Genomic DNA, 144,179 nt, shown 5'->3' with positions numbered 1-144,179 from the left:
GAGAGTACACTTATAAAGTTTGCAGATGATACCAAGCTGGGAGGCGTTGCAAGTGCTTTGGAGGATAGGACTAAAATTCAAAATTATCTGGACAAACTGGAGCAAATAGGTTGAAATTCAATAAGGACAAACAGAAAATACTCTATTTAGGAAGAAACAATAAGTTGCACACATATAAAATGGGAAATGACTGCCTAGGAAGGAGTACTGCAGAAAGGGAATCGGGGGTCATAATGAATTACAAGCTAAATATGAGCCAATAGTGTAACACTATTGCAAAAAAAAAGAAAAGCAAACGTAATTCTGGGATGTATTAGCAGGAGTGTTATAAGCAAGACACAAGGAGTAATTTTTCCACTCTACTCCGCACTGATTAGGTCTTAACTGGAGTATTATGTTCAGTTCTGGGCACCACCATCTTTCAGGAAAGATGTGGACAAATTGGAGACAGTCCAGACAAGAGCAACAAAAATGATTAAAGGTATTGAAAACATGACATATGAGGAAAGATGGAAAAAAATGGGTTTGTTTAGTCTAGAGAAGAGAAGACTGAAGGGAGACATAACAGTTTTCAAGTATATAAAAGATTGTTACAAGGAGGAGGGGGAAAATTGTTCTCCTTAATCTCTGAGGATAGAAGAAGCAATGGTCTTAAATTGCAGCAAGGGTGTCTTAGGTTGGACATTAGGAAAAAATTCCCAACTGTCAAGGTAATTAAGCACTGGAATAAATTGTCCAGGGAAGGTGTGGAAGCACCATCACTGGAGATTTTTAAGAGCAGGTTAGACAAACACCTGTCAGGGGTGGTCTAGATAATACTTAGTCCTGCCATGAGTGCAGGGGACTGGACTAGATGGCTTCTTGAGCTTCCTTCCAGTCCTACAATTCTATGATTCAAGTCATTCCATCTTAGAGCTAGTGATGGGCTGTTCATCCCACACCAGAAAGGAAGGGGTTAAAGGCAGCCTATGGAGGCTGCACTGAGCAGCCAATCAGGGCCCAGTGGACTCACATAAAAGGGAACTGCAGGGCAAAGCAGAGGCAGTTACTGCAGCAAGCCTAAGGAGAGAGGACAGTATTCCCAGTGGGCTGCAGGAAGTTAGTAGCTTAGACAGAGCCATTGCTGTCTGGGACTGGGGGAGCATGAGGGAGCTCCTGGTTGGCTGGAGGCCCTGAGAAGGGGCGAAGAAGTGCTGGGACCCTGGGGTAGTGGCCCAGGGAATTGAAGCAATATTGGTGGAGAAATTAAGAAAAGGCAGCAGGAGTCTGCTATCTACAGGGTTCCTTGGATGGGTCCCAAAGTAGTAGGTGGATGGGGTCCCCCCCACTTGCAACTGTGGAAGTGGCTGGACTATTGACTGAGATACTGAACCCTGGAAGGGGGAAAGACCTGGATGGTGGCACAGCCAGAGGGCCAAGTTATGAAAAGGATGCTGCGATCTCTGTGCTAGATGGGTCTTCTGGTGGAGAAGGGGGTGGGAGAGGCACCACCAGGAGAAGGTGTACTGTCAGAGAGCTAATCCCAAAGATACCCAGCAGGAGATGCTGCTCTGGTGAATGAATCCTGTAACAGAGCTGATTAGGCACTTTAAGTAGCTATGGCCCTGATCCAACAAAGTACTTAAGCATATGCTCAACTTTAAGCACAAGAGCAGTCCCATTAAAGTGTTTTGCTGAATGGGGGCCCATATTTCCAGGAAGCGGTTGCCAAACATTTACAGCAGTTTCTCTGGGTGGGTCTACACTAAAAACTTACCTCGGCGCAGGTGCATCACTACAGTGAGTCTGGTGAAGATGCTGTAAGCAGACAAGAAAGAGCTCTCCTGTGCAGGTGGAGGTAAGCTGACAAGAGGCGGTAGCTGCATTGGCTGGAGAAGTTCCCCTGCTGACATAACATGGTCTACAGGGGGGGGGGGGGTGTTTAAGGTTAGCATAATTATGTCGCTCAGGGGTGTGGATTTTTCACACCTCTGAGCGACTTGGTTATACTGAAGTATGTATGTAGTTTAGGCCAAGCCTCTGTTTATGTAGGACCTAGACTAGTTTGTGCTTGGCAGCTATAGAATCAGACAAAGTTAACTTGAGCTTAATTAACAGATCGTTGTGCTAAGCTGTGCTAACATAATTGATGTTCTTAGAGAACATAAATAAGGAAGTTACAGAGCATAGCTGTATTTGTTTGTTCCTTTCAAAAGAGAAATCAATTTTTGCAAAATAGAATACAATAGGAAAAACATTTTCAAGCTTATTATTAATTTATTAGTAGTAGTATTACCATAGTATCCAGGAGCCTTAGTCATGGACCAAGACTCCACTGTGCTAGATGTTGTACAAACTCTGGGTGTTACAAATGACACCCCTGATCTTGAGCTGCAAGCAAGGAAAAGGTGCAACATAGAGATCTGGGCCAGCTGCATGCTAGGCTAGTTCTTTGACATAAATTAGGCCCAATGCAGCCAAGGATAAGGGCCAACATGCTCATTAGTGCCAAGGAGAGTTGTGTATTCAACCAAGGGAGGCTATTCCTCCATGGCTTGAGTTCCTAGTCCAGGTAAAAGTACAACCAGACAACTGTTCAGCCAGCTGTGTTAAAAGAAAGACACCCATTTGTTTTTTAAAGAGTGCTGAATCGGGTGATTGGCTCGAGTGATTGTGATAGGGAGCCAGCCAATTATCCAAATCCACTCCAGTCATGGAAGACTTGACAAACTGGCACCATCCACTGACTATTTAGGGGAATCTATTCCATTTTAAGTGGACATAAGTGAAATCACAATTTTCTTCCTTCATGGCAGTCAGAGCATAATCCCCTAAGTAAGAGAGCACAGATAATACATTCCTTTACCTTTTCCATGGTACAGGTTCAAATTAGGGTGGCAGATCACTGGTCGGTAGGTTATGCAACCGCCCAGACTGTACTTGATTTATAGGTAAACAGCAGACTCCACCTCCCCATGTTGTCAACCTATTAGTGCTAAATACACTTTACAAAAAAACCCACACTTTTTCATACTATAAAATGTATATTACATTGCCTCAAAAGTAAAGGGATCCAAGTGGGGGTGGGGGGAAGCAGGAGGAAAATATTAATAGGACTTGGTTGTTCTGAGGGAGTGATCAAACAGGCGAGCACTGCAGCCAATGATAAAAGGAGGCAAAATGCTGTGCAGAATGTTATATTCATCTGCTTAAAATTCAGCTGGTCAGAGTGCTGGAATAATTTGCTCTGCACCATCTGGCAGCTATAAGTGGGGGAGGGGGAACCCCGGCAGCATGTAGAAATACTGTACTGGAATTTACAGCTTAAATTCTGTATAATAGTCCACTATATTATATGAATTACTATAAACTGTAAACAATCCAAATACTAACTTTTGGACTATTTAGAAGCAAACTTACTAAAGTGTAATCCATTTGTACTTTATATGTGGATCTGTAGTATACTAAAGCCCATAAGATACCATACAGCAAGATACATTGACTGCAAGTGTAACTTACTGGTTAGTGTATGTTGTGTCCCACTCTATGCACAAGCAAAAGAGGATGGTCCTATTTTAACACTCAGCCCAGAATCAGCTCAAGATGTAAAAAGCCTTCTGCTTTCAGCAATGGAGGCCCAGATTTAATCCCCAGTATTGGCCAAGTTGGTGGCTGTCACATTAAGTGGAAACTTGTATGAGATTCAAACCAGTCTGTGCCTCAGATGCTTGGAATGAGGTTCCTCTGTGCAGAGAGAGCACGTAACCCACTGTTGGGTTATAGGTCTGCTCCACACAGGGATGTGGTACTGTTTACAGATCTCCATTTGGGAACCCAGCTCTTTACCTCAAACTGTACAGACTGATTTTTCAATCCTCAGCATCAGCCAAGATGGCAGTTGCCACACAAACATACTATACATTTAGAAATTCTACCCTGAGACATGCATGAAAGTCTGGTCTCACCTATGAGACCCAGGTGCACTTGAAGGACAAAAGTCGGCCCTGCATTTGCCATTTGCTCTCAATAGACTTGTGAATCCGATACAGCAACTAATTACTGAGATCTTGCTGTCCCATAAAAGTTTCTTCCTCCAAGAGACAGATTTCACTTGCCACCTCAGAGATGACCAGTTTCTGAAACCTGTCCAACCAGCTGCCATATTGAAGCCCCTAGAGAGCATATAGGGTGCAGTACATGGAAGCATAAGGATAACTGGTTTTACAGATGTTTATTGTGTTTGGAGCAACAATAGATAAGTCTTTGGGTGTAGGAGAAACATAACTGCTTAGTAGGCAAAATAAATGGTTTTGTTGTTTCAAATGTGCATGGGGTGGGAGGAGAGGTTCCCTTTAAGAACCACACCCCAAAAGGCTGTTGCCTGACAACACTTTCAATCAAATGCATGATAGAAGCATTATATCAATAAAACTTATTGGCTGAGCAATGAAGATGAGGTGTGATGTTGTCACCTAGCAGTGCCTGAGACCCAGTTAACCCTTTTGTGAGGTATTGATCCACAGGGTGGTGCTCCATGACTACCCTTCTTAAGGCTACGAGTGTTTCCACTTTCTCAGGCTGCTGCAAAAAGAATGTTACAGTACTAATGCTGCCATAATGCTACTGTAGTGCAGAAATGCTCTTGTAATAGTTGAGAAGACACTTTCCTTCTAAGCCTCGGTTACAAGTGGCTTATAATGTTCCCAAAACATGACCCTTAGGGCTGAATTTTTTTAATCATGCGTGTGTTCTGCTCATAAATGAATTTAATTGGGAGGGCTGAAGAAAATCCATTTAGTTGGTTTCGAGTTGTGCAGGTGTTAAATGTTTTTCAACTTTTAAAATACTTTGGATGTTTTTTATTGTTTGTTCAAATACACTGTTTTGTGTTTTTACAGCGCAGATGTTCCATATACCACAAATTCTATGCAAACTGCACCTCTGACCATCTCCCGGACTCATTAAGTGCTAGGGTGGCCACGGACACATCCCCAGAATACAGGATGTCCCCATCCCCACCTGCATGGTCTCATCCCCGTTGGTGTCCAGCTGTCTTCAGTTTCCTCTCATTTTCACCAGACAAAGCCACATCTGTTCCTAAGTCCTTGTCGGAAAGGGACAGTGCTCCACAAAATGAGGACTGTGATGGGTTCAGACACAGAGACCCCCTTGGAACTGTCACCTGATGTGCTGAAACTACCTTTGAGCCCATTTTCTCTGACGGCTTGCGACTCCAGAACCCTGCCTTGTTGAGCCAGACATGCTAGGCTGCTGCAGCACAGACCCAGGGCCTGAACTACATCCACAAAGCTGCAGACTTAACTGAAAACAGCTCAGCAAGTACTCCTGTCTCCAGCACCCACACACCCAGTTCCCAATGGGATCCAAACCCCAAATAAATCTGTTTTACTTTGTATAAAGCTTATACAGGGTAAACTCAAATTGTCCACCCTCTATAATACTGATAGAGATATGCACAGCTGTTTGCCCCACACAGGTATTAATCACTTACTCTGGGTTAATTAATAAGTATAAAAAGTAGGATTTAAGTGGTTCCAAGTAATAGACAGAACAAAGTAAGTTACCAAGCAAAGTAAAAGAAAACATGCAAGTCTAAAGCTAATACATTTAAGAAACTGAATACAGGTAAATCTTACCCTCAGATGTTCCAAGAAGCTTCTTTCACAGACTAGACTCCTCCTTAATCTGGGCCCAATCCTTTCCCCTGGTACAGCCCTTGTTAGTTCCAGCAGGCATCTTAGGTGAAAAGCAAGGGCTCTCTCATGACTGGGACCCCCTTTGTCCTGCTCCATCCCCTTTTATAGCTTTAGCACAAGGCAAGAATCCTTTGTCTCTCTGGGTCCCCACACCTCCTTCTAAAGGGAAAAGCACCAGGTTTAAGATGGATTCCAAGGGCAAGTGACATGGTCATGTGTTACTGTAAGACCTCCTTCTTCATTACCTAGTATCTGGAAGACAGGTACATAGGAAGGCTTGCAGGGAAACCAACCCATTCACAGTTCATTGATCCTGAAGCACCCTGAATGGCTTCCACTTAACATGTTTACATCAGTAACACAAGTTTATCTTATTCTCCTAACTCCAGACATAGAAATAGCACATGCAAACAAATAGGACAAACACACTCGATAGATCATACGCTTTGTAATGATACCTTACAAGAGACCTTTTGCATGAAGGATATTCCAGTTATATTATATTCACACTCATTAGCATATTTCCACAAAACATATTGAGTACAACATCATAAGGACTCTCCGGCTTTGAACCAGACTAATGTGCTCTCTGTTGAGTGCACTCCATCCCAGGACTCAGGCCTCTAGCTGAGCCAGGGTGGAATCACACAAACGCCTACTCTCAGACCAGGAGCTGGGTTGCAGCTCCTTGGTACTAACTAGGATTGCCTCCTCGGATATGGCACAGGCTGAGGCCCTGCAGATCCAAGGCAAGCACAGGCATCATCAGTGACAGCCTCCTTAAAGCAAAGTATTTATTTAGAACAAAAATTTCTCAAGGGAAACTTACCTTAAAAACAATAAGACATGCTACACATATGTCTATCTTACCAGGTGTTTAGCCATCTGATTCATAGATTTTTTTTTTTTTTTTAAGGCCAGAAGGGACCATTGTGATCATCTAGTCTGACCTCCTGCAAACACAGCTCATAGCACTTCCTCAGATTAATTTCTGTTCTAATGAGAGCATATCTTTTAGGAAAAACATCCAATCTTGATTTAAAAATTGCCAGTGATGGAGAATCTACCACAACCCTTGGTAAATTGTTCCAGTGGTTAATGACCCTCACTGCTAAACATTTACACATCTTTCACACAGGAAGGCTAGTACAATTAGTTTCCTATAGACTCTTCTACAGAGCACCTCTCTGTCAGCTTGTCTCCCTGTTAGAGTTCACTGACACTCTGTGGTCAGCCCTCAGCCCCCTTGCCAGAATCAAGACACCTTAACTGTTTATGGCCTTTTTGATCACTAGCCTCCCAGTCTAGGAAAGAGCTGTCGCTCTTCAGGCTAGAGTCTGGAATGATTCCACTGGTTTTCAAGTGTGTGCTTGGGTGTCTTTCTCTGGGAAGCCATTGTGTCACCCTCCTGCCCAGATTCCATTGATTTCAAGCATTATAGGTATATAATTCCGGGGGTAATGGAATGATTATGTGTTGCCAACTCTTGTGACTTCTTTGCAAGTCATAGGAGTTTGACTAGCGCTTCAACCAGCTCTAGCCCTCTCCTGAATGTTAGCTCTGCCTGTGGCTGGAGTGGGGGAGAACTCCAATGACTGACCTCTTTCTCCCTTGCCCTGCCTCATGGGGAAGAGCAGCTAATCAGGACAGCTGTAGAAAGCAGGCAGAGCCTTGCCCTCCCCCATAGCCATTCAGGGGTGCTGGGGAGATGAATTAATTGCTGGGCCGGGGGATGGGAAGATGTGGTTGTGAGAGCTTCTGCAGTGTGGGTCAAAATCACCTTAATAAATTTGAGAGCAATGGCAACATTAATTGTTACAATCACACACACCAGGGATAGGCAGCAGGAGCACAAAAATCAAAGCGCAATCTTTGGCCTAAAAATCATGATTTTTTCTTTTTAATCTCATGATTTTGTTGAGCCTGACAACACAGAATATAAATTAGATTAAGACTGTCATACAGGAAATTCTAATAGCCCACCCCACCTGGAGCACCCCTTTGCAGCAGACCATGGTACAACAGGCACATCTGCCTCAGTTTCCCCTTTCAGAGTCCCCAGTAACTCCATGCAAGCTTATGTTCTCGTCCATTGAACAAGCATAGTTCAAATAGTCCATAACGGAAGTCCTAAACACGTAGTCCATTTCTCATGCCAATGGAAGCAGTCATTAAAGCTTCAGGCAGCTGGTGCTTTGATGCCCCACAAACCATACACCAGCACCTTTGGCCATACACAGACTCTGTTAATCCTCTCCTGTGTTTGTAGTAGGACAACCATCCCAACCATAGCCCTTCCAACTGGAGTGTAACCCTGCTCTTCCCAGCAGGAACCCCCACAGCCTCTCTGTTGGAAACATCCTTGCAGGGGAACAGCCGTCTCTCCCCCTGACCGTCCCACAGTTCCTCTGGGTCAAGCTCTCCAGCCCTGGAGATGCCAGCAGGTAAAGTCCTCCATTGCTTGCCTTTCAACCCTCTCTGACCCTTAGCTCCAACTCTCCAGCACAGAGCGAGCAGGCTCCTCCTTTCTTCCTTCAGTTTTCTGGCCCTGACTCTCTGGCTTGTGGATTCCAGCCAGCAATCCCCTCTTGCTGCTCCTCTGCCTTCTGTTTCCTTCCAAGACTCCCCCAATCCCCAGGTCTCTGGCAGTTCTTACCTGACTGAAATAGTTTTTGCAGACTCACTGGGATGACTCCTTAGCAGCTGGCTGGCTGTCTCTCACTGGGTCTCTTCAGCCCTAACTCACCAGCTCACTCTCTGATCTTTTATAGCCCCCAGGTGCTGCCCTGCTCTCTTAATTGGTCAAATGGCGGGACCTGCTCTGGCACAGGGATGCACAATTTACTTCACAGGGGGCAGCCACCCTGTGATGCTACCACAGTAATACAATAACTTTGTGTGTGATCTAGTCAGTGAGGTAATGTTCATAGTGTACGCAGGGTCTGAACTGAACTCTCCCCTGACATCTAGTGACACAGTGGGGGAAAAGACTTCAGGAACAGAGGTGTTTGAATAGACATGCCTACTCTGCCTATGTGCACAGCATGATGGAGCTGCTTTGCCAAAATGATTAATTTTGTCTGGTTTTGGGTTACAAGACACTCTAGTATTCAAATGCAGGGGCAATGAAATTGCATGAGTAAAGAGCAGCAGAAATGTGCATCACATGTCCTGATTGAGGGGGTCACCCTAAACTGAGCCTCACTTGCTAAGCAGACAGTGGCCAATGCCAAGTGCTTCAGAGGGAATGAACAGAACAGTTAATCATCAATTGATCCATCCCGTGTTACCTATTCCCAGTTTCTGGCACACAGAGGCTAGGGACACTTCAGAACATGGTTTTGCATCTCTGCCCATCCTGGCTAATAACCATTGATGGCCTTATCTCTGTGAACTTTTCTAGTTCTTTTTTGTACCCTGTTAGAGTCCTGGCCTTCATAACATCCTCTGGCAAGGAGTTCCACAGGTTGACTGTATTGTGTGAGGAAATGCTTCCTTTTGTTTGTTTTAAATGTGCTGCCTATTAATTTCATTTGGTGACCCATAGTTTTCCGTATTACTTTCTCCACACTAGTCATGATTTTATGGATCTCTACCACATTCTACCTTAGTCATCTCTTTTCCAAGCTGAAAAGTCCAGGTCTTATAAATCTCTCCTCATATGGAAGCTATTCCATACCCTAATCATTTTTGTTGCCCTTTTCTGTACATTTTCCAATTCCAATATATCTATTTTGAGATGGGGTGACCAGATCTGCATGCAGTATTCAAGATGTGTATATACCATGGATTTATAGAGAGGTAACATGATATTCCTGTTTCTGATGTACGAACATTTTTTTTCCTGTTACTTCTTGAGTCTTTGGCTAGCTGTTCTTCAAATTCTGTTTTGGCCTTCCTAATTATATTTTTACTTTTCCCTTGCCAGAGTTTATTCTCCTTTCTATTTTCTACAACAGGATTTAACTTCCACTTATTAAAGGATTTTTTTTGCCTCTAACTACTTCTTTTACTTTGATGTTTAGCCATGGTGGCACTTTTTTGGTCCTCTTACTATGTTTTTTAATTTGGGGTATACCTTTAAATTGAAAGTTATGGTGTCTTTAAAAAGTTTCCATGCAGCTTGCAGGGATTTCACTTTCGGCACTGTACCTTTTAATTTCTGTTTAACTAACTTCCTCAGTTTTGTATACTTCTCCTTTCTGCAATTAAATGGTAGGCTGCTTTGGTGGTTTTCTCCCCACAGGGATGTTAAATTTTATTACGTTATGATCACTATTACCAAGAGGTTCAGCTATATTCACCTCTTGGATCAGATGTAAATCTTCGAAGGACAGAAAAGAGAAAAAACAACCTGAAGGCAGACTGGACCAGGCTCTGGAGTGAGTCAGAGGCTGCAGGGGAACAGGAGCAGCAGGTGGGTGTCACAGCCAGGTCGTGGGCAGCCAGGACTAGTAATAGGAGCCAAAGTCTTCAGTCATAAGACAGGAGTCAGGCTGGATCAGAATACTGGAAGGTCAGAAGCAGAAGACAAACCGGACATCAGAACTGCAAATCAGATGCCAGGAACTCATACCAGGGGAGCAGGAAGTACAAGACACATAGTCTAATACAGGATGAAGCTCAGTTGTTCAAACAGTTTCCTGTTCCTGCTGCTGTAGGGACAACAGGGCAATCAGCTGCTCTTGGACTCTGCCAATAGGACTGCTGGGGCGGATCCTCAAATTGGGACTGAGCTCAGGGAGTCCCAACTAAACAAGCAAGCATCAGCAGGCTGCTCAGTCGAAGGTTGGAGCATGGCTGCTCCTATAAACCTTGTGGACCCAGGTTTAAGACCCAGGCATCATGACATCACTTCCTCCCCTAGGGACACCCTCCTGGTGATGTGGGTCCAGCTTTCTCAGCATCGCTCCTATGGAAGGCTTGAACCAGGGTAGGAGCATTAACCATTTTCTGGTTGCTCCCACTTGTGTTCCGCTGGGCCACAACCTTCCCAGTCGATCAGGGACCATAATTTCCCATTTGATCTTATAGTCTAGGACTTAATGAACAATGTTTTTGTCCTGACCCTGTGCTTGTACTGGAAGGGGCAATGATTGGGCTCTATTGAGCAGAACTGTATTCTCTGTGTATGGTTTTAGAAGAGAGACATGGACACAGGGTGGATGCTAAGGGACTGAGGGATCTGGACCTTGAAGGTGATCAGGTTGATTGGTCTCTGAATGCAGTATAGGCCAAGTAACTGATAGTCTAGTTTCCAGGAGGGTCTGTCCATGTGGAGTTGTTCTGTTGAAAGCCATACCTTTTCTCCTACAAAGTAGGTGGGATCATGTTGTCTGGGTTTGTCTGCATGCCTTTTGTAGTCTTCCTTTGCCTTTTTTCACCTTCTCTTGGATGTGATGGACATGTTGTACTAGGTCTGAGGTGGATGGGATGTGGGTAATTGTGGGCAGTAAACATAGTTTATAAAGATAGGGTCCCGGGGCCTGTGGTTTCATGGTCCACATTATTGTATGAGAACTCTGCGTATGATAATAGTAAAGACCAGTCATCTTGGTGATGGTTGATGTATCATAATAAGTACTATTCAAGGATCCCGGTTGGTGCTTTCCATTTGGCCGTTTGACTGAGGTTAGTAGGCAGAGGACAGGTGCACATGAACTCCTAATAAATGTAGGGCCTCGTGCCAGAAGCGAGCAGCAAACTGTGGTCTGTGGTCGGAGGTGATTTGGTCTGGGAGGCCAGGAAGACTTCATTGTTTATCCAGAGCTGGGCGGTTTTCTCTGCAAAGGGAAAACCTGTGCAGGGAATAAAGTGAACCATCTTAGGAAAGCGATCTACCATTCTCAGGATGTTTGTGAAACCACTGGATTCTGGTAGTTCCACTGCAAAGTCCAAGGAAATAGCCTTCCAGGGCCCAGATGAGGTTTCCAGAGGTTGGAGGAGACCATAGGGTTTTCTGCTGGATCTTGGTGCATGCATGCACCTGACAGGAACCTACAAAGGTCATTATCATGGGGTACATTCAGAGCCACCAGAAGAAATGGGACATTAATAATTGGATTTTATATGACCCTAAGTGTCCTGCCAAGGTGGAGTCATGGCACAGTTGAAGAGCTGCCACCCTCACAGGTCCTGGGAGAACATAAATGCAGTCCCTCCCAAACATGATCCCCTCCTGGGTGTCATGTGGTTCTCAGATGACAATCACTAACCCATCAGGTGGAATTCTGGAGACAGAGGCAGAACAGATGAACACAAGCAGGTGATAGCAGCGAGTAGCATTAAGAAAGTTATGGGACTTGAGAACATGGGCTGGTTCCAGATTGGGATCTCGTGGGTCAAAGCCAAATCTTCAGGACAAGGCATTGGCCTTGCCATTCCTGGTTTCAGAGGGTGGTGGGTCAAGGTGAAGTTGAACCAGGAGAAGAATAGGGGCCATTTGAGCAGTAGTTTATTCAGGGCCTTAGTCCTGCACAGGTATTCCAGGTTCTTGTGGTCTGTAAACACTTGGACCAGATGACAGGCTCCTTCCAAGTAGCGTCACCATTCTTCAAAGGCAGTCTTAATTGGCAGGAGCTCTTTGTCCAAGATATCACTTTCACTCAGCAGGTGTAAGCTTCCTTGAATAGTAGGTGATGGGATGCAGTATTTTCTCAGGTCCATGCCTTTGGGAGAGGACTGGCCTGATTATGAAAGTCAACACCTCCGGTATGGCAATGAAAGCTTATGCCATGTGGGTGTAGGCTAATACTGGAGCAGTGGTGAAGGTGAGCTTCAACTGCTCAAATGCATATTGGGCCTCAGGAGACTAATGGAACTTGGCAGTTTTTTGGAGTAGGGCAGTGAGTGGCTTGTTTAAAAAAAATTCAAAAAGCCTCCAGAAGAAGTTCACAAAGCCTAAAAAGTGTTGAAGGTCACACATATTGCAGGGGCTGCCCAGTTGGGGACAGCCTGGACCTTGCGCAGCTCCATCTTGATTCCTTCTGGGGACAGGATGAACCCCAGGAACTCAGTTGCGGTCTGATCAAATGTGCACTTCTCTAATTCAGCATAGAAACCATGTTGTCATGGTCCAGGACTGTGCGGATGTGAGTGGTGTATTGGTCCAGGCCATCTGAGAAGATCAATATATCATCTAAGTACACTACCATGAATTCTTCCAATAGGTCTCATAACATATTATTAACAAAGTGTTGGAATACTGCTGGGTTATTAGTCACTCCGAATGGCATAAGTATTCAAAGTGACTGTAGCAGGTCTGAAAGGCAGTCTTCCATTTATTCCCCTCAATGAATACAGATGAGATTGTAAGCTCCCCAGAGATCCAGCTGTATGAATATGCAGTCAGCCCCCACATGATTTAACAGCTCTGGGATCAGGGTAGTGGGAACAGTTCCAGATTATCCAATTTAGGGTTCAGTAATTGACTCAGGGGCAGAGTCAATTTTTTTTTTTTTTTACAAAAAGGACTGGGGAGCTGGCTGGTACAGTTGATTTGCAGATGAACCCCTCGTCAGATTTTCTTGGAGATATTCTTGCAGTGCCATCAGTTCAGGCTCCCACATTGTATTTCTGTCCAAACAATATTTTTGCCCCGGCTGAAGTTCCATGAGAAAGTCATAGTCCTGGTGTTGGGGGAGGTTTGCTGCATTCTTCTTCTCAAAGATGTCAGTGTGGTCTCGGTACTTGGGGGAAAGTTCCATAGTTTCCCCAGTAGGTGCTTCAGTGCTGGCAACTATATCTACTTAAGCCTTCTTAGGTCCGGGTACAATGTTTGCTGGTCCCTGGCCATACTGTTTTCAGAGTTCTGATGGGAAGGTGATGACTTTCTGTTCTCGCCAGTAAAGGGGGAGGCATGAAGGGTGTCATAAATATAAAGGGAAGGGTAACTACCTTTCTGTATACCTTCTGTGCTATAAAATCCCTCCTGGCCAGAGGCAAAATCCTTTTACCTGTAAAGGGTTAAGAAGCTAAGGTAACCCCACTGGCACCTGACCCAAAATGGCCAATGAGGGGACAGGATTCTTTCAAATCTGGAGCGGGGGGGAGGGGGAACAAAGAGTTTGGTCTGTCTGTGTGATGCTTTTGCTGGGAAAAGATGAGCCTCACAACTCCTGTTAAGTTAGTAAGTAATCTAGCTAGAAATGCATTAGATTTCCTTTTGTTTAATGGCTGGTAAAATAAGTTGTGCTGGATGGAATGTATATTCCTGTTTTTGTGTCTTTTTGTGACTTAAGGTTTTGCCTAGAGGGATTCTCTATGTTTTGAATCTGATTACCCTGTAAGGTATATACCATCCTGATTTTATAGAGGTGATTCTTTTACTTTAATTAAAATTCTTCTTTTAAGAACCTGATTGCTTTTTCATTGTTCTTAAGATCCAAGGGTTTGGGTCTGTGTTCACCTGTACAAATTGATGAGGATTCTTATCAAGCCCTCCCCAGGAAAGGGGGTGTAGTGCTTGGGGGGATATTTTGGGGGAAGATGTCTCCAAGTGGGCTCTTTCCCTGTTCTTTGTTTAAACGCTTGCTGGTGGCAGCATACAGTTCAAGGACAAGGCAAAGTTTGTACCTTGGGGAAGTTTTTAACCTAAGCTGGTAGGAATAAGCTTAGGGGGGTCTTTCATGCAGGTCCCCACATCTATACCCTATCGTGCAAAGTGGGGAAGGAAACTTGACAAAGGATCAGACAGGAGATGCCAAGGATCAGGGGAAAATGGATCACACTGAATTGTATTGTTTTTCTATGTTACTGAATAATGGCGTTCAGGGGGATGGTGTCCTCCACAACTGGACCTGAAGACCGTGGGGAGCCATCAGTAGTTTTGATTGTGTGGCCTTGTGTAACAGGGGAATCCTTAGGGCCCAAGCTGTAGCTGCATCTATGAAATTGTCCAGTGCTCCTAAATCAATGAGGGCCCATTGGAGGCAAATCTGTTGGGAGTTGCCTGGGATGTGCTGATGGATAGGCATTTGCAAATGAGAAGCCTGTGGCAGGGGCTTAGGGTGTGTCTCAGTGAGGAACAGGGTACAGGGAAGTTCTCTTCCCACAAGGTCCAGGCCCATCAGGCCAGGGTCAGCTTGTTTCCCTGAGCTCTTCAGCATTCATACTGGAAAGGCCAAAATGGCATGGCCAGGTTCACCACAGTAGAAGCACGGGTGGCACTGAGGGTGCCATTCCTTTTCTTTAGGTGTGAGTCACTGATGAGCCAGATAGGCTTGCATGGTTTTGGCAGGCAATACAGAAGCTGGGGTCACAGTATGTGGTAAGGGAGGCTGAAGGTAACCTCTTTTCTCCTCTCTTCTTTCTCACAGCAATTATCTATGCAGAGGGTGAGGTCCTCAAAGACGTCTAGGTCTGTTGGCGTCTCCACATGGGCCAATGCATCTTTGATTTCTTCCTGTAAGCCCCAGCAGAACTGGTACAGCTGTGTTGCTTGGTTCCATTATGAATCCACAGTGAGGCAGCGGAAGTGCATTGCATAGGAGACCACCGTGCCTTGACTCTGCTGAAGTCCCCTCAAGTCAGCCTTGGCTGTTTGCATTTGGTTCTGGTCATCAAAGATGGTTGACATTAATTGGAGAAAAGTATTCCAGGCTGACAGCACCAGGCTATGGCCTTCTAGCAGGTGGGGAGGCCCAGTCTAACATCTCTTCTGTCAGGAGGCTGATTAACTTTAGCCTGGTCAGAAGCATAGATTTGGGAACTCATCGGAAAAAGAAGGCGGCATTGGTTCATGAAGCCCCGGCACCACTGGCACTTCCCATCAAACCTGGAACAAGGATATTGCAGGCCCCTGTCTGGGGCATGACACTGCACTTTGTGTTCACAGAGTAGTATTCTCAGTGCTGAATTGCATCACTTGTTCCTGAAGCCACTGGTTGTTCAAGGTCAGCTGAGCAACTTAGGCCTGCAGTGGTTGATTACCTCCCTGGAGGTGGAGGGCCAATTCAGGCGAGTCTGATACTTCTAGTGGCTGCAGTGGTGCTGGTGGATCCAACCTTCTATCACCAGGCTTGGCCCTTTAGGAGTAACTGTGGTCTGAACAAGCTGTTACGGCCAGGTCATGGGCACAAGCTGTCACAGATCTAGTAGTTAGAGCCAGATTCCGCAGTCACAAAACAGGAGTCAGGATACTGGAAGGTCAGAAGCAGGAAACAAACTAGAGATCAGAGCCACGGGTCAGGAATCATAATCAGGCCAAGTCAGATATCACAGGGTCAGAGGTACGAGACAAACTAGAGATCAGAAGCACAAATCAGATGCCAGGAAATCAAGTTAGTTTAGTTGGAGCAGGAAGCACAAGACATTCAGCCAGCTTCCTGTGTCTGCTGCTGGCTTAAGTAGGGCCAGCATGTCAATCAGCTGCTCCAGGACTCCAACAATAGGACCATAGGGGCAGAGCCTCAAACTGGGGCCAGGAGCTTCATGAATCCCAGGTAGGCAAGGCTCAGCAGACTGCCAGATAGAGGGTTGAAGTGTGGCTGCTCCTATAAACCCTGCAGCAACAGGTTCAAGACCCATATCTACCATCCTGATTTTACAGGGGGGATTTCTTTATTTCTATTTACTTCTATTTTTATTAAAAGTCTTCTTGTAAGAAAACTGAATGCTTTTTCATTGTTCTCAGATCCAAGGGTTTGGGTCTGTGGTCACCTATGCAAATTGGTGAGGCTTTTTATCCAACATTTCCCAGGAAAGGTGGGGTGCAAGGTTTTGGGAAGTATTTTGGGGGGAAAGACGCGTCCAAACATCTCTTCCCCAGTAACCAGTATTAGTTTGGTGGTGGTAGCGGCCAATCCAAGGACAAAGGGTGGAATATTTTGTACCTTGGGGAAGTTTTGACCTAAGCTGGTAAAGATAAGCTTAGGAGGTTTTCATGCAGGTCCCCACATCTGTACCCTAGAGTTCAGAGTGGGGGAGGAACCTTGACAGCTTGTATCACTTTCTATCTTTACTTCTTATACTCAGTATCACTTAAACCCATGCCTTCTTGATTAATAAACTTGTTTTATTATAAATGAATTCAGTGCTGTGATTGAAATAAGAGTGTTTTGTCCAACTCCAGTTAAATTAATGAACTACAGTGTATCATTTCTTTAAAGGAGCAAAGAACTTAATAACTTCTGGGAGTGTTCCAGGATAGGGCTGGACACGGCAGAGACACATCTCTGTGTCATTCAGGAGTTGGGGTTCATTGTTTGTTAGCTGGAAGGCAAGGTTTGGACTGTCAGAGGCCCAAAAGAGTTTGCTGGCAAGGCAGACAAGCTGGTGTGTCAGGAAGTTGTCACGCAGCTTAGCAGTAGCAAAACCCTCACTGGCTGAGGCTGAGAGGGGTAACAGAGGGATTCATAATTCTGGGAACTTCAAATGGTTTAGGAGAAATTCAGGACCAGAAGCTTTTTGGGGTCACTCTGCAAAGAGTAACTGGGCAGTAGAAGCCAGGGCATGACCTGCATACTTGTAGGCTGGCTTTTGGCACCAGGGCTCTGAGCCACAGCAGCAAAGCATTTAAAGCACCCAGAATTTCAGGGCAGGCAATGACACACCTGGTTGGGATTGAACCCCAAAACGTCACATTAATATCACTGAAAAAAAAGTCAGATTAACCTACCCTTTGAATGAAATTGTCTTATGTACAGAGGAAGCTTCCCACACCACACTGCCCTGCTAGCATGCCTCCACCCTGCTCTGGTGAGAGGACAGCTAGGGAAAACAGGTTCAGTTTTCAAGGCTCATAAGTTCTTGATCTCTCTGTAGGGTCTGCCAATTAGCACAAAGCATGGAGGTGATATTGTTTTACGGGAGCTGGAACTGAGACGCCCCAAATACAAATACAGGATCCAGCAAATACCTGCTAAGGTTTGTCCACACATGAAAGTTATTCCAGAATAACATAGCATTTCAATTTCAAGTGGAATAGCTATACTGGATACAATTCCATGTATGGACCTGTGTTCCCTCTAAGCTGGGCGGTTGGGCGGTTGCCCAGGAGAGATTCAAGTGCCACCCAGTTGATTAGCAGAGTGCTCACATCTGGAAGTGTGTGTTCAGGTGCCCCTTCTCCCCCTGCTGCTTTGCAGCCATGTTGTTCCTGCAGCTGCTCCTGGGACCCTCCTGCTGGCTGTGCAGAGTGGGGAGGTATGGGGGAAAGGCCTGCTGATGTCAGGGTTTCCCCCTCCACTCACCACTGTACCCCATCTCCACAGAGCAGGGGAGAGGGGACACTCCCGCTCAGGACTTGGAGCTGCTGCGGTCTGAACAACTCCAGCCTCCGGGCAGTGAGTGAGTGAGTGCCTGCCTTTATTAAAGAGACAGCACATGGTCTCTGAGACTTCCACAGTAGCCAGCTCATGCGTGTCTGTCTGTCTCTCTCTCACACACACACACTCTCGCCCTCCCCCCAGTCCATGTATCCCATCTCCGCAGGGCTCAGGACAGAGCAGGAGAGCTTTCCATGAGTGCCTTAAAGAGACAATGCACGGCATCTCTCAGAAACCTCCTCAGCAGCCGGCACACACACTGCCTCTGTGTCACACACACACTCACTCTGTCTCTGGGTCACACACAAACACAAACACACAAACTCTTTCACACTCACCTCCCAACACACACTTGTATTATTGTTGCTGTTACTTCTTGGTACTTCCTGCAATGCACATATATTCTCTGTAATTTTATTCTTTCAAAGTGTGTTATTTTAGTGTTTTGACTGGTCTGTACATTTCATAATTTTTATTTCTCTTACACTTAAATTTAATTCTTTTAGTAGTGAGTTCTAAAATGCCTAACCTGTCTTGGCTGAAGTAATTATCCCTATGGTAACTTTTTAAAAATATATATTATATCTAGGTTTTTGTTTCTACTGGTGGCACACATCCGTCCATACCTTGGTGCACATAACAAAATGTATTCCACACATGGATGGGAAAAATTAGGAGGAACATTGGTATGGACACACTTATTCAAAAAATAAGAGCGCCTTTTTCTGGTTTAGCTTGATCTACTTCCAAAGCGGAGTCAACTAATTAGGAAAAAGGCGCTTTTATTCCGGAATAAGTGTCCATATGTGGAGCTATGCCAGAAGAGCTGTTCTGGAATAATTCCATGTGTGGACAAGCTCTTATATTGGATGAAAACAATGGTCAGTCACTACTGACTAGGGCAGGATTCAAACTGGTGACCTACAGGAGAAATGGTCCATAAAACCTACCAGCCATGCCCAGGTCTCTAGTAAGCACTAACTTAAGAGACAGTCCCATAAATATATATAAAACATGCAAGAGCTATATTAATAGAACTCTAAGGTTTAAAAGTCAAGCATTCAGAAGTTAGGAAATGACAGAATTAAGTTTGCCTATGCAAATTCTGGACCCTTGTGCATACGAATCATGAAACAGTTTCTAATTGCACAGTCACATATCTTCCCCCCCGCCCCATAGAATCATAGAATATCAGGGTTGGAAGGGACCTCAGGAGTTCATCTAGTCCAACCCTCTGCTCAAAGCAGGACCGATCCCCGACTAAATCATCCCAGCCAGGGCTTTGTCAAGTCTGACCTTAAAAACTTCTAGGGAAGGAGATTTCACCACCTCCCTAGGTAACGCATTCCAGTGTTTCACCACCCTCCTAGTGAAAAAGTTTTTCCTAATATCCAACCTAAATCTCCCCCACTGCAATTTGAGACCATTACTACATGGGTTGTCGGCAGGACCTTCAGATTCACAACAAACAAGCCTACCAGCTGAACTAAAGGCATAATTGGTGTCAGCAGGGCTATTATGCAACACACCATTTGCCAGTGGGTTATACAAGTACTTGTGAGACGGCAGTAGAACACTATGTATCAAAATTCCAGTGGTGCTATTATTGTGAAAGGCTAAGGGAAATGAGAATTCAGTATGTCATTAAAGACCTGAGATTTAAGGCCTAATTTAGTAATAACGATTAAGAAATACAATAACAACAATAGTTTGTGGAAGAAATAAACCCTGAATTCAGGATGTTATGGCTTGCAACCCATTACACTTTTCTCTGAGTACCAGGTGTTTATGGGGAATGGGCCCTCTGCCTCTCAAAAATAGGAGAAATTTTATTTGAGATGCAGGAAGGTGTCACAGAGCTGCCAAATGCATGACTGTCATGCAAGATATGTGATATTTGGCATGTCTGAATGGGGAAGGGGTTTGGGATCCCATGGATTTTTGCCAGGAGAGCAGTCCTCTTGCAGGAGGAGAGAAGAATGAATAGCGTCGTAATCAGACCTTTTTTTAGAGTATGTGAGATCCACCTAAAAGGGCGCCTGTTACCCCAACCACTTGACACCCCTCGCCACGCATTCCTGGCTAGCCGCCCAGAGACTACAAACGCATCCTGTGATTCCCATCCCACCTAATGGAGCAAAGGGGAAGATATTAACTCCAGGGAGCTCAACTCCAGTGAAGAGGAAATCAGAGAGGCACTTCACTCCTCTCCCCAAGGGAGGAGGAAATACAGGAAGCCTCAAGACTATCTTTTTCTGCAGGAGGAAAATTGCCTGGGGGCAATTAAGCTGCACTCATGCCATATATGTGTTTCTCAGACCAGGTGCCCTCATGGTTACTACTTGCTACCTCTTTGAAGTGGGTGAAAGATCACATTTTTGGTCCTGGGAGTGTCACTTACAAAATCATTTCCTCAAGAGTGATCATGGGTAGCGTGCATAGAGGTGAGTGGGACAGAAAGTGAAAGCGAAGCAAAATTGGAATCAGTGTGATTTTGGGGAGAAGATGTTGCGTGGGGCAAGAGGAGACAGACGCATTTATCCAAAGGAACAGTGTTTAAATTAACTCATCCAACCTCCTCATCCTCTCTACACACAGCACTCACCAATCTCCAGTCCCCTTTATCCAAATGGCTTGCATATTATTCAATTGCACTGAAAGCCTCGACTTTGGGCAGCATCTGAAGCCCATATTTGCGAGGATCATGTCTCTCAATGCTCATCTCCTACTCGGCTCTCTCTCTCTCTCTTTCTCTCTGGTTTAATTTTTGCTTTTTAGCAGCTCCCCCTCCCACTTAGACATGCTGGAACAGGCTGGCTGTTAACTTTAATAAGGAATCATCTTTCTCGTACACTGGTTTCAGATGCCTTCATCAGATTCAGAACCCTAAAGAACACAACAATATTGTTTTCTTCAGAATGGCACGGGCCAGGTGTTACTTGTTTACACACTGAAAGCACACCTGGATTCCGGGTATCCAACAGAAAAGAAATGCACATAGCAAAGCACACAATACACTCAATATTCCATTGCTCCTTCACTGGTGTCCAGACTCTCTAATTATGATCAAGAAATAATCAAGATCAAGGGTGAAATGCACCATATGTCTTTCTATAACGAAGCACAGCAAGGCACTACATTAACAACTGTCCTAATGCCCCCTGTTGTGTTTCGATATTGAAGGCCATGGCATGCTTCACCCTTAACCTTGTTTTCCCTGGTTTGTATTGTTCCCCACACACATAACTTCAGCACTATTTCCATGCAGCTTTAATGTGTGAATATATTTGCAGATGAAATAAAGGATGTGCACATCATTTTGTATTTGCACAATTTAATGGGCAAGATATAGCAAGAGACTGCGACTCAGTTATAATAAGTCTTCTAATTTCTGCGTAGGTACAGTCAGCTCTACACGCAACTTCTTCGCACTTCTCAAATTACAGCTGGCATGGTGAAAAAAAGGCATTCAGTATTTAAAAATAGATTTAATAGCTGTCTTCTTAAACAAATAGGACAAATGGCTTTATTAGCTTCTAAGTTTGCTTTGTGGGTGTGAAGAAATTGAGGGAAAGCGGAGTCAAAGAAACAAGTTTTGCATTTGATCATTCCTGTTTCTTGTGGGAGTGAGTTCCATAATCTAGATAGATCCAACTGCTATGACAGTTCTGCCTCTTGTGCTTACAAGCCTCCTCCTCTTAGGGCTTGCCCGTGCACGATAGTTAATCCACAATAAAGTAAGGCGAGAATTTAAAGCAGATTAAATATTCCCGATTAACTTCATATGTGTGGGCTCTGATTCCAGAATAAGAGTGCCTTATTCTGAATTAGTTTAATTAATTTCCAGGGAATAAAAGGGGATTCAGCTAATCTGGTACAAGACATTCTTACTCCAGAATAAGAGCCTCCACTCATGATGTTAATTAAGAATCATAGTCAGGAATAGCTATTCTGGAATAGCTCCCCATGTAGACAAGCCCTTAGTTCACAATTTCATTTTTCTGGTGGAACTTCACAATTGTGGAAGGCCACAGTCACAGCTATTGCCACATCTCTCAAGCTGCAGAGATCCAAGTGTGGAGCACACTGCGTGACAAAGACCCAAAATGAGGGACACAAACATTTATTCATGCCGATAACTTAAAATGTTGTGGGATTCATTCCATTAGATGCTTTCTACAATCTCACTTTCATGCTTCTTTATTTCTAATGTAAATAAATTCAACAATAAAAGTGAGAGGGCACCAAATTTGTGTGGCATATAGGCAACTTTCGTAGTAAAATGAGGGACATCCCTTGAAATGAAGGATATTTGAGAGATATGGCCACAGTGGGAGTGTCCATGTATGATTCCACACTCTAAAGCTACATGGCTTTTTTACACATTGCTGTAAAAGAAAGGAAACTACTTTCCATGGCCATATGTGAAACATCTCTCCTTGCCATTTGTGTCGCTACATTTTTACTTTTAACAATGTCCAAAGGACAGACAAGTACTAAGTACAGTAGAATATCAGTTACGAACACCAGAGTTATGAACTAACTGGTCAACCACACACCCATTTGGAACTGGAAGTATGCAATCAGGCAGTAGCAGAGAGACACATACAAAGCAAATACAGTGCAGTACTGTGTTAAACATAAACTACAAAAAATAAATAAAGGGAAAGTTTAAAAAAAGATTTGATAAGTTAAGGAAACTATTTCTGTGCTTGTTTCATTTAAATTAAGATGGTTAAAAGCAGCATTTTTCTTCTGCATAGTAAAGTTTCAAAGTTGTATTAAGTCAATGTTCAGCTGTAAACTTTTGAAAGAACCATAATGTTTTGTTCAGAGTTATGAACATTTCAACATTACGAACAATCGCCGTTTCTGAGGTGTTCATAAATCTGAGGTTCTACGTACCTGTTAAACAGCAACGAAGAGCTGAAAGACAAATAAAAATATATATGCACATGGTTGTAAAGTAAAAAAGTAAAGAAAGCCCTAATCATACCTCAATTTAGGGGTAGCTGCATCTCTGACTTCCTCCAACCTCGTAGCCCACTCCTGAATACTGTAACCCAAAACACTCCTGTATTCACACCTTATACACTCTTGTAATTATTTTTGTTCAAAATATTTTTTCTGAGGTATCACTTGAAAATGAATAACTCAGTAGTCAATAATATCATGGTGATAAGTATATGGCAATATTACATGTAAAAGTATGAATTTCCCCTGCATGATGTTATTAGCACATGTTCAAAAACAGACAGCTCTGCCTAGGCAAAAGTTGTTAAACCAGTCTATCCTCAACAAAGGAATGTGTGTTTATCTTAATTTACTTATAAATGTGTGTTCATCTTAATTTACCTATAAGTAGTCCTTAATTTACTTATAAACAGGGTCCTCCACACAGCTGGGGGAGGAGATGGCAGGAAACAGAATAATTTTGCATTTCAGTAAACACAAGCATGGGGAGAAAGAGCATGGAGCCTCCTTCACCACCAGATTCCACTGATTGAATAAACTTTACTTTGAGGTGTAACCTTGCACATGTCAAAGGTTCGCTGGACTATACAAGAACAGGGCAGAAAGCCCCATGTTCTCTCTTTCACCTAAGACGACAAAGGTGACAGCACCTTTGGGCCTTTGGAAGAGATCCTGATCCAGGAGAGGGTTGGTCATCCTGATCCAGGAGAGGGCTGGTCACAGTGCTGCATTTGTACTAAAGTGAATGTCAGCTTTAGTTAATGTGGCAAACGTGTGTGTTTTATCTCCTTAAAGGGGTAAACAAACCGTATTATTTCTCTGAGCTGTCCAAGAGAAGGCTGGTTTGGGGAAAATCCAGGACTGGAAGCATATTGGAGTCACCATGCAAGTAGTAACTATGGCTAGTAGAAGCCAGAGGGGGGCTGTAGACATGCTGCTGGGGTCAGGATTGCTGAACCAGGACTGTCTAGCACACAGACAATCAGGGTATGACCTGCATGCTTGCAGGCTGGTATTAAGCAGCCCAGGTTGGAAGCTAGAGCAGCAAAGCATTGTGAGGTACCCATGGTTACAGGGCAGGTGGTGACGCAACCCCTCACTGGTCTGGATTGCAGATGCCCCTTAAAGGCAGGGAGCTGTATCCTTCTCCCATCTGACCAAGGGCTGCAGCCCCCATGCAATTCACTAAAGTCCAGCACCTGTGCTTTGCTTTCTCTCCAGTGACTATGAACAGTGTAAGCTAGTGGTTACACTAACCAAACAGCAATTACAAAACAGAATATTACTCCCTCTCCCCACATTTTTAGTTCCTCGAGGGGATGCAGTTACTGTCCTCCATGGGGTAGAATACAGGCCCACAAAGATACATCTATTCAGAAAGTTAAGACAATAGTCCTCAAAGATACTGCATGTGGTTGCAGTATTTGTCACAGTACCAAGAACTCATAGGTCTGGGAATGAATTTAGACTTAAGCCACCAGGTAGATAGTTTATTCAACTATTTCATTGAACCTACTCTTTAAAATAAATGTATATTATGGACCTGGTTTTCAAAGCAAGCCTCTATTTTTGCAAGCATAGTTCTTCCAGAAGAACAAGAAGTGGCGAAGGATCTATAGCAAACTAATTGACAAGTGAAGCGAGGTCTTGCGCCCAACTGGAAGGCGTTTCTCGGTGTCTGTCTGTCTGTAGTGTGATAACTTTTGAACACTGCATCTGATCAAGACCAAAAATTCAGGAAATGTTCTAGACATCGATGGACAGAACTCTATTGATTTTGAAAATCAGAAACTGGAAGAGGCATGGGAAACACAGGAATCCCCTAAAATCTTGTTACCAGAGCCAGCAGCTTCACTCAACTCTGTATTTCCATCTATAGATCAAAGAACCAGTTCATGGCAGCCATCAACACCTGCTAGTATAACACTACCCTGATCTCAGCTCTGCCCATCCCCCCAGAACAGTCTAAAACTGAAGACACTCTGAATGACTTATCTCCCAGATGGAAAGAAAAGAAATAACAATGGTGGAGGGAATAGGGAGTACGGAAACGCATACAGAGCTCCCGGCATGGAGAAAGGAGAATGAGGGACAATGGTATGGGTGAGAGGGACATGGGGAACACACAGAGCTCCTGGCATGTGGCAAAGGAGAGAAAGGGGGACATAGAGACCCTAGCATTAGCGGGAAGGTGGAATTGAGGGAGACACAGAGACCATGACATGGAAGGATGGGGGGCACACAAAGATCTTGGAATGGGGGAAGGGAAGAATGGGGGAGGGTACACCAAGCCCTTTGCATGGAGGAGAGAATGAGGGAACCTGGTGTGGGGGAAAGGCAGGCACACAGAATCCCTGGTGGGGAAAAATGGGAGGCTCAGGGGTGAGAATGGGGGACAATGTATGAGGACAGGGGGCACTGGGGACATGGAGCTTCTGGCATTGGCCAATGGGGGGGGGCACAGATCCCCTGGCATGAGGAAGGTGGTGGTAAGGTGAGGCAAGGAATCCCTGAAATAGAGGGGAATGGGAGGATGGCACAAATGATAATGAGCTCAGCCTACAGAGGCTACAAAGTGTGCAACCCTCTAGTCATATAACACAGTAAATACTTAGATGGGAGGCCCCCCAGACAACCCACTCTCTGCAGCACTGGTATGATTCATGCTGTCCTCTGGGTCTGTGTTTACATATCTCCAGGCTGGTGTCATGGGGCACCACGATACTGCAAATGCAATCTTTCAGATGAGATATAAAGCTGAGGTCCTGGCCACTTAAATTAATTAACAATGAATCATGTGCTCAGTTCCATGCTCTGTTTATCATTAGTTATTATATTACAGCTCTCCAAAATTACTAGGCACCTTGCAGTACAAATAAGATGGTAGGTCCTTGCCCTGAAGAGTTCACAATCTAATTTCATCTAACAAAACAAAGGGGGTAACAAAACAGTAGGATGGATCTGGGGAAGGAAGGGCAGGGAGAACAGCAATAGGCTTATGTGGTTACTCAGCAAAAGCTAGTGTAGAGCAAGGTGGATTGATTTAGCCACATCAGCTTAAGAAGTCGTTTCAGAAAAAATACCTTGTGCTAGTGTCTGGTGGGGACTGTGAGACCTTATAATGCCTAAAAAACAAACAGGAATATGGGTTTCTCGAGCTGTGGTCTCTGATTTCACATGCAGGCTCAGCATCACAGTGGAGTTCCAAGATCACAGACAGTGCTAAGGAGGAAGAGAGTGAACAGACTATGGTATGTTGTAGGAAATCTCATGAAATTAGAGCTTCCCTGAGATCCTTGCAGGCAACAACAGCAGTGACGCTCCAGCCTGAACACGGAAGCCAGAGGGGAAAGTGTTGATCAGTCTGCAAACTGAACAAACCATGCACAACTTAACTTCCACGCCAGTGAGAACCACATTGCAAAATAAAACCAGATCAAAAATAATAACTGCCTGGAAAGCTAGGCAGAATTATTCAAGAACAGGCTCACTTCAGAGTAACCTAGATCATAAAAAAATCCTCAGACCTTGCTGTCCCAACCCCACTCTCACCTACAGCAGCTATCACCTAACATTTATCTTGAAAGTTAAGGGCAATCTTTTTTGTGCTGAAAAAAGTTACCATAGATCCATAGTTAGGGCCCTACCAAATTCACAGTCCATTTGGTCAATTTCACGGTCACAGGATTTTTAAAATAGTAGATTTCATGATTTCAGCTATTTAAACCTGAAATTTCACAGTGTGGTAATTGTAGGGGTCCTGACCCAAAAAAGAGTTGTCATTGTGTGCGTGTGTGTTGCGGGGAAGGTCGCAAGGTTATTGTGCTGGGGGCTGTGGTCCTGCTACTCTTACTTCTGCGCTGCTGTCTTCAGAGCTGGGCAGCTGGAGAGCGGCAGCTGCTGGCCGGGAGCCCAGCTCTGAAGACAGCTGCCGTCAGCAGCCAGCGCAGAAGTAAGGATGGCATGGTTTGGTATTGCCACCCTGACTTCTGCGCTGCAGCCTTCAGAGCTGGGCCCTCAATCAGCAGCCACCACTCTCCAGCTGCCCAGCTCTGAAGTCAGCAGCGCAGAAGTCAGGGTGGCCTGGTATGGTATTGTCACCCTTACTTCTGCACTTTTGCTGGTTGGGTGCCACCTTCGGAGCTGGGCGCCTGGCCAGCAACGGCCACTCTCTGGCCACCCAGCTCTGACGGCAGCACAGAAGTAAGGGTGGCAATACCAGAACTCCCTAAAATAATCTTGCAGTGCCCCTGCAACTGCCTTTTGGGTCAGGACCCCCGATTTGAGAAACGCTGGTCTCCCCCATGAAATCTGTATAGTGGAAGGTAAAAGCACACAAAAGACCAGATTTTACAGAGGGAGACCAGATTTCATGGTCTGTGATGCGTTTTTCAAGGCCGTGAATTTGGTAGCATTTAGCAAGATGCAATGCACTTCACACAGGTAGGACCACTCTTGTGTCATTCACTGACATACACCACGGGGAAGATTATTTTCCTTGCTGTCACTCACATATAACAATTAAGGAATGAAGAGGAGTACAGCAATAAACCAATAAACCAATCCCACTGTTAAACTTTATGCCATTTTTAACAATGTTTATGTTTTCTTGGTCCAGAAAACTGCAGTCAGCTGGAAGTGAGTGGTGTGAGTAGAATGAACAGTTATTGAGGAAGGTTAGTAGATGAGTTTGTGCCAGAGATTTTACTGATCACCTAAAATTCCCTGTTGTTTCAACTGAATACCATTGCAGTGACCATTATCCCTGAGATATTGGGTACTAGGGGATAAGCTGCAGCCTGGATATCAATGGGCTCAGGGTTCTCTTTTAAATTAGCACCTCGGGCCATCACCACCTGGAAATAAGTTGATACCTACCCAAAACAAAGGCAATTGTGGTACCTTTCTGGGTTAGGGTTGCCAACTTTCTACTTGCACAAAACCAAATACCCTTGTTCCACCCCTCCTCTGAGGCCCTGCCCCTTCTCTGAGGCCCCACCCCCCTCACTCCATCCCCCTCTCCCCCTGTTGCTCGCTCTCCCCACCCTCACTCACTCGCACATTTTCACCGGGCTGACTCAGTGGGGTGGGGTGCGGGAGGGGGGAGGGCTCTGGCTGTGGGCTCCAGCATGGGGCCAGGGATTAGGGATTTGGGGTGCAGGAGGGGGCTCTGGACTGGGGCTGAAGGGTTGGGGTGTGTTTGGGGGGTAGGCTCTGGCTTGGGGTGCAGACTCTGGGGTGGGGCAGGGGATGAGGGGTTTGGGGTACAGGAGGGTGAACCAGACTGGGAACTAGGCATTCAGAGGGCAGGAGGGGGATCAGGGTGTTGGGGTGCAGGAGGAGGTCAGGGGTGCAGGCTCCAGGTGGTGTTTACCTCAATCAGCTCTCGGAAGCAGCAGCATGTCACTCCTACGTGGAGACGTGGCTAGGGGCAGTGCATGGAGCCCTCTGGCTGCCCCAGTGCATAGGAGCTGGAGGAGGGACATGCTGCTGCTTCTGGGAGCCGTGCGAGCCACAGCAGGTAGGGAGTCTGCCTTAGCCCTGCTGCGCTGCCGATCAGACTTTTAATGGCCTGGTCAGCAGTGCTGACTGGAGCCACCAGGCGTTCTGGTCGAAAACCGGACATCTGGCTACCCTACTCTGGATAGACTGGGATTCTCAGATTCCCAAATGGTAACCCACAAGGTGGCACATTCAGAATTTGAGGCTAAACTGTAGATATGGAAAGTGAGCAAAACAAACTTCAGCAACACCCTCCACACCATACAACATCTGAGCCCACAGCACACCCACTGAGGCCTAGCAGCAAGGGAATTTGCCTTTTCTTGCCACTGGTTTGGTTGCAGCCTATGGAAGATCTTACTAAGGGCTACTCTTTCTGGGCTGCTGTGTCAGCAGTCAAGTCAGGATTGAATGAGGCCTGTGGCCCTGGAGATGGTGCAGCTTCTCATTCCAGCCGCCTCTCTGTCTCCCCCAAGCCTAAAGAATTCCTTCTCTTTGTCTCCTAGATGGACACTAGATAATGACCTCCTCCCCCTACAGTCCTACCATTCCCTGTCAAGCTTCCTCTACCAAAGAGTGGCAGATCATGCAAGGGAAGATCCCTAGAAGTCTATGCTTTCTGAAACACACAGGTGTTGCCTAGAGGCTAAGAGGCAGTGCCGTTCAGAGGAAACGTGGTTTATTTTATCCCAGGTTATTTATCAATAAGACTGTCATAAATGTTCCAGAGGGGTAGCCGTGTTAGTCTGTATCAGCAAAATAAACCTGAGGAGTACGTGTGGCACCTTACAGACTAACACATTTATTTGGGTATAAGCTTTCGTGGGCTAAAACCCACTTCATCGGATGCATGCAGTGGAGAATACAATGGGAAGATATATATACACAGAGAACATGAAAAAATGGGTATTGCCATACCAACTGTAACGAGACCAATCAATTAAGGTGGGCTATTATCAGCAGGAGAAAAAAAACCTTTTGTAGTGATGATCAGGATGGCCCATTTCAAACAGTTGACAAGAAGGTATGAGTAACAGTAGGGAAAAAAATTAGCATGGGGAAATAGTTTTACTTTGTGTAATGACCTATCCACTCCCAGTCTTTATTCATGCCTAATTTAATGGTGTCCAGTTTGCAAATTCATTCCAATTCTGCAGTTTCTCGTTGGAGTCTGTTTTCAAAGTTTTTTTGTTGTAGAATTGTGACTTTTAGGTCTGAAATTGAGTGTCCAGGGAGGTTGAAGTGTTCTCCGACTGGTTTTTGAATATTATAATTCTTGATGTCTGATTTGTGTCCATTTATTCTTTTGCATAGAGATTGTCTGGTTTGATTGCGCAGAGATTGCCAACAATGCCCCTCTGCCATGTATATTGGCCAAACCCCTACTGTTACTCACACCTTCTTGTCAACTGTTTGAAATGGGCCATCCTGATTAACACTACAAAAGGTTTTTTTTCTCCTGCTGATAATAGCCCACCTTAATTGATTGGTCTCGTTACAGTTGGTATGGCAACACCCATTTTTTCATGTTCTCTGTGTATATATATCTTCCTACTGTATTTTCCACTGCATGCACCCGATGAAGTGAGTTTTAGCCCATGAAAGCTTATGCCCAAATAAATTTGTTAGTCTCTAAGGTGCCATAAATACTCCTTGTAATAAATGTGTTACTTTTGTACAATGCATCCAAGTCTTGTCGAAATCTGAATGCCACATTTATGAAAATAAAATAATTTATGGGAGGAAATATCTCATTGCCATATTAAATGCAACTTGTTCTTTTCCAAAGGAAAAAATTGAATAAAATATTAAGAATCATTAGTGGTATACGATAATTGAAGTCTGTACATAAATGAGGATTTTTTATCTGCAAGTTCACTGAAGAGAGCTTGCTGGATATCTAAAATAAATTATCAGGGACTGGACAAATGATACTTATACTCCTTTAATTATCCAGCAAGATTAGCGTTTGTGAGTTGCCTAAGTAGGTCACAAATATAGCAATGAAAATTAATTGTGCTACAGAACAGCAACGATTCATATGTTTTGTAGCCATAATTTGAACAGTATTTTAAAGATGTCTCCTTAAATCTATTCATTGTTTTAAAGATCCATTAGCAATATAAAAAGATTTTATATTTTAATAAAGTGGATTTTTAAAAAACAACACACACATTAGAAGTCACTTCTTTTTACATTTATCAGCTGTTACTTCACTGTACAATTACTCCCACTGTGGAAGATATTCACAGTCAGCATTCCATCACAGTCATCTGTCTGTCATAAACATCATTTCAATCTGCTTCTGAAAAGTATATTGAATTGGGCGGGAGGGGGGAGGGAAGAGGACAAGTCCCCCGAACAGCATTATTATATAAATCTCATCTTCTGTTATATAGCTATATTTAGTATAGCTATATTTAGGCATGCACACATATTTTTATGTGCACACACATATGTAATCCTTTTTTCACAGTGCTCCAGAGTTCATTACTTTGCAATGTTCTCTCTCTCAGACACTTACAACAATGCTGGCACAACATAATACTCTGCAAATGTCAGCAAAGACTTTTCCTCCACATGCTGTAGATTCCTACAACGTCTTTCTTTTTCTCCCCATACGCAGTAGGCTCAGAAACACGTGGTTTAAGGAAATACAAACCTCAGTACTTTTTTTTGCTGTATCCATTTATTTTAGATATTATATCGGTGCCATTTCCACAGCCATAGTTAGGCTATTGTGTCAGCATTTCCCATTTCAACTCCTATTTTCAGGGAATTAAAACTTGACCATCGACATTTGTTCCATGATCAAATTTGGCACAGCATGATTTACAGGTCAAGCACAAATATTTTCTTTCACAGATTAAAAGCAAAATCTGTTGGATCATATTTAAGTTGTTACGCAAGTCAAAAAACATTTAAGATGACTAGCTTGAAGACATTGGGCCAACTTCTGTTCTTAGTTATACCAGAGCCAAATACCCTTTTTCATTAAGATAGAAAAAATTTTGTTTAGAAGGGGGTGCTGAATTTAAAATGTATTTGAATTATTACTGGACAGTGAGGGGAAATTGGTTTCTCCAAAGGTAAGGGCTAGCCTTCCAGAGGAAACTTCAACCTCTTCTAGCTCTGTGTGTGGAAAAATGTATTAACATACAAAAAACGCTTCTGGGCTGAAGCCAAATACAAACCATTGACCACCCCAATGTACAATTTTAGAAAGGCCTTATTTATAATTTGTGGAGCCTGAAACCTGAGGCTTCTAAGTGGCTGAGATCAAGTTTTTCTCCCAACTTGCCCTGTCCCTTGGAGCAGCAGTAAGCTTTTAACTTTGCACATACACTCCACATTATTCAAAAGCTCTGCGGATTCCATAGCTGTATACATCCTTTAATTAAAATCAGTTCCATCACATCCTCTGTGTACATTTCACATGGACCCAGCCCACAAGAGCTCCATTGACCTGGGGGTGTTGATTAGTTGGCTATGAAGCAACAGCAGCCCCACCCAAAAGATCCCAATAGCTTTGCCAGATGAAAACAGCCAAATTTGCTCTCCAGACCCATTTCTTGGCATCTTTTTGATATCATCTCTCTCTGATTTGAATATTGCCAGCTGCCTTCTGTTCAATGGCCATTGCCATTGACCAATTCCTCCTCCCCAAACCCAGCAAGGTAACCCAAATTAAGATGGACATCACAGCAGCCAAGATTTTGATAAAGACTATTGATCATCTGTTGGGGCATTCAGTAATAAGTAATTCCATCCAGAGACATTGGCTATTTTGATGACACCTATCGAATAAGGGCCAAGACAGATTTGGGCCTTACAGCAAGGTCAGGCCCTCATTGCTCACTTTTGCAGCAATGTTTTATTTCACACAGTTTAGTTGCATTTCTAAATATTGCTTCTCCATAACGCTTTGCTTCAATCCGATCCCCCGTTCTATTCAATTTACATGGTATGCTCCTTCAGAGATTGAGACACAACAGACCTTAATGTCAGCACTACATAAAGGCATCCAACTGCACACTTCCTTCTCATCAAAGAAAATCAGTGGCATCATCCAATTTTCCCATTATCCAAAGGAAATTAGCCCCTGGATGTTTTGAAGAACTAACCAAAACCATAATCTGACTGTCAGTTTTGGGACATCTGCCCTCCATCTATCAAGGTGGTGCAGTCTCAGTTGTCTTCACTGGTGTCTGTATACCCAAATAACTTCAGTAACCAGAAATACCCTGTATTGTCCTGGCTGGCTAGGAATCTGTGCCTCTGTGGTGAGCATAGACCTGACAGTCACATTCCTGTTGTTCTACTGGTATAACCTAGAGTGGGGGTCAGCAGCAGGAACTCCGCACAGTGTGAAGCTGCAGGGACTCAAGCTGCACATGGCTGGGGGCTGGCTGGGACAGCCTCGAAAAGTGGATAAGTCTAGAGGGGGTGGGGTAGAGCTAGCTTTGTGAATCATTCAGAAACCATTACTGTGTGAAGAATGCCCAATCTCTCTTCCATTGGTGGGGCTCCTATGGAAATTAATGTTGCCTCCGCTAGTGGAAGATGGCAGTCGTGCGGCAGTCCTGCCCTCTCCTAGGGATGGATGATACCAGAAGTGCAGAAGAATGCAAACTGTAACTCCCAGTGCAGGATGAATCAAGCCCAATGTCTTTCTTAAAGATGGCATCTCTCTCCCTCCCATCCCCGACTGTGTACGCTTTCTCAGCATATTTTGGGGCAGATTGATTGCTTTTGTATTTTGGTTGTGTTCAGATGCCAAGATGATGGTGGATACTTTCTACACAGACAGAATGTGATGTATATACCATCAGCCAGAAGCACATCCAGCCCTAGGTTCAGCCATGAATCAGTAATCTCCTTTTTAGTTAGCTCACCCTTTAATTTTTTTCTGTCTCCAAATTCACTTTCATGTAGTTTACTGTGACCCGAACCAGTTAATGCCAACTGACAAGGGAGTGCAGAGAGGTACAAGTATCTCCTGATTCTGGTATGAACATTCTTGTTCACTGACAAATGTCACATGATGTCTCAGAGGAAAGCCAGTGTCACACTGGCCATCAGTATCATTATGAAATGAATATAAGGAGCTACATGTCTGGAACAGAAAATTACATTCCTGGGCATGTACGTTAAAAGCAGGTCACCAAAAGGAGACATGGCTTAGACTGCTTCCTCCAGCCAGGAGGCAAGGAACTTCTCTCTCTGTGGGGGTGGAAATTAAGCATTGTAAGGTGACACAATGGATGCCTCTTTAAATATGAAGTTAAATGTTAACAAAGAGACGTTAAATGTTAACAAATGTGACATCTATGTGAAAGGAGCACAATGGAAAAAAACAAGCCATAGGGGGTTATCTGTCTATGAGTAAAGACAATGAACTTTCGGGTTTTTTTCTAAAAGGCAAAGATGACACCCTTTTATCCTGCACATAGGAAGTAAAAGGATGGCACGTTTGCATTCATGAAATTGGGGTATCAGCCGTCCTTGGCTGAAAATGCTGAAGAGGATTGTGGATGGGATGCGATAAACTTTTTTAGACAGGAGGTTAACCTGATAGTTAAGTCTAGGCTCTAGAACACGTTATGAGTTTGTTTTCTATGTAACCATTTGTTTCCAATATCCTCATTGTCTTCTCCTGCTTCTCTAGTCTTTGATAATACACTTACTCTGGTTTTCACTATAATTATATCAACGTGCTGGTCCTGAGTTAAATTTTACAAGTTGGCGTGTATTGTCCCATTGGGGCTAGCAGGCCTGGTAATTCTGAGTGTTCAGCGGATAAGGGGCAGGAGACTGCAGGGAAAGCTCCAAGTATTTGGGGGCTGGTGTGTGCCTGTTGCTACCCATACAGAGGGAGTGCATGGCCTGTGGAGGCCTGGAAGGCAGGGCTTTGCTGCCAAAGGCTGATGGTTTCAGGGAGCTGATCCACAGACAAGGCTCCTTCATGCTCAGGGCCGGTGGTGGTTTTTGGGATGGTGCCAAATTATTGTGAATTACTGTGGCTGATATAAATGAATGTGGTAAGCATGAGTTTGGTATGGCATGGTACGTTTGAATTTGCTAGAGGATTCTGGGAGCAGGATTCTCTTAGCATTAAATAAACAGTGTGGAAATATACTGGAAGTGCTGAAATTGCACTTGAATGGTTAATAATGGCTCAATTTGCATGTATGTTTCAACATCGAACTTTGGACTATACCAGCTTACAAAATAAAGAAAACATAAAAACATGCGATCAGTGGGCTTGGTGCAAGCTGACCCGGGTCAAAATGACCCCTCTGGATGGCATCATGCTAAGAGCTCAAGTGAATGATTGATTAGAGGGTAAAAGTTGATTGAGCTTTGGTCTGTGTCTGTTTTGCAGCCCCTTCCAAAATATTAATTAGAGAAAACCAGTAATGCAATGTCCACAGGGCATATTTCTGGGACATGTGACTCCTTTGAGAACAAAAGATATAAATGCTAAGCAAAGTAAATTAGTTAGTTAGTTCCCCAATTAACATCTGAAGAAGACTATGACGCTGTAAGACAGAAGGCCTCTGGCTAACCAAGACCCTGCTTTGGGGGAGATTTGACAGACCAAGTACATGAGAGGGGAGAAGAAGAGAAGAAAAGAAGTCTCCATCTGAACTGGTAGATATACCTGCTTTGTTGGCCAATCAGGATACTGTGTAAGACCAACATAGTTACTGAGGGTTTATGCTTGGGGAATTGAGGCTTATTAGGGAGATGTGTAATATATAATCGTTACTGCTTGTGTGACTCTGTCTCAAATAAATTACTAAGCATTAAGCATATTGTTTCTGAATTTTCATTCGTGCAGGTAACAATCGGCCCAGCTGTAGGCCATTAAAGATCCGTTTCAGTGGTGTGGTGCCTCACAATCATGTGTACCCCTGGGGAGTGTCACATTTACACATATCCAGACAGCTAATGACTTTGTTGGCATCTGTTAGATTTCAAACTGAGTAAAACGCTCTACATTTTATGTTGATTGTCACGGGTGTCAGGAGCTGTGCGCCAAACCTAATTTTCATTCAATGGAAAAGATTGCGCCTGACCTCATCCTTCGGACAAGAGTGCAGCCTCAAGAGACTACAGGTCTGAGTATCTAATGCTCCCATCTTAATCTAAGTGATCTTCATGGAATTCTAAAATGCAGCGTGCACTTGGATAAAGACAGTACCGTAAGATACTAAGGTCAGCAGTCCCTCTGTGTTCAGCCTTAATAAGAAAGAAGAGTCTATTTCCAGAAAGCTTTAAAGATTCATATATACACACACACCCCATATGCTACATGCTGATAACATACTGACCAGTTTTGCTTTAGGTTTTCAGTTATTTGTGTTGGCAAATTGTGGAGGCATTAGGATATTACTGTCTTCTGAGAGTAGTCTTTAAAGACCTCACATATTACCCTATGCAAAGTGCCACACCCAATATCTCATTAAAAGAAACTATTAATACTGCAGGAAGTTCCCAAAGCTCTGATTACGCAGCAGAGAGACCAGAATCTGCATAGATGATTGTGCCTATATCAGAATTACAGGGCATGAGCAGAGCTGAATGACCTAATAAGCCCTGAGCGAGGAACTCTATTGTATTCATTTAAATTCTAATACTGTACCTTCCACTGTTAAGAATCAATAAGGAGACTAACATCTGTTGTGTGAGGGTCCCTCTCTGTTCCTCCCACACCAGGAAATGCTACAAGCATGTTTTTTCCTGGTGTGTTTCTTTTATTATGTAAGCTAACAGTATCTACTACTTAGGGAGGGAAGAGAGGCTGAAGAAGAGGGTTTGACATTTGGCCCAGACAGTTGGAAGGTTTGTTGTTGTTCCAAGTTCCTGACTCTTGCCCACTTAAGTTTTACCGTTGGTATGGACAGTGCCTCTGCTCCTGACAAGAGAAAGGTGGGCAAAGGAGGTTGAGGTGGTTCCTTCAGTATCCAGAGCCCAGACTATGAGGACTCTTGGAAATGCAGATCAAAGCCTTGTCCACTTGGGTTAATAGCCACCTGGTGTAGCAAAGGCTTAGGCCTGGTCTACAAAAGTTAGGCTGACATAGTTACAATACTCAGGGTGTGAAAAAAATACACTCCTGAGCACCACAGCTATGCTGACCTAGCCCCCAGCATAACTGCAGCTGTCAATGGAAGAATGCTTCCATCAATATATCCACCTTCACTCGGTGAGGTAGTGTTCCTATAGCAACAGAAAAACTTTTGCTGTCAGTGTAGGTTCCATATACTCTGGAGGGTTATGCTGGCATAGCTACAGCGACCTTGCTACACTCATATAGTCTCCATAGTGAAAACATATTCCTAATGTAGGATATGCTGCACCAGGTGTAAGTTCACTTTTTACAGCAGTGCAGTACACCTTTACTAGAGGGTATACATTGGTGCAGCTGTAGCCACACAGATTGGAAGGCATGAGATGCACTGTCCTAGGGTTGGGGGTTCCACGACCACCGTTCCCAAGAGAAGGAGGCAGGTGGTGGTGGTCGGGGAGTCTCTCCTCAGAGGGACTGAGTCATCTATCTGCCGCCCCGACCGGGAAAACCGAGAAGTCTGCTGCTTGCCAGGAGCTAGGATTCATGATGTGACGGAGAGACTGCCGAGACTCATCAAGCCCTCGGATCGCTACCCCTTCCTGCTTCTCCACGTGGCCACCAGTGATACTGCCAAGAATGACCTTCAGCAGATCACTGCAGACTACGTGGCTCTGGGAAAAAGGATAAAGGAGTTTGAGGCGCAAGTGATGTTCTCATCCATCCTACCCGTGGAAGGAAAAGACCCGGGTAGAGACCGTCGAATCGTGGAAGTCAACAAATGGCTACACAGGTGGTGTTGGAGAGAAGGCTTTGGATTCTTTGACCATGGGATGGTGTTCCAAGAAGGAGGAGTGCTGGGCAGAGACGGGCTCCACCTAATGAAGAGAGGGAAGAGCATCTTCGCAAGCAGGCTGGCTAACCTAGTGAGGAGGTCTTTAAACTAAGTTCACCGGGGGAAGGAGACCAAAGCCCTGAGGTAAGTGGGAAGTGGGATACCGGGAGGAAGCACGAGCAGGAGCGCATGAGAGGGGAGGGCTCCTGCCTCATACTAAGAAAGCAGGACAACAGTGAGTTATCTCAAGTGCCTATACACAAATGCAAGAAGCCTGGGAAACAAGCAGGGAGAACTCAAAGTCCTGGCACAGTCAAGGAATTGTGATGTGATTGGAATAACAGAGACTTGGTGGGACAACTCACATGACTGGAGCACTGTCATGGATGGATATAAACTGTTCAGGAAGGAGTTGCACTGTATGTAAGGGAGCAGTATGACTGCTCAGAGCTCAAGTATGAAACTGCAGAAAAACCTGAGAGTCTCTGGATTAAGTTTAGAAGTGTGAGCAACAAGGGTGATGTTGTGGTGGGAGTCTGCTATAGACCACCAGACCAGGGGGATGAGGTGGATGAGGCTTTCTTCCGGCAACTCACAGAAGTTACTAGATCGCAGGCCCTGGTTCTCATGGGAGACTTCAGTCACCCTGATATCTGCTGGGAGAGCAATACAGCAGTGCACAGACAATCCAGGAAGTTTTTGGAAAGTGTAGGGGACAATTTCCTGGTGCAAGTGCTGGAGGAACCAACTAGGGGCAGAGCTCTTCTTGACCTGCTGCTCACAAACTGGGGAGAATTAGTAGGGGAAGCAAAAGTGGATGGGAACCTCGGAGGCAGTGACCATGAGATGGTCGAATTCAGGATCCTGACACAGGGAAGAAAGGAGAGCAGCAGAATACAGACCCTGGACTTCAGAAAAGCGGACTTTGACTCCCTCAGGGAACTAATGGGCAGGATCCCCTGGGAGAATAACATGACGGGGAAAGGAGTCCAGGAGAGCTGGCTGTATTTTAAAGAATCCTTATTGAGGTTACAGGGACAAACCATCCTGATGTGTAGAAAGAATAGTAAATATGGCAGATGACCAGCTTGGCTTAACAGTGAAATCCTTGCTGATCTTAAACACAAAAAAGAAGCTTACAAGAAGTGGAAGATTGGACAAATGACCAGGGAAGAGTATAAAAATATTGCTCGGGCATGCAGGAGTGAAATCAGGAAGGCCAAATCACACCTGGAGTTGCAGCTAGCAAGAGATGTAACAAGAAGTAACAAGAAGGGTTTCTTCAGGTATGTTAGCAACAAGAAGAAAGTCAAGGAAAGTGTGGGTCCCTTACTGAATGAGTGAGGCAACCTAGTGACAGAGGATGTGGAAAAAGCTAATGTACTCAATGCTTTTTTTTGCCTCTGTCTTCACAAACAAGGTCAGCTCCCAGACTGCTGCACTGGGCAGCACAGCATGGGGAGGAGGTGACCAGCCCTCTGTGGAGAAAGAAGTGATTCGGGACTATTTAGAAAAGCTGGACGAGCACAAGTCCATGGGGCTGGATGCGCTGCATCCAAGAGTGCTAAAGGAGTTGGCGGATGTGATTGCAGAGCCATTGGCCATTATCTTTGAAAACTCATGGCGATCAGGGGAAGTCCCGGATGACTGGAAAAAGGCTAATGTAGTACCCATCTTTTAAAAAGGGAAGAAGGAGGATCCTGGGAACTACAGGCCAGTCAGCCTCACCTCAGTCCCTGGAAAAATCATGGAGCAGTTCCTCAAAGAACCCATTCTGAAGCACTTAGAGGAGAGGAAAGTGATCAGGAACAGTCAGCATGGATTCACCAAGGGCAAGTCATGCCTGACTAATCTAATTGCCTTCTGTGACGAGATAACTGGCTCTGTGGATGAGAGGAAAGCAGTGGACGTGTTGTTCCTTGACTTTAGCAAAGCTTTTGACATGGTCTCCCATCGTATTCTTGCCAGCAAGTTAGAGTATGGGCTGGACGAATGGACTATAAGGTGCATAGAAAGCTGGCTAGAATGTTGGGCTTAACAGGTAGTGATCAATGGCTCCATGTCTAGTTGGCAGCCGGTATCAAGTGGAGTGCCCCAAGGATCAGTCCTTGGGCCGGTTTTGTTCAGTAAGTTCATAAATGATCTGGAGGATGGTGTGGATTGCACCCTCAGCAAGTTTGCAGATGACACTAAACTGGGAGGAGAGGTAGATACACTGGACGGTAGGGATAGGATACAGAGGGACTTAGACAAATTAGAGGATTGGACCAAAAGAAATCTGACGAGTTTCAACAAGAAAAAGTGCAGAGTCCTGCACTTAGGAAGGAAGAATCCCATGCACCGCTACAGACTAGGGACCGAATGGCTAGGCAGCAGTTCTGCAGAAAAGGACCTAGGGGTTACAGTGGACGAGAAGCAGGATATGAGTCAACAGTGTGCCATTGTTGCCAAAAAGGCCAATGGCATTTTGGGATGTATATGTAGGGGCATTGCCAGCAGATTGAGGGACGTGATCGTTCCCCTCTATTCCACATTGGTTAGGCCTCATCTGGAGTACTGTGTCCAGTTTTGGGCCCCACACTACAAGAAGGATGCGGAAAAATTGGAAAGCATCCAGTGGAGGGCAATAAAAATGATTAGGGGACTGTAACACATGACTTATGAGGAGAGGCTGAGGGAACTGGGATTGTTTAGTTTGCGGAAGAGAAGAACGAGGGGGGATTTGATAGCTGCTTTCAACTACCTGAAAGAAGGTTCCAAAGAGGATGGATCTAGACTGTTCTCAGTGGTAGCTGATGACAGAACAAGGAATAATGGTCTCAAGTTGCAGTGGGGGAGGTTTAGGTTGGATATTAGGAAAAACTTTTTCACTAAGAGGGTGGTGAAACACTGGACTGCGTTACCTCGGGAGGTGGTGGAATCTCCTTCCTTAGAAGTTTTCAAGGTCAGGCTTGACAAAGCCCTGGCTGGGATGATTTAGTTGGTGTTGGTCCTGCTTTGAGCAGGGGGTTGGACTAGATTACCTCCTGAGGTCCCTTCCAACCCTGATATTCTATGATTCTATGATTCAAAAAACCCCAGTGTAGACATGGGCTAAGACTTGAAGCCTGCTGCACTATTGTACAGGGAGCCAGTGACTGTTCCTTGTGTATTATGCAGAAGATTAAAATTGCCTTTTTCTTTTTTAACCTGTGAAGTCTGGCACCTCCAAACATTTACAATGCTGAACCTGTACGGGGAGACTTTGGCAAACCAATAAAGTGCCTGAAACCACTATGGCTTATTGCTAAAAGCAGCCAAGTCAGCAGGCTTAGCTTAACCAAGGCTGGAGGGGAGGGGGTTTTTTGGGTGCCACAGAGAGGGCAGCTTGACCCCGCATCCTTCCTGATATGAATTGTGTTGAAGTTGCTGATAATTGCATCTTAGAAGAGCAGGATGTGCCCCAGGAATGTCTATTGGCACCTCAAGGCTGCAAACTCTGGAAAAACCCACTCCTAGTTAACCGATAATCAGAAGGAGCCTCTTGCTTGCCCATTGGAACTGCTTGCTTAACAAGTTTTCTTTAAGGGACATGTCATTCCATTACTAATGTATAAATAAGGGGGAAAAGTTTGAGGTCGGGGGACTCTTCAGTTCTGGACTCTCTCCCTCTGGATGCATCTTGTGTTTCCCAGCAGCAGACTGCTGTGCCACTCGAGAGCCACACTCAGCTTTGGTAATTATCAAGGGTTGGGGTGTTTTACTAACCTCTTGCAGACGTGTGTATAAGTGCTTGAGACTAAGTCAAGTTTAGCTTTAAGTGAAAGAACTCTTGTGTTGTCCTGTTTGTGCCAGCCATCTATCGGTTGGACGGCCATGTCTCCCCTGATTTATTTCCTGATACCACCTTGCACAGAGTAAAAGTTACCAAGAGCTTTGGGTTGAAAGAACCCCAGGTAACAAACCCTTTGATCTTGTTTGCCAAGGGTTTGGTATCCTTGCCTGCATGGGTGACGTGTATAATAGGTCAGGGAAGGCAAAGCCTTCCCTGGCGCAGCCACCCACAAGAGACACCTGGGCCATGGTGGCCCCACCTCTTCCCCGAGGCCCCTCCAGCCACTGTCTGCTGCTGCAGCCGCCTGCCTATCTGCACTCCACCTCCCGCCCCCCAGGTCCCTGCTGCTCGCCGTATCGTTTCTCCTCAGGGTGGGGAAGTGAGGAGGGATGCTGCAAGCAAGCGGTGGGCACGGGGGTTTGGCAGGGAAGTGTGGTGGATTGGCCGGGCACTGGGGCCACCGGCTCAGATGAGGGGAGGGCACCAGCTCTGCCCGTCACTCAAGCAGGGGGGAGTAGCTTGGCTTGGCACTCAGGCAGCTCGACTCAGCCCAGCACTGGGGCTGGCCTGGTCTGCTGGTTGCGGGGGATTGGGGGAAGGGGAGAGACAAGTAGGTGCCTGGCCTGGTGCTGGGAGTGGCCTGGCACGGAGCTCGGCCCGGTCCTGGCGGGGATTGGCCTGGGGTGGCTGGGATGAGCGAGTCGAGGCTCCTCTGATTGCAAGGGGGGGCCTCAGGGCTCCTGCTGTCATGGGGGGGGGCGTGTTTCGGGGCTCCAGCATGCAGGGGCAGGGCCTTGGGCAGAAGGGGCGGGGTCAGTTGGCTAGCCTCCCCAAAGTGGAGGTCCACCTGTCACCCATGCGTGCCTGGTTACAGGGTGACCAAAAAGAAGCCTGGAACTGTGGTTCATAGAATCATAGCATTAGAAGGGACTGCAAGGGTCATCTAGTCTAACCCTGTCAGGGTTCCCTCCCCACTCTGAACTCTGGGGCACAGATGTGGGGGACCCGTATGAAAGACCCCCTAAGCTTATTTCTACCAGCTTAGGTTAAAAATTTCCCCAAGACACAAATCCTTTCCTTGTCTTTGGACAGTATTGCTGCCACCACCGAGTGATTTAGACAAAAATTCAGGAAAAGGACCACTTGGAGTCCCTGTTTCCCCAAAATATTCCCCCAAAGCCCTTCACCCCCTTTCCTGGGGAGGCTTGAGAATACTTTCCTAACCAATTAGTTGCAATGTGAGCACAGACCAAACCCCTTGGTTTTTAGGACACTGAAAATCAATCAGGTTCTTAAAAGAAGAATTTTATTTAAAAAAAGGTAAAAGAATCACACCTGCAAAAATCAGGATGGAAGGTACTTTTTACAGGGTAATAAAAAGATTTAAAACACAGAGGATTCCCCTCTAGGCTCAGCTTCAAAGTTACAAACAAACAAAAAACCCAGGAATAAAACTCACTCTTAGCATAGGGAAAATTCACAAGCTAAAACAAAAGATAATCTAATGCATTTCCTTGCCATTACTTACACTTTTTGTAATCTTAGATTCTCATTTCAGGTATGTTTTCAGGAGATTTTTTCCAGCCTGGTCTCTCTCTCTCTCTCTTTCTCTGTCCAGAGAGGGAACAAACAAAGAGAGCACAAACAAAACTCCCCTCCCCAGATTTGAAAGTATCTTCTTTTCTCATTGGCCCTTTTGATCAGGTGCCAACTAGGTTATTTGAGCTTCTTACCCCTTACAGGTAAAGATTCAGTACAGCTACCCAGGAGGGATTTTATGCTACCCTTAGCTGTATGTTTAAGACAAACCCCCAAGAGTTCTCTGTTTTATTCCCAGCTCTTTTTAAATTTTGAAATCAAGATCGGGTGTTTTCCTAAAACAGGGGTGGACAAACTTTTTGGCCAGAGGGCCACATCAGGGTTGCGAAACTGTATGGAGGGCTGGGTAGGGAAGGCTGTGCCTCCCCAAACAGCCTGGCCCCTGCCCCCTATCTGTCCCCTCCTACTTCCCGCCCCCTGACTACTCCCCTCAGAACTCCTGACCCATCCAACTCTCTCACTCCCTGCCCCTGACTGCCCCCCAGACCCCTATCCACACCCCCTATCCAACCCCCACCTTTTCCCCATCCCCTCACTTTCTCAACCCCTATCCACACCTCAGCCACCTGACAGGCCCCTCAGGGCTCCCACATCCAATCCAACCATTCCTGCTCCCTGTCCCCTGACTGCCCCTGGGACCCTCTGCCCCTTATCCAACACCCCCCACCCCCTTACCATGCAGCTGAGAGCAGCAGGAGCTTGCAGCTCCACCATCTGGCTGGAGCCAGACACACTGCCCGCATGGTGGCGTGACTGCGGGGGAGGGGGAACAGCAGGGGAGGAGCCAGGGGCTAGCTTCCCCAGCTGGGAGCTCAAGGGCCAGGCAGGATGGTCCTGCGGGCTGTAGTTTTCCCACCTCTGTCCTAAAAGATATGCTCTAGGTCAAACTGGAATTACTTGGGGGGGGAAGTCCTATGGGCTGTGCTATCCTGGTGGTCAGACCAGATGATCATAGTGGTCCCTTCTGGCCTTAGAATCTATAAACCTGTACTGCAGCTTTGCTCTGTGACTTTGCAGAAGTCCTATAACCTTTTGGTGCCTCATGGTACAGCCTGGATAACAATCACTCCTACTTCAAAGGAACATTATGAGATTTAGGCCTGATGAACACTTAAAAGTTAGCCCTGACTGAGCAGAGAGGTGGATTAACTACAGCGATGGAAAAAGCCCTTCTGTCGACACAGGAAGTGTCTACACTACTGCATTATGGTGGCATTAGCTGCAGCTGGGCTGGTGTAGTGTAGACATAGCTGTAAATAATTCTTGCAGACTGATTTTTGCAATGCTTAGATGAAAGGTCACAGGAACAAAGTATTCGTGTCAATATAATTATTTGAAAAGGTCAGCTGATAATGTACCATAGCCTATATTATTCTTATACTCGGATTTAATTATTCATAATTTATTATGGTGGTACCTGGGGACCAACAAAAAAATGGGTCTCCATTACGCTAGGCCTGGAGCAAATGCATGGTAAAGATGCCCCATCAGCCATTTAGCAAAGAAACAAAAAGTTAGTTACAAAAAGACCACACTGTATATTCAGTTTTCAGGATGCAAACAACTGTTTGGAATAAGACCTTAAATTAGTTCAGTTTGAAGCAGTTAAGGCAAAAGTAAATTATTTCTATTCCTTGTCTGATATGGGCAAGTTTGGGGCAAGAGAGTGATACACAGGAGAGAGCGATGATAAATTATCCTTAGGTCTGTGCTCTCTCTCTGCACGCTGCACAGCCCTCAGGAGCATAAGTTAATGTTCTAGTCAGATGAGAAAGATATAGGTTGCACCAGCTCCCAAACTCTATCTACAGACTGAATATCAATGTCATTTATTTCACCTGACATGCGTACACAAATATGTTAAACTAGAGGAAAATTAGCTTTTCATCTTGCTCTGGGAAGCTGAATTCCAGCTTTGGAAAGAAATCACAGAGCAATTCTTCATTTGTTAGAAAGCAGTTAACAAAATAAAGTGCTTCTGAGAACAGATCCATTGATCAAAGCTGTTTTGATTCTGAGGCTGAGGGTTTTTTGGTTTGGTTTGTGTTTTGCTTGCTTCCCCTCGCCCCCCCCCCCTTTTCTTTAGGGCTGAAGAAAGGTCCCAGACTGATAATCCTGCAGAGCCTTGACATCCTCTCATTATCCACCAAATATGAACTGAACAATCCCCCAAATACTTCCCACCAGGAGTTGCGTTTTCAAAGTCTATTCCGTCTTTTTGCTGATATAACCAATGAAGTTCTTAATTCCAGTGATGGACTTTGCGATGTAGCTACTTTAGCCCTGATCCTTAGTTATTCACTGCAATGGGAGCAGACTCAGACCCTTGGTTTTTTTGGAGCTGTACTGTCACTCCCAATCTTATATTATATAGCCCACAAACCTGTATGATGGTAAAAACTTTGCATCATTAGCAACCTAGGCAAGATTTGAACTGGTGACCTAAAGGGAAAGGTGCAGTAACCCCACCACCAGTCCCCTTCTAGTTGGTGTTTTTAAATTTAATCAATTCTGATCTCAGAAGCAGGTGAGATGCAAGATTAAATAATCATTGTACAACCACCTTTCAAATAACTGCCAGAGATTTCTTCAATTAACTTAATCCTCCTCTCTCTCTCACACAGAAACACTTTGTATGAAAGTAAATACTGTAATTAGTTGCCTAAATCCTCTAATCCCACCTGTCGTGCTTTGAATCCTGGCAGATGGCTCAAGACATACAGTATGGGCACATATCTCTATCATCTCATGTCCTTCCAATTGATGCTGGTTCTGGATAGCAGAATTCTGAAACAGGCCTTCAGAACTTCAGGAACCAGGCTGAATCCAATTCCTTGGCCGCTGCTACAGTACAGTTCACCTCAAGGCAGGTTTCCATAGAGGCACAGAATATACTGGAAAGCTGCCAGCTGGCTTTGCAAATACTGGTAAGGTTCTTTCCCACCCCCAACTTCTACACAAGAAGTTGTGCGAGCCTTTGAGAAAAATGCAGTTTGTTTCCTAGATTTAAATTCTGTCCAAAGAGGACTTCTCTGGTGTCAGACATAGAACGAAATGCCATCACTTGCAAAAGTCATTCATTACATGCAGTTAGGCACAGTCCATGGGTCAGCTGGAACATGAAATGTCATGCAGAAAATTAAAATGGTTCTTGCCCTGGACATGCTGCAAGTATGTTAGCTGGATGTCTCTAGTCAGCCATGAAGTGGTTAACACATAAGTGTTCATAATGAGGCTTCATATTAACTTCCAATTAAGGTGAATAGGGAATGTTCATACCTCTCAATGCTATTATTTCAGTCATGCTGGCTGACAGACTCAACCAGACAGCAATGCATCCTTGTCATAGGTGCCAGCTGTCCCTGTTTAGGTGGAACAGTCCCTTTTTTGTCATTCTGGCCCATTAAAATAATCCATCAAATCCAGTATATTTCAGTAGGGGCTAATGGCGCAACCCTGTCTTCCCTTCAAATGTCCCTATTAATTTCTTCTATATGTTGTCATCTGTGTTACATTGTGAAGTATCTTTGCAACTTTATTGATTTTTTTTTCCTTTTCTTTTTTAAGCCTTACAGACTGCCTTGCGGTACTCAGCTGAAAAAATAAACATCTCTGGACTCTGGGAGATAAGAACTTGCTGCAGGTCAGAGTTCAGGAGAATACTATCGTGGCGTAACAGCCAACCCTTTAGATTACTTTGCTTTTGTAAATTCCTGTAACAAATTGCTCTGCCCTCTTCTGGATAGAATCAGAACAGTTCAGTTCTGTATCATAGACCCTATACTACTAACCACACAAATGAATTAGTAATATACTAATAGTATATCATAGCGCCCTGAAGTAGCAGGGCCCTACGTTTTGGAGAAGGAATAGCCAAGGTCTGCATCCTTTTTCTTTTTCCCCCTTCTGTCCTCTGTGATGTCAGAAACGACTGTGAATATTTAGGTGACCACAGATTTGTTAAATATTTTCAGTGGAATCAAAAAGCCTTTAACATATTAAAAATATTCTCATCTTCCACCAAAGACACTAAAATGATCAGTGAAAGGCTATATTATGACAATAAACCACATCATATGAAAGATGTACATGAGCTGCAGGTCACTAATCCTACATAGACAAAGCTTTTAAAAGGACAGTAGCAGGCTAAAAATCGTGGCCTAGATTCTCCATTCTGTCCAAGGGTACATCCACATAGCTAATGAAGGTGTGATTGTAGCTCAGGTAAACATACGGGTGCTAGCTTTAATCTAACAAGCACAGGTAACCACAGCAGTGAAGTAGCCACCTCATACCCGTGGGAACACTGGGTATGTACTCTGGTTGCTAGCTTGCGCTGAAGTCTGTGTAGCAACCAGTACAACGGGTAGTCTCCTGTGGCTATCTCACAGGGCTCACCCCGGCCCCTTCTTTAAGATACAAAACACCACTCTAGTGGAGAAGATGCAGAAGAAAACAGACATTGCAGAGTTTCCAGCTGACTTCTTCTCATCCTGTGTGTTTCTCTGCAGGAGGGAGCAATTGATCCCCTATTCAAAAACTGAATGATGCCCAGGTTCAATTAGTTTAAAATCATCATGAAAGGCCCTATGTTGCTTCTTGTCCCAAAGCGGCTCAATTCTGGCATGATTCTTCCACTGCTCACCCTCATACATGTTAAAGGATTTGTTTTCTCTCTTTTTGTTATTTTAAACTTAAGAAACAAGCAACTTCAGTCGAATAGCCACAAGATAATAGACTTACAACTGCAAGAGGAGTCAAAAGTTTACGTTTCACACAACCTGTTGTGCCGCAGTATTGCAAGAGTCTTGCATCAGTGTCTCATGCTAAGTAAATGCATATGAGTTTGACTCAAAATGAAGACTAACTGGAAACTCTCTCGTTGTTAAATCTCTTACATAATACTGAATTTATTGTCAGGGTTACACTAGATAAATTAAACTTGGGTAGGTATCTGTTTAGTCCTTTTTGTTAAACAAATCAAACCTCTTTATACCATGACTGTACATCCTTCGCTTCATATTAAAAATATATTTTCCATTTAACTCTGAACTCTTCTGCTGCTTTCAGTACCTGTTGCAAATATATATAGATTTGCTCTTCTCTCCCATGTTGTATTCTAATACTTACTTTGTTATTTCTGAAAAGAACTAAATACAGTAAAAGCTGTTTTACCCGGCCTGTTGGGGGAATGGGGGGTGCTGGTAAATGAAAAATGCTGTTTAACTAAGAGGGAGGGAGTTTGGGTGTGGTGGGGGGGAGGGGGAGCCCTCTGGGAGAGAGTTTGGGTGCCAGAGGGAACTCAGGGCAGCAGCTTGGAGTGTGGGGTGCCGGATCTGGGGGCTGCTCACCTCGAGCAGCTCCCCACAAATGGTGACCTGTCACGGCTGCTCCTAAGCAGAAGCGTGGCAGGAGGCTCTGTGTGCTGCCTCCACCTGCAGGCGCTGCTCCCGCAGCTCCCATTGGCTGCAGTTCCCAGCCAATGAGAGCAGCCGGGACATCACTTGCCCCTGGATCCAGCACCCCACACCCATCCCGCGCCCCCTCTTATACCCAAATTCTCTCCCAGATCCCACGCTCCACACCCCCTTCTGTACCTCCCCCTAACCCCCTGCCAGCCTTGTGCCAACTGGACTAGAAACCAGAATTTCAATTAAGATCAGAAATGTCAATTTATAGATAGAGCTTTCTGGTTGGTGAAGTGCCGGATAAAACAGCTTCTGCTGTAAAACTCTTTTTATGCATGCATGCGCACACATGAAACCGTGACCAAGCACTGCATGAAAAATTAAGTTTACAAGCTTGATTTTCGATCTGCTGAGCACTCAACTCCAAATGAAATCAATGGGAACGGCTGGGGCTTCTCTGAAAATCAGGCTACACTGAGTTGATACAGGTCAACCAGTGTACATAACTGGTGTGCACAGCATGCAAATCGTGTGCAGATCAGTACTGAGTGCCTCATTGGATAGGGCCCGATTGTGCAATCCTCTCTTACTGAAGTAGTCAATAAGTCTACCTGCAGGCATGAGGGTTGCACAACTGGGCTTTTACTCAAAACCAAGAGTCAGCTTCCAGTGCATAAAATGTAATCATCTGAATGTAAATTAATATAAGAAATTCTAATTTACACAACACTTCACTTACTGAGAAAGTGATTTTTCTCTCTTTGAAAAAATACAGAAGATCTGTATGTAAACCATGTATTCCATAATATTCCCATTTACATTCATGTACACACATATACATTCCATTTTTCATTCAATGAAGAGCCCTCATAACATAAAGCAACTTCTACATGCAGTTTAGTATAGTTTGATGGGAAACAGAGAAACTGAATGGAACTACATTGCATACTGTACATTGTACCTATTACATTCCTGGGATCCCAAAGCACCTTCCAAGACAGAAACTGGTAGTATAGGGCCCTATCATGTTCCCACTGAAGTCAACCGGAGTTTTGCTATTGATTTCTATGGTAGCAGGACTAGGCCCATCATTCTTTTGTATAGGCCAAGTAGCAGCTATTTGGCACTTACCAAATGGTATTTAGTCCATGCACAGCTTTGGCTGTTCCCGTCTGTTTTATCAAGAAAGGAAACATTGCCAGGACACTGGAGATTTTCCATACTCTGTAAAATACCCTGAAGTCATTAACTTCTACCTGGACCGCCACCAGAGACAAACAGAAAGGACCTTGGCTTTAATGTCTCATCCAAAGGATATTAGAATGCGCAGGCCTCATTATTCACAGCAGAGAAGGCCTTTGTCATGGTCAGATGCCTTTAATGTGTTTTGTATACTACATAAATTCAAACTTGATGGCTCATTTATTTGTGGGATTGCAGCTTTATTCAATCTAAATGAAGCCTTGGTATTTACTAATAACTTATGCTTTACCTTGTTTGTTTAAGAAAGCCACAAGTCAGGGCTATCCAGTCCACTGTGTCCTCTGTTTTCTGTATTAATGTTGGGCTCTGATATTTCAAGGACTGTTATCAAGGGGACAAGAAAAGAACAACATTTAGTGTGTGGATTTTTTTTTTTTTTTTTTTAATTCCAAGCCAGGAAAGCTCAGTCCTGAGATCTCATAAAGATTCTCTGCATTCAACAACTCCCGTTTCCAAGTCACAAAGAACTTCATAAACATTAAGGAAGCATCATAACATCCCCATAACACACCGTTCTACAGAAGGGAGAAACTGGAAGTACATGTAGTTTGTGTGACTTGCTCAAGGTCACAAGGAGATTGACTAAGCTGTGACCAGAACCCAGATCTTCAGTCTTGTGTTTAATCACAAGACCATCCTTCATCCCATTTCATGCTAATATTCTTTACTGAAACCACAAAAGGCAGCTATTAAACTACAGCAACATACCTACCGAACAATGAACATTCAAAACAAACATGTTTTGTTTGTCTGAAAGATAATATACTCCTATAAAAAGTGTAATAACTTGTCTAAAGTATAGAATAGCTATCTAATAGAAAATTGTGGGACATGTAACAGACTAGAAAGCCCCTGTCAAATGTCCCCCAAAGTACTTCAAAAATTGCTTAAGATAGAGCAACCCTTCAATCCAAAAATTATCTGCTAAGTCAAAACAAAATTAAGAAGCATACTGCCTCAGTTGCTATCCAGCTGGAAGCATGAATAACCAGCCACAACCAAACCAGACTTCGATGGGGTATCCATCAGTCTGGTCAGGCTCAACTGGACCCTGACCGAACCGGTCAGTTTTAGGCATGGAGTGTGTCAGGGGTGTCCGGTGTCAGGCCAGCTGTATGCTCTGGTGATCAAGCCCTTCCTCTGTCTCCTCCGTCAGAGGTTGACAGGGTTGGCGCTCCGTGAGCCAGAGTTGTGGCTGGTCCTGTTGGCGTACGCTGATGTCGTGGTCCAGAACCTGGGCGACCTGGTATGGGTGGAGGCTTGCCAGGCCATCTACTCGGCGGCCTCCTCTGCCCGGGTCAACTGGGGCAAGAGCTCTGGCGGCGACAGGTGACAGGCGAGCTCCCTCCCACCTGCGCTTCAAGCCATCCAGTGGAGCGCGGGTCTGCTGCTCTATATTGGCATTTACCTTTCTGCCATGCATCCCTCTGTGCTGTAGAACTGGCTGGGGTTGGAAGGCAGGGTGTCTGAGCGGAGGTGGACAGGACTACTCCGGTGCCTCTCCCTGCTGGGGAGGGCACTGGTGCTCAACCAACTAGTCCTGTCCATGCTCTGGCACTGGCTCAGCACCCTGGTCCCAGCCCCGGGTTTCCTGGCTGATATCCAGAACCTGGTTCTGGAATTCTTCTGGCCGGGACTGCCCTGGGTCTCTGCAGGGGTTCTCCAGCTCCCCCTGGAGGAGGGAGGACAGGGCCTGACATGCTTGCGCACTCAGGACCAGGTCTTCCGCCTCCGGGCCCTGCAGAGACTCCTCTATGGTGCAGGTGGTCCAGCATGGAGTGCACTGGTACATGCCTTCCTGCGCCACTTCCGAGGGCTCTGATACGACCGGCAGCTCCTTTATCTTCATCCGAGAGGTTTTCCGAGAGACCTCTCTGGGCTGCCGGTCTTCTACCAGGACCTCCTCCGGACCTGGAAGCTGGTTTCGGTGACCAGGCCCATGGTGGCTACTGAGGGGGTAGATCTCCTTGCGGAGCCCCTGCTACACAACCCCCAACTTCGTGTGCGGGTGGCAGAGTCCCCGTAGGTACATCAAAGATTGGTCCTGCAGACGTCACCAGAGTCGGAGACCTCCTGGACTAAGACTGGAGAGACTGGCTGGATTCCCTGACACTGGCTCAGTGCAATGGGCTCTCCACCCTTCGTACTCCCTGGCGCGAACTTCAGAAGATGAGGGCAGCCTTACTGCCCACTGTTTGGGTTTACCTCAAACGGGTCCTGCGGGAGGGTAATTCTCGCCCACCCTGCACCCTGGACCCCTTAGACTTTTTCATCAGGCCCCTGCCCCATGAGCGCCACAACCATCCCACCCGTACACTGTGAGCCGGCTATACGATTTGCAGCCAGTTCACTTCTGGACCACACCAAGGACACATCTGTACATGCTCATGTTTCACATCCTTCATTTCCTCACCCTCATGTCCCGCCCCGATACAAAGTGGTGGGACCTATTGCCACCTGTTGACTGAGAGAAACCCCGGTGAGCCAGCCTATAGTCTACCCTAGTCCCAATGTCTGCTGGGAATATTAGTTGGTGGCTCCTCCATGGAGCTGTGAGCATGGGTGTGTACTTGGCACGGGTCACCCATCCCTGACTCCAGTTCTTGACGCCTGCCCCTTTTGCAGAGCGAGGGAGACCCTGGTGCACATATACCTGGAGTGTGCCAGGTTGCAGCCCCTGTTCCGGCTCCTCCTGACCATCCTTTTATGTTTCTGGCTGCACTTTTCCCCTCACCTTTTCATGTACTCACACCCTACCCATGGCCTCCCAAAGTTGCGGGACCTCCTAGTGCTGGCCAAAGTAGCCATCTATAAGACCAGGGAGAGGAGGTTGGGTGAGGGGGTTTCCTGCGACTGTGGAGCCTATTTCTGATCCTGCCTTTGCTCATGCATCCCGGCAGAGTTTGTCTGGGCAGTGACCCCTGGCTCTCTTGACACCTTCGAGGAGCAGTGTCTAGGGGTCTCTGCTCGGTGTCCTCTTCAGGTTCTCTTTGTTTGACCCTTTGACCTTTCCACCTGCCCCTGTTCCATTTTTGGTTGTAATTATTTGAGTTCCTGGACCTTGTGGATCCTCCCCTAAGGCTGGGGGAGAGTCCTTTAGCAATGGGTGGGCTTGCGTCCGCCCACTTCCCGGAACCCAAAAGGACAGGACTGGAAGGGGTTAAGATGCTCAGGTGGGCCTGTTAACTCCACAAGCTGCACCTGGAGGAAAAGCCAGGGAGCAGAGAATTGATTGCAAGGAGGTTCAGCTGTCCAAGAGTAGGCAGTGCCTATAAAGTCAGGAAGCTGCTGGGAAGGGGCAGTCACTCCCTGGGAAGTGGGAGAAGTGTTTGGAAGCTGCAGAGGCATGCAGGCTGCATTCAGTCCCTAAGAAGAAAGAAGGTTTGGAGCTGGTACAGCCAGAGAAAAAGGGGGAACCAGGAGTTGTAGGAAGCAGTCAAGGGAAGGAGCTGGGAGAGTGTTCCATCACATCATCCAGTGGCAATGAGTTCCAAATGATGACAGTGCATTGTGTGAAGAAGTATTTCCTTATGTTGCCTATTAATTTCATTGGGTGACCCCTGGTTCTTGCATTACGTGACAGGGATATTTCTGTTGTGTATATTTAAAGTGGGCTGTGTCATTCTATGTGAAGTATGGGTCAGTCTGTGTCATGGGGTGCTCCACTCACTGCTTGTCCGGTGCCGCCTCCTGGTCACTCAGGGGATTTAGCTCTCAAGGTTGACTCCCCCTGCGGCAGTTGGCATGCAGTTGCTCCGACTTTCTCTCTGGTCTGTAGCTTCTCTCTTGCCCCAGGAACCACAGCGTCCTCTTTGTGATTCATCCCACTGGTCCAGTCACTAAACATTCCTCCCTTCTGGGGTATATCAAAGTCTTTCCTTCACCAGTCCCAGACAGTCTTCCCATTCACTGCCTCAGGTGCCACTCCTTCAACGGCTGGTAGGGGAACCTGGGCCTGCCCTCTACTCCAGTTTCCCATTCAAGGTCTCTCAACCTGGCAGTTCTCTGGGCTTTCCTCTCTCTTCCCTCATTGCTCCTTCCCTGGACTGCTTCCTACAACTCCTGGTTCCCCTACTCTTTCTGGGTGTACCAGCTCCAACCCTCACCCCCTTTCCCAAGGAGTGACTGCCCTTTCCCAGCAACTGCTCCTGTCTGTTGGCACCTTCCTGCTTTAAACGCCCTGCCTGTTCCTAAGCCTGAATAAGACTGTTAACCCTGCAAGTTGTTCTAGTTTATTGGAATTGGCTCTGGCCCACATGAGTATTAACATGTGGGCTAAATGAATGTGTTCATTGCTTGGGAGTGTGTATATAGGTCCTACTACTTTCCTGTTCCTGTCAGTACAAATGGTGGACACAGCTTAAAAAGTAGAAAATCATGATTCTGGCACTGAACATTGAATCACACAGTCAGTGCTCCCAATCTACTAATTTGGTTTCTTCTGTGAAACAGGGTAGGGATTCTGAAGTGAACAGGAAGACTAGGAAGGATCCTCAGTCTTTTTGTACTAGGTGACAATTTCTTCCTGGCATAATCAACAAACTTTTCCCATTTAAACCGTAAGAGACTATAGGGGTTGGCAGAGATCCAACTTTACACATCAAACATGTCCTTTCAATAGCACAGTGAGAGAATTGTACCTTCCTAAGGTGCAGTTTTATATCCTCAAGATCAAACATTTCATAACTTCTACAGTAAAGCTTCCAGTGAAATTAATTCAGACTCGCTTCTGTTGACAAAAATTTGGTAATCCTCTAATAAAAACATTCAATCTGTATCTGGCTTTTTCAAAGCACTTTATAACCTTATAATCCTCAGTTTTAATAAAATCTGCAGGCTTTGGGAATAAGTCTTGCAAGTGACAAATAGATGACAACTCCTGGGAGGGAATTCTGGAACTTGGAGATGGAATGTCAATTTGTCCTTTCCTCATTTTGTTACAATTTCAAAGATGACAGATTTTTCATTATTTTTTCCAAAACTGTTTTATTATTTTTGATACATTCTAATGTGAGGCCTTCCCTTCTGAAAAACCACTATTGTATATTCTTGTATTTCTACTCCTCTTTTCCCCCTGACATTCTCATTGCTGGCATCCAAATACCAAGCTTTGAGCCACAGATGGTGCAAGGCTTTCCCCACATACCTGTAAGAACAGTTGTTTTGTCTTATTTAACTAGAATGTAAAGCCTCGCCTCATAGAACACCCCAGTAGGAGCCCAATTTTGTATAAATGTGTACACCCTCCGAGAAATGTTGCTCCTAGAAACGTTACTATATTTAATGGGATACTAATCAAGTCTCCATGTACTGAGGGTTTACGGCTTTTCTGTAAGCAGGTGGCATTCCCACTCCTGCTGTTAAAAGTATAGACTGATCAGATCCAATTTAACCCCTTCTTGGGGTTGCCCTTATTGTTAACATAAACAAAACAAACCTCAGAGGAAGTTTTCTCCTCAGCTTGACTGTTCTTAATGGTCTATCTTTCCCAGTAGGACACCTCTTTTTCTGTCCCTAATTCCCCCTTCCTCAGAGATACTCAAACTCTTCTTACTCCAAAGTTGGAGCTAGTGGGACTCACCTGATCTGACATCAGAGTGAGTCAGTAAAAGAACTCTGCATCTCTATGCAGTGTCCTAAAGCTTGACATTTTATTATGCACCTTCATAAATCCAAAATGAATCTTTTTTCAGAAAAAAAATCAGAATATATGCAATGCAGAAAAATTCTTCAGATTGGAGTTTTCCTATTCCATTTTTGGTCATATAGTATAATTTCCTTAGATGGAAACGTTATCCATGATGTGATTTCACAGGAAAATACACACCTCTAGGAGATTCATAGAATCATAGAATATCAGGGTTGGAAGGGACCCCAGAAGGTCATCTAGTCCAACCCCCTGCTCAAAGCAGGACCAATTCCCAGTTAAATCATCCCAGCCAGGGCTTTGTCAAGCCTGACCTTAAAAACCTCTAAGGAAGGAGATTCTACCACCTCCCGAGGTAACGCATTCCAGTGTTTCACCACCCTCTTAGTGAAAAAGTTTTTCCTAATATCCAATCTAAACCTCCCCCACTGCAACTTGAGACCATTACTCCTCGTTCTGTCATCTGCTACCATTGAGAACAGTCTAGAGCCATCCTCTTTGGAACCCCCTTTCAGGTAGTTGAAAGCAGCTATCAAATCCCCCCTCATTCTTCTCTTCTGCAGGCTAAACAAGCCCAGCTCCCTCAGCCTCTCCTCATAACTCATGTGTTCCAGTCCCCTAATCATTTTTGTTGCCCTTCGCTGGACTCTCTCCAATTTATCCACATCCTTCTTGAAGTGTGGGGCCCAAAACTGGACACAGTACTCCAGATGAGGCCTCACCAATGTCGAATAGAGGGGAACGATCACGTCCCTCGATCTGCTCGCTATGCCCCTACTTATACATCCCAAAATGCCATTGGCCTTTTTGGCAACAAGGGCACACTGCTGACTCATATCCAGCTTCTCGTCCACTGTCACCCCTAGGTCCTTTTCCGCAGAACTGCTGCCTAGCCATTCGGTCCCTAGTCTGTAGCTGTGCATTGGGTTTTTCCGTCCTAAGTGCAGGACCCTGCACTTATCCTTATTGAACCTCATCAGATTTCTTTTGGCCCAATCCTCCAATTTGTCTAGGTCCTTCTGTATCCTATCCCTCCCCTCCAGCGTATCTACCACTCCTCCCAGTTTAGTATCATCCGCAAATTTGCTGAGAGTGCAATCCACACCATCCTCCAGATCATTTATGAAGATATTGAACAAAACCGGTCCCAGGACCGACCCTTGGGGCACTCCACTTGATACCGGCTGCCAACTAGATATGGAGCCATTGATCACTACCCGTTGAGCCCGACAATCTAGCCATCTTTCTACCCACCTTGTAGATTACTGTTGTTCACAGGGGCTTAAGAGTTGGCATACAACATTTAAAAAGTTAAAATCCTTTAAGGATTCGCTTAGAAATGAAAATATTTTTATTATCAATTTCCCCATCGAAGTCTTGGCCCCTTTGATGGTACAAGAAAAAAAGGCCTTAACTATTCACACTTCAATGTCAAAAACTAGTTAAATTGGGGTAAGAAAATTCTTTTCTTTATAACCCCTGTTCATCTGACCTTTAAAAAAAAAAAAAAACACATTCTCCATAGGGGAATTTAAATAAGTGTATACGCTTACGAAAGCTGCATGTAACCAGGAGATGATGTTATGGTCAAGTAAGAGGCTTGGAACCTCTGGAATTTCAGATCATAACTAGGATCTAGGATATTGTATTTTAACTGAGAAAACAACAATGATCATTAACACATTGTTAAATGTCAGTCTCCCAGGCTTTAAATTATGCTTACAAAATCAATACATTAGTCTGAATACTGTTAAGAGGTGGGGACCCATTTTGTAATGAAAACTATTTTTCTTCTGCTGAGAAATAGATCTGTTTCTTTACATCTTTCTCCAGAATATACCCAGAAAGTAACATACCATTATTTAAGCTCTCCAAAGCTTCTACAGACAAATGTAGGGCCAGACACATCTTTACTCTTACTGAGTCTGTGTCCGTCTGTGTGATCCCACTGAAGTCAATGAGGCTATTTACTGCTCAGTACAAGTAAAGGGATCAGAATCTGACCCTTGGGAAATAGGCTTACTTTACTTGGCATTAATAATTCCGGCCTTTGTTTCAGTAACTGCCCAAAAGAATAAAAAAACAGTGGGCCAGATTATCAGCCGTAGCAGAGGAGTGCTCAGCATATCTGTGGGAGTGTGTAACACTGTCTTAAAGGCTTTTTACATTCCCCTGTTCTGTGCACAGGGTCTGGCTCTCCAGTTCAAATTAGAACAGCCTTTTATCTAGCTCTAGATGCCTATGGTATCAGGGGCCATTACAGCAACTGTGGATCACCAGGGTGCATGAAAGCCGCAGCCACACCCACTAGAAGAGTGGTGGTGTAGACACAGCTGTGGAGGCTCTATATACTTGAGGCTCCCTTAACATGGGGAGAATCTTTCAGTGGCTGGGTAAGCTGGTTTTGACTAGTAATAGTACAAAGCTATCGTAACACAGCCCAGGATCTAGCCCATCATGCTGATCAATAGTCTCATTGTTCCCTTAGTCTCATTGTACCCCATCAATCTGTCTGCATCCATCTGTTCTCTCTTGCCTTATACTTGACTTGTAAGCTCTTTGGAGGCAGGGACTATCTTTTTGTTCTGTTTGTACAGCACCTAGCACAATGGAGTCCTCGTCCATCACCAGGGCTCCTAGGTGCTAGGTAATACCAGTGACAAAGCTATACAAGTAATAGAGATATACCTGTGCCCTGAGAGTTCCTACATGATTGATACTAATCAAGGGAGCATCCTCCATTGGCTCCAAACCCAGCTGAATTACCCTGCAGTAATGGTACCTATGCCACACCCTTTGTGAGCAGAGGGAATCCTGCTGACCTGAACCTACTGAACAGAAGTTTGCAGTAGAGTCTTGCAACCCAATGGCATCCAACGACAAGTGCTGAGTTAGCATCAGGTCAGGTCTGAAAACAACCTGACCCCCTCAGGCTCAGGTGATCTCTGATCACCTCCTCCTGCCTGTGGGGTCAGCCTGGGGATGGCTGCATGCCTTGCTCCCACTGGCCATGTCCACCTTGCTGCAACGTGGGCGCTGAGGAGTGAGCGTGCTGACGAGTCGCAGTGCCTCTCACGCCACAGCAAGGCGGTGCTGGCTGGCAGGAGTGGGGGACACAGCCGCTGCGGCGCCAACTGACAGGCAGGAGGTGGCACATGGGGAATGGGAAGCCCCCGCCCCAAACTGAGCCCTAAGCACAAGGCAATGGTGGTAACAGTGCCGACGCAGGTTCATGAGGAAGTGCTGGGTTCAGGTTGTTTCTGTGTAACAGGATCCACTCACCACTGCAGCCCCTGCTGCTGGCAGTCACAGGGATTGGCTTTGCTAGCCGATGTGCTTGCTCCTGGAGGTGCCTCACCCATTGTCGTCACCACCTGCAGCCCTGCCTCAGTCCAAGTACTGCAGCGTCCGCCTCCTGACTTGGCCCTCGGGCTGTGTCACTGTTTGTGTTTTCCCCTTTCTGGGGACAGGGATATCTCAGTTCTAGAGTCCAGCCTCTTCCTCAGTGGTGGGGGGCGGGGCCCGGCTCATCCACTACTCAGGGTCCAGCCCAGGGACCCTGTAGCTAGTAGCCTCCTGCTGCCACTCCTTAACTTCTCACCAGTGCTGCTTCAAATTCCCTGGGCCACTTCTCCGCATCACCAGCACCTTCTTCGCCCTCTTCCCAGAGCCTCCAGCTTGCAAGTCCGAGCAGTCACCCAAAAGCTAGCAGCTTCCCTGTCTGGGGTGCTACCCTCCTGCAGCCTTCTAGGGGTCCAGTTCTCTCCCTTGGGCTCCCTGCAGCAACTGACTGTCTCTGGCCCTGCAGCTCTTTTTATATGGGCCTGCAGGGCCCTGATAGGCTGCTCCCTGCTCAGCCACCCTAGGCTGCTTTTAACCCCTTCTCTTTCACTGTGGGGTGGATGTTCCATCACAGTCTGGTCTGTGGACAATTCAATGCTCTTAGACTGGGCTTTAAAAGTAGGGCTGAGCAGGCCTCTAGTCTACAGCTTTAGGATTTGAAAATCCAGAGTGAATTAACTAAACTTAATCTTCACCCATGAGAGAACAATGCACATGAGAGAAAAGGATTAACTGAACTTCAGTTCTGTCCTAAACAGTCAGCTCTTCTCTGAAGGACATCGGCATTAAGTGTAAAAAAAAAAAACAACCAACAAAAAACACCCTCTCTTACAAGAACAGGGAAGATCCAACAGGCCACCTGTGCTCCACACTTTCCTTTCCGAGACCTATCACAAGCACAGAACAAACTGCCACAGGTGGGCAGGACAATTCAATCGGTGCCTTTCCTTGAGACAATGTGTACTTCTTGGGGAGTCTTGTACTGAATGAAAGAGCAGTGACAGTTCTTAACCTTTATAAATAAGCTTTAAAAAAAAGATGGTCAGGTTAGAATGTTTTGTTAAAAACAAATGTCTCTATCTATATAAAACACAAACTAAAACAGAAAGAATTCCAGCATCTTCACTATGAGTACTATTTACTATGGACATTTTATTCAGTCCCCAAATGAAATTGGCTACTCTTTCATATTATAATGTTCCATCGGTTATCATTGGGATTACCATGAATACCACTAGACCAGAGGTTCCCAAGCTTTTCTTATTGCGTGCCCCCTTCCAGTTCTACCAGCTGCCCATGTGTTTCTACCCATCTCATCACTGAGACTTTGTATGTTCTTAACACTACCTGTCTTTAGCCATCTCTTCACATTTCACTGTTATGTACAGATATAATGCGATGTAGACAACCGAAATTTTTTCCCCTAAGTACTGAGCTCAGACTGGACAGTTGCTGGGCAACTGAACCCACACTGTACAGCGATTGGAAGTGAGGGCTCCGTATGTTAGAGTCTCTGCGTATCTGTGTTCTCACTGGTACATCTTGAAGTAAACTAACTACAGTATTTTATATAACAGATTCCCACAGAGTTTTAAAGCTTCATCTGAGTAGCCTATTATGAAAATGCTATAAATAAATAAATAAATAAATTAAATAAAATCCACCATTACACAATTTCTCCCACATACTCCTCAGAGATGTCTCACGTACCCCCAAGGATACACGTACCATAATTTGGGAATCCCGGCACTAGACTATAGAGTGATCATAAATCTCAATCCGAAGGCAGTAAAATGTAACAACCCACTTTGCGTTACCAAATATTTAAAAAACAAAACGATAAATCTCAGCTGATTTGTGGCAGGAGGAGGGAAGAAGGAAAACCGAAAAAGGGAAAAAGAAAACCAAAGGATACTTCTGTATACAAAAGTTTGTATGATCTTAAACTTTGTAGAAAGGGTTCAGAGAAGAGCCACGCAAATGAGTAAAGGATTAGAAAACACATCTAGTAATGGTGGACTCAAGGAGCTCAATCTGTTTAGTTTGTCACACTTTAACCTTCTCTTTGATTATCAGTCTATAAGTATCTACCTGGGGTATAGAAATTTGCAATAGAGGGATTTTTAATCTAGCAAACAAAGCTATAACATGCTCCAAAGGCTGGAAGCTGAAGCTAGACACATTACTTTGAGAAATAAGGCAATCTTTTTTTTTAGGGTAATTAACGATTTGAACAGTTTACCAAGGGTTATGGTGGATTCTCCATCACTAGACATTTTAAAATCAGAATTGGATGCTTTTCTAAGAGAGATGCTCTTGTTTAACCATACCTGTTGGACTTGAAGAAGAAATGAATACAGGGAAGTTTCTATGGCCTGAGTTACACAGCAAATCAGACAAAATAATCACAATGGTCCCTTCTGGTTTTTTTTTTTTTTAAATGTATGGAGATAAAGCTTAAATCAAGATGACAACATATACACTGTCTGTCAATTTGCATAATGCCTTCTAGACCAAGGGAGAGAAACGATCAAGGCTTAAATGATCATAAGCACTTTTAAGATGAGCTCTTTGGGGTCGGATGGGGATTGTTATGTTATGTCAAATCTGATTGGGACGTTTGGGCACAACTGATGTACCATTTATATGAGTATAACAACCAACCATCCAACTGGGGAGAGAAAAAAGGGAAGATGAGGCAAGCAGCAATAAAATCTTGCTTTTGCAGTGCGTGCATGTACTGCATGCCTCAGGGAGCTGGTTTCCATATTAATTTTTGTGCATGGACTCAGAGAGCCTCTAATAAGCACACTAAGTATTGAAGAAATGTAGCAAACTTCAAAAGAAGCAGAATGACTAGGTATGTGATGAGAGTAAGATAACAGAGTGAATTAGTTAGAGAAGCGCTCAGGAGCATCACAATCTGTTCACAGCCACCAATGAATCAACATGCTTGTGCAGTGACTATGTGTATAGTTAGACCTATACACAAGTGCAGGGGCGACTCCTCGCAGAGGATAGCTATGCCAGAGACCTGGCTGTTAAGTAGTATGGTGAGCGCTCCCCCTGAATTCCTTAGGAATACACCTGGGTTCTGACAACACCAGTAACCAGACTTGAAGCCAAGACCACAGCCGAGAAGAAAGAGAGAATGATCCCACAGCTCAGCTGGATCCCTCAGTGTCTGGTAACCACAACTACCAAGTGACCAGCTTTTGAGACAGTACATATCGGAACACACACTCACCTCATTTAAGCAGGGTAAAGCGATGGGCTAATGAACTTAATGCCAGCTAAGAACAAAGAAGGGTAATGCAATTCACTGAGAGAAGCTGAAACTAAGATCCCATCTACTCTGTACGCTATTACAGAGGGGAGAGAAATAACTCTAGATCAAACATGAAGTGAATACCGGGTTGGTGAGGTGAAATCGATATTAAATTCCAAGTATCTTCTTTGTCTAACTGTGCCTGTTTAAATGGTAAATGCCTGTAACAGAGGTCAAAAGTCCTATTCTCTTAGCCATGTGACATAACTCATGGGAAAAGGCATTTGGGTTTTGCAATGCACTCAGTGTTTGTTGGGATACTGAATCAATTCTGACAGATTTATCTTTTAAATATTTGTTGCCTGGTTACACCTCATATTACTGAACTACTGGCCCAAATCTCCAGTGGCTCTTGGGTTTGGACCCATTGACAATAGTGCTGAGGTCCTTCCACTACAGCGGTCGACTACGAGGTGACCTTCAAGGCTGATATATTTCTTTGCTTTCCCTCACCATTAGAGAAATAATCAGTGTCTACACCCTCCAGTTTAATTTGATGCACGCATGATTTACAAGAGGCCATCAATATATTATCTAATAGTGAACAGACCCAAACACTATGTAATTGTATACAATAACTGTCCTCATAATTGGGTTAATTCTCTATCTTGTACACACACACAAAATTAAATTCTACTGACAGATCTGGTTCTAATTTTTAGATGGATTGTTTCCAGACTAGCTTATTGAAGGCCTCTCTCTCCCTCTTCCCACTTACAAAGTGATTTTATCCCAAGCTCTTAAAGTGCAGGAATTTCAAGAATTTTTTTTTGAACTGGCTGGCTGGCCTGCCAGCCAAGTCAGATGCTGATCAGTAAGACCAGCTTGGAAGGCATGTGAGCCTCTCCTCTGTTTTAGCAGAAATTAGTTTCCTTTCAGAGCAGTATTTTTATTTAAGTTCAGCTCTCACTGTGCTGCATTCCCTGGGAAGCTGGAAATGTGCACAGCTTCCTTCCAGTTGTATGTATTTATTTAAAAGTTTTAAAAGAAGGCTATTCCAGGCTCTCAGTGCCCCTTAATATTTCTTGTATAAGCACAAATTGTAACAAAGACAAAATCAACAGCAAACTCCACTATACATCAGCAACGGCCAACTAACCTCCTTGTTGCAAAAAGATTGCAGAATACCCCACTGTAACCTTTTGAGGATGCCTCAGACCAGATCTGGCACTGCCTTCTTGTAACTTTGGGTGCCTTAATACTGTTGGGGACACTGGGGCATGGCTACTAGGTAACTCGAGGGGATGGAAGCCCACGAGTGTCAATGAAGCCCCCTTGCACTAGGCTCAAGTGTCCTTGCCCCTCCCCCGCCTAGAGGCACTCACAGCAGTTATGCTGAGGATCTGCAACAATATGTTGCAGAGTCAGACTGCCTGAAACTAAACAAGGCCAAACAGGGCAGATATGGAAGAACAATGCTGAATAAAGCAGCTTTATGTATGGTTTAACAGATGGTACAGAGAACCAGGGAACTAGCTGGTAAGTGGATTGGCTGGCTATATGGATACTTAGGGCAGCTTGCTATTGGATAAGTATGCTGAAGAAAGGATGTAAAAAAGCCTGTGTAACTTCCTGCTCTGTGTGCAGGATTTGAGATTCTATTCTCCCTGTACCTTGTTTGCAGCTGCAAATAAACTTTTCTGCTTCTCCACCCCATTGTGATTATTGGGTGACGCATACCGGGCAACGAACCTTGCTGTTGTTCGCCTCTGGCACTGGGTGCCGGCAACAGCTTTCAGCGTCCCTGGGTGGGCAACGAGGCTGCTATTTAGCCTTGCCCGGACCCCTCCTGGAGGTCGAGGATTGCGGCGAGAACCGACGCCCAGCGTGCACCGGTGAGTTCATCGGGGGCCTCGGAGCAGACGTGATTTGATCGAGCCCAGAGGGCACAACGGTGCAACACACTCATATAGTGAAGCAGCTGTGGGCGATGGTGAGGAACCGGTCCCTTGGACATGGGGGAGGAGCAGCTGCGGGCGACGGTGGGGAACCGGTCCCTGGGGTAAGGTAGGAACCTTTTGAAATCCGGATTGTATACTCTGTTGGAACCTGGGGACGCCTAGAGTTACCCTGTAGGTATGGGACTGGGACAGAGCTCGGGGGTTAGGGCACAGTGTACGCCCCTAGAATGCATTCTAGGAAACTGGAAAGTGTTTGGATCAGATCCAATGACAAAAAGCAAATTGAAAAAGTTTTGTACAATAGAATGGCCTCAATATCGGCTAGAGGACCAGGAACGGTGGCCACAGGGTGGGTCAATTAATTATAATACGATCCTCCAATTAGTTTTGTTTTGTCAGTGAATGGGTAAATGGAATGAACATCTGTATGCACAAGTGTTTATGGCTTTAAGAGATAGAACAGAGCTGTAATTTGACTCCAACTGGCTCGGTAGCAGCTAATGTTAGTCCCCAGAACCGCCCCCCCCCCACTGTTGTAATGGCAGATTCGGTGTCCCCTTCAGCCCCCACACCCCCACCTTATAAGGGTAGAATGTCTCGGGTTACAGAGATTGCCCCCTCAGTGGGACTCTATCCTTTGATTACTGAGACTGTTGTGGCTCGCCCAGCGGCAGACGGACGTCAGGCTACCACTATGCAAGTTTACACCCATGTGTCATTCAATCCCATAGACCTAGCAGCTTGTAAAACACTGGGGAATTCTCCATGAACCCAAGCTGGTTTATTTCAGTCTTTGAGGGGTGCCTCAGTAGTCACAAGCCGGATTGGGACAACTGTAATATCCTCCTGAGAACTCTGTTGTCTGAGGTGGAGCGGAATCAGGTTACAGCTAAGGCAAGGGAAGCGTTAGCTTTCAAGCAAAACAAAGGAAGCTATCTGTCAAGTTCCTACCCCAAGTAATCGTAAGCGGCTCAGGGCATTTCTGGGTATGGCAGGCTTTTGCAAGATCTGGATCTCAGAGTTTGGACTATGGGCTAAACCCCTGTACGACTGTGTCAAGGGAACGGATCACGACCCCTTCTATTGGACCCCAGAGGCTGTCAGGGCATTTAAAATCTTGAAAAGGAAGTTGATGGAAGCCCCAGCTCTGGGCCTGACGGATCTCTCTAAGCTGTTTCAGTTGTATGTACATGAATGAAAGGGGGTGGCCCTAGGAGTGCTCACACAGCTGTTAGGAGCATGGAGACGTCCCGTGGCTTATTTTTCTAAGCAACTGGATCAGGTTGCAAAGGGTTGGTCGGTATGTTTATGGGAGGCCGCAGCTACTGCCCTAGTGCTTGAGAAAGCCGAGAAGCTAACATTGGGAGGGGATATACAAATCTATACTCCCCATATGGTCCGAGCCCTGCTAGACACCAAGGGTCTGCTAGACCCCAAGGGCTCTGGCTCACCCAGGCTCGGGCTCACCCAGGCTCGGATTGCTCGGTATCAGGCTAAGCTGTTAGAGAACTCTGAAGTCACCTTACAGCCTTGCCCCTCCCTTAACCCAGCCACCCTCTTGCCAGAAACAGAGGAACAAGAACATGACTGTTTAGAGATCATAGATACCCAGTACTCCAGCCGTCCGGATTTAAAGGATGTACCCCTCCCAAATGCAGATTATGAGTGGTACACTGATGGTAGCAGTACCGTAATAGGTGGGCAAAGGAGGTCGGGTTATGCTGTTGTGACCCTCCATGACACTGTGGAAGCTGAAGGTTTGCCTGCTGGGACCTCTGCCCAGCTTGCCGAACTAATAGCCCTGACCCGTGCACTTGAACTGTCAAAAGGAAAGCGGGTCAACATTTTTACTGATTCAAAGTATGCTTTTGGTGCGCCGCATGCTCATGCTGGCCTATGGAAGCAAAGGGGAATGCTGACAGCCCAAGGCTCCCCAGTCAAGTACGGGCCCCAAATCCTCTGGCTTTTAGAAGCAGTACAACTTCCCACAGAAGTGGCGGTGATACACTGTACAGCCCATCACAGGGAAGATCAAGATCGTGGCCAGAGGTAACGCCCGGGCAGATAGAGAGGTTAAGCATGCTGCCACGCTGCCATCCCCTCAGACTGAGAACGCCCATATGCATGCCCTTATCCCATCAGTAGGGGAGCTTCCAACCCCTCAGTACTCTGGGGAGGAGCTAACTGACAAACTCGGTCTCCGGGAAAAGGAGGGATGGCTCCATTCCCCGGAAAGGAAGGTCCTCCTACCAAAGGGCCTGATCCGTCCGGTGCTGCAGAAACTACATCAAACCACTCATGCTGGCAGGGAAGCACTTATCCAACTAATGGGAAAATACTTTATCACTTCCGGACTCCGACCCCTGGCTGCCCAGGTACAAGCGGACTGCTTAGTCTGCTAAAAGAATAACCCCCGACCGGGACATCTTGTGCCACCTGGAACTCACCAGGCCCTGGACAAGTGTGGCAAATAGACTTTACTGAGTTTCCCCAGACCCAAGGGTTCAAATATCTCCTCGTCCTAGTGGATCGGTTCAGCGGATGGCCAGAAGCCTTTCCATGCCGTAACTGCACTGCCAGAACAGTGGCCTTCAAGTTTCTTAAGGAGATCATTCCTCACTTTGGACTCCCCCAGTGGATGGAATCTGACAACGGGACACACTTCACGTCAAAAATCATTCAAAGCATCTCACATGCCTTACAGATCCCCTGGAAACTCCATACGCCCTGGAGACCGCAAGCCAGTGGTGTAGTGAAGCGTACCAATCAGACCCTTAAACGGCATCTCTCAAAAGTGTGCCAAGAAGCCTCACTGCGATGGCCTGATGCTTTGCCCCTCGTCCTACTCCGTATCCACGTTCTCCCAAAAGGTAGATTAGGGCTTAGTCCCTTTGAAATTATGTTTGGAAGGGCATGGCCCATGAATGGCACCCCGGTTCTGTCAGGGGAATGGGAGTTGGGTAATGTTTTTTTGTCTCAGTATGTGTGTTCCCTGTCTGCTGCTCTCTTGTCTCTTCACAGGTATACCAAGGATTCCCAGCCTCTCCCCTTGGACTCTCCCGTCCACTCCTTACAGCCCGGTGACTCTGTGCTTGTTCGTACCTGGAAAGACGAGCCTCTCCAGGAAAAGTGGAGAGGACCCTACACCGTCCTGCTGGTCTCCCATACAGCGGCAAAGATCGAGGGACACAAGAACTGGATCCATCACTCTCGTCTGAAGGCCGTACCTGCCCCCTCGTCAGCAGGACAGTGGACCGTCCAACCTGCTGACTCCTCATCTCGTGACGATCTCGGGCTAAAGCTACTGTTTAAGAGACACAAATAGCGGGCACCTTAATGCTAAAATGGGCCCACTCAGGTACTGGAGACCCTGGATTGGGAAGACTCTGGTAATAATTAATTGGGTAACATTGTTATTCTCTGTATTGTTATTTCCAAACTGTGCATATCGGGAGCATAACTCCTTTGTTTCGCTTGCGCACCATGTTGCTTCTTTAACAAACCAGACTGATTGCTGGGTATGTGCTCCAACTCTACTGTCCCCCAAAATGGGAATGCCCCTTGACATGCTGCCCTTGACCCTAGCAGAATTAGCCACCACCAAAGAGCAGGAAAGAACGGACTCGCCGTTCTGGAACAAGACCTCTTTACAGCAAACCACCTATCAGGACCAGTATTCAGTTGCAGTACTCACTGAGGGAGTGTTATGTTTCACCCAAACCAATCTGATCACTATGGGCATCCTGTGGGAAAGAGCTCCTGTGTTATTACACAGGGGGCTGATGGGTATCGGATAAAGACCAAGAGGGGAGGCCAGCAGTGTGGGTGTAATGGTTCCTCCCCTTTTAGGGAAACTCTTACAAATAATCTTACCACAAAAGAAGGGTTTGGAAATATAACTTGCCATCTGGTTAATATCTCCAATGTAGCAAGCCAATGGTGGGTTTGTACTGGTCCCTATGGCGAGTGTAATTTGAACAGCACAATTAGAAACACTCCCACTTGTACCCAATCAGGAGGATGGGATGCCCCCTTAGGAGCATATGAACTGTTTGGAAAAGCAGCCAAAGCAGCCTTAAATATCCCAGGAATCCCCTTAAGAAACAGTCCTTACTGGGCCCTACGGGGTCACTATTTTGTATGTGGCCGAAAGGCTTACAAGGTGCTGCCAGCCAACTGGACAGGTAGCTGTTATATAGCTCATGGAGTTCCTCATCTGTCAATAACTGCCACACTGCCCAAAGTAAAGATACCACTGCTGAGTCACGAAAAAAGACCCTGTGGCAACTGACTACAGCATTGGAGGGCAATATAAAGAATCCCCTCACAACCGAGAAGCTTGTAGGGTGCTCTGTACTGGGAATAGAACCACTGTTTACCGGGCCAGCCATGGAGTGCATAGGCCGCCATACTGTAAGGCTGCAAATGGTACTTGAGAAAGTTGCCTTAGAGTTAGAGGACTCGGTTAGTGATTTAGGTTCAGCAGTAAAAACATTAAATAAAGAGGTACAGCAGCTCAGGACCTTTTCCCTCCAAAACAGGCTGGCTTTGGATTATCTTTTGGCATCCCAAGGAGGGGTTTGTGCCCTCGTTGGGCCCCGATGTTGTGTATATGTAAATGATAGCAGTTATGAGATCTATGAAAAGGTGGTACAGGCTGAGGCCCATGCCTGAGCCGGAGCACAGGTTGCCTATACTGCCCCCGAGAGCGATTGGTTGCAAACCTTGTTTTCAGGCTGGGGTTTGTCGTTTTGGCTTGGTGGTTTATTTAGCCTGTTATTGAAACTTCTGTTTCCTGTATTGCTTATATTAATGGTATTATGCTGTGCAGTCTCATGTGTCAGGACCCTTTTGCAAAAGTTAATAAGTCATTCTCTTCAGGGCTATCACAAAGTGCTTATGCAAAGTCCTATTGTAAAGAAATAAGTAGCCCAAGTGAGAAAACTCAGAGCCAAGGCTGTTGAGTGTTCTCAAAGGAGGGAGTTGTTGGGGACACTGGGGCATGGCCACTAGGTAACTCGAGGGGATGGAAGACCACGAGTGTCGATGAACCCCCCTCGCACTAGGCCCAAGTGTCCTTGGCCCCTCCTCCACCTGGAGGCACTCACAGCAGTTATGCTGAGGGATCTGCAACAATATGTTGCAGAGTCAGACTACCTGAAATTAAACAAGGCCAAACAGGGCAGATATGGAAGAACAATGCTGAATAAAGCAGCTTCATGTATGGTTTAACAGATGGTACAGAGAACCAGGGAACTAGCTGGTGCCTGGATTGGCTGGTTATATGGATACCTAGGGCAGCTTGCTATTGGATAAGTATGCTGAAGAAAGGATGTACAACCTTGCTGTTGTTCACCTCTGGCACTGCGTGCCAGCAACAATACTATGCTGCTATGGCTCAGAGCTCTGACACCAGGAGCTAGCCCACAAGCATAAAGGTCTCACCCTGGCTTCCACCTGCCTAGTTACCCTCTGCAGGGTGACTCCAACAGCTCTTCTGGTCTCAAGTCTCCCTAAATCCATCCTCCACCCCCTTTCCCCCCGCAAGTTCTTAATTACCAGACAGAGCAGGGGAAACTCCCTCCTTCCTTAGTTTTCCAAGACTGGGGTTTTTCTTTTCAGTTTCAATGTCTTTCCATTAACTGTAATGATCCACTACTGGAGGTGTCCTTCCTGCACTGCTGAGAGGGGATGCTGTAGTTGCACCCTTGGTTACAATGACAATGATCTACATGCATCCATTCATACCCATCGCTGTATACAGATCGCCTAAGAATCATCAGGTTTAGAACATTCCACGATTTCATAAAAGACCTTACTTGACACATTTACATATAACACTGTATACAACTAGTTGATTCAATGCTACTATCCAACAGTAACTTTGGATCTAACCAGATTCCCAAAGTGGGAACATAAGTAACAAAAGGCAGGTACATGCCCTTAGACCAAAGGACCAGATTAAGCTTCAAAAGATCTTCAGTTTGCTTTCCTCACACAACTTCTATTGTAGCTGGATCGAAGCTCAACCACTTGCTCTCATAATTGCTCCATTCTCAGCTAGAAACAGAGTAAAGCAGTCAGCTGCTGTATCCGGGGCAGAGAAGACAGAAGTAGACCTGGTGCTATCTGCTAATGCGAGCTCAGTAGCACTGTGGCCACATCTAAAGACATATTATAAAAAGCAAAATAAATAAATCATCCAATGCCATTTACACACTGCATCACAACCAGTGGCATTTACTCTCAGGGCACCACTCAGCATTTCTTACTCAGGCTAAATCCTACACTGACTTCAAGGGTCTCTTCACTGAATCAGGCTTTGCCCAAGTAAGAGTTAGGTCCTGGTTTTTGTTTGTTTGTTTGTTTTTTTAAATGGCAAGGATCATGGCAGAGCAGTGCAAGGTTAGGTCCTTCTGGTATTGCCTCCCATGCCTTGTTGACTAACCTAACTAAAGGTCATTAACAAGTTATATTCTTTATTAAATAGAGGGGCTGAGGTAATATATCAGTCAACAGGTGAGCCAGCTCATCTGAGTAACTTATGACAATTTAATTATTGTGTTCTTCAGTGTCTCTCTTTAAAAATATATCTGATGGTAGCCCGGGGTAGGTATTTCTACTATATTCTCTGAAGTGAAGAACACTGGAAATACATCATTTAGAGTGCAGTGAAACAGTCTCTTTGATTTCCCCCCTTATGCCCTGCTGGCCTCCTGCATGCTTCCCATTTGTAAGGTACATCAAGAAAACTTCTGCCTCTTACTATTAGCTCTTTGAATTTCCTTTTATGGCCAGACCCTTAGCTGGTAGAAATCCATGTAGAAACAGTGAAGTCAAAGGAGCCATCCTGATTTACAGCGGCTGAGGATCTGACCCTAATTTCTTAACATTCACCTTAAAATGGTTTATAACTTACTCACCTCAAGTAAAGTGTCAGAACACGAAGTCTTGGATTAGGACTCCCTCTGCAAGGACATCAAACTTAATTATCACCACGGTTATTTAGCAGCTCAACCAACTCATGTGCATTCCTGAGTACACATGCCAAAAAACAGCCTCGGCCTCCTGTGTGTTCTAGAGCAAGCTTCCCCCAAAAGAAAATTATTTCTGATGTGGAGAAATACTTTCTTCAAACCCTATCTTGATGAGTGCGATGAGACGCACACAGAACTGGATGGGTAGTTAGGTCTATTAATGCCACAGGCTGCACCTGGAGGAAGGGCCAGGGAAACAGGGAATTAATTGCAAGCAGGTTTAATAGTGCAGGAACAGGCAGGGCCTATAAAGTCAGAAAGCTGGCAACAGACAGAGCTGTTGGGAAACAGCAGTCACTCTGGGCTGGTCTACACTACACCGTTAGTAAGGCAGCTTAAAAGTCGACCCAGTTATGTCAGTGTCTACACTACAGCCTTCCTCCTGGTGATTAAGTGCCCTTCTACACCAACGTAATAACTCCACCTCCACGAGAGGTGTAAGAAAGACTTATGTCTGTGTAGACACTGTTTCTTACATGGCTGTTGGCTGACTCACCAATTTCATGAAAGTCGGGCAACTAGAGCCCAGCTGCCTCCCATATCCAAAGTGGAAACCCAAGTTGCCAGACCCCACTCCCAGCTGGGAGCCAGGGAGAGAACAGGGGACAGTGTGCTGGGAGCCCTGGAGCCCCTGGGGCACCCAGGCTCCTGGCAGGGAGCTGCCAGTGAAGCTGAGACACAGATGTTTGCTCCCCACACTGCCTCTTTGAGATCAGTGGAAGCACTCCTGGTGAGGATGCGCACCACCGGAAAGAGGGTAGTGTGGACATGTACTACTGCAGTAATTAGTGTAGTGGCTGTAAGTTGACCTAATACAGGTCGACTTATGTTTCTAGTGTAGACAAACCCTCCCTGGGAAGGAGGAGGAAGGTTTGGAGCTGGTACACCCAGCTAGAGGAGGGAAACCAGGAGATGTAGGAAGCAGTCCAGGGAAGGAGCAATGAGGGCTGGGAGAGGAAAGCCCAGAACTGCTGGGTGTAGGGTCCCTGAAGTTGAGGGCGGGCCCAGGTTCCCTACCACTAGCCACCAAGGGCATGACCTACACCAGAGGGGCAGTGAACGGGAAGACTGCCTGTGTCACTGCTGGAGTGAGAGAATTTGGAGGACTATACCCTGGAAGAGGAGAAATGCTGAGTGACCTAGCCAGAGGGCTGAGTCATGAAGAGGACACTGGCCTCTGGGACAAGAGAGGAGCTGCAGACCTGAGAGAGACAGTGTGATGGCATGCGACCACAGAATGGGGATTAGCTCTTGAGGTCGACACCCCAGAGTGACCAGGAGGAGGTGCCAGACAAGCAGTGAGTGGCGCACCCCATCACAATGGGATGCTCAGTAACTTTATATATCTAAGTATCAGAGGGGTAGCCGTGTTTGCTGCTTTTACAGATCCAGACTAAGAGTCCTGTGGCACCTTATAGACTAACAGACATATTGGAGCATAAGTTTTCTGCATGTACATGCATCCGATGAAGTGGGTATTCACCCACGAAAGCTTATCCTCCAATATATCTGTTAGTCTATAAGGTGCCACAAAACTCTTTGCCGCTTTTATATATATCTAAGAAGTTGAAATTGCCCATTTTACAACATTACAACTGACCTCCCTCAACCTTTTGGATTTTTTGTCTTAAACAACTTGACTTTTCAGTGGAGCATTTCATCTCTTCAAAACATCTTAGAAACTATCTTCAGTTAGTTTCACTCCATCACTGTGCTGTAATTATATATTAATTCCTTGTTACAGATAGGAAACCATTGGATTAAGTGACTTGGACAAGGCTACTGAAGGAGGACGTGTCAGAACTAGGATCACAACTCAGGTATTCCTGTCTCAGTCCTGAGCTTGGACTGTGCCTACCTAAGATTATGAACCAATCATAACTTCCACCTAAGGCCACTGTGTAGCTCCCATCCCTGTATTACCCACGTACCTCACAACCTTTAATGTATTTATCCTCTCATCACTCCTGTGAGGCAGACAAGTTTTATTTTCCCCCAGTTCACAGATGGGAAACGAAGGCACAGGGAAATGAAATGACTTGCCCACAGTCATGCAGGGAGACTGTGGCAGAACAAAGATTTGAACCCAGACCTCGTAGCCCTAACTGATGGACCATCCCTCCTCTCTGATCTCCTTCCCCAGACAAAAATCAGCTCTCCAGTAAGCAGGTATGACTGTAAACTGCATCTAGAGTATGTTCCATGAGAATTAACTAACAGTGCTAACAATTCCAGAAGCTGGCAGTGCCATGCACACCCCAATTACCACCACTACTGAACTGGTAGGAGCTTTTTCCTCAACAATTTTCTAGCGTAGAGAAGGCAGAAGAGTTTTCCTTGCGTATCAGGAGCCACTCTATCTCTGCAGCAATTCCAGTTAGTTAGGCTCAGAGACTGGGATTCCTAATCCAAACCAACTCTCCTGTATGGCACTTCAAAATGCTACCAGTAACGCTACAGTCCTGCCAACAGCGGCACATTTCTTAATTCAAAAGCCAACTAAATGTGTGTGCATTATAGATTGATCTAGGCTCTTCAGTCAGCTTCTGGGCAACAATCGCACTCCGTGCTTACATCTGACACCCCACTGCTGCAGAAATACTTACCCAAAACACACACTGTGGAAAGAATTAACCACTTCCACAATAACCCACTGCAACAGAACAAACAGCCTGGCAAGAATGGGTTTGCAGGGAGGGGATCCTCTTTGATAATTTTTATAGAGACGCAAAGTTGTTCTTAAAAGTTTTTCATAAGGCTTTAGAGCAGGGGTTCTCAACTTTTCTTTCTCAGCCCCCTCCACCCCCCCATGCTATAACAATTCCATGGCCCAACTGTGCCACAACTGTTTTTATACATACTCAGTAGATTAAAAGCCAGGGCCGGCATCAGGGGGTAGCAAGCAGGGCAATTGCTCAGGGCCGCACACGACAGGAGGTCCCCATGAAGCTAAGTTTCTCAGGCTTCAGCTTTCAGCCCCAGACAGTGAGGCTCGGGCTTCAGCTTTCTGCCCTGGGCCCCAGCAAGTCTAACACGGGCCCTGCTCTCTGGTTTGTTTTGGCAGACCCCCCGGCAACCTGCTCTCGTCCTCCCACCCCCAGCCCGCCGGACCCCTGGTTGAGAACCGCTGCTTTAGAGCTCTTATTGTGCCTTCCAGATTCTGTAATCCCAGCAGCTCCATATGTGCTCATGTAAATCATGTCCTGATATTAAAGCAGCTGCTATCATTATTTCTAATGAAATAAACTGCAGCACCTAGCAAAATCTGTGAAACGATAGATTTAAGTGGAAGAACGGTCTAAACAAAGATGACTGTACCCTGATAAAATTCTCTTTCCCTCTGCCACTCATATGCCTTAAACACACACATGAAATCATGAAAGGGAAGATGAATTTAAAAGCTTGGTAATCATTTGGGGGGACGGGAGGGGGAGTCAGGGGGGTCTCAGAGCCAGTTTGCTGTATGGACTCAGGAAAAGGAGACAAACTGTTTATCCTTTCTAAAAAGTTCCTAGTTAAACTTTTTCCTCCTCTCTTCCCAGAGTTCTATTGGCCACTCCCATGAGTAGTGTTACCCAACTTTTACATAAACAGGCAGCTCTCATAAGTCTCAGCTGCAGAGAGGTCTGAAATTTGGGCTGATCACTGCTCCAAGTTCACAAAAGCAGAGACTGCAACCCACTGTGAAGAGCTTTTGGAAAAATCTTTGAAAAGGTAGGCAACATCAGGATTGTTTTTCATAATCAGTTGGCTGCAAATGTGTAGCCCACAATAAAGTCTCCTGGCAGATTTTCCTAGAGGGGTTTGATTTAGGGAAAAAATTCTTAATACTAATTCAAAAATTGAATAAAGTTTTAGATTTGATTTCTGCAAGAAGGAAGATATTGCAGACCTGCTCTGCGCTCTAGATTGCTGATATTTTTACATTCATAGTTGGTAGTTTATGTAGGTTTAAAAACTGCATGTGAAGAGAGCGTTCTAGGTTAGTCAGGTGATTAATCATTGTAGCGAGATTTAGAAATAAGCAGAGTGTGTCGTGACCACACAGTTCAGCTGTTTTGCTTGGTAATATTAAAAGCTAATGATGTGCCTGTCCCTTTCGCCATAATGGGTCACTCTTCCTTCCACACAATAAAAAATCATGGCACTTTTTCCCTTGCCTCTTTGTAGCCTTTTGTATTTTGCAGGTTGGGAATTGCAGACATGTTTCTGTTCCTTTACCTGGCCATCAGCCAGGGCCTCTCTGCATCTGGTGTTGTGAGGGGAGAAGGTGAGGTTGATTCCAATGGAGACAGCCCACTTCAAGACATACAGAAAAAAGTGAATGACCTGTGGCAGAATTTACTCTACCCACAGTTCATCAATGAGGAGACTGACCGGGCAGGTTATGCCACCTGTGAAGTGAAGCCCAGCTCCAACCTAGATGCTGACAAGCCACAGGTGACAGGCCAAGTCTTGTTCAGACAGTCCTACCCAAATGGAAAACTAGAGGCTCTCTTTGACTTGAATGGGTTTCCATCAGGAAGCAATCAGTCTGGCAGAGCTATTCACATCCATAAGCTCGGAGACCTCAGCAACAGCTGTGACTCTGCTGGGGGGCACTATAACCCTTTCAACGTGAACCACCCTCGCCATCCAGGGGATTTTGGCAACTTCTACTCTAAAGAAGGCAAAATTAGAAAATACAAGTCAAATCTGCTCGCCACTCTGTTTGGCCCCTACTCCATCATGGGGAGATCCATTGTGATCCATGAACAGGAAGATGACATGGGCAAGGGTAACAATAAAGCCAGTTTGGAGAATGGGAATGCTGGCAAACGTCTAGCTTGCTGTGTCATTGGGATATGCAACAAGAACTTATGGGAGAAAAAGCTTCCTGACATTACAGACAGGAGGAAGAAGAGGATCACAAATGAGCACAAAACAACCAGGCCTAACTAAAGGCCACCATACCATCCATTGCCTAGGCAGCACAGAATACATATAGTCCATGTAGTTGATCAATGAGAGACATGCGAAAGGTTTCCTGTTTCCATTGGATCTCTGTCCTACTGCTCTCTGAGAAATGCATATTACTCTTTAGAGGTTTTTCCCTTCTGTAAGCAGATTAATAAAAAACAGCATCAACTCAACTTTGCAATGTAATTTTTTTTTTTAAACTCCCATCTATTCAGCTCAAAAGTTTAGTGCAACATGGTAAGACTAGCAAAATATTTAGTTTATGAAATCTGGGAAGAGCTTGTCCATTCTAACAGATCTCTTGAGCGATCACAAGCTGAGGTACAAAGAAAAAGACAAATTAATGAAAAACTGCTTTTGGTTAAGATGCTCTGCAGTGTTTTTCTACATATCTGAAAAGTATAAAGATTTCTATAACTTCAACAGCTTTGTGTGGTAGCCTAGTAAAGCTAGATAATAGCCTTCTCCTCAGATTCAGGAAGAGTATAGACATTATTTCTATTTTTAACTTCTGATCCATTATACTATTCTACTTATATTTGCTGGTTTTATTCTCCAACATGTGTAATCTTAACTGGTTTGAGTTATCCATTCGCCTGTACCCGAATCACATTGTTTACATTTGAAAGTAGACTTACAAGAACTGTTCTGGCTTTTTTTTTTTTAAATAAGTAGCTTGGAAATGTTTGGAGAGCTTACTACTAGATAACACAGCTGGTAAAATTGTGTAATGCTGTTAACACAATGTAGATACATTAATTTAAAAAATATATATAATATTTTGAAGGCAAGGGTACATAGTGTGATCTTCCATACCCACACAAATATAGCAAATTAGTCTGTTCAGATTGCAAGGAATAAGTGACAGTAGAAGAGACTTTCAATTTAGATTTTTTTTTATACAAACTGAAGAAAGTTATTGAATAAAATTTTACATTCCTTGTTTTATAAAAAGAAAGTATGACCACAATTTAATACATGACCCACTGATAAAACACTAAGGCATAATTAACGTCCCTCCCATATTAATAAGGGAGAAGATAAAGGACAAAACAAATCTGGAAATTTGTCTTTATTCCAGGAGCCAAAATATATATACTTATATATAGTTGTCATGTTACATGGTGACTGTAGATTGCAACAAAGGAAAGGCTTGCAAATAAATAAAAGCTATATCTTTCTTTAAATAAAACAGCAACTGGTAAAAAAAATCCCAATCTTTTAAAAATTAATCTCAGTTAAGATTCTAAAATACATTCTTGGGCTCATGTGGATGAAAGAAATTCTAATTTCTTTATTATACAAGTTGCCCTATGCATAAAAATAGTCTCACTTAGAAAGGAAGCAGTGCTTTAAAAGATCATTCTTAATCTGTCATTTTCACAAATTTACGTTTTAAAGATTCAGTGAACATCTTTTCTGTAATAGGTTTAATTTAAAGGGTCTGGGTCTTTTTTCCCCCTCTTTTCTCCCAGATAAAACATGTATTTGCTGCTGGGCTCCAGCACAAGTTCACGGTCTTTCAAAAGGGTATAGAATAAGGGAAGTCATCTGGTCTGATTATGAAACAGCATGCTTAAAAATCAGTTTTTGAAATGTTGGATTTGAAGCTGCCACTCTGTCTCCCGCCCTCCCCTATCAGTGAGGAGGGTGGTTTATGGTTGGGTGTACCTGTCAGAGCATGGTTTAAAGTCCTACGGAGACAGCATGTAGGTCTCAACAGAGAAGGCCTGATTCTTCTCCTGGCTGGTGTAAATCAGAAGTAATTCCAGTAAAGACAACAGTTATACTAGTGTAACAGCAGCACCAGTAAAAGGAAAATAACCCTCCCTTCCCCCCCCAACATTCAGCGTCAACTGTAATTTTATTGCAGCAAACAAATCTTACTTTAAGAGTGATTTGGTGCTGTATTGAAGCTTCATGTCTCAGTCTGTAAAGGCTCAAGTCCCAAGGATGAAGGCTGAAAGCACAGCCGGGAGGATGCACAGTCCCCTGTGTAGAAAAGGGCACAAAATGCATTGCACCGGACTCCCTGTAGACAGGGAAATTATGTGGTACTGAAGTGAGGTCTGCAGGGAGCCTCCTAGCCAGAGTCTGTGCCAGCAAGTGGTTGCAAGGGTACAGAAGAGGAATTTAGGTGGGGAGGAATGGGGAGAGATTAATCCATAGAAGGATCTAATTTACCGGAGGTTTTTCAAAGAGCAGCCTGCCAGCCATATCAGAACAAAAACAACAGTTTTGTGTGTTAAAGATGCCTGTCAGCCTGAGTCTGCTCTGACTTGCGCCAGGTTTACACCATTACCATAATGATTTCAGTGGGATTACTCCTATTTTAATGACTGATCCAAAGCCTACAGTAGTCAAGGGAAAGACTCCCATTGACTTCAATGAGCTTTGCCTCAGGCCTCTACGCCAACGTATGGGAGAGGAGAATCAAGCATGCACATACCTTCAACATTTCAGAGTTAAGCTGTATAAACAAACACTGACATTTAGGGATTAAAAAAAGAAAAATCAAAGCCAGCCTCAATTCTGGCTGCATTTTTATTAAAACTTCTCTAGCATTTAGCTTCAGACTGCCTCAGGCTGTGATGAAAGGTGGAAAGGAATACACTCCTTGGAACAAACATTACGGGGAGGGTTATATTTTAAACATTACAAAACCCTGTAAAAATCTCTTCAGTTATTTCAGTGCATGTCTATTTTTCTTCATGCTTGCCAGTGGTGTCATATAAATAACTGAGTCAATAATGTAATCAGTTATTTTACCTTTAATAGCAACAGCCCCTCTTGGTCTTTGGGTTTTGAGGAACATAAATATAACTGGGGCCAGGGAAGAAAGCTTAAACTTTTCAGTGTAGCATATTCCCAAGGCATCTGAATTTGGAACAAACTGGTTCAAAGGGGGCTGTTGATACCAGTGTGATGCAATGCCACAGTACTTTAAGTAGAAAGGAAGCATTTTAGAGGAGTGATACAAGTATTCCTTTATTGCCTGCACACAGCAAGAAAAGAGCAGACAGACAGCAGAGAAAGGGTTACATGCATGCCCCTCTTAGGGGAATGCACAAAAACAAGAGGCAGGTCACATTTTTCAGCCTCCCATCGTTCATTATATTCAGATGTAACCATTACATATATTCTTTCTTCTGACAAGCCCAAACTGTTCATGGAATCAAAACACCTTTGATTATGGCAGCACCTGCTAGTTCAGTATCCATATAGAGACGAGTTTGTCAGTGCTGCTAATACAAACCTTGTTTTTCAGTAGCTGACAAGTGGGCTGTAAAAATCTGCAGCTGGCACATATTTGTCAAACAAAGGCTCAATCTGGGAGGGATTCTCCTTTTTATTAGTAGTAGTTTATTAAATTTGGTTTAATTCTCTCTGATTGGTTTAAAGTTCTAGGAGTGAGAAATGAACATTTACAGACAATTAGGTCCCAAGCCAGCAGAAAAATTGCCTCCACGGCTGCTGGCCCATAGAAGCTCCACAGCTGCAGAGACTGTTCCCCGTTCTAGAAAGAGGAGCGGAAGTGCCTCCCCAGCTCTCACAGCTGTGAACTCCAACATTAAGTATTCCCTTGCTGCTGCCTTCCCGGGGGCAGCATGGCACAACTCCATCACTCGAGAGATGGGGACTTTCTCTGCACGCCCCCCACTCTAACACCAGAAGATTTTTCTTGCAGACTACGTGTCAGGTTCGGAAGAATTTTAAAGGGGCAACTGGGGCCCAAAGAATAACCCCACCACTATCCAAAAGACTGGTGAGCCGGGGGAGGAAAGGAAGAGTTTCACATTCACATTTTTGTTTTATACCTAACAAAAGTGGAGATAGGCTTAGATCCACTCAATCTCCCACCAGGGGCCACACAGGCGACTCCAGGCCAAGGTGGAGGAACATAGTCCCATGAATTGGTACTAGCAGCACACAATAGGAAGCTGGCCTATATATATATATACACATACACATGTTCTCTTCCCCTAGGCAGTTCTGCTATGTCCCCTAGGATAATTTTTTACTTCCCTGGGGAACTTTCCCTCTACTAGAGCAGCTTTAAGAGCTTCAGTTGGAATGGGGCCTTAACACTTTGAGACATAAGTCCCCCCTGTTTTCTCGGGGAAAGGAAGGAAAACTTCAGAGGAATGTAGAGGAGATATGGAGGTTTAAGAGATGGAAACTTCATGCACAGGGGCTACTTTTCAAAACCACTTTGCTTTTCAGTAGGGACCAAATGCTGCTATTCTAAATATGCATTCTCAGCAAATATACACAGAGAGAATGCAAGTTTAGAAAAATAAACAAAAGCCTGTTACCTTTAGATCCTTTTTAGTTTATCATTTCAAGTTTTTCATCTGCTGAAAATAGCCATTTGAAACCCTTAAAATACATACCAGTAGGCATTGTGCACTGGACAAGAACATACATGCTATGAAGACCCAGCTAGGACTTGACATGATAAAGGATAATGGTGAGTCTCCTGGCCCCATTTTTCTCAATTATGTCAGTCTCTCTAGAAACTTCAATCACTGTAAACACCAGAGCCATCATTAACCCTGCCCCTCATCATTTTCAAGTTCTATCCATTTTATATATTTACATTATTTTGGTTAAGCACAGTCAATGTTAATAGAAAAACATCTTTTTAATGGACAAATGCTGACAGACCAATGTAAAAAAACCAATTCTATAGCAGATTAATTCAGTGACTATCCGTATTCACGGCAGCACAGCTTCCACTGCAAGAGGATGACAGGGAGAAGCTTGAGATCTTGGATTTCATACCACAAGCCATGCTGTTATCCAAATATTCAGAGCATTCAGCAGGATCAAATGATTTGTCACACTCAGGTTCAGGGGGATTACTGGAGATGTTGTTTAAGTCAGATGTTGAAACAGTTAGTTCTCCACATCCTTCTGTGTCTTTAGTGTCCAGTGTGTTGCCATTTCCACCCTCTCTCTTATTTACATTTTCATAATCATTCTCTGAGGTTTCCTCATGGTCTTTCAGGACCCAATTTTCAGCTGCATGCTCATTCTTGGAGTTTGATGTCTCCGCAGGGTCAAATAGGTCAGGGCTGGACAAGAGGCACTCTTTCTTGGATGAGCTGCTAAGGTCAGATTGGTCCATTGTACTCTGGCCCTCCAGTAGACTTTCTCTTCTGCTCCCTTCCAGTTCTGCAGCTGCCTGTTCTTCTGTCAATTTAATTATTTCACTTCCAAGACTGTTTATTTCTTCCTCCTCAGAAGGAAACTGGGCTAATGAGGGATGAAAAGGCTTATTTTGGTTACTGTTATTTATGTTTGCTTGGGAATTGTTGTAGACCTTAGCAGCTTCCTCTGGAACTGTCAACTCTGTTGAAACGGCATAAATTTCATCTGGTTTTCCCTTCTGTTTTGCTAAGAGAGAAATGGGACAGTGTCACACTAGTGTACGTTATATGAATTTATATGCATGGGGCAAAGACCAAGAAAGCCATGCAGAAGATGATCTAGCTAGTGAAATACCAGTGGCTCACCATCATGGTAAAAGATTGATCAGAGCACAACTTAACTATAGTATGTTGAATTCTACCCTGGCTCTTTACCCCATTCTGGACTCACTTCAAAGAACAGAACCAATCAGAACATTGGGAAGTTCATCAGGAAGTGAGCTGTAGCTCACGAAAGCTTATGCTCAAATAAATTGGTTAGTCTCTAAGGTGCCACAAGTACTCCTTTCCTTTTTGCGAATACAGACTAACACGGCTGTTACTCTGAAACCCATCCAATAATGAAGTTATATAATTAGCCCTTCAACATTTCATCTGAATAACATGCTTTGATAGCAGCATAAGATAAGGCAGGGACAGAAAAAAAACAGCTTTTTTCCTTTTCTCTCTCCATATATTAAACATTTTAATACATTATAATATAACATTTTACAACAAAATCCAAGCACTGGATATAACTATACAAAAAACAATTCAGAAAGAAGGGATTATGCAATTAAAGACAGCATCATAGTGCATCTGCACAAGGGGGCCAAACTAGGTTGTACCACATTGGCCTCTGTTACTTGAGCTAGCAGAGTAACTGACAGCAGTAGTAGATTGCCATCCTCACTGTGGACTACTAGAGGGGGATGCTTTTTGCAAGTGTTTGCCCGCAGCAGAGGAGTGGTAATCTTTGTTCTCAGAAACAGCTCAACTGTTTTGGCTTAAATTTAAAAAACAAAACAAAAAAACCCCAAAAAAACACCCCAAAAAACAATTCAGGCTGAGACAGTCACCCAGCATGGAAAATTTCAACTCAAATGGCTGGAGTTCAGCAAAATTACATGCAAGTGAATGCAGGGTCTTATAATGGGAAGTGTTGCGCAACCTTAATAGTAGGTAGTGCTACCAGCCCGGCACACAATGACAAATAAGGCAAAATCAATATAACAATATCAACTAAACACTTTCAGTGAATGAAGATTTAACTAGAACCCAATGATTATTTAAAATGAAAATTAATATTTGTAAGTTATTCAATGAAGGAGTGATTAAATAGGTTTTCTATTTTTAGCACAGAAAAAATTAGCTGATCAAGACTAAAAGTGATCAATCCACTGCATGCATCCGATGAAGCGAGCTGTAGCTCACGAAAGCTTATGCTCAAATAAATCTGTTAGTCTCTAAGGTGCCACAAGTACTCCTGTTCTTTTTGCGGATACAGACTAACACGGCTGCTACTCTGAAACCTGTCAATCATCTGATAACATGGATAATAAAGTCAAAATGAGGCCATGATCTATTTAATTTGAGAAATTAATATCAAAGCATTTACAGTGCTTCATGGTTGACTGAATAAGATCTGGGCATGTCAAAAATTTTATAGCCATTAAATAGCTTATCCAAATGTTGATAGGCAAGTCTCAAAATTTATTCCCTGTCCACCAACTAAAGAAAAGTAGTGCTTTCATTAAAATATTAGCCTGCTGTTTAGTATCAAATAGAGCTGAGCTGGACTTTTAAGGGAAGATCTTAGTGCTTGTGATTGGGAAAGGATTTTAACAAAATGCATGCATGACTATAAAAGAAGAATCAATTGCTCAACAGCAGGGGTTTATTTAAATTTGCCAGGCACAATCACGAAGCCTTTCATCTGTAGATCAGGTCTAATGCAGGAGAGTGCTAAGATAGTTCCATAGTCTACTTTCCTATCATGCGCTGTAAAGGGGGGGAGGAGAGGAGAACAGGAGGGAACCAGCTTTACAAGGTACAATGTGTTGCTTTCCTATGGCATACAGCTATGTTGCAAATTTCCTTTGAGCTGCTAAAACCTGACCTCTAGCATGGTCCAAGTCACTATACAGTCATTTATCAGTCCCTCCAGGACTGTTCAAACTGGGATGATCCCCCACTTTGGTCGTGATTTAGTTAATCTCTGTGACCACTGAATCTTTACCTTCTGCTATACTGGCATGAAACCTTGGCTTTTACTTTTACTGTATTTGATAAGATGTGTAGTGTCGACCCATCTCAGTCCTAGATGCTCACCTTCGTGCCTCTGTGCTTGATTCTGTTGTGGCTTGTCAGCAAATGTTAGCAATGGCGATCTTGACCTCTGTAGAACAGGCAAGGTTGGGTCACTGAATGTTATGGTATCTTTTCCACCTGAAATGAAGAAAGCATTGGAAAGATTCAGTAACTGATTGTAATGAATGATCACCAAAGAGTTTGGTTTTGCTTAAAAACATCTTGCAGTTTAATTATTTTTTTCTGCCATTACAAAAAAAAAGTAGAGTGATATGTAAAGTAGCTTAAAATGATTTTTTCTGCAGAACAAAGTACCAATGTACAGCAGCTGAAGTGCACTAGCCAAATACAAAAAGCACACACTAATTTCTACCAACACTACTGGTTAAAGGGCAGTTCTCGAATTTGCTGAAAGACGACCAGCTGCTGCTGTATTCTGCTGTAATCAGATCATATTAGAAGTGATGCAGAAAGTATTATTTTTAGATTAAAGCGTTACACTAATGCAGAGATCATTTACATCTAGACTCTAGGAGCACACCACGCCAAACATTTCACTCTGTCCTTTCACCCTCTACATCCTGCTTTCATTGTTGTACCCTCGATATTACAAATGCAATTTTGTACCCCATTTTTAATATAAATTGCACCCCCCAAAGGCTTATAGTATTAGTATGAATTATGAGATAAGCAGTAAACACAAACAGTAATATTGCAAGAAAAAGGAGGGCTTGGGGATTTTAATCCATAGACCCAAATCCATTTTTAAGGGGTCTGATTCCATGTCAGACCGGAAGGGGGATTCCACTGTGGATATAATTTTGCAAGTTTCTGTGAGGCCTATAGAACACTGCCAGCTAATAGATAAGGTCTGGACAGATGTTCTGCTCAGACTATTGCTCTGCTTATCTTCATTAAACAAATAAGATGACACATTTGTATTACCATTACTCTGTTTCTACAAATTTGTTTGGGCATACTCTGCATGTTATCTTACATCAGTGTCAAAAGCTATGATTTTAAAGAGGGACTTTGGGGTCCTCAATTTTTGGGTGTCCGGTCTGTAAACACCTTAAGGAGCCTGCTGTTCCGGAAGTTCTGAGCACCCTCCCTTTACCTCAGGTCCCTTACTTCAGATGTCAAGTTGGGCTCCCAAAATCTTTTAGTCACTTTTGAAAAACTTGGCTGTAACCATGCTTCCACATGTCTGTTCAGTGTCTAACACAACAGAGAGCTGACCTTGCTGGGGTCTACATGTTACAGTAACACAAATAAAATAACAATGCTGGAGAAGTTTTGACTGGATCAAGATCAGAATTCCAACTTAAACATAAAAAGAAAAGGAGTACTTGTGGCACCTTAGAGACTAACCAATTTATTTGAGCATAAGCTTTCGTGAGCTACAGCTCACTTCATCGGATGCATACCGTGGAAACTGCAGCAGACTTTATATATACACAGAGAATATGAAACAATACCTCCTCCCACCCCACTGTCCTGCTGGTAATAGCTTATCTAAAGTGATCATCAGGTGGGCCATTTCCAGCACAAATCCAGGTTGCGAATACAGACTAACACGGCTGCTACTCTGAAACTTAAACATAATTTGCATTTGAACTCTGCATCCTCTACAGCAAATAATAAAATTATGGAGTTAGACAGCCGAGTGAGAGAAACTATGATATAAGGGAAAAGGGACAAGTTTTCAGCTGAAAATTGAAGGTGGGCAGCTGATGAGGCAGAACAAACCTGAGGGCTGTTCCAAAGGGCACAAGCTGAAGTGGGAAAGGCTTTTCTCTACGACAGTGGTAAGACTCCATGGAGAGATGGGCAGGGCTAGATGAACAGAGGTGGTTGGAAGGGGGTAGTGACATGAAAGGTTTATGACACAGGATGGAGCAAGTCTGTGGAGATATTTTTAAAAAAAACAGAACTGGCTCTTCCCAGACAGAATGGGAGCCAGCGGAGTTGTTTATTCTGAGCACCTTGCACAGCATGTCAGATTCAGGAAAGTAAAGCCTGAGCTGGGACGCTTGTGGCTTCCAGTATAAACACCAAACTAGTTTGACTTCCAACCAGCTGTTACCCAGTAAACACATTCACTTCTATAACTTTCACCATCCCCTTTGAAGCCAACTGGTTCCACAAAATAATCAGATCATCACCATCTAGCCATCTAAGCAATACTGTTTCACCTGCCTAAAGAGTCTTATTCATACATAAGGCTACCTTTTAGTCACGGGTATTTTTAGTAAAAGTCATGGACGGGTAATGGGCCGTAAACAAAAATTCACAGGCCCGTGATCTATCTATGATTTTTACTAAAAATAACTGCCCTAAGTAAAACTTGGGTGGGGTTGCTGGGGGGGGAAGGGGAAGGGTGCTTAGGGGGTGCCACGGATGCTGGGGGAGGTGACCTGGATCCCCCACTTGTACTTGGGAAGGTGGGGCTGGTGGAGGCTTCCTACCCAGCTCCGTGTCCCTGCACCTCCTAGGCAGCGGAGATAGGGGCCAGGGCAGGAGCTCCTCTGCTGCTCCCGCCACAAGCACCAGCTGCTGCAGCTCCCATTGGCCGGAAACCACAGCCAATGGGAGCTGCAGGGGCATGGCCCGCAGGCACCAGCAGTGTGCAGCATGCAGACCCCTCGCCCCTCTACTGCCGAGCTGCAGAGGGGGGCCCCCCACAACAGGTAATCCCCCGTCCCCCCGCCCCCTCCAAACCCCTGCCCCTAGCCCTGAGCCCCCTCCCTCCTATCCTAACTGCTGCTGCTGGCCCAGGGCTGCCCAGCCGCTGCAGGAGTCACGGAGGTCACAGAAGTCAAGGAATCCGTGACAGACTCTCAAGCCTTATTCATACATCAGAACAGTGATTCACGTCCTTGTAAGTGGGAGGTTTGACTACTGCTGCACCATATTCTGTGAAGCATGGTACGAGTGGGGCTATCAAATGTAATTTTGATTGAGTGCTTGGAGCTAGCTCACTTCTGTACATTATTCTTCTCCACCTATAGCTGCTGGAAGGCACATCCTCAATTTAGGGAGCTTTCAGGGGGGATTTCTGGTTAAAAATGTACAGGGCTGAAAATAAGCAGGTAAACGAGAGAGCTATTAATGGAAAGGTAAGTTTGTTTTCTCCTTTCTTTAGAGGAATACGTGGAGTCTTGTAAATTCCGTCAAGTTTTCACCTCTCTTTAAATATCCGCTCATAGAAGGTCAAACATAACTGCCTCAGAGCTAAATACATCACTCCCTCTGGAGATAGGCCAGTTGAGGAGCTGCATGTTTTAAGTGGGTGGTTGCTGAGTAACAAAAGCCATCTGCAGCATTTCCTGTGGTCATACAAAGAAAAGCAAGAGAACTGTTCTTGGACTCAACCTAATCCTTTTGAGCTGGGAATTGGTTTTTGAGAGCAGAATAGCTTATAAACCAATTGCTGATGTAAAGTGACCAATTACACCAAAGTCTAAGAAGCGGGGTGACACTCACTGTACATACACATTCCTAATGCATCAATCACCTATTGATGATATTGATGATGCATCAATCACCTATTGATATCTAGGCAATCAATAAAAGACTGAAATGCTATCAGGATTTCAGGATACCCACTGTTGCTCCACCCTCAGCAGTGACAAGCTTATGTAAATGAGATCAGAGCAAATCCATGCCCAAGACCTCTCCCAACACAACCATGCTCTCTCATGACAGGTTGAGTTTCACTGAACAATGAAACCATCAGCCAATAAGGGAGAATCCTAAATGTGAAAGAAATTTTGCAGGATAGAGACCCGCTCTATGGAACTCACCCCTGACAAAAGATGACAACTGCGGACCTTTCACCACTTTCAAACACAAAATTCATTTATTTGATTTCGCTTACCCAGTTGTTTCCCCCCTACATGCATGCCAACAAACAAAAACCAACTAACTAAAGAACCTATAAACTATCAAACCATTTCTTCTACAGGCTGGCAAAGAGAGTGAATGTTAAGGCTATTTCTATTTGTAAATAGGTGGCATGGTGCTGGGCTAAGTAAATAGATAGTCTATTGATGGCAATGTTTAGGTAGCAATACTTATTCTGCTTTTAGGAACCTGAAATTTATTAAACTAGACTGACGTGTCTGTTTCACAAATATGATTGAAAGTCAGCTCTCACTGGCAAGTCTTTCCAATGACAAAAAGTTCAACTCACTGTAAATCAAGTGATGTTTTCTTCTGAAAATCTTTCTTCTAGCATCAATCAGAGCAGGTGCTCTCACCCTTCACTCAAGCCAACATTCTTATGATAGTTCTCACAGTATTGATATGAGATGGTATTTTACAGAGCAGAAGCCAGCTGGTAACCATCCGAAAAAGTGTTCCTGACCCCACTGGGTGTCTCAAGATTCATACTGAGCATCTCTGAGCTCAATCACACTTGGAAACAAAAGTGCATTCTTAATTTACTGCTTCTCTGGTTAAACAAACAAATAAACCTCACTGTTTGATGCAAGTCGCAATCTACTGCAAAATTCAGTTACAACTATTGAGTATCAGCCTTTATCATCATTTTTCCCCAATTTAAAAGAATAGTCTTGTGCAGCAGTCTCCATTTCCCTTGCGGACATCTAACTCACTCACTTGAACATCTTAATCTGACAAATATAAAAATGTTCAGATAACATTTTCATTTATTTACATGCTGTGACAATATTTAACGTACTGCTAAAATTAGTTACTAAAAATATACATGTCAAGTAGAACCTACTCCCAAATCCCACTGAGACATTGTAGCTCAGGCCTTCAGGCAGCAAAAGAAAGGAAGAAAAGAGACAGTTATTGTATTAATATTAATTGGATGTCTTACTTAAATAGACTAACAATGGAGCAAGCTCTCGGCATTCCATTTATTCTATTTTTTATGTATTTTTATACATTTCTGCAAAGACCAAACATTGCATTTATTAACTATGAATTTCACTGAACAACATTTTTTAAACAAAGTAGAATGCCAATCTGTTAAAATACCCAGGCAACATTAAATTTCAATTAGAATGTAAACCTATATTAGTGTGACTCAAGATAATTATTTTATCTGCATCTTGCATCAAGAGGATTTGATTTAAAACTAACATCAGGAGTGGAACTGGGGAGGTTTGTCACAAAGACTCTTCAGATACATTGCTGAATATTAGCTTTTTTTGGTGAGGTTAGACCTTAATGATATAGGTTAGAACACCTGGAACCTTGTCTACACTAGTGTAGGTACCTCTAATGGTGGCAGCAGTGGGAAACCGTTACCACAAACATAACCTAGTGGTGTGAACATCAAGGAGAAAGATGTTTAAAGGAGAAACAATTAGGTGTAATGAGAGAAAAATAACCAAAAATGAACGTAACCCGAACAATGCACATTTAACTAAAATTAATAAATAAAATGTTGAAAAAAAACCCTGGCTCTAATATCTTAAGTTGCATGATTTTATACTAACATTTAAATCAGATAGTTAATATTTTTCAGCTACAAACCATGGTGATAGTTCGATTGTTTCTTGCATTCTCCAAAGGGTATTTTTTCTGCTATCTACTGTATTCTGATTTAAAATGTGTGTAAAGCCAGCATTTTCACAAGTGACTAGTGATTTTGGGTTTCCAACTTGACACACCTTAAGCTGGATTTTCCCAAAAACTGGTAAACATCCATCTTTCAAAACCACTAGCTACTGAAACTTGGCTGTATTTTTAACAAGTTTCTCACAAAGTGTACATTCAAATCCTCATATGGAAACAGACACCCAAACACTTAATAATGCAAGGGATCTCACAAAACTGGGGGACAGACCAATAAAATGGCAGATAAAATTCAACACTGATAAATGCAAAGTAATGCACATTGGAAAACATAATCCCAACTATACATACAAAATGATGGGGTCTAAATTGGCTGATATCACTCAAAAAAAAAAAAGATCTTGGAGTCATCGTGCACAGTTCTCTGAAAACACCTGTTCAATGTTCAGTGGCAGTCAAAAAAAGAAAAGGGTCACCAAATGTTTAGAACCATTAGAAGAGGGATACATAAGACAGAAAATATTGATGCATCTATATAAATCCATGGTACACACACACCTTGAATACTGCATATAGTTCTGGTTGACCCAGCTCTAAAGAGACAGATTAGAACTGAAAAAAGTACAGAGAAAGGCAATAAATATGACTAGGGGGATGGAACAGCTTTCCATATGAAAGATTAAAAAGACTGGGATTGTTCAGCTTAGAAAAGAAACTACAATGACGTTTATAAAATCACAAAAGGCATAGAGAAAGTAAGAAAGAAAGTTATTTACCCCTTCACATAACACAAGAAGCAAGGGTAACTCAATGAAATCAATAGGTGGCAGGTTTAAAACCAACAAAAGGAAGTACTTCTTCACACAACACATAGTCAACTTGCAGAACTCATTGACAGGGCATGGGTTCAAAAAAAGAACTAGATAAGTTCATGGAGGTTAGGTCCATCAATGGCTATTAGTCAAGACTGTCAGAGATGCAACCCCATGCTCTGGGTATCCCTAGCCCTCTGACTGCCAGAAGCTGGGACTGGACAACCGGGGATGGATCACTCAATAATTGCCGATTTCCGTTCATTCCCTCTGAAGAATCTGGCATTGACTGCTGAAGGAAGACAGGATACTGGGCTAGACCGACCATTGGTCTGACCCACAATGGCCATTCTTATGTTATGTTTTTCCTAAATTTCTACTAACCTGGAAGACTCCACAAACCAGAAATTTCTAAAGTTCTCAACTTCTTCTCCAATTCTGCCACCCGATTACCTAGAATTCTGAAAAAAGAACATGATATATCAACTGAGAAAGAGAAGACTCATTGTCACAGGGATTTATTCCACCCACAGATGTTTGCATGGTTGTGGATACATTCTCCACAGTCACAGCACATACATATTAACTTGTTTATCTTTTGTTTCAATGACAGTGATGGGCAAACCCCCAAAAGTTCAGATTAAATAATATTTGGATGCTTACCTGAGCCTCTCCCAAAACAAAAGTCCCAAATAAATTTCCAGTATATCTTAGATTTACTATGAAAGAAATACTGTGAGAATAGCCCCTATGGTATTTCTATTCCCTTCCTTGGCTGAAACCAGGAGGCAGAGCGGTAGGCAAACATCTTTGAGCCTCAAAATAAGATTTGAATTTTGCAAGGTATTAGCCTTAGCTTTGGGCCAGTTACTTTATCCAATCTGGTTTGCCCATCAAGCTTTAATATTCCTTTGTAGCACATTTAATGCTATTTGATTCCACTGAACAGGGTCTCACTTCAGTACTGAGCAGTCTCAAGTTCTTTATAGACCGTAACAACTGCTCTCAGTTTTGACTGCATTTCCTGGGTCATCAAGGCTTTTGTTTCTGATCCCTATGTAAATACAATCCTCAGCTCTCCAGCAAGATTTACCTTTTAGCCATAATTTTTTTCCCAAAAAAATCAGATGATATGTATCTAACAAGAAAGGTTCCATTTTGTTGTAAGTTTTGAATGTGTTTCACTTCTAGAACAAGTCTCTAAAAAACAGAAGGCCTTAACTAAATCCCAAACAATATTCAATGGAAGGGAGATACCTAAGGTAAGTCTAAAATTGGAGGTGGGGGGGAGTAATTCCCAGCTCGAGGAGACACTCTTACACTAGCTCTAATTGAGCTAGCAAGCTAAATATAGAGCGCAACTGTGGTGGTGCAAGCTGCGGGAGGGGCTAGCTGCCCTGCATACATGCCAGTCAGATACCCTAGGCAGGTTGTCGGAGCAGCTAGCCCCTCCCACTGCTCGTGCCACACACTACTTTTAGCACACTAGTTAATTAGAGCTAGCACATGTATGTTTCCTCAAGCTGGAAATCACACCCCAGCTCCAAGTGTAGATACACCCCAGAAGACACAGCAATGCTAAAAGTGATCCAGCAGTGATAATGAACAGCAAATTATATACGACTTTACATGAAGATATAGCAACAGGAAAAGACAATGAAGTCTGAATATTCAGACAGCACATTACAAACCAGTGAAGCAACAGTCTCTGTACACAGCTCTGGTGGGGATGGAATACTGTGCTCAGTCCACCTCACCAGGTTTTTATGCCTCTCCCATTTGAGCACACCTGGTTACCAGAAAAAAACTAGAAACTAGAAAGAATATGAAACACAGCAACACAAATTAAGGGGCAAGAGAGACTGATGAAAGAAAGATTAAAAGGGGCTAAATATCTGTAGCCTAGCAAAGCATCTACCATGAGGTGTGTACAAGGCACAGGATAAAAGTCTACCAGTATTTCAGTAGTGTAAATACTAAGGTGGGAGAGGAGGGTAATACAAGAGAAAGGGGATGAAATGAAGAGAAAAAAAAAGGAAAATTTATGATAAATATCAAGGACAGGAATGAAGTGAATGGGGACGGGGAATAGCCTATGGATAGTAATACAAGCCCATCAGCTGGAATACTTAGCCCCAAAGGGTGTCTATACTAGAATAAAACACTAACATCTGGCCTCGGTCAGCTGACTTGGGCTCTGGCTGAAATGCTATAGAATTGCAGTGTAAACATCTGGGCTTGGGCTGTCTATACTGCAATTTTATAGGCCTGCAGCCTAAGTCAGCTGACAGGGGCCAGCCACATGTATTTTATTGCAGTGTAGTGCGCACGTGTATTTTATTGCAGTGTAGTGCAAGAGTGACAAAACATTAGGTCATGTGCCAGTGGGAGCAATCATGCTCTGGCATAGGCACACACTCAGTGACCAAACAGCTGTTTTCTCATCTCTAACTTCAATGAAATCTGAGCCAATCTGCATTTTTATTTTATATATTTCCTTTCGAGTTAACTTTGAGACTCACTCTTAATGTCCTTGGCTTTACTTCTCCCTGGGTGCCCAGTGATGACGTCTGCAAGGCAGACAGCAGCTTCCAACAAGCTCTCAGTTTCCACACAAGGAGACTGGTATACCAGGATTCAAGGACCCAAATGAGGAGGACTGCTCAGGAGGGAGGGAAAGAGCCTTCATATACAGTATGTGCAAGTTCAGCACAGGAGCAAGTGCTGCAGAGGCGGTATGCAAAGTGGGGTGTACTGATAAAGGCAAGGAGTCACAGTTTGATCTCTGTGCCATTGTTAACAGCAGAAGAGACTCCTTGGCATGATTGTCTCCCCTCCTCTCCTGGCAGTTTGGGCAGGGAAGGGGAGGGAGGTGCTCCTCATAGCAGGGATGGGGGCTGCTAGAGATATCACCAACATATCAAAGAGCCACTGTGACCCAGGTTTGCACCACTGCCCGTCAGTGCAGGAGTAGCAAGGCCAACTTCCTTTAACCCCTTTTGAACTTTGTCATTCACATACTGCACTCTCCCAAGCTATTGGGACATGGTGTCTATCCCCAACCCCATTGATAGATCCTGTAATCAGGGGCTGGGGAATTCTCTCTCCTCTAATGACAGGTTCCCAAGCTCTCAAAGGACTGTTATGTGGCTGCTCCCAAGAGACAAAGCATATTGCTATTTTACTTTGTCCTCAACCATGGTCATTTTTCCATACCCCTTTTCAAACATAAGTTAAGTTCGCTGAATAATATATCGAGCCAGTGAACACTTGTCAGAATACTTTACTTGAACAATCACTGAGTCAATTTTGACTACTACTTAGTTTGATTTTTGTTTTTTTAAATAAAATGCATTGTCTCTGCTGTGCTATGGAAAATGTAATCCTACACTTGTATCAATCCACTGTCCTTGCCCCCAGAATGATGAGTATTTTTGAAGAGTCTGTGGAGACTTCCCTTTGCGTGCACAGCTGCAATCTCTTGCCTAGATCTAGACATACCAGGCCAGGTGCTCAGATGATGTAAACTACCATGGCCTCATTGACAAAAGTGCACCTGGTAGTAGAGAGAAGCACAATCTCCACTCCCTGCTAGTAATGTGCCTGGCACCTCATGAGAGTTAACCCAACCCTCTTTGTTTAGGATCAGGTTTTCCTGCACTTCCACTGCCCATGTTCAAACTGCTGTGGCAATGCCAGCTCGCTCCTCAGCCCCGTCCTGTGTTTAGCAGCTCACATGCTGGCTTGCCCACGCTCCCCAGTGATGCATAGACATAACCTCAACAGAGCTACACCAATTTACAGTAGCTGAGGATCTGTCCTACCCTTATAAGATCTCTCTGCTGTCTATAAATAAGTCCACTGTCACATCCACTGTGTATCACCTAGAATCCTTTATTTATCCTCAGACTGACACATTTTCTCTCTCAGTCCATCTTATATTGGAGTTAAACCAACAAAGGTCCAGGCTTCTAAGCGTTTTTAAACCCAGCACAAGCTAATGACATGGTCTACAGCAGTTCCTAATCTCACTTGACCCCTATACAGAATGGCCACCTAATTCATGAGTAAACAAGTTACCATGAACAAGATATAAACTAACTGTTTCAAGCTAAGATGATTTTAGACCATCTCTAGACAGGGCCTAATTTTCTCTAATTTACATAATTCCATTCTGTGGTGCATTTCAAAATCACACACAGCCAACTTTATAAATTTTAAGTTGATATGCTTGTGAGAAGAAATGTAGGTGAACTGCCTACAACCCAAGGGTGAGAAGTACGTATCATGTACAGGAACCAACCTTTATTTTTCTTAACTACTGGGCCAAAGAAAATCAGAGGCTGGATTTAGCTCAATCATACCTTAGGCTACTTCCTTGATTCTGTTTAGCATGTGATTCTGCTTACATACATTTCTTTAAAGAAACAAGAAGAATAAAAATGCTTGAACAGAAGAATGGGCCTACAAGGTCAGATCAATGGTCCATCCAGCCCAGTATCCTGTCTTCTGACAGTAGCCAGTGTCAAATGCTTCAGAGAGAATGACCAGAACAGGGCAATTATCAAATGATCCATTCTGTTGTCCAGTCCCATCATCTGGCAGTCAGAGGCTTAAGGACACCCAAAGCATGGGGTTGCATCCCTGACCATTATGATGGACCTATCCTCCATTAATTTCTCTTAATTCTTTTTTGAGCCCAGTTATAGTTTTGGCCTTCACAGCATCCCATGGCAACGAGTTTCACAGGTTGATTGTGCATTGTGTGAAGTACTCACTTTTGTTTTAAACCAGCTGCCTATTAATTTAATTGGAGACCCCTATTCCTTGTGTTAAGTGAAGATATACGTAACACTTCCTTATTCACTTTCTCTACACCATTCATGATTTCTAACATATCCCCCCATAACTGTCTCTTTTCTAAGATGAACACTACCAACCTTTTTAATTTCACCTCATAATTTTTGTTGCTCTTCTCTGTACCTTTTGATTTCCTAATATATCTTTTTTGAGATGGGGCTACCAAAACTGCTGTATACAAGATGTGGGTGTACCATGGATTTATATAGTGGCATTATGATATTTACCATCTTATTATCTATCCCCTTCCTAATGGTTGCTAATATTGTTAGGTTTTTTGCCAATGCACACTGAGCAGATGTTTTCACAGAACTGTCCACGGTGATTCCAAGATCTTTTTCTTGAGTGGGAACATCTAATTTAGACCCCATCATTTTGTATGTATACTTGGGATCGTTTTCCAATGTGCACTACTTTGCAGTTATCAACATTTAATTTCATCTGCCATTTTGTTGCCCAGTTTCATGAGGCTCCTTTGTAACTCTTCACTGTCTGCCTTGGACTTAACTATCAAGTAATTTTGTACATGCTGCAAATTTTGCCATCTCACTGTTTACTCCTTTTTCCAGATCGTTTATGCACATGTTTAACAGGTCCCATACAGATCCCTGGGGACACTGCTATTTACTTCTCTTTACTCTGAAAACTAACCATTTATTCCTAACCTTAGTTTCCTTCCTTTTAATCAATTACTGAGCCCGGAGAGGACCTTCCCTCTTATCCCATGGCTGCTTACTTTGCTTAAGAGCCTCTGGTGAGGGACCTCTCAAAGGCTTTCTGAAAGTCCAAGTATATCCACTGGATCACCCTTGTCCACATACTTGTTGACTCTCTCAAATAATTCTAATAGATTGGTGAGGCATGATTTCCCTTTACATAAAGCCATGCTGACTCTTCCCCAACAAATTGTGTTCATATATGTGTCTGATAATTCTGTTGTTTACTTTATTTTCAACCAGTTTGCCTGGTACTGAAGTTAGGCTTACTAGCCTGTAATTGTTAGGATTGCCTCTGGAGACTTTTTAAAAAACTGGTGTCTCATTAGCTATCCTCCAGTCATCTATCATAGAAGAGGATTTAAGTGATAGGTTACATACCATAGTAAATAGCTCTCTAATTTTATATTTGAATTCCATTAGAACTTTTGGGTGCATATCATCTGGCCCTGGTGACTTATTACTGTTTAATTTATCAATTTGCTCCAAAACATGCTGTACTGACACCTCAGTCTAGGACAGTTCCTCAGGTTTGTCACTTAAAGAATGGCTCAGGTGTGGGAATCTCCCTCACATCCTGTGCAATGAAGACTGATGCAAAGAATTCATTTAGCTTCTTTGCAATGGCCTCGTCTTCCTTGAGTGCTCCTTTGATTGTCCAGTGGACCCACTGATAGTTTAGCAGGCTTCCTATTTGATATATATATTTTTTTTTGCTGTTTTTTTATTTTTTGCTAGCTACTCTTCATATTCTTTCTTGGCCTGCCTCATAATATGTTTACACTTGACTTGCCAGATTTTATGCTCCTTTCTATTTTCCTCAGTTGAACTGGACTTCCAATTTTTAAAGGATGTCTTTTTGTCTCTAACCACTTTTATTCTGTGTGGCCATCGTGGCATTTTTGGGGGTCTCAATTTTTTTTAATTTGGGGTATACATTTGATTTGACCCTCTATTATGGTGTTTTTAAAACGTTTCCCAGCAGCTTGCAGGCATTTCACTCGTGACTATTCCTTTTAGTTTTTGTTTAACTAGCTTCCTCATTTTTTGTGTCGTTCCCCTTTTAGAAGTTAAACTCTTTTGTGGTGGGCTTGGTTTTCCCCCCTAAAAAGGATGTTAAACTTAATTACATTATGGTTGTTATTACTGAGCGGTTCAGCTACATCCATCTCTTGGACCACATCTTGTGCTCCCTTTGTCAGTTCCAGGATCAGCTACTCCAAGAAGCAGTCACTAAAAGTGTCTGTCTGCATCCTGTCCTGAGGTGACATGTACCCAGTCAATAGGAGGATAGTTGAAATCCCACATTATTATTAATTTTTCCAGTTCTATAGACTTTCTATCCTCCTTGAGCATTTCACAATCACTATCACCATCCTTGGTCAGCTGGTCAGTAGTATATCCCTACTGCTATATTCTTATTATTCAAACCTGGAGTTTCAATCCCCAGGAGATTCTATGGTAGAGTTTGATTCAATTAAGATTTTTGTTATTTTAGACTCTGTTTTGCCACTAGTACAACCTACTCTGACATTCCTATATATTTTGTACCTTGGTATTATAGCATCCCACTGATTATCGTTCCACCAAGTTTCTCTGATGCCTCTTAGCTCAATAACCTCAATTAATACCAGGTACACAAGTTCACTCATCTTAGTATTTAGACTTCTAGCATTTGTACACAAGCACTTATAACATTTGTCAATATTTAGTTGTCTGCCTTCATGTGATGTAATTGAATGGGACTCTTTCATTTGACTGTTTCTCTTCAGTTCCTCTCTGTACTTTATTAACTTCTATCCTCTCCTCCTTACTACGCTACAGTGAATCCCTGTTAATAGAGCCTCTGCTAAGGGATGTCTCTGTCTGAACTGTGTTAGTCTGTATTCGCAAAAAGAAAAGGAGTACTTGTGGCACCTTAGAGACTAACCAATTTATTTGAGCATAAGCTTTCGTGAGCTACAGCTCACTTCATCAGCTGTAGCTCACGAAAGCTTATGCTCAAATAAATTGGTTAGTCTCTAAGGTGCCACAAGTACTCCTTTTCTGTCTGAACTGTGTGTTCCTCCGCGCCTACTGGCTTTCCCCAGCCCTTAGTTTAAAAACTCCTCTACCACCTTTTTAATTTTACATGCCAGCAATCTGGTTCCATTTGGTTTAGGTGGAGCCCATCCTTCCTGTATAGGCTCCTCCTTTCCCAAAAGGTTCCCTAATTCCTAATAAACCTAAATCCCTTCTCTCTACACCATTGTCTCATCCACACATTGAGATCCTGCAGTTCTGCTTTACTGGTCTTGTGCATTTCAAAGAATGCTACCATGGAGGTGTTGGACTTTAACCTCTTACCTAGCATCTTAAATTTGGCCTCCAGAATCTCTCTCCTACCTTTCTCTATGTCATTGGTACCTTATCTAATTGAAAGCTATTAACCCCCCCGTGTTGCTGCTGCTGCTGTTAAACAAAAGTACACCATCACTGGTAAATTGAAAAATAATTGTGTCCTAGCCGTCAAACAATGAAGATGGGTTTGGACTTTGGGAATGGGTTAATTCATTGATGGGAGACAAATGAGTTGATACCCATTCAGGATAGTCTTTCCTACTCTATTTTTATTTATAATATGCGCATAGGAGTTGATCTTGTTGCCTTTGACAAAAAATGGATTAACCACAGTGTCAAGGTTCCTTCCTCACTCTGAACTCTAGGGTACAGATGTGGGGGGGGACCTGTATGAAAGACCCCCTAAGCTTATTCTTACCAACTTAGGTTAAATGCCACCGCCACCAAAGTGTTACACAAAGCACAGGGGAAGTGCCCACTTGGAAATGTCTCCCCCCCAAAATATCCCACCAAGCTCTACACTCCCTTTCCTGGGGAAGGCTTGATAAAAATCCTCACCAATTTGCGTAGGTGAACACAGACCCAAACCCTTGGATCTTAAGAACAATGAAAAAAAAACAATCAGGTTCTTAAAAGAGAATTTTAATTAAAGAAAAAGTGTAAGAATCACCTCTGTAAAATCAGGATGGTAAAAACCTTACAGGGTAATCAGATTCAAAACAGAGAATCCCTCTAGGCAAAACCTTAAGTTACAAAAAGGCACAAAAACAGGAATATACATTCCATTCAGCACAACTTATTTTATCAGCCATTTAAACAAAACCGAATCCAACGCATATCTAACTAGATTGCTTACTAACTCTTTACAGGAGTTCTGACCTGCATTCCTGCTCTGGTCCCAGCAAAAGCATCACACAGACAGAGAGAGCCTTTGTTTCCTCCCCTCCAGCTTTGAAAGTATCTTGCTTCTTCATTGGTCATTTTGGTCAGGTGCCAGCGAGGTTATCTTAGCTTCTTAACCGTTTACAGGTGAAAGGGTTTTTCCTCTGGCCAGGAGAGATTTAAATGTGTTTACCCTTCCCTTTATATTTATGACAAGCAGAAACAGCAGCAAAGCTCACAGCCCTGTTCAGAGTGCAGTAAAAGACAACTCTGTGTTCCAAATGATGCTTTCGTGTGCTGCTTCCAACTGTGGTGTGTATATCCCACTGCAAACACTTTAAATCCCTATTGTACCAACATGTGTTTGGCCAGTCACTTAAAAAACACTGACTCCACCTGGCTGGAGTGTGGGGAAGTGGGTCTGTTACCACATCCCCATCTCTGTACTAATAATCACTAATCCATCTCCGCTTTCCTTCCTAACAAAGATAGAGCCATTTTAATCCACAATATTTTAAAAGAACGCCTTCTAGTGAGACAGGTTAGCAACTGATGTCTACAATTCTTATTCATGAGCACTCAGTATAGTTGCAAAGACTGATTAGTGAAGGCAATATTAAATAGTCTATTTTCATTTATTTCCCATTTGGTGGTAATAATAAGATCCACCATTTCTGTAGGTTCAAATTGTTCTCCCTGCGTTGTGCTCCCTCTGCTGGTCTGCTGCAAGTTAATGGAACACATTCTGGGAACCATTCTCGAGGGACGTTGTCTAAGTAGATGGAGCACAAAGTAGTAAATAAATTCAGGGGTTAACAAGCACCATATGTTAAAGAGTCATCACTGGTTAAAAAGAAAGGAGAAAACTGATAGGAAAATAAATTGCATCTCTGAACTTCTAAGAGGGTTCTGCAAACAAACAGGCAGTTAAAAACACCTAATGTGATTTCACAGATTCTTCTGTGCAGCAAGGTCTATGCATAAGGGAGGCCAAGGGCAAGAAGAAAGGAACAGAAGCATGAAGAAAGGAGATCCTTCTACCTTTTTGAGCCAGGTCATCTTTCCTCCCATTACAATCCCTTCCCTCTCCAGCTTCCCCTCCCAGCCTGCTCTCTAAGTCACCCTCCTTACATCGCCAACCTTGAGTAGGGAGGAATTTTGCATGAGACCCCTGTCAATTTCACCTCTGCAGCTCCGGTCTCAAATTAAAAAAAAAAAAAAAAAAACCACCAACGAACCTCCCCTTCTCCCCTTCCCTGTGCATCCTTTCCCACCCTATCAAAACCCCATGGTGAGTCCACATCTCATCACCAGTTTGGTTTGCCTCCCTATTTTCGGATATCTTCTGCCTTTACCGCTAGTAGTTCACACCCTCAACATTTTATATGGGTTTTTAAAGGTTTGTTTTAGATGTCTGAAGCAACAAGGCTTCCTTCACTTCCCTTGGGAGTCTAGTCCATAGCTTAATACGTCTCAGTCAGGATGTTTTTCTGGTAAGCTTTCCTCTTTGTTTCATCCTGTTGCTTCATGCAGTATCCAAAATAAATTCCTATCCCTCCTTGCTGTATGTGGCTTCCAAATATCCATAGGTTGCTCTGACTAATTGTGCTTACCGTAGCTATGCTAGATATTTAAATCTTGTTTGGTTGTAAAAGTTTCTTTGCCTGGCCAACTGTCCTTGCTGCTCTGCTATGAACTCACTCCAGTTTATCAGTTGGTCTTTCATGGAGGCACCCAGAACTGAATGCAATATTTTACGTACAGGTGTGGTCACAACAGAGCTGGAGAGAGAGAGGGATATGCCTGTGTGCATATATGTAGCCCAAAGTTGCAATGGCCCTTTTTGTGTCACACTGCAGCGCAAAAATCACATGCAATCCACCATCCAATGCCATCACTAAATATCTTGCAACTTTACTGCTTTTCAGGTTTGTGCCTCATTCAGTATCTGTGCATCCAGATTATTTTCCACCGAAAGTATTCTTTGTTTCCACATGTTACTTTTCAGGCTACATTTCTAATTTCTATTGATCCCTTCTCTGGCCCTCATTAATATCTGTAACTCTTTCCACTTACCAAACTTTGGGAGGGTTATTTAAATTAGGATCTGGGGAAAACAGACGAATAGTGAGGGACAATCACGTCTAACTAAGAGTTAAACAAAGGCAACTATCTGGTAGTGAAAAACTACACCTGGTGCTGCCATGTCCATGCTGCTATTTTTAGTATAATTAGTTAGAGCAGACCTAGCACGAGTCTGTCTACCCAGACTGGGAGACATGCTCTGAGCTCTAGGGAGACACACTCTTAATGCCTAGATAGAATGCAAAGTTTACAGACAAGAACAGGTCAACTATAATGCAGTTGAATGACAAAGAACCATGACATAATAGGTCTAGACTGAAGCATGGTGGAATGATGGAAGTCATTGAGACAGCTAGGTTGGAAGGTGTCTGAATTTCTCCTCAGATTCCCTGGTACTAATGTGATGTTAGCCACTCTTCAGCTCAACAGACCCTTACTTCATCCAAAGCTTTTAAGTATGCCTACAGACTGTTCCTCCGTTTTTGTTGCCACTTCCAAGAATTATACTATGGATTCTGCTTAAGTATTAGAGTTATCAATTTTCAAAATGAATCATCTATCCTAGTGCAATCCAGTTTCCTTTAGTATTTCGTCTTCCTTTCATGAAAGATATCTGCCTGTTTGTGACATCTGGTCCTGATGTGCCTTTGAGAAGCCTGAATTACCTCTGATTACCACTAGTGAGTCAGTGCTGCTAAAAGGCTAAACACAATCAAGAAATGCTTCCTTTCTAGTTCCCACTTTCTCGTGTTGCATAAGGACACAGTCCAATGTCTTAAACTGTGTCAAAAGACAGTTATATATTCTCAAGCTGGCTGCTATAGAAAATCCTGAAGTATGTGAGATAGCAAGATTAGATTAGACGAGGTAGGATAGGTAAGATTACTGTCCAACATAAATAATTTATTAAATCACAAAACAGAATAGGAATCATACAGTAGTGTTACAATCCAACAGTTTATGCCTCAAAAAAACCAGTGTTCAAGTTGCTATATTAGGAATTGTCATGGCTGTGGCTAAGCAACTGCTATTCCAAACCTATGACAATGACATTTCACAGAAGAGGAGTACAAGATACCTGACCTTCCTTCCCTTTCCTGTTTTTAAGTTCCTATTTTCTATACAAGAGCTCAAACATCAAATGCTAGTTTAAAAAGTGTTTTGAACACCTGTGTTGATTTCCCCCAAATTCCAAGTCATACTACTTACTTGTTGGTTTGCCTTTGGTGTTGTATGACCATGTTTTTCTCATGGATAGTCTCCAGCAAGGCAGTAGCCAAAGATTTGAGATCTGAAATGGACTGCGGCGTGGCTGGTAGGCTACAACCATGGTCCTCTGATAACAACTCTTGGACTAAAATGTTAAAACAAAAATGAATCTTACCTTTATGTGGACAGAAATGTGACACAAGTAGGTAGTCAGACTTACAAAGCAAATCCCCCTTTGTTTAATTACTTAGCTGAATGTAGATTCATTCCAACCAACGAGCAAAACAAACCCAGACATATAATACTCAGTCATAAAAAATGGTGGCTGTTTAAGCTGATCATTGTTCTGCAGCAATTGCCAGCACAAACATAGGGAGACCCATTTTCTGCTTAGCTAATATTTCTTTTGGAAAGAACAGATTTCCATTCAGTTGGAAAGAGCCTCATTTTTCTAACCTATGATCTCCTGCCACTGGCAGAACAGGAATATTTTTCTTCAGTCCAACTGAAAAACCAAGCCCACAAAGAAGGCTTCATGTTTAGAACTATTGATTCCCTAAGGTTGTTCAAGATTGATGTGATGGAGTTGTCACACATCAGCCAAGAAGAACCTTCTTCTGCAGTAAGGAAGCCTGCGAACTCATTAACCTTGCTCAGCAAGTCCACTTGCATCATCACATTTGGTCATCTGCTGTGGCTAGAAACTACACAAATGTATGGAGAAGAGGACATAAACGGAGCAGTCAGTGCTGGCGAACTTCTTGAGTTTCAACCTGTCATGACAAGTACTGCTGGTTTGGTATGTGCCTGTGTGCATGGAGAGAGGGCGAGGATCACGGTGCAGGAGACAAGATTTGCCAGGGGAAAAAAAAAGGTTACTTTTTCTTATCCTATTCTCATCTTTTCTGATCCTTAGCCTTTGTTCAGGGTTTGTGTGGGGGAAAACATGTGGGATGAGGCGATTGCTCTGTTGGTCTCTTCCTGAAGGAAACCTCAGAACTCCTCCCACAAGGGAGAAGCAAGCCACAGTAGCTCCCAAGTGCAGGAGTGGAACTTGGACTTAAACTGCCCCACCTTCCTTAACATGCCTTCTCTGTACTACTGCTAAAACAGAGCATCAAGGTTGGCATTGTTAGCAGAGAAAAGAGGTGACACAAGAAGAGACTCATCTGGGTCAGAGTTATATTGGGCCTTGAAGGCAAGGCGAAGAAGTTCAAGCTTGACGTAGTGAACAGGTGGAAGCAAAGGAGGGGAATTTACACGGTCAGACTGACAGGAAAAGGAAGGTAGGTTTAGCAGCTTTATTCTAGATTGGCTGGCAGGTTGAGAGATGATTAGGAAGAAAGTGATGTGAGAAAAACTTCAGTTCATACTGAAGAAAGAATGAGGTACTGTACTACCACGTTCCATCTATGCAGTACCTTGCTTTGCAGAAAGGACTCCAGTCAGTGCACTGCTGCCCGATCTACTGTGAATCTTTGAATTTTTCCGTCTCTCTAGAGCATTCTAAGGAAACAAAAACATTTATTTTTCAGACACATTAGCCTAAGTAAGCATTTTCATTAGAGTAAGGGATCTGAGGGTGGGGATATTAATCCTGGAGTTTCTCTTCTAGGGCATGAGTCTATACCTACACTGTTGGTTGGATGAGTGGGGCTCCTTCTGAAGTATTGGATATACTAGCCAAGAGAGCCTTTGGGACCCTAAAGAATCTATGCACCTCATCACCATCCCCCTTTACTCTTCTTTCTATTCCCCTCCCCCCCCCACACCACCACTTGGGTTTTTAAAACTTTCCTATTTCTGGAAAAAGTTGAATACATTTGTAAATGCAGAAACACTCCATGGGGAATAGCAGCCTGGGATAAAATTCTGACCTTCCAGAAAGTTTCTCTTGGACATGCTTAAAGAGGGAAAAGAAAAGAGCACTAAAACTCTCTTTAAGGTCCTTTCAGCAGAAAATGCTGGCTTTTACGAAGAGTTCAAAGCAAAATCATGATTCTCACTAAAGCTGAGCCCTAGTTATTCCCAAAGAACTGTCCTTCAGAAATCAGATACACACACACCTGCTTTGTGACCTCAGTTTCTCATACCTGTGCCTGGGATGGGGATGGCAGTGCTTTGGAGGAATTTTGCTCTTCACTAGAATAGCAGGGAATGCTGTGACTGCTTAACAGTGATTAAGGAATTAAGAAGCATCACCTATAGGCTTAACGTCTCATGCAGAAAAATGGAGGATGTGTTTTTTGATTGAAGTTGGAGCAGAGGGTTAGAGGAAGAATACTCAGATAACTAGATTTAGTCCAGAAGATATATTCTGCAAAAGAACACATACAGCCTATCCCAAAAGTGGAGGTATAAGGAAGATATATCAATCATTAAAATTTGCCAATCAACAGTACTGGTGTTGGGAAACATGGAGATAAAAGAACAGCTGCATGATAATAAATGTCCTAACACTTTGTAGAAACACAAGAGCATTAATTTTCTACGACCACCAATCTTCCACTTAGTGACAAGCTGGAACATCACCACATTCTAACCCCAACTAGGAGCAATTTTTCCTAGATCTTGAGAGAACACATTCACTTTCTAGATATTTCTAGCAGGTATTTCTTTATGCTATAAAACAGCTGAGAAGTCTATAGGGAAGACTGGGGATGTAAACAAAATACATAAAGGTACTAAAATTATCTAGTTGTCTTAAACTACAAGTAAGAGGAAGTGGTAATTGCACCTGGAATTTTAACTCCTAAGGTGCTACAGATCCAAACAATTTTACACTTTTTAAAATGCGTATAAACAAATGAAAAAAAGTAAACTCTATAAATAGAGGAGCGCTGCATAACGATATGCTGGGAGAACTCTACCTTGTACTTAGCAATATTAGATTTAAGAAGGTTGACCTCCTCTTGAAGTTGCTTTAATCTCTCTTGAAGGTATCTGGAAAATACATAATATATATCATTAGACTCCTGTATATTGTGTTTCTTTTGTATTAAACACTGGCAATGTATTAGTCATTGCATAGCACAAGGCACAAACGGAGCCACTGCCAAGACGTTTCACAAGAGGGGGCTTCTACAGTTATGTCTTCACTGGAGAATTCACCTAGCACTGGTGGAGCATCCCCAATGCAAAGCCCTACCCATGCATTCACATATGATGCTGTATTAGCCCACGTGCTGATTCTTTGTGGTACATTATACTGGTTTGCTCTACAAATTCATTCACAGGATGCTCACACTCTCTCACTTGGCATGAAGTTGTCATCTGTGGCAGTGCCATGAGAACAATACTTTTATGTTCTGAACTTCCAAGTGGAGACATCTGTTGAAATGCTGTGCAAGTGAAGCAGACATGGAGCAGGCAAATATGGGGTTAAAATGCTGAGACAGTGTAAGTGACTTCCAATGCAGAAGGAAAGATCAAACAAAGTACAGCCCAGGTGCAGTCGTGGAACAGCATCAGAAGACTAACAGCAGCCAGGCTGGATTACCCTGCATTCTCACTGCAAAGTAGACAGGTTGCCAGCCCAGGCTGAAGCTACACCAAAGTTCAAGACTATACCCTCAACTGTGTCTACTAGCCTGGGTTTAAAGCACCCTCAATCACAGATTAGAGATCAGGGCAACATCTGGGCTAAAGCCTGAGTTAATTCTTCAGGGAAGACATACTTGACTTCAGAAGTCATTTCCCCACCTTTGGCCCCTTAAGTCTGGATGTGTATACTGTAAAACCTCAGAGTTATGAACAGCAGAGTTATGACCTGACAAGTCAACCACACACCTCATTCGAACCGGAAGTATGTAATCAGGCAGCAGCAGAGAAATAGGAAAAAAAAGCAAATATAGTGCAGTACTGTGTTAAACGTAACCTACTAAAAAATAAAGGGAAAGCAGCATTTTTGTTCTGCATAGTAAAGCGTCAAAGCTGTATTAAGTCAATGTTCAGTTGTAAACTTTTGAAAGAACAACCATAACATTTTGTTCAGAATTATGAACATTTCAGAACAACTCAAACAACAGTGTCTGTAACTCTGAAATTCTAGGTAATTAAATGTTATGGACATACTGCAAAGCCTCTTCAGAGCCCTCTCTTCTAGTGTCCTAGCAGAGAGCCCAAATCATATAGTAACTGCACTTCCCCTTTCCAAAGCAGTGACAGAGAATAAATGGACTTGCCTACAAGGGCAAATTTACCAGCATAATTATATTGGCAAATTTTCCCATAAAAAGACAAGCCCTTTCTGTGGTCAAAGCTGGATGCAGAACCATGTATCCATGTGCTCAGGCCCCTCATTTACAAGCTCAAGACTCTGTTTGGTCTCAGTATTCAGTGCAGGATGTCTGAAGGGTAAAAATATGGCTACTTCTGAAATTGTCTTTGATGCTGTGCCATAAACCGATTGAAAGAATATGAACCATTCCCTCCTTCCTCATCCCCACACACTGCAAAGCATCACTCCCACCATTTCAGCTGAGCAAAATCCAAATAAGCTGCCTGCCATTGTGAATTCTGACTGCTTGTTCATGATATAGATGGAATGAAAACAAATGTGAAACTGAACAAGTACAAAGCACAACACTTAAGAGTCCAAATCCATCAGTTTACATTCTTTGAAATATTTTCTTTAAAGCTGTGATGTGGCTGAGCTCCTGATGCAAGCACCAATTTCAGCAATTTGCTGCTTGTGTCACAGAGGCTAACTGGTGCTAATGGGCAAAGGGTTCATTTTTCTTTACAAGCAACTCCTTTCTCCAACCTGACAAACTCACTACACCTAACACACCACTTGCATGGTATTTATTCATGAAGTGTAGCATGTGATATAGTGATTGCATATATCACATGGTGGACAAAAACACTCTGCATCCATTCACTGAGCCGACAGCCTGTGGAACGGGGGTATTTCATGTAAGACTGGATCCTGGTTCCTAGGAAACCAGCCAGCTTTACAACAGAACTCTGGCAGGAGGGGAGAAACCTACTTTATTAGATAGGAAAGGTAACTATTAATAAGCATAGGCTCCCAAGCTCAAGTTTTATGATTTTGTTTTGTATTGAGACCATTTGCTTCCATCACTCTTGTTTCTAGTGAAATCTCTGTTCTTTCTTAAATAAACCTTTTGTTTTACTATAAGTGCTCACAAGTGCTGTGTGTTACACATGAGCAGCAATTTAAGAAAAAACCTGAAACTGAGTACACTACTCGCTGGGGAATGGATGATCTCGGATTTCTGTGAGTAGCCAGTGTCGGGGCTGGATATCACAAGGGAATGCTTCAAGGGGTCTGGGGTGCCCCTCTTGTTAATCTGCAAGGCAAAGCCACAACTGGCACAGCTCAAGGAGAGTGCTTGAGTGGCTGACAGGCTGGGGGTGTTAAGGCACTAACACCCAACTACCTCAGACAAAGCTACCTCACGCTGGAGGTGGGGGTAACAAGGTGACTCAGTCCTTGAACCATGTGAACCATCACACTGTACATACTGAAGAAGCACTGCAGACTTCCTATACACTCACCTGTTTTCCATACACAGGGCATCTACATCAATGATGCGATTTTCATGTCCTCCCAGAATGTGATTAAGCTCTTGGTTGAGTCGGTCTGCTTTATCTTGATAAGAAGAGCGTTCTTCCTTTACATCCTGTAGCTCATCCAATGCGGCTTGAAGATCATGTTCCAGAGTCTCAATCTGAGAAGAAATCAAAGCTATTGTTATTCTGCAGAATTTACTGAAGAAGGAATCATATCCAGACACAGAACAGTAGCAAGTACTTCGCTTCTGAAGAAGGTCAGATTTAGAAGGCCAATTAGTAGATTTTTGATAATCCATAAAAGCATACTAAAAGGCAGCATATGAAGACTGAATCAAACCCCCAGATTCAAACATCCTTAAAACTTTGGAGGAGTTTAGTTTCAATCTTTGTGGATCACTACATCTCTACTCAAGCTACCTGAATATATTGGGAAAGAAATTAGAATTCACCCTGACCAAGCAATATTTTAATTTATGATGCTCCCTATAATTGTTGTCAGTAATATCACTGAAGACACCACTGTAAGAAAAGTTGAGATGCATAACTTTGCTGCAAAATTTCTTTAGCTTCTGACTCTAAAATTCATATAGCTACAGTTTTTTCTGCACCGCTATTTCCTCCCTTTTAAAATGAGAGCCAAAAAAAGGAAATAAAGATTGCATTTGTTGTTCTCCTCTTTTGACCATGCATACACAATTTTGTTTTAAAAGTATCGTTTACTCTGTTTTTCTCTATTTCATTAAAACTAATGTTAAAACAAAGTTCAGCAATTAAAACTGAACTAGCTTGCAAAATATTTAAAAACCATTTGGAATACAAAAGCAAAGGAAGACCTTATTCACACTAAGGTCGGAATTAGGTCAGCAACAAGTGGTTCCTAGCATGGTTATAACTTGGTATCGAGGGACTAAAGAGCTAGCATTTGGGTATAGAGTAGGTCTGGGCTAGCGTAGGGTGTGAGGCAAAAACTAGATAAGGCTCTCTTGTGAGATCAGTTGTTCTTAGAAATTACAGTTCCATCTGAAGGGGGGGGGGTGTCGGGGCTTGGTGGTTTTGGATTGGACTGGATCCAAGATTGTAATGACAGGTTTAGCTCCTGGGATTAGAATTTAAAACCCAGCAGCCTTCACAATTAAAAGGGTTTCATATTCAAGGTTCAAGTTTTGACCCATTTCTAATTATAAGAAAACAACCAGTCTACATAGGGTAGAAAAACTGTTCTAACACCTGTCCTTAAAATTCAGTTGTTTCTACTGAAATGTGTTCAGGGCTTTGAAGTTCTGCCTTCAGTACACGAAGCAGGAGTAAACCAGATGAGTACTGGGATGAGAGATACCAACTGCCAGTGGACATCTAGGTGAAGACACCATGAAGTCTTAGTGATTCAGTACACAGTGAGTACTAAGTGCAGTGTTAAAGAGCACTTTCCTGATGAAAGGCACAAGGGATTTCGGAAAAGACATCAATCAGAAGTCTTACCCAATTGTGGAAATTAAAGAACGCACTTTAACATGTTAATCTGTCCCCTGGCTAAATTTCAGTTTGGGCATCTCGTATCATGTCAACATATGTGCCTCTGACATTTCTGGTTAAATATGGGATTCTTCACTGACAATCCTAAACTATTGCTATGTGCTATTCAACAGCTGTCACATTCCACCTCTTGAGGTGGATGAATTTCTGAGATGAAGCAACTTCATCTCCAGTGGTGCATACCTTGTAAATGCATAAAGTGCTCTGCATGCTCTTTACACATACGTTCAATAAATACTACCAGAGTATAAACTTCCTTGCCACCAACACCACTATCTGCATTGCAAACCAGGAAACAACTATTACATCACAGCAGAGGCATAATTTACTTGTTCTTTTGCCAGCAGTGAAAACAATCTCTCACTGAATGCCCATTAGTTATTACTTGTTCTCGTGCTTTCTCCAGCTGCTGAACAAGGTCTTCACGCTCGTGTGCTGCAAAGTGGCGTGCCCCAACTTCTTCATCTCCAAGTCTTTGTTTTGCTATTGTCATTCTAAGGAGCTGCAAGAAATGTCAAGACTTCATAAACCACAGAACACAGATTGAACACTTGAGAGAATATTAGCAGAGTATATTGTATCACTAGATATGGAATGTTATCAGAGAGCCTTTCCAGACTCTCACAAATCTGAACCAGAGATATTTTACGAGAGATCACTTTTGTGCCTATGAGCCCTATCCCATTCTCATTCAAATTGATGGGTGTTTGGCCAGTGACTTCAAAGAGCCAGATTAGGCCCTCAAGCAGTAATTTAAGAATTTTACATATGGGCATATGTTTAAAGTGAGCATGGACATACGATCCATCCTCATTCTCCAGAAAAGACAAGGTTTTGAATTTTAAAAATTATTTACTACCAGAAATAATATCTTGCTTTTATATCAGGCTTTTCACCCCTATATCTGAAAGCTGTTTGCAAAGGACAATAACTATTATCCTAATTTTACAGATTAGGAAACATGGCACAGAGAAGTCAAGTGACTTGCCCAGCACCACACATGCACCTCCTAAACTAAATCCAGTTGCAACCTTTGTGCAGAATTAGCACGAAGATTAAAAGAACGGGGCTATTTTTACATGAACATGAAAACAAATGTTTCTGAAATATCTATTAACATATAATGATAGTGGAAGATGTTAAAAATATTTAGTTAAAATGCAAAACAAAATCTTCAGCATCTTTCATGGCTAGTAAACATTTTTTAAACAAAGCCTGACCTGAATTAACAAAACCATTTTCAATACTACTGTTAAACAGAGGCTACTCTGAGGATTAGGTTTCAAGGATTAAAAGGGGTAAAATAAACAGCCTACAGAGTGCATAGGCTAAAGAACATGCATCATTTAGAATTGTTTATACTTTGCACAGTTCAGAAAAAGTGCTACATCCCAGTAGCCCAATTTGTGGGATTTCCATAGAGGCTTGAGAAATCTGCAGTGAGAATTCCCATGACTTCCCTCCCATTTTTCAGTGGCACAAAGGAATTAATGTGCACCATTATATTTCAGAGTTAGCAAATCAATCTTCTGAAACAGAAGACTGTATATTCCATTTATTTTAGGTATTTAGAGGATGCCAGTCACCACAGTTCCTATGTGCTAGTTAAAATCCTACTGATGCAAAGCAGACCATCAAAAACAGGTTCTTCTCCACTTCAGCCCATTTAGTCCACACAAGTGCTGCTACTATAGCTTCTTCTGATAAGCTCTAAAGGGAGACTTACAGCTCCTGAGTGAAGTAATGGTCCACAGGCTGCCTTATTTTTGACAAACTGCATTTCCCCCTTCCCACAGAAAGAGTGTGGATTATATTGTAAGGAGCACACACTGAATTGTTTCTGGAAAATATACCAGTGGCTAATTTAAAAAAAAATATATTTTTAAACCAAGCAGGTTTAGGAATGGGGCCAGAGCTTTCGTCTGATCATACAGATGTGAAAGGGGAAAAACACATAGTGCTAATAGCCAAACTGTATTACAGCATCTCACTTTGCGACTGGTTAGAAAAGTAAATTGAAATAAGGATCAGAAGGCTCAGAAAATGGGAGCAGGGAACCTTCTCCCCCCTCAATGCAAGTAAGAGCTTAGGTTCTCTCCAATGCGCACACAGCTCTAGATAGGGAGAGCTTGGTTAATGCCATTCAACCATGCTCGTTCCATACCCCAAGAAGGGGCTGGGGTAGAATATGCAACAGCCTGTGGTGCTGGGACAATTTGTACAGTGGGGGTTCTGAGAGCCATTGAAGCAAACTGTAAACGCTGTATATGATGGAAACCACTTCAAACCAGGCGGTGCTGTCACATCCCCAGCACCCTCGATTACAGCCTTGAGTAAATACTACTTGCAGGAATAAGGGTTGCAAGGCCCAAAGCTTGTTCCAGTCAAATCACAGTTCTTTATTTACTGATGAAGTGTGTGGGGGTGGGGGGAATCCAAACACAAATCCAACATCTTATTCCTAAATGACAGGTCACTTCAGGCATTCGGCAACTCAGGCAGCAGGTGCGGCTGAGCAGGTCTAGCCCTCCAGGTCTGCACCCTGCACATCTGCTGATGATACACCACCTGCTGTAAAGATTTTCCCCTTTGTAGCGCTTGGAACGTCAGCATTTTCATGCTGTGCCAGGGGCAAACGCAGGGGCGGGGGGGAGAAAGAAGGGTTTAGTCTGTATTTTAGCCTTTTATTATAAAGTTTGTACTCCGTCCCTCTGGGCACTGTATTTTTATTGAACTATCATTCAGAATTCATCCAGGATAGAACCACTCAGCTTCATTTTGTTGCCCTATTCCTCAGAATAGATTAATACAAATAGAGGACCCCTCAGGACTCCAAAAATCTTTCCAGCACAGTAGATTTTGAAGTGAAGTGCACTTTAAACAGAGGCAGCGGTTCCGGAGAGGCTCAGCATACACTAAACAAACAGGCTTTCACCAAACAAAGCAGGGTGCAGCATGCCATTATTTAGCATCACTCTCTACTGTGCTAGGCGCAGGCAAAAATGATAAAATCAAAATTTATTTTAACCCAACAATTTTGGTTAAAATAAACAGAGCGAGATACCTCCATCAGACCTCGCTGTTCGAGGTGCTGAACAGACACGAGGGGAAAAGCGAGTTCTGCACAGCAGGCAGTAGTCGCAGTTAACACAAGCATGTTAATCTGGCAGAGCCTTCTAGGCATCGTGGCTAAGGCTGTGAGTCTTTCATGGAGGTCACAGATTCCGTGGCTTTCTAGGACCTCTGTGACTTCTTCAGCTGCAGCAGCTGACCCCAGGGCTGCCCGAGCAGCTGGGTTGGCCCTGGGGCCGTCCTGCTCCGGAGGCCACAGGCACTGGTCTTGGACACTGCCCCAGGGAAGTGGTCCAGGAGCAGTGGTGGCAGGGCCCCAGGCCAGGCCCCCCCACCCCAGGAGCAGCAGTGGGGCCAAGGGCAGCCCCCTAGGGAGGAGGAGTGGCAGGACCCCAGGCCAGCCCATCCCACCATCCCAGGAGTGGCAGTGGCTGCTGGAGCGCCCCCTATCCCTGCAGTACCTAAGATTTAGTTAGGGGTACATTTTGTAAAAGTCACGGAGAGGTCACTGCCCGCGACTTTTTGGTTATTGCCTGTGACCTCTCCGTACCTTTTACTAAAAATACCTATGACTAAATCATAGCCTTAATCATGGCATAAGTGAGTCTTTAGAGGGGATTTGGACCTACTGCAAGAGACATATGCATGTGTTTAACTTTATGCACTGTGAGTAATCCCATCAATCTGGCTGACACATGGAGTAGACTCATTAGCCACCAATGGGACAAATAAAAAAGTGTAATATTAAGCATATTATGTAAATATTTGCAGGGTCGGAGCCACAGCAATGCCATTGTCACCCCTAAATAAGTTTCAACTTTGAATCTGTTACCTCTGTGGTATTTTATTTACTAAATGTACTGCACCCTGGCTAAAAACTATTCCCTTCCCCCTCTCCCTCCCCCCCCTCCCCAGATTCATAGGTCCTGCTAGGAGCACAATGTGCACAATGAGCAATTGCCATGGAAAATGAAGAGTACAGTGATACTTCTTTCACAGCATGTACATATGCATTTTGGGAGCATTATTTTGGATCCTCTTTTGGTTCATTAGGGATGGGAGACACTAGTGACATATTAAATTTTGTTAACTTAAACACTCTTAGGTTCCAAAGGTAGGCTGAAGTTGTGAACTGAATACAGGGATACTGTACTGCACTATTGTTTTATCTGATCATACAGAATTTATCTCAAAATACTAACCAGAAAGTTAAATATATAACTAGATTACTCGTGGCCACACACATATATACAATATGAAGGTACAGTAATTCTTTTTAACTCACCTTCTCCATGAAGAGCACCAACCTTAACCCATAGCAGTGAAATGCTGTCTCCAGCCCATTACGTTGATGAAATGTTACACTGGCACTTCTGGGTATCCCAGTGCACTTTTGTGTACTTTGCATAACCATAAAACAACTTGAGACAGTGACCTTGAGTGCCTATGTTGCTTATAGAGGACCAAGTGCACTGTTAGTGCCAAATAATAACACGATTTCTTAGTATAATAATTACACTTATCACATAGCTAGTTTCTACAGCAATTCGATTCACACATTTGATACATGCTACAGGTGTCCACCCCCACCTAGCAGGCTTTAGCTGTCATGCTTCTGGTTCAGCTGGTTAGGCAAAGTTGCCAGACCGACTAGCTTACCACTATACTCCACAGCAGTAACTGAATAGCTTGTGGCTCACAGTCACAGTCAGAGGTATATCAAGTCACCACCAAGTCTAAACAGTCAATGACTGATTACAAGTTGAAGGACTCATCCCTGAAAAGGGCATCAAAACAATATCTATGCTGCTTTATGAACAGACCCTTCAATCCCCTAATTGTCCGAGATGTGTCTCACCTTTTTTTTAATTCAAACTTCACACCATTGCCAGCACTAGGGCAGCTGCACCAGCTGGTGCAGATAAGCTGCTGCTGGCATTTTTCTCCAGTACCACCACCTAACCCTGATGAAAACAACTCTAGATAACACTGAGGCAACCACCAGCACTCTACACCAGAGTTCATAACACTGCTACTGCCAGATAGCCTGTGACCTAGGCTGGAAATGAGGACCAATTCTGCACAGGCTTGAATTGTGGTAAAGGTCTCATACTGAGCAAGTAGTTTGAGTAAGGGAATTCTGGTAATTGGTAAGCTGATGTATAGGACTTCCAAGCCACAGCAGGCTGCTTGGCCCAGGGATGGGACCTCTGACACAGTGGGTTTTCACATGAGACACTTAGTTTGACAATGACTGTGTCTCATGTATGGGCAGTAATACTGTAGCAATTATTTTGGACACAACATGTTGTCCTATCACTGAACTATACCCTTAGCAGCTCAGCAAATCATTTCTCTGTCAGTGACTTGTGTGAGTGGTAATTAAAGTGGAGATGAGAGTCACCTCATCTCCTAGAAGCGTCTAGCCTCCCCCCCCCCCCCCAATCAACTTCTATGTCTCCATTTAAGGCACGAGCGTGATCTCTTCAGGCCCTCTAAGTTTAAGGGTTTATTCTCCAAGTATCACTGTCCCAACGCTGGGTAGAAAAGGGGTTTAAAAATCAAGTACCCGGTAAACACAGTAGTTTTCATGTGTCAGAGCTGATAAGAGATTGTGATCAACCATAAGAGTAAATACCCTTAGAACTCAGTTGCTTGAATGCTACAGTGTAACTGTAGCTGTATTTCTTTAGCTGCAGCAACAAATCTTTCAAGAGACTTTTTGGAAATGTTTTACTGTTTGTGCCATTTGAGTTCTAGCTGAATAAATGGGAAAATTAGTCCAGTTAAAAAAGTCAAATACAAGCAATTTGCTCTTGTCTAACTGATTATGTACTTAATATCTAGAATCCACAATTCCCATAACAAGTACAAAGGTCATCAGTTAAAATCCCATTGCTAACCCAATTAACCGTTGTATCTCACTACTGGTGAGCACTAATGCAATTTGAAGGGAAAAAAAAATCAGGCCATCAACACACTTCTCCTTAAATATCACACACCGGCTCTGTTGAGGGTATTTTTTTAATTCTACAAAACCCGTGTCATTGAGGGACAGGCTTTATGAGTCATGCATGTTCAAGCACAGGCAGAATTGTTCATCCAGCAGCAGCTTCACTGGCTGCAAAAGCAGCTGTTTGCTCATCTCTTGCCAGAAATAAAGTTGACGTTGACCCGGGGCCCTCCCTTGCTTTGGAAAAAATGGAGAGAGAAAAATGGCAGTATAAAAACGTAAGAAATTATTGTAATTTGTTGTTTTTGTATACTGTATTTTATCAGTTCTGCAATGCTGAGTTAACTCTTCTGCCAGCTCAGAAGAACCATCCCAGAACTTTTCCTACCAAAGCTAGGAGAGAGTAAAATATGGCAACAAGCAGTGGTTCTCAATCAGGGGTCTGAGGCCCCCTTGGAGGCTGCGAGCACATTTCAGGGGGGCTGCCAAAGCAGTAAAGCAGCCTCCCCCTCCCCCGGGTCTGGGAGGCAGGAGCTATGGTCCGGGTGATTAGCAGGGGGCTGGGAGCAGCCCACTTCGCTTCCCTCACCCCAACCCTAGCCGTGTCGCTTGGGGGAAGGGATCCCCCCACCGCACTCACTAGTGGCAGCGGAGCTGCCCAGCGCTAGCCCGCTCCACTCCGCCAGCTCCCAGCCGTGGCGCTCCGCTTCCCACCACTGGTGAATGCGGAGAACGTCCCTTCCCCAACCTCCCCGCACTCACCGGCGTCGGGAAACGGAGCGCTGCCGCTGGGAGTTGGCGGAGTGGAGCGGGTTGTGGTCACATGGCTCTGCTTCCCACCGCTGCCAGTGACTGCCTGTCAGGGGGTGTGGATAGGGGTTGGGGCAGACAGAAGACAGCGGGCTGTGTAAGGGACGGGGTCCTGGGGGTGATTAGGGATGGGGGGGTCCTCTGGAGGGGGCGGCAGGGGACAAAGAGCAGGGGGGCCAAAGCAAGTTCAATATAATGCAGTTTCACATATAATGCGGTAAGATTTTTTGGCTCCCACGGATCACATTATATCGGGGTAGAGGTGTATATCAAAGATTGTGATGTTCTTTGAGATCTACTGATAAAAAGCTCTATATAAGAAATAGGCATTATTCATAATTATTTTCCTCCTCTGCAGATCACCTTGAATGCCACAATGTAGTCCTTCGTGGGGCAGTCAGATCATGAGCCATTTCTGGCAAGAACTCTGGGTTTTGATCTTTTGTATCTTCATGTTATGAACAGAAGGAGTGGAATAAAGTGGAGAGACTTTGTTAAACTTTTTTTCCTGAGGCACGGTCTTTCAAAAGCCATGTGAGCCAACATATGTATTTTTAGTTGACATCTTACTGTTCCTTGACTGGACTCAGAATTTGCATTAGTACATCCTGTAGGCATTTTCTGAACAGCACCTTTGACAAAGATGGGAAAGGGGTGCAGGGGAACATGAAAAAAGAGGTGGGGAGAGAGGAACACACAGATAAAAGGCAAGTCTGACAATCTAAGGTACTTATATAGACACTGTCACCATAGTATCAGAGTAGTTCTATCTATAAACCAACACCAGTGTGAGGTACAGCAGTAATATCCCCATTTTACAGAAGAGGAACTGAAGGCACAGAGCAGCTAAGTGATTTGCCTGAAATCAAAGGAAATCTTGTTGAAGGAAGGAATTGAACCTGGGTTTCCCATGTCCTAGGCTTGTGCCCTAACCACTGGACCATCCTTCCTCTGCAAAGGAGAGAGCTGGAGACAGGATGCTCTTACAAAATAAAAGTAAGTTTCCAACGATATATGGGGAGACATCATGAAAGAAAACAGAACACAAAAGGAAGCAAAGAAAATGGAGACAAGGGATGGAGCACAAGAGTGAAAGGAAACAAAGCAAAAACATTTACATAGATTTACTAGAATAAGCTACAGCAGCTGTTATAAGCACCTTATATCAATATAACTGCATCCAAATAAGAGTTTTACCATTTTATCAGTTTCTAAACAGATACAGTTATAATTGTATAAAAAGTGTGTTTAAGCCAGCTCTTAGGCCCCAGTCCTGCAAGCTACTCGAGTGGTGCTCCACTGATCATAGAGATACGCCAGTACGGGATTGAGGCCTTGTGTAATTTTTATTCTGCTCCCTATAAGCCTTGCTAGTTTTTAGTCCTTACTTGGTGTCCCCACCACCTGTTACAAGTCCTACCTTTCATTAGTTTGATTTGTGTGCACACTTTTGTAGACAGCTCCAGCTGCGAGTGGTACACACATTTAGCTTCAGCTTATAGATTTCAATTAACAGAAAACAGGAGTTTCATTAATACTGAACAGCAGTTTTCGAGCAATGTTCCATATACATTGCTAAACTTGGTAATAAAATAAATTGGTTATGTAAAGATAATTAGCAGAATGATTACTTAAAATTCATAACAAAATATGTACTTCAAGACCACTTGGGTCTATGTTTTTTTGAGAGAAAAATATAAAACACCTTTTTTAATCATATACTGAAATTCTACATTATTGCATTAGATACCATGACAAAGTTCCTCCTCTGCCTTTGTGGGTCCTGCACTTATTGGAGGATTTGCTTGCCTCGGAGATTCACAGCAGCCCTCAGTTTGGCCACTTTTGCTATTGGCTCAAACCTGCCGTTCACTCAGCTAACCTCATCACTGGCCAGCCTGAGAAAAAGGAAAGAAAAATCCCCACAGTCTCTGCTGATCCACCATGTGGGTCGGCGAACAGCCCAGAGACCTTCCCCTCTGGTGGAACCCACAGTCCAGGTAAACTCCCCCTGTGTCTGATCAGGAGTTGAGAGGTTTGGGGGGAACCCAGGCCTGCCCTCTCTACTCTGGGTTCCAGCCCAGGGCACTGTGGACTGCAGCTGTCTAGAGTGCCTCCTGGAACAGCTGTGCGACAGCTACAACTCCCTGGGCTACTTCCCCATGGCCTCCTCCCAACACCTTCTTTATCCTCTCCGCAGGCTCCTTGTCCTGGTGTCTGATAAAGCTTGTACTCCTCAATCCTCCAACAGTACGCCTTCTCACTCTCAGTTCGTACTACCTCTTGCTCCCAGCTCCTTGCACACATGCCACAAACTGAAGTGAGGTTCTTTTTAAACTCAGGTGCCCTGATTAGCCAGCCTGCCCTAATTGATTCTAGCAGCTTCTTAATTGGCTCCAGGTGTCCTAATTAGCCTGCCTGCCTGAATTTGTTCCAGCAAGTTCCTTCTTGTTCTGGAACTGCCCCTGTTACCTTACCCAGGGAAAATGGACCTGCTTAATCTGGGCCTAATATATCTTCCTTCTAACACTCTCCTGTAGCCATCTGACCTGACCCTGTCAAAATACTTTAAAATATCACATAACCAAGAAAAGATTAAAAGCTTGTCCAAATATATTTACAAATGGAAACACCAGGAACAGCATATAAAAGAGCAGAAGCTAATGGTGATTAACCCAAAACAGGATCCACAATAAATATTCAAAGAAAACAGAACAAATGTAGCATGCACAAAAAATATCATATCCAAGGAACCTAGGTTACTAGCATCCTGTGTAGGCTGTTTTTGTTTTCCTGTTTTGAGTATTTTTTGTAACCTCAATATTCTAGAAACTTATGAATACAACAAAATATTTCTTCATTCAGTTTTTCTGAGGAGCTTGTCTCTAGTCCAGTTTACACATTACATGTAGTCTTCCTAGTAAAGAAAAAAGTTTGCAGTACCTTGTTGTCTCCTTGTACTTCTCCCAGTCTTTGCTGCAGTTCTTTAATTTCTTCTCCCAGATGCTTATTTCGATCCCGAGAATCACTCAATAGTTGGGCAAGATTAGCCTAGGAAAGTTACAAAGTTATATTAGACAAAAGTGTGCTAGGTGGTGGTTGAGTGTAGGTGGTGGTTGAGAAGGAACCAGGGCTTTATGCACTACCTTTCAACTGTGTCTAGTTTTGTCAATGTTGTTATCTAGCCCCAACGTTTCACTAGAAACAGCATCAGGATTCTAGCACCTAAATTACTGCAAAATAATTAATAAAGTATGTGTATTACAAAGCTCCAGAACAGTACATAACAATAAAAAAAGGTGGGAATACCCACACTATCTCAGATACCTCTGAAAATAAAAAAAGCTTAATAGACAAAATCTGATATGAGATAGCTAAACTAACTGTTTTAAACATGGGTATAATTAGGCAAAAGGAATAACTGAGAAAGAGAGCTTTGAAGTGGGTGGGGTGTTCTCTCTGCTTAAATTCTATGTGCTATTTATAACGCAAATGAACTTCAGAAAATTTCTCCACATCTCCCCCAACAAGTCCCTACCCCCATTCATAGCTACTCTGGAAATGTCTTGTACATCAAAGTGGTGCAACATTTAGAAGATGTTGAGCATGATCTAACATTATTTGTTATTGCACGTTTACTGAAAAATATCAGATTAACTGAAAAATAATATTCTTCCACTAACATCCTCAAGATGTACACTCCTGAAAAAAACAAATGGTGTGTGTCTCAGAAGTTATCATTACTGACATCCTAAATATTTTGTAGAGTTAGCTACTCTTTTCCCCCCCTCATTCCTGTCTGCCTCTCTGTTCTGCCCCGGCCCCTCTCTCCAGGGACCGGCCCTTGCTGTGCCCCAACTGCCCCTCGCTACAGGAACTGGCCCCTCTCTTCCCCAGCCCCTTGCTCCAGGGACAGACCCCTACTGTTCCCCGATTGGCCCAGCCCTGACCCCTTGCTTCAGGGACCAACCCCTACCATGTCTCAATTGCCCCAGCCCCTCGTTCCAGGGACCAATCCACCCCACGCCCTGCTGTTCCCTGGATGTGCAGGCGAGTCCTAGGAGAGGGAAGAGTGAGTGAGGGGAGTGGAGAGAGAACAGATGGAGGGGGAAGGAGTGAGTGAGGGGTGGGGCCTCGGTGAGTGGGCGGGGCAAGGATGTTTGGTATTCAGCAATTAAAGCTGGCAATCCTATTTATTTCTCAGAAGACAACTTGAGTATGACCCAATGAAGCACTGTTTGGATCTGTGTGGAAAGAGCTTAGAAAGTAATGTCTAGAATTTGAGGCTATCCGCTGATTGGTATTTGCTCTGACCTCCATCCACCCCTCTCCCTCACTCTCACTGCTTTCCAGGATGTCCCCTTTTCCTTCCTCCTCAGCATTCCTCATCCTTCCTTTCTCTTTCCCTTAATCCTCCCCTCAGCTACTTAATACTTTTTTCTTTTTAAATAAAAAACGCAAAAGCTCAACGTGCGCACACGCACACACCACGGAACTAACACAATGTTTGACAACTATCACTGCGACTACTCTGCTTGTATGTTGCATCCCTTTCCCACACCCTTTGTCTTCTCTATGTCAACTGATCTACTCACCTAAATAAAGTTACTTCAGTGTTTACAGGATTAGGCTATTAGACTACAAGCAATTTGGCAAGGCACAGGTGCTTTTGAAAACTTTATCCTATGTGACTTTGGAACCTAAATCCAATTTTCACTTAGGTACATTTGAAATTCTAGTCGTAGTCTCATGCTATCTGGCCTTAGTCTGGCAAACCCGGTCCATATAGGCATAATGGTTTGCGTACAGAGATCTGATTGCAAGATCAGGACCTACGTATATGCAGTATCCAGTGCCATGGACCTGACCTGATTAGCGTCCAAAAATCCCAATGTAATAGAAATAGAACAAGAAAAACTCATTTGTGATTGTTGTTACAATAGTCAAGTTTGCTAGATCAGGTAGCCTATATCACGGCCAACTTCAAACTTTCAAGGAGAAACAAGAAGCCAAATACATTGGTCCTCTGTACTAGACAGACCATTGGTGAGATCCACTATGGCAATTCATGTGGTTTCTACTTTTGAGGTTAGAGGCTCAGAAGATCACAGTAAAGTTCCTTGTGTTTTTGGAAAAGATCAAAGTATTTTTAACTAGGGCTGTCAATTAAAAAAATTACTTGTGATTAACCGCACTGTTAAGCAATAATAGAATACTATTTATTTAAAATACTTTTGGATGTTTTCTACATTTTCAAATATATTGATTTCAATTACAACACAAAATACGAAGTGTACAGTGCTCATTTTATATTTATTTTTTATTACGAATATTTGCACTGTAAAAAAAAGGAATAGTATTTTTCAATTTACCTAATACAAGTATTGTAGGGCAATCTCTTTATCATGAAAATTGAATTTACAAATGTAGAATTATGTACAAAAAAACCTGCATTTAAAAATAAAACAATGTAAAACTTTAGAGCCTACAAGTCTACTCACTCCTGTTTCTTGTTCAGCCGATTGCTCAGACAAACAAGTTTGTTTACATTTATGGGAGATAATGTTGCCCGCTTATTTACAATGTCACCTGAAAATGAGAACAGGCATTCGCATGGCACTGTTGTAGCTGGCATCGCAAGATATTTACGTGCCAGACTGTGCTAAAGATTCATATATCCCTTCATGCTTCAACCACCATTCCAGAGGACGTGTCCATGCTAATGACAGGTTCTGCTCGATCACGATCCAAAGCAGTACAAACCTACACATGTTCATTTTCATCATTTGTGTCAGATGCCACCAGCAGGAAGTTGATTTTCTTTGTTGTTCGTTTGGGTTCTGAAGTTTCCACATTTGAGTGTTGCTTTTTTAAGACTTCTGAAAGCATGCTCCCTCTCACATTTTGGGAGGCACTTCAGATTCTTAAACCTTGGGTCGAGTGCTGTAACTACCTTTAAAAATGTCACATTGGTACCTTCTTTGCGTTTTGTCAGATCTGCAATGAAAGTGTTCTTGAAACGAACAACATGTGCTGGGTCATCATCCGAGATTGCTAAAACATGAAATATATGGGAGAATGCAAGTAAAACAGAGCAGGAGACATGCAATTCTCCCCCAAGGAGTTCAGTCATAAATTTAACACACACGTTATTTTGTTAACAAGTATCATCAACATGGAAGCATGTCTTCTGGAATGGTAGCAGAAGCATGAAGGGACATACGAATGTTTAGTATATCTGGCAAATAAATACTTTGCAATGCTGGCTACCAAAGTGCTATGTGAACACCTGTTCTCTCTTTCAGATGACATTGTAAAGAAGAGGGCAGCATTATCTCTCGTAAATGTAAACAAACTTGTTTGTCTTAGCAATTGGCTGAACAAGTAGTAAGACTGAGAGGACTTATTGGCTCTACTTACATTGTTTTGTTTTTGAGTGCAGTTACGTAACAAAAAACCCTACATTTGTAAACTGCACTTTCACAATAAAGAGATTATACTACAGTACTTGTATGAAGTGAATTCAAAAATACTATCTCTTTTATAATTTTTACAGTGCAAATATTTGTAATAAAAAATAATATAAAGTGAAGAGTGTATACTTTGTATTCTGTGTTGTAATTGAAATGAGTATATTTGAAAATGTAGAAAAATATCCAAAAATATTTAATACATTTCAATTGGTATTCTATTGTTTAAGTGTGATGAAAACTGCAATTAATCGCAATTAATTTTTTTGAGTTAATCACGTAAGTTAACTGTGATTAATCTACAGCCCTATTTTTAGCTGCTGATATGGCTGAAAACTGGGAATGGCTCAGATCTGTCTGTTTCAGAGGTTACATATTTCCTAAACAACATAACTATCCAACTTTAGGGCAAGAATTAACTAGTTTCTGATTTTAGTTTTCAGACAGCAACCTTTCAGCCAACACAACTCTTTTTCAAGGTCTTCTTCAGTAGAATGATTTTTTTCTGCATGCTAACAAATGAGTCATCAGTATACTGAATGGATCAAGCAGCTTCAAGATGCATTCTGTCAGTGGTTCAGAGATTACTGTCTAAGGGGCATTAAAAATATTTCAGGTCGTTTTCAGGACTTTTTCATCTAAACCAAAGTTGCTGAGGCTGAAGTTCTTCTAGAATCAATTGACTTGCAATGCTCTGATGCAAATGTTGCAAAAAGTGACTGAATTTCAATAAAGACGAGATAAGTGAGAGATTGAGTTACTTAAGAGGAATGCTATTCGTATAAATCTCTTAGAAATATTTCCATTTGTGAAATTCATTTCTGTTATGAACGTGAAGACATCTGCACACTCCAATACCATACGTAATTTGAACCCCTTAGAAGAACTGAATGTCACTAATCAGTGTTGACAACTATGACACTGGAGCTGTACTAGCTCCGAGCCAAATCCAGCTCCACTGAAGAACGGGTGTATGATCACACCCATTTATTTCCTACTAAAACATTTTTCTGGGATTGCAATCTCTGCTGCATTTTACTGCTTAATCAGATGAATGATTTAAGACAATGTAATTAATCTTTATATACACAACTGAGATTTTGGGAGAAATTTTTAAACAAAGGATTTAGACGCCAAAATAAAACAGCACTTTAACATGCTAAGAGCATCTCAATAAGCTAAGCACAGACTTGCCCCTTACTGCAAAGCTTCTATTTTACTCCTGTTAAACTGAAACAAATAAGCCACACCACCAATGAGTAATTGCTGGAGAATTCATTCCCCCAGCTTAGAGGTTCTGCACTACACACATTTTGAATTGTCCCAGATTCCGAAGGTTTTGGCAAGACATCATCAAGGCTCTCAGTTAAACATGCAAGGGGAAAGAATTTTGGAGCCTCAGATGCTCTATAACAGTGTTTCGTCAACCTGATGCTGCCTTCCTAAACTGCATCAAGGAGATCTCAGGGACTGGGGCCAGTCCACGGCCCAGTTGTTGAGAAACACTGCTCATTTCTAGTTAAGTACTCAAAACATTTTGGGGGCAGGAGGAGGAGCATGAGGGTGAATAAGGGCTTTATTTTAAGTTAACTTAATCAACTGAAGTCACCGCTAAAAAACCACCAGCTAATGAGATACTGGCGAGTGAATGGCTGCCAGGGAACAATGATTTTCATTCATTTAAATTTATTACTGACATGAACAGTATTTGAACCACTAATCAAGAGATAAGAAAAAAAATCCTTATTCAAATACATTCTGGAACCATGCACTGTCCTTGTATAAGACTCCTTTAACAGTTTCTCAAGTCTAGCCATATGACTAAGTGTTATGCTCCTTCACATTACTGTATAAAAATGGATAGGAACACCCCTTTAACATACCTCAATTCTCTGGCACATAACTCTTATATGGCACTTAAAAAATTCTCCTCGGTATCCTTTAGATACTGCCGGAAAAGTGTTTTGTTTTGTTTTTTTTAAAGCGGTGGTGGGGGAATGGAAGGTAAACATCTGGAAAAAATATTCCTTTAAATATTTAGATACAAATGTGTAAAAATAGTTCATCTTTATCTTAATGTCTTAGAATATTCCCATTTCTCACACCCACACCTTCAACAAGGGAGAACAGGATAAAAGTCTCTTGAAACATCAGGTACACTTTAGGGCTGTGACTGATAGCAAGTTTAACTGCAATTTGTCCTCCTGGGCTTTCATATGATGTTGATGGGTGAGTTAACACAGAAATTTGCTTTTGCTTAGCAAGGGCCCCTGTTCACTTCAAGCTACAAAATTTGATGACCTCTGTTAGCACTACAATCTTATTAGAAACTAAACTTAAACCTCCTACCATCAGTCTTCCCCCAAAATCGTTTTGAAACTATGACGACCTGGATGTAGCAAACAAAATGCACCGTCTACAAGTCACACATTCCCTTGGACAGAAAAAAGACCTCCACAGTGATGACCTAATAAAATAAATAAATACAGAACCCCTGGAGGAGGATCCAGGCTCTCTGAGATCAGTCATAGGGATGCTAGCACAGAAATACATCACCTAGGGCCTGACAATGTTTTGTTAAGACTTACTCACTTTTACTTAACCCTAATAACTTTCAAGACTGGAATTCAGAAATGTGGGGTATGTGTTTTTGTAAATACAGGGCTGATTAAAAAAATATGAAGCATGGATTTTTTCCCCCCATGCAAAGCTCTTTATAGAAATAAATATACCATCAAGGAGCTGTATCTAGGTTTATCAATTTAGAAACTACAGATATATAACCATTGTGGGTTTGTGTGCGTCAACCAAGAAATCCTTTGCATGTCAGCTCTGGTCCTCTGTAGCAGAGCACCTATTAACAGTTACCCAGATCTGTCCCAGTTGGGAAGGGCTGCAGAACAAGAGTACAGGTAGGTAACAACTGTAGCCTCCTTTAAGATGTCACTTGTTCCCAGTGCTCACTCCCACTCCTTCACCAATAACAGAGGACCTTAAGATTGCAAGTAGCTTTTATAACCAAGTTTCTAGAAGCACTGCTCAGTGGGAGTGTTCATTAAGGGCGTTTTTGTCCTCACATCCCAAACACATGCTGCTAGTGCGTCAAATATTTGTCAGATCTAGCCAAACAGGAAAATTTTCTGCTTAAATAAAGGCCTCCATATTGCCCAACAAGAAAATCCTCTCATGTGATGTTTTATGGGAGTCATTTCAGTTGCTTTCAGAATCTGAGATGAACAACTTTACCTCAAGCAGAAAGTAAAACAGAAAAACAAAATCTTTGTAGCCTTTTGAGAGTGTTATGATTAATGAACACTGGGCTGTTTTTCAAGGATATTAAAGTTTATCCATGGGCAAGGGTTCTCTATTCCAGAAAAGTAAGAAACTGAGAAAGGAGAGGAGCACAGGGAGCATGAGGGGTTGGGCCTGAAAAGATCCCAACATTATGAAAATGGGTACCATAATGACTGTTAGATTCAACTTTTAAGGGCACCTTTTCTTTTTAAACTACATTATGAGGAAAACAAAAACACTGTCACCCTATAGAACAAAGCTTACAACATTGCTAAAAATCCTAGTTTTCGACCTACATGTTCACAACACACAGAATGCCCTGTTTCTATAAGACTAAAGATATGTAGAAACCAGAGTACCTCCACTCTGCAGGTAGGATTCTTCTGAGCAGATGAAGTTTGAAATATACAAGAATACTGTTCTCTGAAGCATTACAAGGACAAAATCTTGCAGTTTTCCATCTGCCTCTTCGCAGTCAGGGAGTCACTCACCCACAAACCACAACAAAGCTGGTAGGTCTCATTTTATTACTAGTACTTGGCACATGAGTAGTGCTTTTCATCTTCAGACCCCCTTAACAAAAGGGAAATCACATTAATCAATCTTCACAACATCCATGGGTTAGATAAGGGATGATTGCTTACCTCCAAACGCTGCTTTTCTGAAGATAACAGTACTTGTGGCACTTTAGAGACTAACAAATTTATTTGAGCATAAGCTTTCGTGAGCTACAGTTCACTTCATTGGATGCAACCGATGAAGTGAGCTGTAGCTCACGAAAGCTTATGCTCAAATAAATTTGTTAGTCTCTAAAGTGCCACAAGTACTCCTTTTCTTTTTGCGGATACAGACTAATATGGCTGCTACTCTGAAACTTTTCTGAAGATGTTATCTTTCAGGATTTTCACTCATGGCTCTTAGCACTTTAGTGAAAGGCTAGCAGTACTTCCTGCACAAATCTGATGACAAGGGGCTGTAGTCACACTGCTCAGCTTTTTGACTAATTTTTGATAGTCAGAAACAGCCACCAAGCGTAACTGAATGGAGTTAGCCTTTAAACTGGATTCTGACAGGTGAAGGGGACATGCAAGCAGTTTAGAATTATTAAATCACAGATTAGGGTTGGAAGAGACCTCAGGAGGTCTAGTCCAACCCCCTGCTCAAAGCAGGGCCAACCCGAACTAAATCATCCCAGCCAGGGCTTTGTCAAGACAGGCCTTAAAAATCTCTAAGAATGGAGATTCTACCACCTCCCTAGGGAACCCATTCCTGTGCTTCACCACCCTCCTAGTAAAATAGTTTTTTCTGATATCCAACTTAGACCTCCCCCACTGCAACTTGAGACCATTACTCCTTGTTCCGCCATCTGTCACCACTGAGACCAGTTCCATCCCTCTTTGGAACCCCACTTCAGGTAGTTGAAGGCTGCTATCAAATGCCCCTTTACTATTCTCTTCTGTAGACAAAATAAGCCCAGTTTCCTCAGCCTATCCTTGTAAGTTATGCGCCCCACCCCCTAACCTTTTTCACTGCACTCCGCTGAACTCTCTCCAATTCGTCCACATCCTTTCTGTAGTGGGGACAGATGTGGCCTCACCAGTGGCAAATAGAGGGGAATAATCACTTCCCTTGATCTGCTGGCAATGCTCCCACTAAAGCAGCCCGGTATGCTGTTAGCCTTCTTGGCAACAAGGGCACACTGTTGACTCATACCCAGCTTCTTGTCCACTTTAATCCCCAGGTCCTTTTCTGCAGAACTGCCGCTTAGCCAGTCGGTCCCCTGTCTGTAGCAGTGCATGGGACTCTTCCATCCTAAGGTCTCTGCACTTGTCCTTGTTGAACCTCATCAGATTTTTTGGTCCAATCCTCCACTCTGTCTAGGTCACTCTGGCCCCATCTCTCCCCCCAGCTTAGTGTCATCCACAAAATTATTGAAGGTGCAATCCATCCCATCATCCAGATCATTAATGAACATGTTGAACAAAACCAGCCCCAGGACCGACCACTGAGGAAATCCGCTTGATACCGGCTGCCAACTAGACACTGAGCCATTGATCACTACCTGTTGAGCCCAATGATCTAGCCAGCTTTCTATCCACCTTATAGTCCACTCATCCAATCCATACTACTTTAACTTGCTGGCAAGAATACCGGGGGAGACTGTATCAAAAACTTTGCTAAAGTCAAGGTATATCACACCCACCGCTTTCCCCATATCCACAGAGCCAGTTTAGCCTTTAATATGAAGATATACCTATCTCTCAGAACTGGAAGGGACCTTGAAAGGCCATTGAGTCCAGTCCCCTGCCTTCACAGCAGGACCAAGTACCGTCCCTTATTTTTGCCCCAGATCCCTAAATGGCCCCCTCAAGGATTGAATTCACAGCCCTGGGGTTAGCAGGCCAATGCTCAAACCACTGAGCTATCCCTCCCTCTACTTGTCTCAACTTAGAAGGGAATCAGGTTGGTCAGGCATGATTTGTCCTTGGTGAATCCATGTTGGCTGTTTCCTGATCACCTTCCTCTCCTCCAAGTGGTTCAACAGTCAGAGTCCCTTAGTCCCAAAAGAGGGCATCTCCTGTCCCCTGCACTTATCACTCACGTTTGGGTGTGGTGTGAGCTCCAAGTTGTGAATCTTGGATGCTGCTATATTGTCGTGTCCAGCCCAGTGGTCTCCATGCTTGTCAGGGCTTCCTCAGCTGGGTTTCATCTACTCCTCCACCCTGGCTATGGGAGTGCCTTAGCCTGCTCTGTGGGCCAATATCCGAGCCCTGGGTGCAGGCTGTGTTTAGACCTATTCCCAACAGCAGCAGCTGTTTGCTGCCCAAAGCCAGCCTTATCCCAGCAACGCCCCTCTGCCACCCAAGTAGCCTATAGCCAACCAATCCTGTCCCCAGTGAGAGAGAGCTAAGCTCCATTTACGGAGTAGCACTTTCCTCCTCCAGTGGGAAGCAGCCTGATAATGGGAAAGCAGGAGTCGGATTCTGACCCAGTCCTCTGGCCAACCAGATTTGAGACAGAGGAGCCAGTTCTCCTCTCTGCCCTCTACTCTGAAGTTAAAGGAGTAGGTAAACATGGAGGGATGGCCCTTCCACACCGCTGACATGCATATGTGGAATGGCAGCTCCACAGGTGTCACGAGCACAATAGAGCCAGTAAACTCAGAATAAAAGTTGACATGTGGTTTTAATTTCACTCCAGTGCACATAGGCAGTATTTACAGTACATGTAAATCTTCAGCCCTTCAAATGTACTTCCTTCTAAGCGCTGTTTTCTAACCTTTCTACCTACATTATTATTTTCAGCACTCTTCTGACTTTTCTATAGATCGTTTTGAAGGGAAGTATTAGGCAGTGTTGCCGAAACTTATGAGTTCATCACAAGTCTCACCATATTTGGTGTTTTTTCCTAAAATGGCAGCTCCTGGAGTCAAGTGGTTCTATGAACATCTGAGTTACCATTTTAAAATTTAAATTTTTAAAAGGAAGTTTTAAGCTCTCTAGGTTTCAAAAAAAAAAAAAAATAGAAAATGTGACCTGAGTGAAGCCCAGAGACTCAAAACAAAAAGGAACCCATAATTTGTTATTTTTAAAACTCATGATTTTTTGAGGCCTGAGGTAATTTTTGAACATTTGGGGATATGGATTGGGATTTCACCTCTCTGGAGTTTAAAGGGAATATGAATTTAGGTTTTTAAATGCTAAATTAGATACTGAGAAGAAAAAACTGTTAATATGAATGTTAGGCACCAGGAGAGACTGATGACTGACTAAAATGGGGAGTCTCAAATTCTCAATAATGTGGGCTACATCTTAGAGAGACTGTTTCATGGACACCTTTCCTTTGGGCTCACCCAGACCACTACTTTCCCTCCTATCTGTGCTCAAATACTATCCCAGTGGCAAAAAAAAAAAAAAAAAAGCTAGCCCCTCCGTTCAAAGACAACAACAGGAAAATATTCATATATTTTTGCCTGGCATTAGTGCAACAGATGTTTTGCCCGTTTTGAGAAGTTACAATGGTTATTTCTGTTCTTCATTTCATCACACCCTCTCATTTCTTATATTTCTCAGTAGAAACCAAGATCCATCCTCATGCAACTGCCAGCTCTCTGCAGACCAACAAGTACTCTGTTGAGCACGGTCACTGAACCTCTAGCCTAAAATAAGTATAAGTAATTAATATAGCTCCACACTGAAACCCCCCCACAAAACCAGGAAACCATGCAATTGGAAAGAGCACCTAAACACGGTGTAAGTAACTGGTATACATGCAAAAGATTTCTAAGCCCCCTTTGACACCATGATACCCCTAATTGTTCACTTGTTTTAGGATACAAGAAATACAAATGAAGAGGTAATCTCAACTCTCTTATCCTTGTTGATTTCAGTTTAGGTAAAATGATAGGCATAATCATTTGCTCTATTAATGATAGCTCAGATATTTCAGGAGTTAGCATATTTAAAAGAAAGCACGAGTCACTGAAGACTTCATGGTCTTCCAATGTGAATTGGAATGTCCACTTGAATATCAGATTTTTTTTATTGACATCAATATAGTTTTAAGAGTTTGAATTCTCACAAAATAGTTTCTGTATGATGCCAACTAAAAACAGAAAAAGCCTACCTGTTTTCTTTTTTCAGGAGGAAGACAGGGATCCCCATCCTACAAATAAAGAGATACATTTTATTGGCAGCTTATTTCTAAAATCGGTAACCATATAAGCTTTGCGGCTCTAAGACTTTAAAACACCAGAATATATCTGAACCAATAGCTTTCAAAAAGTTGCAGTTTGATTAAAGACACTTCATGTTAACTTCAGAAGATTCTTTGAACTGGAGAGTTAAGATTTATGTACATTGCTAAAAACAGCATATCATACATTTGTGTTGCATTGTTCTCCATAACAGTGCATGACGTTACCGTGGCATAACACTGCAGTCAGTTTTTAAATGGTAGCCTGACTTTTAGATTAACCTCCTTGGGATTGGAATGGTCTTTGTTTGTGCCTTATACACAGTCTTGGCAGAATTTAATTTTTATTTTTTTCCATTAATTAATTTCCTGCAACTGTAAAAATAGTTAATTGAAGAAAATTAAGGGGAGCAGGTTAGGGCAGCATTGACAGCAAGGCTCCAGGGGGGTTAATGTACTGACTGCAGAGCTGCAGGATGTGCTCTATGCTGTCGAGGGGCCCAAGACAGCAGGTGCAAGGTGCGGAGGAGGCTGCAGTCCTGGCTTGGCAGAGCACAGATCCCCGGCCAGGGCTGCCAGGAGGTCAACTCGCCACTCAATGTGGAGGAGGAGGAAGAGCACCCCACGCTGACTGGCTCTGTCCCTGGGCAAGAGCCATTCAGCGGTGAGGTGGCTTCTCCCATGGCCAGAGGCTTGTCCTTCTCCTTACAGGTCTGGCCAGAGGTCTTTGCTCCACTGGCCAGGACCAGTGTCTTCCTTGCACCTTGCATCTGCAGAGGTCCAGTGTTATTGGCCCATTGTCACAGCTCCACCCACTCCTTTGACAGCAGGGCTGCAGAGGGCTCTGTGCTGCCACAGGGCCAGCGACACCAATCTCTGCAGGCACAAGGTGCAGAGGGGAGGCTGAACTTACAGCGACTGTTACCTTAATCGGATTCAGAGTGGCAGCTGAAACATTTACAAACATCTGTCGATTTAAATCGAATCCTGCCAAGCCAACTTTTATAGAGCCAACTACATCAGCGCTTAACAAATAAATAATGGTGGAATCGGGATCATACCATCTGGAAGTAGTATAGCAAACAATTAATTTTTACAGCATACACTGCACTCATAAAAGGAAAACACTTTAAATTCAGGTTCATTCTTGCCCAAATCACTACAATGTTCATAAAGTAACATACAATCAGCTCCCGGTATTTCTTTTTCAGTGACTGGTGTCGTTCCCGCAGCTGATTGGCCATAAGCTTGTACTGGTCTCTTTCCTGTTGACATGTGTCTAGTTCCTTGGAAAGTATCAGCAATGCTTCCTTTTTACTTTCTAGCTTTCTTTTACATACCAGATACTGCAAAAGAGAAAAGGGAAAGTAATTGGACAAAGCATTAATTCACAAGACTATGCTGAACTGAGAAGACTAAGTTTGCATTAAGAAAATATTTTAAAAGCAATTTATCTGTAAGGGTTTAGAGGTGTACGTTTGTGTCTTTCTAGGTTAAAACTGAAGACTTTAATATACTAGAATCACTGGGAAAGTATTTGCTGGACAAGAGAATCCTAAAATCAACTCTTAGGGCCAAATTATTCCAACAGTTTCAAGTCACAGAGTTTCCTGGTCATTTTCCCCCTAGACACCATCCATAGAAGCAGCCAGAGAATTCCACAGCTTAACCTGGATTGTGGCTTTTTGAGCATCTAGTAAAATGTTCCTAAACAATTCCCAATCATAATTACCTAAATTACCATTAATTTTTAGTTCTGTAATCAGTTCCTCTATCTGTCAAGTCTAGGTCTAATATAGAATTCCCTGGCATCGGTTGCAACACTTTTTGAGTTAGGAAATTGTCATCCATAATATTTAGAAATTCCAAGCATGTTTTAGTACCGGCACTATGAGACCTCAAGCATGTATCACCTAAATTGAAGTCCTCCATAATCACACAGCTCTTTTCCCCCCCTGCACACAATAGATACATGCATAAGGAGCTGGTCATTCTGCTCCCTAATGTGATTTGGACATCTGTAGCAGACACCAAGTAATACCCCATCTTATGCTTTATCTGTTTGCACCTGTAAGCATGCAGGATCATTTTCTTTTGAGTTATCAGGAACAGGTAATGCCATTTTTGGCAGAGTGCCACTCCCCCTCCCCTATCCCCCACTCGATCCTTCCTAAATAGATTTTAGCAATTGATTTTAATATTCCTATCATGGGATTCAAACCAGGTTTCTGTAACACTAGCTAGATCAAATTTATGTTCATAAATGAGCAATTCCAATTCCTCTTGTTTGTTACTACCCAAGCTCCTAGCACTGGTGTACAAGCCATTAAAGTTATCTACTAGTCTACCCCACGCCGCCACTTTCCCTTGAGCCCTTGATTTTGAGGGAGAAAGTGGGAGAAATTATGTATGTATTATATATGCATATATCATGCTTTTCTGTCATATCTGAATTTTAATTCTCAAAAAAAGTGTTTATACAACTTGCTTCAGTTTTTACGAAGTGCAGTCAGACTCTCTCACCGCACACGAGAGTGTGTCTGTGAAGAGTGCGTCTGTGAAGAGTGCTATATTTCTACTGTACATACTGTACAACTTGATGTTATTCACATATATGAGATGTGGTACTAAATACATTTTGAATTTGCCCTGTAAGAGACCAAACATCACAGCATTCATGAAAACAATTTATAGTTTCATTATATACTCTGACAAGAATATTTTGTCATTATGGGCTCTTATACAAAGCAACAGCATCAGCACTTCCATACTGTTCAAGTCAGTGTAGTTCTTCAGGACAAAAATCATTACTCATATATACTACTTGCCTGGAATTGACTTACTTAACTTCAATTTAAAATGAGTAAGGAAAAGGTTGGGGGAGTGTTTGATACATTAGCTGTACTAATGTCTTCCAAAAATGGCAAATGCTTAGTTGCAAAACCAAAAGGGAAATGAAAAGCAATTCCAAGAAGGATTTGAGCTCCTGGAGAGGACACTTCCACCTTGGATTAATTTTATTCCTGGCAGCAAAGAAATTGAAACACTGCCATAAATGTTCTGGATTATGATGCCTTGGCATAAGCCTCACGAAGGCAACTATACCTCTGTACTTGTGTCCTGACACCTTGAAAGTGGCAAATCCATGGTAAAAACCAAAAAAGCCATCCAGAATCTAAAATGTAATGCTGTCAGTTACTCTAATGACAGCGTAAACAATTCTAAACTTCAATGAACAATTGTGTTCATCCATTTCTAGTTTCTTTCTCTCCCTACTTTAAGACCAACCAAAAGTAAGGGATTTCTGTACAAGATTATGAATTGCTACTTGGAAGTAAAATCACAAGCCAAGAGTTATGACTTCAGGTGAATAAAGCTGTTGGAACAGAAAACCATCCTAATATACCATATGTATGAAAACATTTCTAACATATTCCTAATAAAGGAAAAAGATAAATAGAAGGAATTAAAATACTAACTCTGAGACCTGAGAATTAACTTTGACAGGCCCTTTATAGATATCTATAAAAGTCTGCCTCCAACAGTTTTGCTGATAAATCACTTGAATTTCAAACTTTTTCCTTTATGAAGGAGTCCTCTTTGAAGAGCTCCCTTTCCTTTATTCAGATGTTCTCATATACGTAAGCCCAACAAATTCCTTCCCCAAATAATTACTCGCTACCAGAAATGGCAATTGGACAGGTTAATTAATACATATAAAAGTGAAAGTAAACACAAAATTCCTTGTAAAAAAAGTCCCCATACTCATTTATTGACCAGCAACAAGGGGACTGGCACATGCAGTCAGCCTGATGTGGATCATAGAACTGATTAGGCAATGTGTATAATGAGAGGGGAGCAGCAATTGAGCACCTCATATCAGAAGATGTTCACAATGAGCAACTACTTCCAAGCACCACTATGACTGGCTGGGTAGAGCCAGTCTTAAGATTTAGGCCTTCAGACCATAAAATGGAATTACGAATGAAGATCTGTTAGTTACAAGAGCTACATGGTAGCCTGTAACTATACTGCAGTACAAATGCAGGCTTTCAACCAGTAAATATAGATCAAATGCTAAACAAAAATAGATCCTGCCATCCACGTCAGGCCTCCATTAGAAGTACATTCAGAGCATGAAAGAACATGTCACCTTTTATGGGGAGAAGGTAATTTACCCTTATCAATTAGGCTGACAGTGACTGAACCGTGAACAGATGGTGACAACTGTGTTCAGGGTCCAAATGAAAAGGGATCACAATGTCCTCCGCACATTGAGTCAATTGTGCTCTGACTTAGTGAATTATATACTGATGAAGAGCCATACATAAGAAGGTGGCTTGATATTTCTATGTAGGCATTTTTACCTTCTAAATGGATTTAAAAAAATAATATGGAGTTTGCTTCTGTGGACTTATGTCAAAAGTAAAAAAAAATCTACAGTAACAGCCTATTCTCCTAAGCTTGATGATTCTCCAAAACTATGATTCTCCAGAACTATGTTCCCAATTCTAATCTATTTGTTTTTCACGTAATAATAAATTATATCAAGACAATTCAAAGTAGGCAAGCGAGACACTATACAATGCATATGCTTTTTACCAATTAAAAAAGGAATAATGGCCATAAAGTGAATGAGACCAACTGAATAACAAGAGAGGAAGGTATTTAAGGAAATAACAGGGCCCTGTTGAAAACTGCATATCTGAACAAATGAGACCAGCAGAACCAGTATGGTGCCGATTAAAACAGAAAACACAGACTTGAATATTCTGGTTTGAACAAAGCAAGAAATGGAAAAAGCAAAGCAAAGAGATTTTTAAGCGTAGGTCTTTAGAAAAAATATCCAATAGCTGCTTCTGTTTACATGAATGCCAAAGGTTTCCTTTTCTCAAGTGGAAGAAAAAAGGTTACGTACAGTAGGCCACACAATCAGTGAGATATGAACAAAATGAATTCTGTAATGTATTCTAGGTACAGTAAAATATTTATACCACACCAAAAAATAAAAAAAAAATAAAAATCTCTTCTGCATGGTTATATTAAATTTTAAAATCCAAGAAAGCTTCCTTTTCAATGTCAGCTTAAAAACAACAAAACAAGAAGTTACCCATGAACCTGCTTGCGTCCCTTCAATCTAAAAAGCTGAAGCGTATGGGTTTCCTTATTTGCCTAGTGACTTATCTACCAATTAACTGTTATCTGCAATAAAACAAATGATAATTGCTACCAGGCAGATCATAATAATTAAAAGGAATATATATTCTATATATATATATATATATATATATATATATATGAGAGAAACTATTTATTGCCTGAAATGCTTTACGACCTGGTAACTTCTTTAGTGAAACCGAGTAAGAGACTGATATTACAGGAGAATGGAATTGTGCCAAGGTGACCCTCTCTACCCCAAACACTAATTATTTGTCCACAGCTATTTTTAGTGACAAATCTGGTTAGATCTCATCAGCTACTATGCAGACATGGTCTAATAATCCAATGAAGCTGGGACACTGTCAAGGTCTTAGAATTTACAATAATGCATGACAAGTTCATATCACAAAATAGTTTAGAAATTTGTCTATATTACATTTGTATAAATGACTGGCTTATAGCTTCGTATTTCCCTTCTTGCCATTATTTCCACATCAAATCACCAACTGGCTGAGAGCAAGAGTAATGAAAACATCTCTAACCTCTGCTTATGAATCACTGTGGACTGCATTCTATGTATTCTCAGCATTCTGGAATCAGTACAACTCCTAAATTTTGGTAGGAACTCAATGGTACTATACAAAGATGTTGAAACTTATCTTCTTCCATTGCTATTTCCGTTCTTGAGAGCTGAAACTATACACTCAAATCTTTTGGACAAGAAGTCCGAATCACTAATGTTTCACGCCCTCAACTATTAAAGCCTTTATCTTCACAACGCCCTCGCCCCTATGAGGTATTGCAGAAATGGGGAACTGAGGGACTGAAAGATTAATGCCAAAATTTCCAAAAATATCCATTGACTTTGGGTGTCTTAATGATGGAGTAACCTTCAAGTTGCCATGGGGCTGACTTTTCACAGGTCAGCACTGGCTTCTCCCACTGACTTCAGTTGCAATGTTGAGTACTCAGCACACCTGAAAATTAGGCTTTAGGTGTCTAGTTAGGTCTGAGGAAATGAGGAACACAATTAGTGGCCACCTGTTACAATTCTGGTTTAAATGACTTTCCCAGCATCACATCCGAAGTCTGTGACAAAGCCAAAGATAAAAAACAGTTCTTCTGGGTTTCAGTCAATTGCTGTACCCATTAGACAATCCTTTTTCTTCCTGAGTAATAGCCGTGTTAGTCTGTATTCGCAAAAAGAAAAGGAGTACTTGTGGCACCTTAGAGACTAACCAATTTATTTGAGCATAAGCTTTCGTGAGCTACAGCTCACTTCATCGGATGCATACTGTGGAAACTGCAGAAGACATTATATACACAGAGACCATGAAACAATACTTCCTTCCACCCCACTCTCCTGCTGGTAATAGTTTATCTAAAGTGATCACTCTCCTTACAATGTGTATGATAATCAAGTTGGGCCATTTCCAGCACAAATCCGTGAGAAAACCTGGATTTGTGCTGGAAATGGCCCAACTTGATTATCATACACATTGTAAGGAGAGTGATCACTTTAGATAAGCTATTACCAGCAGGAGAGTGGGGTAGGAGGAGGTATTTTTTCATGCTTTGTGTGTATAAAAAGATCTTCTACACTTTCCACAGTATGCATCCAATAAAGTGAGCTGTAGCAATGAAGTGAGCTGGGAAAGCAATTCCCAGATGATAAAGTACATGAGGCAGAGATCCTATAGACAACAGTCTCACCGTGGATCAGAGTTCAGCGATTCAAGTAACTGTGACTAAACACTATTTGTCCTGGTCTACACTGACTTAAGTAGAGGTCAGCATGATGTAATTTGATTTCATTTTTCAAAGTCATGTTCAAAAAGCATATTTTGTAATGTAGACAAGCCCTTAAGGGATTTACGGTCTTTGGTTCAGATCTTATTACCCATGTTCAGCCTTCAACATTTCTTGGGGTACCCATTGGATACCTTTTTCCCGTTCTTGACCACAGTGGGCAGAGACACAGTATTCACCTCTTTCACCCCTCTTGCTTCCCCAGTATCCAACTGTCTGTAATGCCCAAGAAATGTGAAAGCCAGTACGATAACCAACCTGACAGTAATGAAGTTTTTCCTAATGTCCAACCTAAACCACCCTTGGTGCAATCTAAGCCCATTGCTTCTTGTCCCATCCTCAGAGGTTAAGGAAAATAATTTTTCTCCCTTCTCGTAACATTTTATGTACTTGAAAACTTATGTCCCCTCTCAGTCTTCTCTTCTCCAGACTAAAGAAACACAATTTCTTCAGTCTTCCCTTATAGGCCATGTTCTCTAGACCTTTAATCATTTTTGCTGCTCTTCTCTGGACTTTCTCCAATTTGTCCACATCTTTCCTGAAATGTGGCACTTAGAAATGGACACAATACTCCAGTTAGGTCTAATCAGTGCAGAGTAGAGCAGAATAATTACTTCTCGTATTTTGCTTACAACACTCCTGCTAATACATCCGAGAATGATGTTTGCTTTTTTTGTGCTATATAGTTCACTCATATTTAGCTTGTGATCCACAATGACCCCCAGACTCCATTCTGCAGTACTCCTTCCTAGGCAGTCATTTTCCATTTTGTATGTATGCAACTGATTGTTCCTTCCCAAGTGGAGTACTTTGCATTTGTCCTCATTGAATTTCATCCTATTTACTTCAGAGCATTTCTCCAGATCATTTTGAATTTTAATCCTATCCTGCAAAGAACTTGAAACCCCACCCAGCTTGGTATCATCCGCAAACTTTATAAGTCTATTCTCTATGCCATTATTGAAATAATTCATGAAGAAATTGAACAGAACTGGACCCAGAACTGATCCTTGTGGGACCCCACTCATTATGCCCTTGCAGCTTGACTGTGAACCACTGATAACTACTCTCTGGGAACAGTTTTTGAACCAGTTATGCACCCTCCTTATAGTAGTTCCATCTAGATTGTATTTTTGTAGTTTATTTATGAGCGGTCATGCAAGACAGTATCAAAAGCCTTATTAAAGACACAATATACTACACACTGTATATTGCTTCCCCACCATCCACCAGACTTGCTACCCTGTCAAAGAAAGCTGACTGTTACTTATCACTTTATTATCTTCTAGGTGTTCGCAAACTGATTGCTTAATTATTTGCTCCATTATCTTTCCGAGCTGACTTGTCCATAATTCCCCGGGGTTGTCCTTATTCCCTTTTTTATTGGAACAATATTTGCCCTCTTCCAGTCCTCTGGAATCTCTTCCATTACTTTTCAAAGATAATTGCTAATGGCTCAGATATCTCGTCAGTCAGCTCCTTGAGTATTCTAGGATGTATTTCATCAGAACCTGGTGACCTGAAGACATCTAACTTGTCTAAGTAATTTTTAATTTGTTCTTTCCCTATTTTAGCCTCTGATCCTACCTCATTTTCAGTGGCATTCACTATGTTAGCCTTCCTATTGCTACTAGCCCACTAACCTTTCTGGTGAAAACTGAAACAAACAAACAACAAACAATTTAACACTTCTGCCGTTTTCACATTTTCTGTTATTGTTCCCCCCCACTGAGTAGTGGCCCTACCCTGTGCTTGGTCTTCCTCTTGTTTCTAATGTATTTGTAGAAGGTTTCCTTGTTACCCTTTATGTCTCTAGCTATTTTATTCTCATTTTGTGCCTTGGCTTTTTTAATTTTGTCCCTACATACTGGTTATTTGTTTATATTCATCCTTTGCAATTTGACCTAATATAAGCCAAGTTTACATCATTTTACGACAGTACACACATGGTTTTGCACTGATTTAACTAAACTGATTTTTAAAATTCGTTCCAGTTAAACCAGAGCAACTTGTGAACACAAGGCGACTTGTCTAAGTTCACAGGAAATCTGTGATAGAACTGCAAACTGAATCTTGATCTTCCAAGTCTGAAGGCAGCGCCACTGCCAGTAGCAATGCAGAAGTAAGGATGGCATGGCATGGCAGTGCCACCCTTACTTTGTGCTGCTGCCTGCAGAGCTGGGCCCTTGCCAGCAGCTGCCACTCTCCAGGTTCCCAGCTCTGAAGGCAGTGCAGAAGTAAGGGTGGCAGTACCATGACCCCTCTACAATCACCTTGTGCCTGCCTCCCCCCAGCACGACTCCCTTTTGGGAGTCTCAAACCCTGAGTTTGAGAAACGCTGGCTTCTCCTATGAAATCTGAATAGTATAGGTTAAAAATACACAAGAGACCAGATATCATGGTCCATGATGCATTTTTCACAGCAGTGAATTTGGTAGGGCCCTAACCATAGCCTAAACTTGGTATGATCAATGAGGCTCTGCAGGGGCACAAGGGCTCATCCACATGGGTTTAATTTCAGGATCAGAGCCCAGACTTGGAGTCTGTAGGCTACAATATTTTGGAAGTCTGATGAACAAAATAAAGTCATGAGTGTTTTTAAGAAGTCCGGGGACACTTCCCTCCACCATAATTTAAAAAACCCTTTTCTTTCCCCATCCCCCATGTTCCCTCAAGACTGATGAGAAAAATTCTGTCCTGACATTTCATATTGTGTAAAAACCAGAAGAATAGAGAAAATGCATATTTCAGTCTTCCAGCTTATTGTGTATTTGATACAGCATTGTGTGTGTTGACAGTTAGACCCCAATCCTGGAAGTAGCTGAATTAGCTGAGATCCCCATGCTCACACAAATTCCCACTGATGTCACTGGAAGTTGTCACAGTTTCATGGCTCTGTGTTGGAGTATTGTTTGCAAGATTAGGGCCCTATGCCACAATCTTGCAATGTGTTACCAATTGTTATGCATGCACAGCCGCAGTGAAATCAGTGGGTTCACCCACATGAATCATATTGTAAGTTTGGGAACTTTCAAACAGCAGCAGAAGAGAGACGAGTTTTTTGTTTTTGTAAACAGGAAAATGTACTTGTAAAACAGCAAAGGTTGTGGGCATGGTACAGTGGCAGTATACTACCAGATACTAATTTTAACTCACTTGCTGGAAACTAAATAAATTTCAAGTTGATGCCTCTTTACGTGGTTGCCTGCTACTTTGGGTTTGTGCATGTGTTACCAATTGTTAACAGTCTGTTACTATATATTTTTTTAAGTGTAGATAGTTCAGAGGTTTGTATAAGGCATGTAAAACAGAAATAATATTTCCAATATTGAATTGTTACTTCTACCTATTGAGGTTACAGGCCCAAATCTTTGTCTACCATAAAGACTGTTTTGCATAGCTTAAGTACCCAATGCTTCTAAAGTAGATGTCTAAAGCCTTGCATTTGCAACAAGATTAGAACAAAAGCTGAAGTCTATTTTGTCTCAAACATGAACAAAGCTGTGTATACATACTATTGGCTACCACAGCATACTTACGTTCAAGTGCAGTCCGCTCTCAACCTTTGTTTTCTGTTGACACTATCTAAAAGCTTAAAACAATTTAAGGCCTAGGGCTGCAATGCTGCAATTTGATCTGTGCACAGGTGAACCCCCTGTGACTCTCGCACTGGCAATTGCAGGATCAGTACCTAAGTAAGAACTGCCTTCTGGTAGTAATCAGGAAGTTGGTACATGCAAGCAAAAACAAATTTAAAGTTTGGGCCCAAAGCAACTTGTGACAATGTCATTTACAACTGTGCTATCTGGTGCCAATATTTAATTTCTACAGCATCAAATGTGATACACACCAGATAGCAGTGCACCATGAAGTTTCACATTGTATAAAATTTCTGAAGGATGCCTAACAATTATACATGAAGAGTGAGGGGGCAAGGAACATCCACAAGCCAGCCAAAGGACTTAAACATTATGGAGCTTTCCTTCCCGTGCCTGTAGAGCGCCCACCTTGAGAAGTCATCACAGACCAAGTCGTCACAAACTTTTAAAAGACGTATCATTGAAAGGCACACATTCCTTATTCCCCAGGACGGGCTCCAAGCCCGACAGCTCACACAAGGTCACTGCAGTGTTTTGGGTCCGCACCGAACTGTGTTTCTCGCTCTGAAGGGCTTTGGGAAGGAAGGTGCAAACCAAGGGCCAAGGATCAGCGGTCCAGGGGCTGGCTAGCGGGCTGTCACAGCCCTCCATTAGGAGCAGGAACACCCAGGCTCCGCTCCACCCGCTGTTACTGCAGCACCTGCGGCACCCCAGGCTGTTCACGAGCAACCGGCTCGGCGCGGGAACAGCCCAGCAGAGGGGGCAGCCGGAACCATTCGGCTCCCCGGGGGCGGGAGCCAGCACCGCCGGCCCACGTCCAGGCCTACTCCGAGCTCCGGGCTCTGCCCCCTGTAGCGCTCCCGGGCGGGCTCCCCGGCCTGCCCCAGCGCTGGTCAGGACCCCGCGCCCGCGGAGCACAGCGCTGAGGCCAAGCGCCGGCAGCCGCCCCCTCCGGGCCCCCGGGCCACGCCGCCCCGCTAGAGCCTCGGCCGCTCCCCCAGCCCGGCCCCCCGCCGAGGCCGCCTCACCTCGCCCACCAGCCCCTGCCAGTCGCTCTCCGTGCGATTGAAGCTCATGGCTGCGCGGCAAGTGGAGCGCTCCGGCACCGCCTCCAGGGCCGGGCAGCGCCAGCGCTACGTGGGCTCAGCGGAGCCGCCTGCGCAGCGGCCGGAGGCCCCCCACCGCCACCACCTGCCGGGGCGGTGTCGCCTCCGGCATCCTGGTCCGAGGCTGCCCCGCCCCCTGCATCCCGGTACGAGCCTGCCCAGCCCCGCCCCCTCCGGCGTGGTCCGCCCCGCTCCGCCCCCGGGCGCCGCCTGACTAGCCTCGCCCCTCCGGCCCGGCCTGCCCCGCCCCCTGCCAGCGGCCCGGCCCCGCCCCTCCTGCCCAGGCCGGGGTGGGGCGTTGGAGCCCAGTGCAGCAAGGCCCCTGCTCTCTGCCCCCGGCTCAGGAGCCCCGCCCTCGCCAGCCAGGCCGGCAGGCTCCAGGGCGCGCGGACTCCAACGGCAGCGCCCCCAGCAGGGGCGAGTGTTACCCGCCGCAGCCCTGCGGCTGGCCCCGCACCTGCACGCTCTTGCCGCGCCAGAAGAGCCTTGGGCTGTTCCAGTTTAGCTGAAACCCGGAGCAGAGCGACATAAGCTAACCTGCAGCAAACAGCTTCTTCTCAGCAGTAGCTCTCCACCTCTCCAAGATCTTTAAGGTATTTAGCCTCGCAGTGCCCTGCTGTAAGGAAGTATTAGTCCCATTTTCCAGACAGGGAGCTGAGGCACACAGAGGCTAAGTGACTTGCCCAAGGTTATGCAGGAATTTTGTGGCAGAGCAGGGAATTGAACCTGTGTCTCCCACAAAAACAGCAAGGAGTCTGGTGGCACCTTAAAGACTTAACAGATTTATTTGGGCATAAGCTTTCGTGGGTAAAACACCCACTTCTTCAGATGCATGCCAGGCATCTGAAGAAGTGGTGTTTTACCCAAATAAATCTGTTAGTCTTTAAGGTGCCACCAGACTCCTTGTTGTTTTTGTGGATACAGACTAACATGGCTACCCCTTGATACTTGTGTCTCCCACAGTTTAAGCAAAAGCCATAACCACCAGCCCATACTTTTTCTCATATAAGGTGGGGAAAAGGCACTTTCTTATATTGGCTTAAATGTGTTCACATGGAAGTAATAACAATATACTATTTTAAATTCACACCTTAGCTTAAACTGGTGTACAACCTTTGCCTGACCCCTCAGACTGGATGGGCCAATTCAACTGCCATTGTAAATTAGAGCAACAGACTCCTCGCAGCTATGGCTAGTCACAGTGCAGAGTGGTCCAGCCACTGCCTCTCGATCTCCTACACCAGGGTATACGAGGCAGCACCCTTAGGTAATTTTGGCTGCTTTATGTCACTCACAGAACCCATAGTGCAGTGAGTGTTCTCCTCCCATGTATGCTGGAGGAGCAACATACGGGCGGCAGGAAGACTAGAGAACAGACTCCAATCTCTCAGAATCTGGCTCTTAAATTGTAAGCTCCATAGGGCATGGACTCGTGTTATTTGTCCGTTTAAAGTTATACAGATGAATACATAGTAATAATGATCTTGGATATGAACTTGCTGGACTCTGCTTCTCTGCCTCCGTTTACTCCAGCATCAGGTTTCAAGTTGTAACCATCAGCATCCTGCATCCTGGCTACTGAAGCCATGAAGTTCAATCACACAGAGAGCAACTGGCAGGGACGGGTAAGCAAGGTGACGCAGAATCAGCCTTGGGGACTGTATTGCCAGCTCTTGTGATTTTATCACAAATCTTGTATCTATGGTGTGTTTTTTAAAGACCCATCTTCTGGAGTTATGTGATTATGTCAGACTCCCAACTTTAATTTGAAAAAATAAGTGAGTTTCTAGTCCTCATGGTTGCAGAGAGAGAGCCTGAAATGTGACATGAGTGCACTATAAAGGCTCAGAAACAAAAAGGCAAATAACAAGGCCACAAAGTTTACTTTTTAAAACCTAAGATTTAAAGTCACTTGTTATTTTTAGGGCCTGACTCATGATTTTTGATCGCTTGCGATTGGCAATAGTGAATCCCACAGTATTTTAAGTTTCCTGAATGATTTTTTTTTTGTGTCACTCATTTTAGGTCTTTGTTACACACTGTGGCCCAAAGTTGTGGCCTTGACAATCAGAAAGGTATCATGAAAAATAGTTGGGACAAGGGGGTTGTTGTTGTTCTGCAGCTATGAAATATTTAGTTTCCGTGTAAGCTCCCTGAGAATGAAATAAACAAATAGCCCAGCACTGTGTATATCCACTTCCTTTTTGTAGCGCCTTTTAACGATGGGGATAGGAGTCATCTTGACAGTCACAGAGATGAAGTGTTTATCTATCCCTCCTACCCCCTCTCCAACCTTCTCTCACTCTTTAATATCCTCCTGCAATCTTCTTCTAACTCTTGAACCTCATCTTCTCCTGCTTCCTCCTCCTTCTTGCCTTCTCTCACTTTTTCTCATCCCTTTCCTCTTTAGCTTTAACAACTCTCCCCTGGATCCTGGGAATTAAATGCTGATCTCCTGAGTCCCAGCCCACTGCTTTAGCCACAAAACCAGCCTTCCTGTTCTCTAACAGGTGAGCTCTCCTGGTTCTCCTAC

At 43.5% G+C, this 144,179-nt stretch overlaps 2 protein-coding genes across 5 annotated transcripts; one reads left to right on the top strand and one right to left on the bottom strand.

Annotated features, from left to right (window-relative positions):
• The first annotated feature begins 74,282 nt into the window (after positions 1-74,282).
• On the top strand, positions 74,283-75,818 carry SOD3 (superoxide dismutase 3). 2 transcript variants are annotated; one of them, XM_073340118.2, is made up of 2 exons: positions 74,283-74,400; positions 74,857-75,818. In XM_073340118.2, the coding sequence occupies exon 2, from the start codon at positions 74,890-74,892 to the stop codon at positions 75,625-75,627; it is 738 nt and encodes a 245-aa protein (XP_073196219.1). In that variant the 5' UTR covers positions 74,283-74,400; positions 74,857-74,889; the 3' UTR covers positions 75,628-75,818. The 2 variants fall into 2 exon arrangements, with proteins under 2 accessions (XP_073196219.1, XP_073196218.1); XM_073340117.2 differs by having other exon boundaries at positions 74,284-74,400; positions 74,874-75,818.
• An 886-nt stretch (positions 75,819-76,704) lies between these two features.
• Positions 76,705-141,790, bottom strand: CCDC149 (coiled-coil domain containing 149). 3 transcript variants are annotated; one of them, XM_073342374.2, is made up of 13 exons: positions 141,569-141,790; positions 131,157-131,318; positions 129,904-129,942; positions 118,457-118,564; positions 109,064-109,180; positions 107,128-107,300; positions 104,475-104,547; positions 103,026-103,110; positions 101,605-101,749; positions 89,897-89,973; positions 87,898-87,930; positions 83,169-83,285; positions 76,705-81,045 (listed from the first exon to the last, which is right to left on the bottom strand). In XM_073342374.2, the coding sequence occupies exons 1-13, from the start codon at positions 141,614-141,616 to the stop codon at positions 80,348-80,350; spliced, it is 1,875 nt and encodes a 624-aa protein (XP_073198475.1). In that variant the 5' UTR covers positions 141,617-141,790; the 3' UTR covers positions 76,705-80,347. The 3 variants fall into 3 exon arrangements, with proteins under 3 accessions (XP_073198475.1, XP_073198477.1, XP_073198478.1); XM_073342376.2 differs by lacking the exon at positions 87,898-87,930; XM_073342377.1 differs by lacking the exons at positions 118,457-118,564; positions 129,904-129,942; positions 131,157-131,318; positions 141,569-141,790 and adding an exon at positions 117,264-117,400.
• Positions 141,791-144,179: the final 2,389 nt, after the last annotated feature.

The sequence above is a fragment of the Lepidochelys kempii genome, chromosome 4 (genome assembly GCF_965140285.1).
Source record: "Lepidochelys kempii isolate rLepKem1 chromosome 4, rLepKem1.hap1, whole genome shotgun sequence".
Taxonomy (NCBI): domain Eukaryota; kingdom Metazoa; phylum Chordata; order Testudines; family Cheloniidae; genus Lepidochelys; species Lepidochelys kempii.
This window is presented reverse-complemented; position numbering and strand designations above follow the sequence as displayed.

What these genes read in the sequence shown, in the direction of transcription:
- CCDC149 (XM_073342374.2), bottom strand. Translation starts at nt 141,616, where the DNA reads ATGAGCTTCAATCGCACGGAGAGCGACTGGCAGGGGCTGGTGGGCGAG. An exon ending in TGGAGAAAGCACGAGAACAA is followed by an intron (nt 107,301 to 109,063) that starts GTAATAACTAAT and finishes ATTTCTTCTCAG; the next exon opens with ATTGAGACTCTGGAACATGA. An exon ending in GCCCTGTGTATGGAAAACAG is followed by an intron (nt 104,548 to 107,127) that starts GTGAGTGTATAG and finishes TGTATTTTCCAG; the next exon opens with ATACCTTCAAGAGAGATTAA.
- SOD3 (XM_073340118.2), top strand. Translation starts at nt 74,890, where the DNA reads ATGTTTCTGTTCCTTTACCTGGCCATCAGCCAGGGCCTCTCTGCATCT.